Raw genomic sequence first — 121,896 nt, 5'->3', positions numbered from 1 at the left:
GATTTCTTAGTCTCAGTTACAGTCTGACTGACCAAACTTGCCAATTACTCTAATTAGCTAGTCTCAATATCCCTGCATCTAATTTTATCCTCAGCCTCTCTCCTGGTTATGGATTTGCAACAACTGTTGGCCCAGTTGTCCTAACCTCCGTCTGGTAGGGAATGTTCCCAGCTCTTCTTTAGAATATGTCCTGGCCAATGCTTCTTCTTCTATTTTTTCACTTTGGGATGTCAAAGGTGAATTTAGAGGACTGGAGGCCCTGCCAAAGACTTTTCTGAACTGAACTAGTAGATTTCAATGTAGATGATTTCTGGCTGAGAGAATGTGATAAGGGGTCTCCTAGAAGACCACAAGAACACACCTTTCGTCAAAGCAATAGCATCACCTTCATGTATTCAGGGAAGCATTATTGTTATTTTTATTTGGGCACACATTATTACCAGGTATAGTGCTAAAGAGAAGGAAATAAGAAGAAAAAACAGAACACAAAACCAAAAGGGAGAAAAATAAAGGAGAAATGCCTATAACTGGAATAGGCAGTTGGAATGCTAAAGACAATTTTACTGAACTTTAGTAAGTCTTCATCCTTTTTTTTTAAATAGATCTTTATTGGAGTATAATTGCTTCACAATACTGTGTTAGATTCTGTTGTACACCAAAGTGAATCAGCCATATGCATACACATGTCCCCATATCCCCTCCCTCTTGAGCCTCCCTCCCATCCTCCCTATCCCAACCCTCTAGGTCATCACAAAGCACTGAGCTGACCTCCCTGTGCGATGCTGCTGCTTCCCGCTAGCTATCTATTTTACATTCAGTAGTGTATATATGTCGATGCTACTCTCACTTCGCCCCAGCTTACCCCTCCCACCTCATGTCCTCAGGTCCATTCCCTATGTCTACATCTTTATCCCTGCCCTGCAACTAGGTTCATCAGTACATTTTTTTTTTTTAGATTCCATATACATGTGTTAGCATACGGTATTTGTTTTTCTCTTTCTGACTTACTTCACTCTGTATGAAGGACTCTAGGTCCATCCACCTCACTACAAATAACTCAGTTTCGTTTCTTTCTATGGCTGAGTAATATTCCATTGTATATATGTGCCACATCTTCTTTATCCATTCATCTGTTGATGGACACTTAGGTTGCTTCCATCTCCTGGCTATTGTAAATAGAGCTGCAATGAACATTGTGGTACATGTCTCTTTTTGAATTATGGTTTTCTCAGGGTATATGCCCAGTAGTGGGATTGCTGGGTCATATGGTAGTTCTATTTTTAGTTTTTTAAGGAACCTCCATACTGTTCTCCATAGTGGCTGTATCAATTGACATTCCCACCAACAGTGCAGGAGGGTTCTCTTTTCACCACACACTTTCCAGCATAGTTTCTAGATTTTTTGACAACAGCCATTCTGACCAGCATGAGGGTGATACCTCATTGTAGTTTTGATTTGTATTTCTCTAATAAATAGTGATGTTGAGCATCTTTCATGTGCCTCTTGCCCATCTATATGTCTTCCTTGGTGAAATGTCTATTTAGGTCTTCCACCTATTTTTTAATTGGATTGTTTGTTTTTTTGATATTGAGCTCCATGAGCTGTTTGTATATTTTGGAGATTAATCCTTTGTCTGCTGTTTCATTTGCAAATATTTCTCCCATTCTGAGGGTTGTCTTTTTGTCTTGTTTGTGGTTTCCTTTGCTGTGCAAAAGCTTTTAAGTCCCATTTGTTTATTTTTGTTTTTATTTCTGTTACTCTAGGAGGTGGGTCAAAAAAGATCTTGCTGTGGTTTATGTCAAAGGGTTTTATAGTGTTTGGTCTTACATTTAGGTTTTTAATCCAGTTGGAGTTTATTTTTGTGTATGGTGTCAGGTAGTGTCCTAATCTCATTCTTTTATATGGAGCTGTCCAGTTTTCCCAGCACCACTTGTTGAAGAGGCTGTCCTTTCTCCATTGCATGTTCTTGCCTCCCTGGTTGTAAATTAGGTGACCATATGTGTGTGGGTTTATCTCTGGGCGTTCTATCCTGTACCACTGATCTATATTTCTGTTTTTGTGCCAGTACCCTATTGTCTTGATTACTGTAGCTTTGAAGTCAGGGAGCGTGATTCCTCCAACTCCATTTTTCTTTCTCAAGATTGTTTTGGCTATTCAGGGTCTTTTGTGTTTGTAATATGAATATGAATTGTAAAATTTTTTGTTCTAATTCTGTGAAGAATGCCATTGGTAGTTTGATAGGGATTGCATTGAATCTGTAGATTGCTTTGGGTACTATAGTCATTTTCATAATATTGATTCTTCCAATCCAAGAACATGGTATATGTCTCCATTTGTTTATGTCATCTTTGATTTCTTTCATCAGTGTTTTATAGTTTGCTGAGTACAAGTCTTTCGCCTCCTTAGGCAGGTTTATTCCGAGGTATTTTATTCTTTTTGTTGCAGTGGTAAATGGGATTGTTTCCTTAATTTCTCTTTCTGATTTTTCGTTGTTGGTGTATAGGAATGCCAGAAATTTCTGTGCATTAATTTTGTATCCTGCAACCTTACTAAATTAATTGATTAGTTCTAGTAGTTTTCTGGTGGCCCCTTTAGGATATTCTATGTGTAGTATCATGTCATCTGCAAACACTGACAGTTTTACTTCTTCTTTTCCAATTTGTAGTCCTTTTATTTCTTTTTCTTCTCTGACTGCCATAGCTAGGACTTCCAAAACTTCTTGAATAAGAGTGGTGAGAGTGGACATCCTTGTCTTTTTCCTGATCTTAGTGGAAAGGCTTTCAGTTTTTCACCATTGAGTATGATGCTTGTTGTGGGTTTGTCATATATGGCATTTATCATGTTGAGGTAGTTTCCCTCTATGCCCATTTTCTGGAGAGTTTTTATCATAAATGGGTGTTGAATTTTGTCAAAAGTTTTTTCTGCATCTATTGAGATGATCATATGGGTTTTATTCCTTAATTTGTTAATGTGGTGTATCACATTGATTTGCCTACATTGAAGAATCCTTGCATCCCTGGAATAAATCCCACTTGATCATGGTGTATGATCCTTTTAATGTGTTGTTGGATTCTGTTTGCTAGTATTTTGTTCAGGATTTTTGTATCTACGTTCATCAGTGATATTGGTCTATAATTTTCTTTTTTTGTGATATCTTTTTCTGGTTTTGGTATCAGGGTGATGGTGGCTTTGTAGAATGAATTTGGGAGTGTTTCTCCCTCTGCAGTTGTTTGGAAGAGTTTGAGAAGGATCAGTGTTAGCTCTTCTCTACATGTTTGATAGAATTCGCCTGTGAAGCCATCTGGTCCTGGACTTTTGTTTGTTGGAAGATTTTTCATTACAGTTTCAATTTCATTACTTGTGATAGGTCTGTTTATATTTTCTAATTCTTCCTGGTTCAGTCTTGGAAAATTGTACCTTTCCAAGAATTGGTCCATTTCTTCGTGGTTGTCCATTTTACTGGCATATAGTTATTTGTAGTAGTCTCCTATAATCCTTTGTATTTCTGTGGTGTCAGTTGTGATTTCTCCTTTTTCATTTCTAATTTTATTGATTTGCATCCTCTCCTCTTTTTTCTTAATGAGTCTGGCTAAGGGTTTATCAATTTTGTTTATCTTCTCAAAGAATGAGCTTTTAGTTTCATTGATCTTTGCTATCGTTTTCTTCGTTTCTATTTCATTTATTTCTGCTCTGATTTTTATGATTTCTTTCCTTCTACTGACTTTGGGTTTTTTTTTTACTTCTTTCTCTAGTTGTTTTAAGTGTAGGGTTAGATTCTTTATTTGAGATTTTTCTTGTTTCTTGAGGTGAGATTGAATTGCTATAAAATTCCCTCTTAGAACTGCTTTTGCTGTGTCCCATAGGTTTTGGGTTGTCGTGTTTTTGTTGTCATTTGTTTCTATGTATTTTTTCTTTGATTTCTTCAGTGATCTCTTGGTTATTTAGTAGTGCACTGTTTAGCCTTCATGTATCTGTGTTTTTTACAGTTTTTTTTTTTTCCTGTAATTGATTTCCAATCTCATAGCATTGTGGTCAGAAAAGATGCTTGATTTAATTTCAATTTTCTTAAGTTTTCTGAGGCTTCATTTGTGACCCAAGATGTGATCTATCCTGGAGAATGTTCCATGTGCACTTGAGAAGAAAGTGTATTCTGCCACTTTGGGGTGGAATGTTCTATAAATATCAATTAAATCTATCTGGTTTATTGTGTCATTTAAAGCTTGTGTTTCCTTATTTTCTGTTTGGATGATCTGTCTGTTGGTGTAAGTGGCATGTTAAAAGTCTGCTACTATTATTGTGTTACTGTTGATTTGTCCTTTCATGGTTGTTAGCATTTGCCTTATGTATTGAGGTGCTCCTATGTTGGGTGCATAAACATTTATAATTGTTATATCTTCTTGGATTGATCCTTTGATCATTAGGTAGTGTCCCTCCTTATCTCTTGTAACAGTCTTTATTTTAAAGTCTATTTTATCGGATATGAGTATTGCTATCCCAGCTTTCTTTTTATTTCCATTTGCATGGAATATCTTTTTCCATCCCTTCACCTTCAGTCTGTATGTGTCCCTAGGTCTGAAGTTGGTCTCTTGTAGACAGCATATATATGGGTCTTGTTTTTGTATCCATTCAGCCAGTCTCTGTCTTTTGGTTGGGGCATTTAATGCACTTACATTCAAGGTTATTATCCATATGTATGTTCCTATTACCATTTTCTTAATTGTTTAGGGTTTGTTTTTCTAGGTCTTTTTGTTCTCTTGTGTTTCCCGTCTAGAGAAGTTTCTTTAGCATTTGTTGGAAAGCTGGTTTGGTGGTGCTGAATTCTCTTAGCTTTTGCTTGTCTGTAAAGGTTTTAATTTCTCCATTGAATCTGAATGAGATCCTTGCTGGGTACAGTGATCTTGGCTGTAGGTTTTTCTCTTTCATCACTTTAAGTATATCCTGCCACTCCCTTCTGGCCTGCAGAGTTTCTGCTGAAAAATCAGCTGATAACCTCATGGGGATTCCTTTGTATGTTATTTTTTGTTTTTCCCTTGCTGCTTTTAATATTTTTTCTTTGAATTTAATTTTTGTTAGTTTGATAAATATATGTCTTGGTGTGTTTTTCCTTGGGTTTATCCTGTATGGGACTCTCTGTGCTTCCTGGACTTGGGTGACTATTTCCTTTCCCATGTTAGGGAAGTTTTCAACTATAATCTCTTCAAATATTTCTTCAGACCCTTTCTTTTTCTCTTCTTCTCTTGGGACCCCTATAATTTGAATGTTGGTGTGTTTAGTGTTGTCCCAGAGGTCTCTGAGATTGTCTTCAATTCTTTTCATTCTTTTTTCTTTATCCTGCTCCTTGGCATTTATTTCCACCATTTTGTCTTCCAGCTCACTTATTCGTTTTTCTGCCTCAATTATTCTGTTATTAATTGCTTCTAGTGAATTTTTCATTTCAGTTATTCTGTTGTTCATCTCTGTTTGTTTGTTCTTTAGTTCTTCTAGATCTTTGTTAAACATTTTTTGTATTTTCTCAATCCGTGCCTCCATTCTATTTCCAAGATTCTGGATCATCTTTACTATCATTATTCTGAATTCTTTTTCAGGTAGATTGCCTATTTCCTCTCCATTTATTTGGTCTTGTAGGTTTTTACCTTGCTCCTTCATCTGTGACATATTTTTTTTGCCATCTCATTTTTTTTTTTTTTAATGAGTGGGGTTGTGTTCCTGTCTTACTGCTTGTTTGGCCTGAGGCTTCCAACACTGGAGTTTGTAGGCTGTTGGGTAGAGCTGGCTCTTGGTGCTGAGATGTGGACCTCTGTGAGAACTCACTCTGATAAATATTCCCTGGGGTCTGAGGTTTTCTGTTAGTCCAGTGGTTCTGATACAGAGCTCCCACCACAGTAGCTTTGGCTCAACCCCCCACTTGTGAACCAAGATCTCACAAGCCACGTGGGGTGACAAAAAGAAAGAAAAGAGAATAACAAAGTAAAAAATAAAATTAGACAAGGAAACTAACAGATATGTTAGAAAGAATATAAAAATAAAAATATAGATGAATCAACAACCTGAAGGTACAATAGTACCACAATAGTAAAAAGAAGGTGGGGGGAAAGGCCTTGGCTGTGGAGGGCAGGGCCTAAGCAAGGATAAGGTTTGGGCTGTGGGTGGGGCCAATGCTTAAGACCCACAGGACTGCAAAAAGTCCTGGGGGCCGTGGGGGGTGGGGCTTAGGCTCAAGGAACAGAAGGGGCCCAGGCGTGCCCCCCACCCCTGGTCACCCAGCCAGCTTCCCGAGCTCATGTGGGTGGGCAAACGCCCTCCTCTCCTCTCCTGCTACTCTGGTCTGGAGGGCTCCTCTCGCCTGCCTCTCCTGAACTCCCCTCAGCCTCCTTCCTATGCCCCCAGGACCCATGTGTGTGTGTGGGGGTGTGACCTTGGAGGGCAGGGGACTGGCCTGGGAGCTCAGCAGGCTCCCCAGGCCCGAGTGGGTGGGGCAAACGCCCTCCTCTTCTCTCCCACTCCCCCCAGTTGGCTCCTCCCTCCTGCCTCTCCTGATCTCCCTGGCCTCCCTCCTATTCCTCCAAGGACCCACAAGGTCCGGAGGGGGCTTTGGAGGGCAGTGCACCAGCCTGGGAGCTCAGCAGGCTCCCCGTGCCAGAGTGGGTGGAGCAATCGCCCGCCTCTTCTCTCCCCCTCCTCCCGGAGAGCCCCTCCCGCCTGCCTCTCCTGAACTCCCCTTGGCCTCCTTCCTATGCCCCCAGGACCAATGCGACCAGGGGGAGGGCGAGCCTTGGAGGGCAGGCCACTGGCCTGGGAGCTCAGCAGATTCCCTGGGCCCGAGTCATCGGGGCAAACTTCCTCTGCTCCTCTCCTCTCCTCCCAGAGGGCCCCTCCTGCCTTCCTCTCGTGATCTCCCCGGCCTCAGGGGCGCTGATCCTGTCTGGCCTCCACTTCTCCCCGCTGTGTCCCCCCACGTCCTACCGGTTCACTTGGGGGTTCCTCCCGTCTCTTTGGGTGTCAGGGTCCACCAGCAGCCAGCAGGTGCCCTAGTGGTGGGGAGACGCTAACTCAGTGTCTTCCCACAGCGCCATCTTCTGCATCCTTTTTCTATTGCACACTGATCATTCTGTTCATTATTTAGGTCAATGCACTAGAACACAAATTTGAATGCTTTTATGTGGTAGGTATTTTCCATGAAATTAGGTCCAGGTTGAATTCTATTCATAAGAGAAAATTAAAGTACTTACGTTGGGTAAGTAAATTCTGAGTAATAATAACTGACATTGATGGGATTTCTATGTGCTAGGCACTGTTCTTTACATATCTTAACATATTTAATCCTCACAAAACTCCATGAGGTCCAGTGTATTATTTTCACCATTTTAGAGATGAGAAAACTGAGGCATGGAGAAACTTGCAGAAGGTAATTCATGGAGCAAGGGCCAGAGCCAGGATTTGATGCAGGACATCTGGCTTTAGCAACGGCACTCTTAACCACTATGTCTCTAAAATTAGTGTAATCTCTAAACTTTAGAAGTTAAGAAAGCAGTAGGAAAGGAACTTCTAAGTTCCTTTTAAGAGATCTGAATATCACAGGAGAAGAGTCATAACTAAAATTTATCAAGTAGGCACCATGTGTCAGGTACTGTGCTAAGCAATTCATATGTATGCTCTCTGAATTGTTTTTTCCTCAGGTCCTGCTTATCTGTCAGGTCAGGTTTTTTTGGTTTTTTCCTTTAAAAATTTTTTTTACAATTTTTAAAGGTTACACTGCACTTATACTTATTACAAAATATTGGTCATATTCCCTGTGTTGTACAATATATCCTAGCAGCCTATCTTACACCCAGTAGTTTGTACCTCCCACTTCCTCACTCTTATATTGCCCCTCCCCCAACTGGTAACCACTAGTTTGTTCTCTATATCTGTGATACGCTCTTTTAACTTTGAAAACGACACTGTGAAATAAGTACTATTCTTCCTAGGTTAAAGAGGAAGACACAGGCTTATAGAGATTTAGCAGCTGCTTTCTATAAGGTGACACAATAAGTAGAATGTCTGACTAAAGACTGTGCATTCTGTGTTACCACTAGTGTACACCACCTCCCAAGATGAGAAAGTTCCTCAAATGAACTCCTTGGTATAAAGTCAAGAATATAATTTGATATGTTGCTCTGGCTGGCTAAGCCTAACAGAGAGGTAGCTGAAGAGGTGTAGGGAAAGACTTTGCTGTTATGATCTGATGGGCCCCGTCTGAAAGATGAGATACATATTTATTGAGTGAATGAACATTATAAATAACCTGATGGTGCAGCTGATTATAGTGGAGATAGGAAAAGCTTTCTACAGGGTTCTCAAGCTGGATTTCCAGTTTGGTGAACTGTTTGGAGGGGAAAAATTAGATTTCCATGGTTAAGCACTTTGAGAAATTATCCCCTTCTAAAATAATTATAATGCCTATAAGAAGTTGGACTAATATTAAAAATATTCTCTTTAGCTTTTTTTTTTTTTTTTTTTTTTTGCGATATGTGTGCCCGTCACTGCTGTGGCCTCTCCCGCCGTGGAGCACAGGCTCTGGACGCGCAGGCTCAGCGGCCATGGCTCACGGGCCCAGCTGCCCCGCGGCATGCGGGATCCTCCCGGACCGGGGCACGAACCCGTGTCCCCTGCATCGGCAGGCGGACTCTCAACCACTGCACCACCAGGGAAGCCCATCTTTAGCTCTTTTAAACTAAAGAAATATTACAATTTTTGTATGCAAAACTGTAAGAATAATTGGCTTCATAGATAATAAATACTAAGAGATTTTTACATTTTAGAGATTTTACATCTTCCATGACTTACACAGATTTATAGACATTGAAGGAACATAGAGTGATTGATGCAGTCCCTGGAATATATGTTTTATCTATAGATACACATACAATTCCACTAATTGAACACTGACTTTAAAAAAATAGACCCAGGAGATAGGTAATGTAGATACATTCTGTATGAAGTCTGGACAACTTAGGGCTCAAGCAATGGAGTATGTAATTATTGTCAGTTGTCATATATGGACAACTTTACATTGCAATGATTTCCCTCTGTGATTGTTATGGGTCAGAACCCACCTGCAACTGCATTTGACCTCTCTATTTGTACTTATGGAGCTCACTGTTATTTGGACATATTTATGAATCTCTAGGTAGGTAAGATTCCTTTTGTTTGCCCAAACATCAGGTGCACATTGTCTTCTTGCTGCTAATGTTTTGGTTTAATCAACTCATCTACATAGATCACTGATATTTTGTGAGTTCCTAGCCTTAGCTACATGAATTTTCTTTTATTATTATTATTTTTTTTTTTGCGGTACGCGGGCCTCTCACCGCTGTGGCCTCTCCCGTTGCGGAGCACAGGCTCCGGACGCGCAGGCTCAGCGGCCATGGCTCACGGGCCCAGCCGCTCCGCGGCATGCGGGATCCTCCCGGACCGGGGCACGAACCCGTGTCCCCTGCATCGGCAGGCGGACTCTCAACCACTGCGCCACCAGGGAAGCCCATGAACTTTCTTTTAAACCTCACTCAGCGACCTTGTTTTTTAAATTTCTTTCCTTTGCCTGTCTTTTGGTGTAAGAAGATGTTAGTTGGGATTATCTTGGAATTCCAGGTAGAGCTCCAAAGACAAAAGATGTTACCTTCACACTGTAAAGAGAGGAGCTAGGCTGTCTAAGTGGGACTTAATTAAAGATAACAACTAGTCCAGAGAACTTCACTCCCAACAGCCCAAGAAATTAAAAATTTTAAAGGAAATTCATAGAAGGGAATTCAAAAGGTTAGAGTGATTTTTCTACTCCTCTCTGTATGAGGAAAGCGGTGCTTCTCTTCCCCAAGCCAATTCAGACTCTATTTGAATAGATAAAGGATTATTTTTTTCTCACATAGCAGTAAGTCTGAGAGAGCTGACACCTTCAGTTATCTGCTATTTTCTTGACCCTTCTCCCATGGTCACAGGGCATGCCCCAGCTCAAGGCAGAAAAAAAGAAGGGCCCATCTCAAGGGCATAGTCACTTTAATAAGAGAAGCCACATTGTTTTCATCCTTCTGTTTGTCTGTTCTTTTACCAATACCACACTGTCTTCATTACTGTAGACGTACAGTAAGACTTAAGACTGAGTAGCATCAGTCCTTCAACTTTGTTCTTCTTCATTTAGTTTTCAGAAGCATGTCAAACAGATTTCTTCATTTTCATTTGCCCATATTCTAACACATGGCCAACCGCTTGCTGAGTGGCTGGAAAAAAACATATTTAATGTTTTAACTCAACATGCAGAGTTGGATATACCTTTTTGGTTAGCCATCTGATGGTGTCCGCAGTTCCTGACAACTGCAGGTGTCAGGAAACCTTGCTATGCAGAGGTCCATGGCATCATTGTGGAGCCCGCAAATGTACCCCATGAATGAGTCAGCACTGGGAGCCTGCTATAAAGAAGAATATCGATAGCAAAAAGAAAAACAAAAGCCATAACAAACCCCTGTGAACTAGAAGGCCTTTTGTTCCTTTTCTATAATTCCCCTACCCACTACCTTGACCCTGGAGGACACAGATGGTGGAAGGGGCAGAAGAGGAGGAAAGGTTGAAAGACCACCCCATGCCTCTTTCCCCCACTGCAAGGCTCTGAGCCAGGCAGACCTGAGCTGATGGAGTGGGAAAAGCTCTGAATTAGATGCAACACTGACATTTTAATTGGATTGGACTCTTAATATTTTAGTATCTTAAATGATGAGGAAGTAATGGGATCTGCTGAGATAAAGTTAAAGGATGGGAAGGGGAGATCTGACATAGGATCATAGTTGGGGGCTTTGTCTGGTGGATGTTAGATCCACTTCCTGACTGTGCCCCACTGATTTCAGCCTCTTCAACAAACTGGTTATGCTGGAAACTACAAACTCCTTTAATCCTAGCTGTTGACCCACAGTCCTTACTCCTAATAGGTCTTTCTGGCTCTCATCCAGTAGCCTTTTCATTGCTGTGGGGATGCTGGATCTGTCAGTAAAAGGCAACTTTAGGAGAGCATTTTGGGTTGTGTGTGGGACCAGAGAAAGCCCAGTAGGGAGACTGTAACAGGATAATAACAAATCCTGGTCTGTCACTGCCTGCCTTTGTGATCTGTCTCTAGCTCTGAGTTTCCTACTCTGAAATAAATGGTCTAAAGAAAATGATTGTAATAGATACTTCTTGTGATGGCTGCGTGGCTCCCTCCATTCTCAGACATTGCCTCTGATACCTAGGGATGTGACCTAGCATCCCTCCAGAGCTGATCAACAAGAAGAGGACATCTGTCCCAGGCCAGGGCAGGCTCTTTCCCGGCAGTACCGAATAGGGGGACACAGAGACTGAACAATATTAACATTGACTATCATTAGTAACTGAGGGTATCCCACATCTACCTACTGCTGCTGGCCTCAGAAATGCCCAACTTCTTGCTCTTTTTGGGGATTGATGGCTGATTCCCTGGTAGCCTTTCAGTAAATCCGTCACTTTGCTTAAGCTGCCCTGAACTGTTTTATATGACTTGCAATCCATGTTACTTTTTTTAAAGGGTCCATTCAACTTCCAAAATTCTTTTATTCTTTGATTTAATGGTACCTGTTACTCTTGAACAGAGATGAATTATAACTTTGAGTGCTAGTAACCACAGACACCTGGCAACTGTGGCACCAGTGGGTGACTGCAGTTTTGGAAGTCTTTATACTGATGAACACTAGAGATATTCCTTTTCATAACATCAGATATTTTAAGTAGGTAAATTTGTACTTGTTACACATGGAGAATATTTTTAGTTTAATAGTTCATATTAGAGGTATAAGTGATGTTTACAGAAAAAGATTTTAGTTTCAAGTGCAAGTAATAAGTGAGCCAAGTTATATTTTTCAAGTCACCATATCAGTGTGTATTATTAGATACACAGAGTCTAAAGAGTTGAGTTTATAATTGAATTGGTTTATCACTTAAATCTCATGTGCCAGGATCTCACTGTACTGACTGAATTCAGGACAATCTGTGCTCTTTAGTTAATCCTCCTTGATAATGCTGACCATTAAAAAAATAGAAATTAAATTTAACATTTTGTCTTAAACGTCATATTTTACTACACTATAACTGGAAAGGGCATAGTTATCAAATCCCTATGAGAATAACTTCAGAATGAAAATCCCTAACTAGAATACTAAAGTATAGAAGTGTAGTTGGCTCCTCTAATATGAAACTTCCTCATCATGGACTCTTCATGGTTTTTAAAACGTTTTTGACTTCCCAAAGTGAAAGGCATGCCAATCAGTGGATAGAAAGCAGTATTGCAGAGAAGAAATAGCTAGGATTACCTTTGTGGTACTGGGTTTTGGGATGTTGCCAACTTGATCTGGGGGATGGATGATCAAGCTGAGACCAAGAAGGGTTATGTAGAATTAACTTGATGATTAATATTAGATGCATAACCATAATGTTTGTACAAATAGAGGAACATGCTGCCAAAAAATTTATAAAGTAGTTCTGAACTAGAGGCGATTCCCGCCCCCCCCAAGACAAAAATGTCTAGAGACATTTTTGGTTGTCACAATTGGTGTGTGCGTGCGTGCTACTGGCATCTAGTGGGTAGAGGCCAGGGATGCTGTTAAACATCCCATAACACACCCCATAAGACAACTAAGAATTGTTCAGCCCAAAATGTCAATAGCATTGAGGTTGAAAAACCTGGTTTATAACAATTAGTTTCACATGCTTTTGTACTCAAAATGCTTCAAATATGTTTAGTCAAAATTCTTTTCCATTTCCGGAAGGGGGGCTAAGGGTAAGTATTTTCACCTCGGCCCGCGGCCTAGAAAAACCTCCTCTTTTCTTCCGCCTACCGGTCCGCGAGTCAGAGCCTAGAGCAGAGCCCAGGAAACGAACCGTGGCGCGCGCTGGTGCAGCCGCCCCCTTTCGCGGGGAGGGGCCGGGGGCGAGGGCGCTGGGAGGTCTTTTCTCGAGTTCACGTGGCCGGAGGGTCAGACTTCGGATCTCCCTTTTGTGGCGGTGGCCAAAGAGCAACAGTACGAGCTGCGGCAACCAGAGTCATGGCAGGACAGGCATTTAGAAAGTTTCTTCCCGTATTTGACCAAGTATTAGTTGAAAGAAGTGCAGCCGAAACTGTAACCAAAGGAGGCATTATGCTTACAGAAAAATCACAAGGAAAAGTATTGCAAGCAACGGTAGTAGCTGTTAGATCAGGCTCTAGAGGAAAGGGTGGAGAGGTTCAACCAGATAGTGAAAGTTCTTCTCCCAGAATATGGAGGCACCAAAGTAGTTCTAGACGACAAGGATTATTTCTTACTTATAGATGGTGACATTCTTGGAAACTACGTCGACCAAAATAAGTCACTATTGAAATGGCATCACGTGAAGCTGCCACTGAAGTTCTGAAATCTTTCATCATGTAAATAATTTCCCTGTTTCTTTTATAATAAAGTAATGATATCCAAACAAAAACAAAAAAAACCCTCTTTTCCAGATATTCATACAGTTAGACCACTTTTGCTTTTTAATAGATAAGCAGTACTTTATAATTTGATTTGTTTTATCTGCAATAATTATGTAACTTTGTAAACCGCTCCCAAAAGTCAGGGCAGGTTTTTATTTTTGCACATAATTTCCCCAAATCTTGCCTCTCCCTGTTATCAGTTCAAAGCCTTCCCTCATTTTATTGCCCACTTGCTTCTGTTTGGCCCATTTCATTAAATAACTGAATCACTGACCAGAAGCAAATATAGTGAGCACAGTTAACATTTAGATAGAACTTGTCTTTTTGTGAGGTGATATCATTTCCCTTAGATTAAAAAAAAAGTATTCTTTAGGCTCTAGGCAGATGGGGACCCAGCTTATTTTCACAGTTTGGAAATGAAACAAATTTCAGATTACTCGTAGAGTCTGAGATGATTAATTCTCTTCTGTTGGAATTAATATGTTTAGGGAAAGCAAAATATTTGATTTATCTTTTTTAAAAAAATTCTGATGCTTTTCACTATTGCCATATTGGTGTTAATAATGAACTTAATTATACCCCAGAATGATACAGGCATAGACATATGATTTTGAGATGTTATAGTATTTTTTTTTAAGTTCAAGGACAAAACACATATTTTGTGTAGTCTAATTAAAGACTTTTAAAACTGTAAAATCTTTTGGGAAATAACATCCAAGTTCTGCCCCTAAATTCACAAAGCTAAAGAAATGTATAAAAATTATGAAAGAACAAACTGAAACATCAAAGTGTAAATATTCACAGCGGTTGCTTTTTTTTCTTTAGTTTGGCTAGAGGTCTAAAAGCCTTTCTCTAACAAGAGGTGCTTGCTTAGAAAACCACATATGAAAAGTATCTTAGCAACTCTATTCTTTCTTGATAAGTAGTGAAATGTAGAGATTTACTACAATTTCCCCCACATTTTGAACACTTAGTATTTAGGGCAGGGCCTCTGACATCCAGCAAAATGCCTGGTACATAGCAAAAGGCCCTTGTTAAACGAATTAAAACGAACAGACAAATATTCAGATAAAAAAAAAATCAATGCAAGTCTGCAGTTCTTACTCCCAAGCGGCTCTTACTTATCTAGCAGCTCATTATGTTATTTCCAGTTTCCTGGTGTCCGCATGATCTGTTGACACACCAAATAAAAAATGTGCCAAACTAAACTTGTTTTTTTCTACCCAAGTCTGTTCCTCATTCCTGTTTCCTATTTCTCTGAATGTAACCATAATTCTCCTACGCACCCATTCCCCACATCCTTTTTTGACAGGTTGAGGTGACACCCAGCCTGTTCTGGTTCTACTGCGTCTTTCCCCATCCAGTTCCCTGCTCCTAGTGTCCTCAGCCTCCACTACATTTTGTTTGGAACTGTGAATATCCTCCATTTTCGCCTGTCTTTAGTCTCTTTTTACCAAACTTTCCTAATCTTGTTGCTTGATTGCAACCCTCCCTCCCACCTCACCACCCCCACCCCCCCACCCCCGCAAAAAAAACAAAGAAAAACGCAGTTTAGCATAATGGTTGAGAGACTGGAGTCTGGCTCGGATTTGTCTGAGCATAAAATGTAGTGATCAAGAGCTTAGGCTCTGGGGCCAAACCACTTGGTTATGGTCTGCCATTCAAGGACTTCTTTTCTGAGCTAATTTCTCACTTCGTAGTCCAGCCAAAGTACGCCCCTCCATCTTTCCCTTAGCTTTTAGAGGCTAGTTTGCCTTACCACTAACCTGAAATAGCCTTCCTCTCCTTGGAACTTGCCCTATCATGGCACCTATACTCACTATTACCCGCTTTGTAATCTCCCTTGGGAAAACACGTTTCTTGAGGGCAGGATATTATCATATTATTTTTTTTATCTCCAATAAGTCATGGTGTGATTTGCATACTGTGGTTCCTCGAGAAATGTTAGGTGAATGAAATCAATTCACAGAAATAAATCCGATTCTGAGCGTCTCCCCTTGTGGACTGCGTTTATCCAAAATCATAAAACTTTACACTAAAAACGGTGAATAAAATGTATTTAAATTAAACCTTTAAAAAAGCCGACTTAAAAATTTTTCTTGAGGATCCCAAAAAGTCCTGAAGACGTTTATGGGTTTCATGTATCAATACTTAGCATATTAGAAATAACTGAGAAACATTTAAAATAGTTCTTTATGTATTCGTTCTAAAAATAATAAATGCACTAAATGTTAAGAGAAATAATGCATATTTATTATTTATGTTGTATTCATCTGACCACTCTCGCGTCTTACACAACTCGCAGCACGCAGAAGACGCTGGACTCTTATTAGAACAAGCCCCGGCCCTCCTCACCCCGCCCAGAGGCCAACCACCAGCGCATCCGAGGCTCCTGGGACACGCGGCCCGCCCCCTCCGCGCGCCGGCGCCGGGTGTCAAGGCGCACGCGCAGAGCTCCGAGAGGCCCAGCCGAAGAGCGGGCGGCCGCGGCCGTAACTTACCCCTCCCCTCGTCGCGCACGCCGGGAACCCGTCGCCGCGGCTGCTTCGGCTGCGACGGTCGGTCGTCGTGATGGACTGTCCGTGGAATGAGCTGTCCCTTGCCTTTTCTCGTACTTCCATGTTTCCCTTTTTTGACATCGCCCACTACCTGGTGTCGGTGATGGCACTGAAGCATCAGCCGGGTGAGTGCGGGGCGCCGAGGACCGGCCCCCTCGGGATCCCCCTCACAGCGAGTACGGCCTGAGCGGGGTAGCGGCCGAGCTGCCCCCCCGCCCGGAGTTCTATAGTCGAGCTAGAGGGGCGCCGAGAGGTGGCCCGTCCGACTCCTCGAGTACAGGTGGGGAAAATGAGGCCCGGGCGGTCCTCGCCAAAGGAGGCGCTGGGTTGGGGGGAGTGCGGGGGCGCCCCACCGCCGCGGGCGGGACTCCCGGGACAGGTGACAGGGCGGCCGCAGCCGCTGTTGGGAGCCCAGGACTGCCCGCGTCCGCCCAGGGGTTGCGCCGTCTCCCGGCGGTGCCACCAGTTCCTTGGAAAGTATTTTAAAATGACCTGGGAACAAAGCTCCCGGAGACAGCACGTCTGACTTCGTCGCTTGGGGTAGTGAATGGTTCTGGACGGCTCTCCGGTTTTGAAAGTTGGGTAAACACTGAAATAAAGAGCCTTAAGTAGGCACCCCCAAGTTCCCCTTAACGGAGAGATCTCCCACCTTGTTTAGCATGTTAGACAATGATTGCTGAGAGGAGTGGATTCCCATTTTGGGTCATATGAGTGACGTTGTACAAGAAAAGCCATTTGCCGTAGCTTCCCTTCTCTGTACAGTGGGGATGTGGTCTTAATACAGTTTTGAGTTCTTTCCAGTATGCACACAAGGAGCAATATTTGTTTTTTCTTGTATTTTACATTCAGGATATATTTGCTCCTGTATTGCTTTACTTTTGCCCTTATTCTACCTGCCTTTTCATTTTATGCTTTCTTCTTTTTTTGAGATCAGGCATTTTCTTTGCCTTACTTTCTCTGTGTTCATGCTGCTTTTAATCTGCCTCGTCCTACAGTCAGTGAGTGAGGGATTGAGGATGATGCTGTAGCTCTTATGGTCTGTTTTTTGCGGTTTTTTTGTTTTCTTTAAAACCCTTGGACCTCAGAAATATTTTTCATTTAAATTGAAATTTGTAGTTCAGCCTAAATCATTGTTTGGTAGCAGTTTTGACCTGGATAAGGGGAATATTAGTGTATTAAATCGGGACAGATAATCTGCATAAGAGACTGCTTCCTTGATTTGAAAATAAGTACATTTTATTATTATGCCATATTCAGTATTTGGTATTTTCTTTTTTTTTCTTTTTTTTTTTTTGTGGTACGCGGGCCTCTCACTGTTGTGGCCTCTCCCATTGTGGAGCACAGGCTCCGGACGCACAGGCTCCGGACGCACAGGCTCAGCGGCCGTGGCTCACGGGCGCGGCATGTGGGATCTTCCTGGACCGGGGCACGAACCCATGTCCCCTGCACCGGCAGGTGGACTCTCAACCACTGCGCCACCAGGGAGGCCCTGGTATTTTCTTGTATAGCTTAAATCAGAGGTTCTCAAAGTGTGGTCCAGGAACCCCTGGGGTTCCTGACACTTCCAACTCAAAATTATTTTCATAATAATATGCAGATGTCATCTTTTTCACACTCATTTTCTCACAAATATACAGTGGAGTTTTCCAGAGGCCACATGACCTGCCGTACTGTAACAGGTTGAATGCAGAAGCAGATATGAGAATCCATCTGTTTTCAGTTTGAAGCAGACATGAAAGAGATTTACTAAAAAAGTGTGAGTTTTCTCACCAAATATTTTTTGCTTTGGAAAATAGTTATTTTTCATGAAAAATATATTATTTTTTTAACATTTAGTGCATTTATTATTTTAAAAATGAATACCTAAGGAACTATTCAAAAATTGTCTCATTTATGATTTCTAATAAGCTAATAAATATTGATAACCCACATAAAGAAAAGCTTTTTAGGGGGTCTTCAAGAATTTTGTTTTGGAGTCAGCCTTTTTAAAGGTTTAATTTACCTGTATTATATTCACCCTTTTAAATATAAAGTTCTATGATTTTGGACAAACACATAGTCATGTAACTACCACCACAATCAAGATAGAGAACAGTTTCATCACCCACCCCAGATTCCCTCCTGCCCCTTTGTAGTCAGCCCTCCCCAAGCCCCTGGTAACCATTCATCTGCTCACTAATTTTGGGGGGTGCAGAGGAGTCCTGAGACCAAAAACCTTGAGAACCATTGGACTAATTGGATGCTAGTACAGTGTTACACATGGTGTAAAAATATATTCCAGTACCAGTACTTGTAAACATGTAAAAATTATAGAATTCACACAAAAGAGTGAACCTGCTTTTACTAGAATTGTGTTAGACTGTCCTTTCACAGTATTGGCTGTTATCAGTCCTAAATATCTTGTGATTCTGATGATCAGAAAACATAGTTTTCATTTGCATCTGTCATAGTTACTAATGTTTGCTGGCCATTTGTATTTATACTTATATAAATCTATTGAGTTGATCATATTGTTTTTCCTGTTTAAAATGTAATACATTTAAAAAAATGAATTATCCTTACATTTTTGGAATAAACTGTTTGATGTATTAGTTTAATTCATTAGGGATTTTCATTTGCCAATCCTTATATAAAACTTTACTTAATTGGCAACTTTTTTCTGTTCCCCAGGGACTGATTCTTTAGAACACAGACCTGTAGTACAATAAAACCACAATTCATCTATGTACTGCTACCCGGGTTCTTCTTATCCTTATCTCCTCAAGCATGTTACTCCTTGAGACTCTTGACTTTTGGAATGTACTCTATCACTGCCAGTACCTCACTCCCCACTTTCTATAGTTTACATCTTATGGCTTACAGACTATGCCTAGATCTAGACTACTGAGGGCAAGTGGGTAAAGGGGATTAACTCTTTCTATCTGTGGTGTTGATAAGGATGGCATCTTTTTTTTTTGTTTGGTTTAGGTTGTAGGCCTTCAAATCCAAGGAAAGATGATTGTCCCCCCTACACCCTTCCTTTTCCATGTGACTTGCACTTCATAAGTGAAACCATCAGGGGGTATTTTTTAAATTTTTTATTTATTTTAAAATTTTTATTGGAGTATGGTTGCTTTATAATGTTGTGTTAGCCTCCACTGCACAACAAAGTGAATCAGCCATACACATACAGATAGCCCCTCCCATTCAGATTACCACAGCATCAGGGGGTATTTAATATGTTGGATTCTTTTTTATTTCTTAGTTTACTTCCATTTGCCTCATACTTAACCTTAGTTCCTCTTGAACTCTGGCATCTGATTGTCTATAGCTTTTAGTTTTGGCTAGTAGTGTAGGGTTTTTTTTTGTTTGTTTTTTCTATTTTCCTGGGCATTTTATTAGGAAGTTGGAAAATGCTGCTTTGGGAATTGTTGGTCAGAAACCATTTTAACGGAATGTTTATGTCATCAGTTGTAATCTCTCTTACATTTTTAATCTGTGTTCTCTGTTTTTTTCCTATTTAAATGTTCATTAAAATAAACACATTTCTTTAATCCTACATTCATATCCGATTGCTATTTTCTGTAAGACATCCTGAAAATTTAACCTACAATGATCTCCACTTGATTTTTACACACAAAATCTATTATTTTACTCTTAATTCTCTGACCACTATTTTGCTAACTTTCCTCAAATCATATGTAGTTCAATTAAGCAAATATTCACTGTAGTAGGTACTATATTAGATGTTGAGGATACCAAGATGAAAGTTACTGTTATAGCTCTGAAAGAATTCAACTGTGCTGTTGTCGCTGTAATCTCCTCTGCCTCCCCCCCCACCTCCTTCTCTTTCCTTGCAGTGTCACATAAGGTTGCATTACCTTTCTTATACATTAATAATATTCATTCATTTCAGATACATGAAAAACATTTCAGTGTCTTCATTCTAATCCTCCCTCATACATCTCTTTAGGTAGGTATTATTGAACACATTTTACAGATGAGTAGTCTTACAGGAATAAAATAACCTTACTTAAGTCACATAGTTTAGTAAATTATGGAGCTAGTTCTTGGGCTAATTTCAAAGTTCTCAACTATTCTGTGCTCTCTCTTTGCAGATACATTTAATGTTCCAGGTTTCTCAGTATTTAGCAATTTCTCAATAAGTTGTCATTTGACATCGTTATTTTCTCCCATGATTTCAGTCATTTCCACATCACCATTCAGTTTCTCATTTGTTTTCAGGAATTAAATCCAGGAATAAAGTTTGTCATTGTTCCTTCCTCTAATCTGTGGGAGATGAAAAGATTAATAAAACAAGAATTTATCAGTTCTGGGGATTCTGGGAAGGTGGCAGCATACTTTCGCTATCTTTATGAATTCCGACGTAAACACATACAGAAAAGTGCAAAAGTAATCGTAAATGTATAGTTCAGTGAATTTTCAGAATGAGCACAACTATGTTAATCAACATCCAGGTAAAAATAGAACAACTATGATCCCCCCAAAGGCCTGTTTAGCATGCTTTTAAAAGAGCAGATTCTGCCCAGTGTGGGGTGGAAAAGGATGTCTCAGAAATGACAGTCCATAATTTACTTATGTGAGTACAGAGAATCTTACTTAAATATCTTTAATGTATATATTTTTAACATCTTTATTGGAGTATAATTGCTTTACAATGTTGTGTTAGTTTCTGCTGTATAACAAAGTGAATCAGCTATACATATATTATACATGTATCCGCATATGCCCTCCCTCTTGAGTCTCCCTCTCATCCTCCCTATCTAACCCCTCTAGGTGGTCACAAAGCACCAAGCTGAGCTCCCTGTGCTATGTGGCTGCTTCCCACTAGCTACCTATTTTACATTTCGTAGTGTATGTATGTCCATGCCACTCTCTCACTTCGTCCCAGTTTACCCTTCCACCTGCCTGTGTCCTCAAGTCCATTCTCTACGTCTGCATCTTTATTCCTGTCCTGCCCCTAGGTTCTTCAGAACCATTTATTTTATTTTAGATTCCATATATATGTGTTAGCGTACGATATTTGTTTTTATCTTTCTGACATTCTTCACTCTGGATGACAGTCTCTAGGGCCATCCACCTCACTATAAATACCTCAATTTAGTTTCTTTTTATGGCTGCGTAATATTCCATTGTATACATGTGCCAAATCTTTATCCATTCATCTGTCGATGGACACTTAGGTTGTTTCCATGTCCTGGCTATTGTAAATAATGCTACAATGAACATTATGGTACATGACTCTTTTTGAATTATGGTTTTCTCAGGGTATATGCCCAGGGGTGGGACTGCTGGGTCGTATGGTAGTTCTATTTTTAGTTTTTTAAGGAACCTCCATACTGTTCTCCATAGAGGCTGTATCAATTTACATTCCCACCAACAGTGCAAGAGGGTTCCCTTTCTCCACACCCTCTCCAGCATTTACTGTTTGTAGATTTTTTGATGATGGCCATTCTGACAGGTGTGAAGTGATACCTCATTGTAGTTTTGATTTGCATTTCTCTAATGATTAGTGATGTTGAGCATCATTTCATGTGTTTGTTGGCAGTCTGTATATCATCTTTGGAGAAATGTCTGTGTAGGTCTTCTTTTCATTTTTGGATTGGATTGTTTGTTTTTTTGATACTGAGCTGCATGAGCTGCTTGTATATTTTGGAGATTAATCCTTTGTCAGTTGCTTCATTTGCAAATATTTTCTCCTATTCTGAGGGTTGTCTTTTCGTCTTGTTTACGGTTTCCTTTGCAGTGCAAAAGCTTTTAAGTTTCATTAAGTCCCATTTGTTTATTTTTGTTTTTATTTCCATTTCTCTAGGAGGTGGGTCAAAAAGGATCTTGCTATGATTTATGTCATAGAGTGTTCTACGTATGTTTTCCTCTAAGAGTTTGACAGTGTCTGGCCTTACATTTAGGTCTTTAATCCATTTAGAGTTTATTTTTGTGTATGGTGTTAGGGAGTGTTCTAATTTTATTCTTGCACATGTAGCTGTCCAGTTTTCCCAGCACCATGTATTGAAGAGGCTGTCTTTTCTCCATTGTATATTCTTGCCTCCTTTATCAAAGACAAGGTGACCATATGTGTGTGGGTTTATCTCTGGGCTTTCTGTCCTGTTCCACTGCTCTATATTTCTGTTTTGGTGCCAGTACCATACTGTCTTGATTACTGTAGCTTTGTAGTGTAGTCTGAAGTCAGGGAGCCCAGTTCCTCCAGCTTTGTTTATCTTTCTCAAGATTGCTTTGGCTATTCAGGGTCTTTTTGTTTCCATACAAATTATGAAATTTTTTGTTCTAGTTTGGTGAAAAATGCCACAGGTAGTTTGATAAGGATTGCATTGAATCTATAGATTGCTTTGGGTAGTATGGTCATTTTCACAATGTTGATTCTTCCAATCCAAGAATATGGTATATCTGTCCTGTTTTTATCATCTTTAATTCCTTTCATCAGTGTCATATAGTTTTCTGCATACAGGTCTTTTGTCTCCTTAGGTAGGTTTATTCTTAGGTATTTTACTCTTTTTGTTGCAGTGGTAAATGGGAGTATTTCCTTAATTTCTCTCTCAGATTTTTCGTCATTAGTGTATAGGAATGCAAGAGATTTGTGTGCATTAATTTTGTATCCTGCTACTTTAACAAATTCATTGGTTAGCTCTAGTAGTTTTCTGGTAGCATCTTTAGGATTCTCTATGTATAGTATCTTGTCAGCTGCAAACAGTGACAGTTTTACTTCTTCTTTTCCAGTTTGTATTCCTTTTCTTTCTTTTTCTTCTCTGATTGCTGTGGCTAAAACTTCCAGAGAGTGGGCAACCTTGTCTTGTTCCTGATCTTCGTGGAAATGGTTTTAGTTTTTCACCATTGAGAATGACGTTGGCTGTGGGTTTGTCATATATAGCCTTTATTTTGTAGAGGTAAGTTCCCTCTGTGCCTACTTTCTGGAGGGTTTTTATCATAAATGGGTGTTGAATTTTGTTGAAAGCTTTTTCTGCATCTATTGAGAAGATCATTTGCTTTTCTCCTTCAGTTTGTTAATATGATGTATCACATTGATTGATTTGCCTATATTGAAGAATCCGTGCATTCCTGCGATAAACCCCACTAGATCATGGTGTATGATCCTTTTAATGTGCTGTTGAATTCTGTTTGCTAGTATTTTGTTGAGGATTTTTGCATCTGTGTTCATCAGTGATATTGGCCTGTAGTTTTCTTTCTTTGTGACATCTTTGTCTGGTTTTGGTATCAGATAATGGTGGCCTCGTAGAATGCATTTGGGAGTGTTCCTCCATCTGCTGTATTTTGGAAGAGTTTGAGAAGGATAGGTGTTAGCTCTTCTCTAAATGTTGATAGAATTCATCTGTGAAGCCATCTAGTCCTGTGCTTTTGTTTGTTGGAAGATTTTTAATCACAGTTTCAATTTCAGTGCTTGTGATTGGTCTGTTTATATTTTCTGTTTCTTCCTGATTCAGTTTCAGAAGGTTATGCTTTTCTTAGAGTTTGTCCATTTCTTCCAGGTTGTCCATTTTATTGGCATATAAGTTGCTTGTAGTAATCTCTCATGGTCGTTTGTATTTCTGCAGTGTCAGTTGGTACTTCTCCTTTTTCATTTGTAATTCTGTTGATTTGAGCCTTTTCCCTTTTTTTCTTGATGAGTCTGGCTAATGGTTTATCAATTTTGTTTATCTTCTCAAAAAACCAGCTTTTAGTCTTATTGGTCTTTGCTATTGTGTCCTTCATTTCTTTTTCATTTATATCTGATCTGGTTTTTATGATTTCTTTCCTTCTGCTAATATTTTTGTTGTTGTTCTTCTTCTTTCTCTGATTGCTTTAGGTGTAAGGTTTGATTGTTCATTTGAGATATTTCTTGTTTCTTGAGGTAAGATTGTTTTACTATAATCTTTCCTTTTAAAACTGCTTTTGCTGCATCCCATAGGCCTTGGGTCATTGTATTTTCATTGTCATTTGTTTCTAGGTATTTTTTGATTTCCTCTTTGGTTTCTTCATTGGTCTCTTGGTTATTAAGTAGTGTATTGTTTAGCTTCCATGTGTTTGTATTTTTTACAGGTTTTTTTCTTTAATTGGTATCTAGTCTCATAGCGTTGCGGTCGCAAAACATACTTGATACGATTTCAATTTTCTTAAATTTACCAGGGCTTGATTTGTGACCCAAGATATGATCTATTCTGCAGAATGTTCGATGACCACTTGAGAAGAAAGTGTATTTTGTTGTTTTTGGATGGAATGTCCTATAAATATCAATTAAGTCCATATCGTTTAATGTGTCATTTAAAGCTTGCATTTCCTTATTTATTTTCATTTTGGATGATCTGTCCATTGGTTAAAGTGGGGTGTTAAAGTCCCCTGCTATTATTGTGTTACTGTTGATTTCCCCTTTTATGGTTGTTAATATTTGCCTTATGTATTGAGGTGCTCCTATGTTGGGTGCATAAGCATATACAATTGTTACATGTTCTTCTTGGATTGATCCCTTGGTCATTATGTAGTGTCTTTCTTTGTTTGTTGTAGTAGTCTTTATTTTAAAGTCTATTTTATCTGATATGAGTATTGCTACTCCAGCTTTCTTTTGATTTCCATTTGTATTGAATAAATTTCTTCATCCTCTCACTTTCAGTCTGTATGTGTCCCTAGGTCTGAAGTGAGTCTCTTGTAAACATCATATATATGGGTCTTGTTTTTGTATCCATTCAGCCAGTCTGTGTCTTTTGGTTGGAGTGTTTAATCCGTTTACATTTAAGGTAATTATTGATACGTATGTTCCTATTACTGTTTTCTTAATTGTTTCAGTTTGTTATTTTAGGTCTTTTCCTTCCCTTGTGTTTCCTGCCTAGAGGACTTACTTTAGCATTTGTTGTAAAGCTGGTTTGGTGGTGCTGAATTCTCTTAGCTTTTGCTTGTCTGTAAAGGTTTTAATTTCTCCGTCGAATCTGAATGAGATCCTTGCTGGGTAGAGTAATCTTGGTTTTAGGTTTTTCCCTTTCATCACTTTAAATATGTCTTGCCACTCCCTTCTGGCTTGCAGAGTTTCTGCTGAAAGATCAGCTGTTAACCTTGTGGGGTTTCCCTTGTATGTTATTTGTTGCTTTTCCCTTGCTGCTTTTAATATTTTTTCTTTGTATGTAATTTTTGATAGTTTGATTAATATGTGTCTTGGCATGTTTCACCTTGGATTTGTCCTCTAGGGGACTCTGTGCTTCCTGGACTTGATTGACTATTTCCTTTCCTATATTAGGGAAGTTTTCAACTATAATCTCTTCAAATATTTTCTCAGACTCTTTTTCTTTTCTTCTTCTGGGAGCCCTATAATTAAAATGTTGGTGCGTTTAATGTCCCAGAGGTCTCTGAGGCTGTCCTCAATTATTTTCATTCTGTTTTCTTTATTCTGCTCTCTGGTAATTATTTCCACTATTTTGTCTTCCAGGTCACTTACTCGTTCTTCTGCCTCAGTTATTCTGCTATTGATTGCTTCTAGAGCAGTTTAAATTCCATTTATTGTGTTGTTCATCATTGTGTGTTTGCGCTTTAGTTCTAGTTCTTTGTCAAACGTATCTTGTATTTTCTCCATTCTATTTCCAAGATTTTGGATCATATTTACTATCATTACTTTGAATTCTTTTTCAGGTAGACTGCCTATGTCGTCTTCATTTGTTTGGTCTGGTTGGTTTTTACTTTGCTCCTTCATCTGCTGAGTATTTCTCTGTCTTCTCAGTTTGCTTAACTTACTGTGTTTGGAGTCTCCCTTTTGCAGGCTGCAGGTTCGTAGTTCCCGTTGTTTTTGGTGTCTGCTCCCAGTGGGTAAGGTTGGTTCAGTGGGTTTTGTAGGTTTCCTGGTGGAGGGCACTGGTGCCTGTGTTCTGGTGGATGAGGCTGGATCTTGTCTTTCTGGTGGGCAGGACCGTGTCCAGTGTTGTGTTTTGGGGTGTCTGTGAACTTATGAGTTTAGGCAGCCTCTCTGCTAATGAGTGGGGCTGTGTTCTTGTTAGTTGTTTGGCATGGGGTGTCCAGCACTGGAGCTTGCGGTTCGTTGAGAGGAGCAGGGTCTTAGTGTTGAGATGGAAATCTCTTGGAGAGCTCTCGCTGATTGATGTTACATGGGGCCAGGAGGTCTTGGTGGTCTAATGTCCTGAACTCTCCCACCTCAGAGGCTCAGGCCTGACACCTGGCTGGAGCACCAAGACCCTGTCTGCTACCCGGCTCAGAAGAGAAGGGAGAAAAAAAGAAAGAAAGAAAAATAAATAAATAAAATAAATGTAGTTATTAAAATAAAAAATAAGAATAAATAATAAAATAAAAGAAAGCAAGCAAACCAGTAAACAAATCCACCAATGGTAAGAATCACTAAAAACTATACTATGATAAACATAGAAATCAGTAACCAGGGTGTTGCATTCAGCAAACCCCAAGTCTACAGTTGATCCCAAAGCCCACTGCCTCAATGTTGGGATGATTCGTTGTCTATTCAGGTATTCCACAATGCAGGGTACATCTAGTTGATTGTGGAGATTTAATCTGCTGCTCCTGAGGCTGCTGGGAGAGATTTCCCTTTCTCTTCTTTGTTCTCACAGCTCCTGGGGTTCAGCTTTGGATTTGGCCCTGCCTCTGTGTGTAGGTCGCCCTCTGGCGTCTGTTCTTCGCCCAGACAGGACGGGGTTAAAGGAGCAGCTGATTAGGGGGCTCTGGCTCACTCAGGCCGGTGGTCGGGAGGGGTACAGAATGCGGGGTGAGCCTGCGACAGCAAAGGCTGGCATGACGTTGTAACAGCCTGAGGCGCCATGCGTTCTCCTGGGGAAGTTGCCTCTGGATCACGGGACCCTGGCAGTGGCGCCCGCACAGGCTTCCCAGAGGGGAGGTGTGGATAGTGACCCGTGCTTGCACAAAGGCTTCTTGGTGGCTGCAGAAGCAGGCTTAGCATTTCATGCCTGTCTCTGGTGTCCGTGCTGATAGCTGCGGCTTGTGCCTGTTTCTGAAGCTTGTTTAGGTGGTGTTCTGAATCTCCTCTCCTCGCACACCCGGAAACAATGGTCTCTTGCCTCTTAGGCAGTTCCAGACTTTTTCCCGGACTCCCTCCTGGTTAGCTGTGGAGCATTAGCCCCCTTCAGGCTGTGTTCACTCAGCCAACCCCAGTCGTCTCCCTGGGATCTCACCTCCGAAGCCCGATCCTCAGCTCCCAGCCTCCATCCACCCTGGTGGGTGAGCAGACAAGCCTCTCACGCTGTTGAGTGCTGGTCAGCACTGACCTCTGTGTGGGAGTCTCTCCGCTTTGCCCTCCGCACCCCTGTTGCTGCGCTGTCCTCCTTGGCTCTGAGGCTTCCCTCTCCCACCCACTCCTCACCTCCGCCAGTGAAGTGGCTTCCTAGTGTGTGGAAACGTTTCCTCCTTTACAGCTCCCTCCCCAAGTTGCAGGTCCTATCTCTATTCTTTTGTCTCTGTTTTTTCTTTTTTCCTTTCCCCTACCCAGGCAGGTGGGGAGTTTCTTGCCTTTTGGGAGGTCTGAGGTCTTCTGCCAGCGTTCAGTAGGTGTTCTGTAGGAGTTGTTCCACACGTACATGTATTTTTAATGTATTTGTTGGGAGGAATGTGATCTCCACGTCTTACTCCTCCGCCATCATGAAGGTCCTCTCTTTAATATTTTTTAAGCTAAAGGAAAGTTAGAATATTTGAGTGACCTGACAAAACATTGATCAGGGAGTGTGCTGTAGTAGAAAGCATTCATAAAGTCAGAAGTCGGAAGACCAGTGTTTAGTTCAAACTCTACCACTAACTAGGTAGCTTGGGATAAGAACTTAAAACTCAGTATTTAAAACTCAGAAAAAACTCAGTGAGTGAGGTGGACCAGAGCACCAGCTGAGCAGTGTCCCCTCTCCAGGAGTCTTCAGTTTTGAGTCTAAAGAGCTCTTCCTCCAAGCTTCTAAGTTTTAATAATTTCAGCCTATCCTTTGTTCCCCCAGGAGTGGTAACAGCTTTCTACAGTTGATACTTCTGTGACACCATAGTATTTACTTTTTACTTTTTCAATAATCTAGTTAACAATTTTAAACCTACATACTTATTTATATTAAATCCTTTCTGTTAATAAAACTTTGTATTTTCTGTTTCCTGACTGGACTCTGGTACAGAAACCTAGGAGTGGGGTTTAACTACATGCTTTCTGGTTTCCATATGTAATATTAAGATATCTAAAGTGCTGGCTATTTCCTGTCCATAGATCTAGTCAGTATAATGCCTTCGGTGTGGCAGGCCAATGTGATGTTTTGTGGACTGTCAATATGATCATAATTTCTGTGGACTTGTTTAGAGAGCAGGAGAGTTGACATAGATCTGAGGCAAGACTGTGATAGTGTACTGTTAAACCTGTCAGGTAAAAGCAAAGTGTTTCTGGGATTCTTTGCAAATTAATATGGAGAAAAAAGCATTTCTTTACTAGGTTACAGAGGTTAATGCTAATTTGTTCTAGTAAAAATACTGTATTTTGAATACCAGCTGCAGTTGGAGTCATTACCAGTCTACATTTAAGATAGTTCACAATTATTTTTCAAGATCCATCTGCTTTACATATAGCCCAAGCAAGCAAGTTAAGTGGAATGTGATAGCTATCATCATCTTTCATCTTTCATGTTTTTGGTTATGGTACTCATCTCTGTAATACTGCTTTGTAAAAATATCTTGGTGAGGAGAAGAAACTCTAGGGGCTTCTACCTGATCATTCCTATCATAATGATTCTTATTCCAAGGGTCAGAGAATCAATATGCAGAGTGTGCCAGTTGCTAAGTATGTCTAGTCTAGTTATACATTAAGGAACTGGGGAAATAACCACAGCCGTGGATTTACTTGGCCCACTATGATTCATACTTGGTATAAAACTCCTTGAATTGTGTCACAGGTAATCTCTAAGCCATTGTTGCCTACATGATTATTTTAAAATATTTTGATGAAAAAGCATACTTGAGGCATATGAGCTAGATTATGTTGTTAATTTTTCTTTTTAAAGAGATAAATCTATAAATGGGAAAGACTAGGGCAAAAGTTTACTAATATGCAATTTAAAAATACTTAACCTCTGGAGATGAGGCTTTAAGAAGGCTAGAGCATTCCCCTGCTTCTTTCCGGAAGTCATATTAACCACCAGCAAGCTGAATGCTGACTATTTGGAAATAGCTACAGTGTAACTATTTCTTAAAAATGGAGACACACTGCGGAACTAAAGTAGACTGAGTATATCAAAATAAAGAAGTCTTGTGTGCAGTACATTAAAGAATATCTTTCTAGTCTTTGTTTTAACTAAGTCAGTAAAAGTATGTTAAACATAGTCTAATAGGGCTTCCCTGGTGGCGCAGTGGTTGAGAGCCCGCCTGCCGATGCAGGGGATACGGGTTCATGCCCCGGTCCGGGAGGATCCCACATGCTGTGGCGCGGCTGGGTCCGTGAGCCATGGCCGCTGAGCCTGCGCGTCCGGAGCCTGTTGCTCCGCAGCGGGAGAGGCCACAGCGGTGAGAGGCCCGCGTACCACAAAAAACAAAAACAAAAACATAGTCTAATACTTCATTTGGCCAGAGAATGGGATTATTTTGTGGATGTGATTTTAAATGAATTTAAGGGAGTAGAGTGTGACTTTATTTCTCAGCTTTCATTTCATAATGAAAATATTTTGATGTTAAAGTCCCCAGGTGATTATATGTACTTCAGATATCTTATACTTTTTTTTTTTGTACGCGGGCCTCTCACGTTTGTTTAAAACTGAGAAGAAATTAAAGATATCATATTAACTATTTTTTTCTACTGAAAATTATTTATATGCCCTAAAGATATACAGCTGTTTCTGGTTGACTTTCTGTATTTTTTTAATATAAATTTTGAAAGCATCATACTTTTATTTATTTGGCCCTGTCTCATGGCATGCCGGATCTTAGTTCCCTGACCAGGGGTTAAACCCGCACCCCCTGCGGTAGAAGCACAGAGTCTTAACCACTGGACTGCCAGGGGAGTCCTGTGTTTTCATAATTTAACTTCACATTAAACTGACTGGTGCCAGTATGATATATACAAAGGAACATCATGCCCAAAGAACTTTGTCATAAGATTGCCTCATGCTGAAAAATGTGTTATGGTAGTGTGTGTACTGAAGAAAGCTTTAAAGAAAGGTCTGTTTGAGTTAGAGAAATATTTCTGGCTGACATAATTTTGAAAATCAGGCAAAAAAGACTGGTACGAGAGAGACCCTCCCTTTAACTCTGTTCTTTTCCTTTCTTTTTTGGTCTAATAAAATCTTAGTTTCATTGATTTAAGACTGTTGGGGTTATGAGTACCTTTTCAGTGCCATAATGTGTCATTCTCATCCCAGCTTTGCAGTAAGAACTCAAAAGTATTATATCTTGGGCTCAGATAATTGAGTCAGAAGCAGCCCAAGGGTTGCATTCTCCTTGCCTCTTTTCTCTCTTGTCAGTGACCAATCCATTCAGCACACAAATCAACAGAGTGTCTGACATGTACTAGGTAGTAAATATGTATTTTTATGTATATTCTCTTATTTTAAGTTCTTATAAGTTATGTATTATTCTCATTTTATGAAACTTGAAGTTTAAGCCAAGAGAGGTTAGAGGTCCTACAAAGAGTCACAAAACTGGTACGTAATCACAGTTATCTCTGTGACTTGTGATAAAACTAAGGGAAATTAATGGTAGTAAAATTATCATACTTACACTCTTGAAATATTGCACATATATTTTTCTGTTGTACAATAAACATTTGTTGAGCATCTACTTTATACTAAAGTTTCTTAGAGTCTCAAGGGGTATCAGTCTTATAGTGGAGCTAACACTTGTGAACAAAAACTAGAACATGATATATTTTAAGAGGAAAGGATAAAATACCATGAAAGTTGAGGGAAAAGGAAAGTTATTTTGACAGACTTAATTGGAAATGCATATTACATGAGTGAATAATTTGTGTGAAAGCATCAAATTTAGTAAATTTGATTTGGATTGTTTTAGTGGTCAAAGGAAAACTTTTTTGGCATATTTGAATTTGCCTAAGCCTAATTGTTGTGTCAGATGGATGATAGTAATGCTAAATCTTCCATTAGAACAACCCTAAGGGATACAGAGGATACAGACATATTCCCTAATTGTATGTTTACCAGAAGTAATCAGTTACTTTGGAATGTGTCTTCATAGTAACTGTGTAATGATGGGCCCATTGTAACTCTCATTCACTTAGAGCTCCCATTTCCAGAATGTGTGTGCAGAGCTAACCAGGGTATGGCCTGAGAGAGAGAGAGGGACACACTCACACCCACACAGACAAACACACACGAGGACAAGGTTGGGGGAGAAGAAGGTCTTGAGGGGGAAAAGGGGTGTGCCTGTGTAAATAAGCACAGAAAAAGAAGTCTGGAAGTTGCCACCCTACAGAAAATGAGTGTGACTGAAGGGTAGAAGTAGAGAGGAAAGGGTAATTTTCTTTCTTTTTCTATTTACTTCTATAATAATAGTGATAGCTAATAGTTGTTGCTTACTGTTTTGTTTGTTATTTTTTAAGATGTGGGAAAGCAGTTACCTTGTTCACTTCACACAGAGAGTAAGTGCTGGAGCCAGGATTTATACCTCGGCAATTAAGCTCCAGAGTCTGGATTCTTAAGCACTCTGTATTGCCTCTCAATGTGAGAATGGCTCAGTAAGGCAACTAGTGTCCACTGACTAAAAGAAAAGATCATATTCATATATTATGCTGACTAGCCAATGTTCTAAACAGTCATCATCGTACAGGGCAATACTGAACAGTGCCCGTATACATATTTTGATGGATAGCAATATATATGTGTAGAGAGACATAGTGGTGTCACATCTTACATAGGGGTTTGGCTCTATAAAGACAGCATGGCCATGTATCGTCAAAATAACTCTTGAATAATTCGTAAGTTTAGGGGAAATTGCTGCACTGGAGATAGACAACCTGTTTTTTAGTAAGTTTCTCAAAACTAGTTTTTCTTCCATATTGATACAAGTCACCATTTCTTGAGTTATCACCAGATGCATATCATTAAACCTTGGCATCACTTCATTTGACGATATATATACACCATCGAAAATTTACGTCTTCCAACTCATGTTCACTCCTGGGCACATTTTATTGTGTGGAATGGTGGGTTGCAGTATTTAAATTTTTATCTCTCTCTTTTTTTTTTTTCCCATGAGCACATAGAGATGAATTCCCATGTTAGTACAAGTATGACGATATTACCCTACTGAATTCACACATACATTTCTATAGTTTGTTTTGTTGTTTGTTTTTGCATAAAAGGGCCTCTCCCTAAGAGGTAATAACAGTTAATAGTTTGGTTGGGTATTCTTGCAGACCTTCTTTTATGCATTAGCTGCATGTGTACATACCAATAGAAATGTATAGTTTTCTGTTTTCCCCCGTAAATGATTTCTTACTGTACATATTCATATAAATATGGTTTTCTTCTTGTCACGTCAGTGCATGTAAAGCTGCTACATTGTTTTGAATCGATGCATTATATTCCTCAGATTGGTTATGACATAATTTGCTAAATTTTAATTTAATTATACAATTAACAAACACTTTATTTTAAAGAATTCAGATATAATTAAATAATATAATCAATATAATTAAATAAATTTAAAGCCCCTTTGACCACCTTCCCTACTCCTAAGCTTCTCTCAGGAGATAATAACAGTTCACATTTTGGTGTATTGCAGACCCTTTTCTGTGCATTCCATGTAAATGTATGTACCTATAGAAATGAATAGTGTTTGCATTTTTGCCCATAAATAATTACATGCTGTAATTTTTTTCAACATGATTGTGTTTGGTTTCTTGTTTTTACTCAACAGCATGTCTTGGGGATCTTCCCATGTTGACGTTGATCTACCACACTCTTGAATTGCTCTTGTATAGTATTCCATAGTGCAAATGATCATGGTTTAACTCTTCCTCTGATGATGGTCATTTAGATTGTTTTCATTTTTTTCACAGCATTATGAACAACACTGCTTTAATATTCTTGTATGACACTCCTCGGGCACTTGAGTCAATTTTAAATTTAAAATTTTAATTGATAACTGCCAAATTGTTTTTCAAAATGGCTTTACTTGTTTTTATTCTCACAAGAGTATGTGAATTTCTTCACACCTTTGATAATTTGTTAATATTAAGCTGTAATTTTTTTGCCAATTGAAGGTATATGAAATAACATTTTTAAAATTTCTTTTTCCTTAACGACTGATGAGTTGAGGACTTTCCTTTGTTTAGTTTTTTGATATATTTATTAGTCATTTATAGTTTCTGCTTTGTGACTTGCCCATTTTTCTGTTGTTTGTTGTCTTTTTCTATTGATTTGTTGGAATTTGCCTTATTGGTTAAAAAAATTTTATCCCAGTCTTTTGTTATGTAGAAGTTTTAAATTTTGATGATGTCAAACTTGTAAATCTTTTCCTTTATGGCTTTTTTCTGTTCTTAGATGGCTGGATTTTTTAAAGGGGAATGTTGAATTTTTATCAAATGACCTTTTACTTTCTGTCTAAAGGAGTGATCATAATAATTTGTTAGTATAGTTCATAATTTTTTTTTAAAGGTAACAAACTTGTATTCCGAGGTAGGCACTTTTTTTTTTTTAACGTGACTTTATTTGGAAAAAATGTCTTTTTTAAAAAAATGTATTTATTTAATTTATTTTTGGCTGTGTTGGGTCCTCATTGCTGCATGGGCTTTGGACAGTTGCCGTGAGCGGGGACCACTCTTCGTTGTAGTGCGCAGGCTTCTCATTGTGGTGGCTTCTCTTGTGGAGCATGGGCTCTAGGAGCGTGGGCTCAGTTGTTGTGGCTCACAGGCTCTAGAGCGCAGGCTCAGTAGTTGTGGCGCACGGGCTTAGTTGCTCTGCGGCATGTGGGATCTTCCCGGACCAGGGCTTGAACCCATGTCCCCTGCACTGGCAGGCGGACCCTTAACCACTGTGCCACCAGGGAAGCCCTATAATGAATGATTTTAATGCATTTCTAACTATTGAACCTTCCTTAAATTCTTTGGATAAAATCTACTTGGTTATGATATATTATTCTTTTGAAAAACTAGGTTTCAATTTATTATTGATGTATTTGTGCACTATACTCATAAGTTAGAATTATAATGTATCTTCTTCCTCTCTTTTTTCTTCCCTCCCTCCTTTCCCCCTCCTCCCTTCCTCCCTGACTCTTTCCCTTCCTCCTTCCCCTCTCCTTCTCTCTTCTTTCTTTTCTCTGTAATTTTTTATGCTGCAGTTATATTGTTTATAGACTGATTAAAGTTTTTCTAAACCTATATGGTTATATAACATAAAAATGAGTAATCAAAAATTATTTGATAAATGTTTTGCATAAATTTATCTGGGTCTAGCACCTTTCTTAGGATAGATAGATCTTGGATTACCCTCTAACTTTTTTCCGTAGTTATTTGTATGTTCAAGTTTCTACCTGTTCGTAAGGGAATTTTGCTAATATATCGTTTTTTAGGAAAATTGTCCATTTCAACTATATCTTCACATTTATTAGATTAAATGCATGTTTTCTTATAATAAAAAAAAAACTCTCTAAAATTATTTCCTTTTTTTTTTTTTTTTTTTTTTTGCTTCTAATACTCATTCCTTCCTCTCTCCCCTCCATTTTTCAGACTTGCTGAACAATGTTCTGTTTTATTGGTCTTTTCCAAGAAAAGCTTTGGGTTGGCTTTATTGATTGCCTATCTCTATCTGCCTGTTTTAGCATCTAATTAGTTTCTACTTTCATTTTTACAGTTTGCTTCTATTTCTCTGGCTGGGTTAAAAAGAATTTTTTTTTTTGTACTTTTTCCTTTAATAATTTCACTTACAGAAGAGTTGCCAGAGTAGGTCAAGGAACTTCTATATACTTTACCCAGAATCACCAACTACTGACATTTTGCCCCATTTATTTTATTTTTTTCCCAGCTTTATTGACATATAGTTGACAAAATTATATATATTTAAAGTGTGCAATGTGATGATTTGATATACAAATACATTGTGATTACCACAATCAAGTTAATTAGCACATTCATCACCTCACAGTTACCTTTTGTGTGTGTGTGCACGTGTGTGTGTGTATGTGTGGTGACAACACTTAAAAATCTACTCTCAGCAAATTTTAAGTATATAAGATATTATTATACAGTATTATTATTTTTTTGTTTGTTTTTGGGTTTTTTTTTGAGGTACACGGGCCTCTCACTGTTGTGGCCTCTCCCGTTGCGGAGCACAGGCTCCGGACGCGCAGGCTCAGCGGCCATGGCTCACGGGCCCAGCCGCTCTGCGGCATGTGGGATCCTCCAGGACCAGGGCACGAACCCGTGTCCCCTGCATCGGCAGGCGGACTCTCAACCACTGCGCCACCTGGGAAGCCCTATACGGTATTATTAACTGCAGTCATTATGCTGTACATCAGATCCCAAGAACTTATTCATCTTATAACTAGAAGTTTGTACTTTACCACTTCTCTGGATGTTTTTGTCTATGCATAGTATTTTTTCAGAACCACTTGAGTGTGAATTGGAGACATTTTGCCCAGTTACTTCTGATTACTTAAGTGCGTTAATTTTAAGAACCACATTATAGTTATCAAAATCAGGAAGTTTAACAGTGATACAATACTGTAATCAAAGCCACAATCCATATTTAGATTTCATCAGTTGTCCAAAAAGGTCTCTTATAGATGTTCTTTCTCACTTGGGGATATGATCTAGGAAATGCGTTGCATTTAGTTCTCTTTAATGTCATTTAATCTGAAACATTCCATCAGCCTTTTTTGTGTGTGTTCCTTGACCTTGACATTGTTAAAATATAGGCTAGGTGTTTGTTGTTTTTGTTGTTGTTTTATACCGTACGCGGGCCACTCACTGTTGTGCCCTCTCCCATTGTGGAGCACAGGCTCCGGACACGCAGGCTCAGTGGCCATGGCTCATGGGCCCAGCCCCTCCGCGGCATGTGGGATCTTCCTGGACTGGGGCACTAACCCGTGTCCCCGGCATCGGCAGGTGGACTCTCAACCACCGCGCCACCAGGGAAGCCCTGTTGTTGTTTTTTTTCAGAATAATGCTCAATTTGAGTGTGTATAATTAAATTAGTTCAGGTTATACATTTTTGGTAGAAATACTATGGAAGTGATGATGTGGTCTTAGTGCATAATATCAGGAATCACCTGATATTGTTAGTTTACAGTGATGTCTGCAAGGTTTGTCCACTGTAAAGTTATTACTTCCCTCTGTAATTAATAAATAATTTGTTAGGAGACATTTGAGATGATGTAAATACCTGTTCCTCATCAGGCTTTCACCTCTGGGTTTATTTTGTTATTCTATTTCAAGCCTGTCATATTGAAATTTTAGTTTATTTATTTCAGGCTTTATTTTCTTACGTACTTAAGATTATAAATTTTTCTTAATGTATCACTTTGGCATATTAACCGGCATACTTACAGTAGGGTTGGGAATGAAAGGAGACAGTGGTTGGGGAGATTGTCTTTAATAATGTACTACTAGGAAACTGGCAAAGATCCTGAACAGAGTATTTTAAAGTTGCCCAAGTCACCCATGTCTTAACAAAATATTTCCAGTGTTGATTTAAAGAACAAAAGATATGTTTTATGATGATCATGATTGTCACACTTATGAGTATGTTCTAGAAAATTATGAAATTAAGAAGTGTGTTTAGTGCCACTGGTACCTCAGGACTTGTTTAATATACAGTATCTCAGATGGCATATTTACTTTATCATTTCAGGAGCAGTGGCGGTGGCATGGAAGAATCCTCTGTCAAGCTGGTTTACTGCTATGCTCCACTGCTTTGGTGGAGGAATTTTATCTTGTGTACTCCTTGGGGAGCCTCCATTGAGGTTTCTTGCAAACAGCACTAATATATTACTGGCATCTTCAATCTGGTAAGCTGCCATTGTGGTGAACTATGAGACATTTAAAAAAATCTGTAAATTGTTAGTAAATGGAATTTTTTTCTTTAAAAAATATTTTATATTCTTAAAAGTTAATGCATGTGCAAAGGAAGGAACCCAAATAATGCCAAAGGTTTTAAGTGCAAAGTATGTCTCTTTCTCACCCTTCTCCCTTATCCTCTCCCAGAGGTAGGTATTGTTGTCTTATGTATCTTTAGTGGAAGCATTTCAAATATGAAAGGGCATCAAATATTTGACCCCCAACAGTTGATCTTGTGAACCTAACCTATACACACAGTTATACAACATGATAATCAAGAATGTGACCAACTACACAAAAAGTCCAAGTGATCATGATATTTATGGTAATTGGTTTTGGTAATTGTCATACTCTTTGTTCGATTTTTCAGAGCCTTATGAAATTTAACATTAATTTTATTTTGAATTTAGTTTTGAAGTGAAGAAAAAAATGTTAGTAGGAATTGCTTTGGATTCTTGCAAATTCGGCTTCAGTTATCTTTAAGAGGAATGATACATCAAGTTAAAAAAAAAAAGTGTAATACAAATCAGAGAGCTTTGTTATACCTAAAGCAAAAACCGTGCTTTTGATTAGAAACCATAGCAATGAAATACGTAACATTAGGAGCACTTGAAGTTAATTTTTATTGTGATGATTTTAAATGAATATGTAACCAGTCATAAAAGGGAATATTATAAATAGTAGTAGCAATGGGACACATAGTGGGAACTAGTGTCAGTAGAAACTATTAAGAGTAGAACAATAAATTTGATAGCTAATGTTTATTGAGTTATTACCATATGTCAGCTAAATTCTTTATATTCGTTGTCATGTTTAATCACCAGAGTCCAATGAAGTAGCTATTATTATTTCCATTTGAAAAATGAGAAATCTGAGGCATAGAGGAACTTTGCTGAAATTTTCATATTTAGTAAGTGATTGAGCTAGGATCCAAAACCAGGAAGTTTGACTTTAGAGCCTTGCCACTTAACAGCCACTGTCTCTCATTGACTTGTTTAACCATCCCTTAAAGTATATTCTTCCAGTTGCTATGTGTTTTAAAACACTTTCTCAAGGACTTTTATTTCTATAGCAATATTTTAAAAGGATATTAACATTTTGGAGAATTCTTTTTATGTGTGTAGATGCTTAACCTATATGAAAAGTAGGATATCCAGAATCTGACACTTTTCATCACTTCCACTTCTGCTCCTGTATACTAATTACCACTATTGCTTGGACAGTTGCAGTAGCTTCCTAAGTGTTCTAGCTGCTTCTTTCATTATCCCCCTGAGTCTTTTCTTCACATAGTAGATAAAGTGATTATTTTAAAATGTTGGAACATATTACTCCTATGCTCAATAGTTTCTTATCTTACTACAAGTAAAATTCAAAATTCTTAACGTAGCCTATAAGACCCTATAAAATCTTCCCCTTCCACTCTCTTTGTTGTAATGTCTTTCTCCTGTACGCCTGCTCAGTCTGTGCTAGCCACGTTGGCTTTGCCATTTCTTGAACACAAAGATGTTCTTCTGCTTCAGCGCCTTTGTGCTTGCTTTCTTTTCTCTGTGATGTTCTTTTCCCAGAAGACTCATATTTTCTTTTCTTGGAGAGATCTTCTCTGAAAAAAACACCTCCTCTCCCATGACTATCACATCATACTTCTTTTTTTTCCCCTAGATTTATTACTGTATGATATGTTGTCTGTTTATTTCTTCTCATGTTGGTTTGTCTCACTCCACTAGAATAACAGCCTATCAGAGAAGGGACTTTGTTTTGTTAACTGTGTGCCAAGTATTGTTCTAAGTTCAGTAAGTACATTGCTAAAGGAACGGAAAGCTTGTGTTCTGTTATATGGGAGTTCTATAATTAGTAGCAAGAAATTACAGATCTTGGTTAGTGATACACTAAATGAAATAAAAGTGCTTGTCTGTAAATATATACTTCCTTGGCTGAAACAAAAAGATATGTTAGAAATGGAAAATAAGAAATGCATTTTTATGTAGTGAATTAATAGTATAGTATTTAATTATTTGTTAACTTGAGATCTTTTATTATGCCCATTTTACATAAGAGGAAATTGAGGCCTGAAGAGTTGGTAAATGGCAGGGTCTGGATTTCAACTTAGCATGATCTTAACCAAGAACAGTTTTCATTATGAACAATATGTGTTTTTTAAAAGTTTTAATTAATATTGAGTAGGTACAAAGGAACATTTATAAAAATATGCAGAGTATAAAGAATTATGATATAATAAAAACTTGTATATCCATCATTTAGATTAAGAAAAGAATTGCCACTTACAAAAATATTTTATTAAAAGATGATGACCTGCTTTCTGAGATTTCCTGGGTCTTTTCCCCTTCCCCAGTTTGGTCTGGACCTTCCCCTTCTTTTGTTCTATCCTGCTCAGTTTTGATTCTACATCAGCAGTTTCTTCTTCTTATTGGACTTGTTCTAGAAGGGAGCCTGGGTGGATCAGTTTTCAGAGTTCACAGGGACTACATTGGTCCAACCCCTTCAGACGTTATCATGGACCCTTTGTCTCACCTGGTATTGGAAATGTAAGAATCCTTCCAGTTTCAGCTGTTGTTGTTGTTTTCCAGATTGGCCTGCTGTGCCTTCTAGTGAGTTCCCATTAGCTATTTTGAAGATGTTTTGTTCTTAGGTCCATTAGTTGCCACCTTGCTGCTTTCTTCTTCCTGCCAAGCAGTTTAGTTCTATGTATGGTGGTGATTTGCCTTTACCCATTTGCGTTTTGGGATTTAAAGGGATACCTTGTCACATAGTTTTGTTGTAAGTGCTATGGATGGGATTTTGGCTTTACTATCTAGTTGCCCTGTTTTTATGAGGGGATTTGAAGAGATCAAAATCTAGGCAACTACTGCTGCCACCATCTTCCCAGAACAGTTGCCGTTAGTTTTGATGTCCCCATGTGACCCTCCACCCTCAGCCCGATCCCATCTTCTCTCTTCCTTACTCATAGGTAACAATTACCCTTAATTTTGTACCTTTCATTCCTTTAGTTTTCTATGCAGTTCTGACATATATTTTTCTAAATAATATAGTTTTTGAAAATTTTATAAATGGAATCATATGTATGTATTTTTCAGTGACTTGCTTTTTTTGTTCAGCCTCTGTTCCTGAGATTCAGTCTATTGTGTATGCTTGTAATTTATTACTTTTCACTTCTGTATAGCTTATCAGAATGAATTGTCATCGTATATTCATCCATTTCTCTGTTGACATAGAGTTGTTTCTAGTATTTTTTCTGTTACAGTATTGCTAAGAACATGATGTACATGGGTAAGATTTTCTCTTGATATAGCTTAAGAGTAGATTTACTGAGTTATAGGGAAAGTGATTTATTTTATTTTATTTTATTTTTTATTTTTTTTGCGGTACGCGGGCCTCTCACTGCTGTGGCCTCTCCCGTTGCGGAGCACAGGCTCCAGATACGCAGGCTCAGCGGCCATGGCTCATGGGCCCAGCCGCTCCGCGGCATGTGGGATCTTCCCGGACCGGGGCACGAACCCGTGTCCCCTGCATCGGCAGGTGGACTCTCAACCACTGTGCAACCAGGGAAGCCCCAGGGAAAGTGATTTTTAAGCTCTACTAGATAATGAGAAATCATTTCCCAGAATGGTTGTAATAATTTACATCTCCACTGTATTGCACTTAATCTAAGAACTGGACTTTACCAATAACTTATATATATACTTATATTTCTCTCCCAAATCCCATCTCTCTGCACTTTTTCCACAGTTAACCTCTACCCTGTGTTTATCTTTGTGTTTGTATTTTTTAAAAAGGTGTATATTTTATATATGAATATATAAACAATAGATTTTTTTAGTTTTATTTGTTTTGGGCCCTATTTTAAAATGGGGTATTATGCTCTGTATAGTTCTCTAGGACTTTTTTCATTCAACATTATGTTACTAAGATTCATCTGTGTTTTGCTAGTAGCTGTAGTACATTCATTCTTTCTCACTGTTGTATAATCTATTAATATTAATAACTGTATTTTATTTATTCTTCTGATGAGCATTTTTATTGATTCTAGTTGTTGGGCATTACAAAACAACAAGAGCAGCCACTGATGTAGTACAGACACTTTTCTAAGTGCTTTACATTTATTATCTCATTTAACCTCACAAGAAACTGGTGAGGTAGGCTCTCTATTATTTTCATTTAATAAATGAGGAATCTGAGGCAAGAAGGGTTAAATAACTTGCCCAAGTAATCACAGATATCTAGTAGCTGGAGCCAGCATTCAAACCTAGGCTACCTAGTCCTTTAGCCTGCACTTATACAGTGTATTGTTTTGGACTTGGGAAATACTGGCATTGTCTTTGTGCTCACAGACCCTTAAATATAAAAAATGATGCTTGCTTAAAGGCATAGTATATTTTACTGTTTTCTTTTTCAAGGTTTTAATGTTGAGAACAAATGTGTAATCTTTGCTTCATTTGATTTTAATTTGGGAAATTAAAATGATGTTTGTAATGTACTTTAAACTCTAGCAAGCTAAAGTAAGGGAGTATGTGAATGTACTTATTGGCAAGGTCATCTTTAGTACAGTAGCTCATAGTGCTCACATTTGGAGATTAGCACCATCTACTGGCAAAGGGAAACAATAACTTGGTATGTCCTAGTATGTTTAATAGTTTGGAAGACAGTGTACCCTTTCATAGGATTTTTTTTTTTGAAAACTGTTTCTGGGGGGGAATAAATATTTTATAATTTCTCTGTGTATTGATTTTTATGCCCCATTTTGTTTTCCTTTAACTTCCAAGTATCAGTTATATATTGCACCTTTGCATAACTGAGACTGCATTTTTATGAGGAAGAGTACAACAAAAGGTATAGTTTTATAGGTCTGTCATTCTGTAATAGTCTTTTTCAAAGCATATACATAAAATTATTAATTTGTTAGAGTAGTAAGAGCAAGAGCAAAGCTCTTGTATTGGACTAATATGAACTGTATTTAACTTACTGTTCTGTTTTGGCCGAGTTAAGTCATACTGTTTTGGTAGTCAGAGGAGGAAAATTAAGGAAGGGTGAAAACAGTTCTCAGAGGCTAACCGTGGGAAGCTCAACTCTTGGTATTAACCTAAATTCTAATTTCGTCTTTCCTACTTAAACTGGGTTAGCTTTCATTTGTCAGTGAATTCGCATCCTGCTTGTATCCTGTTTTATTTTATTTTATTTTTAACATCTTTATTGGAGTATAACTGATTTACAGTGTTGTGTTAGTTGCTGCTGTATGACAAAGTAAATCAGCTGTACGTATACATATATCCCCATATCTCCTCACTCTTGCATCTGCCTCCCACCCTCCCTATCAGACCCGTCTAGGTGGTCACAAAGCACCAAGCTGATCTCCCTGTGCTATGCGGCTGCTTCCCACAGGCTATCTCTTTTACATTTGGTAGTGCATATATGTCAGTGCTACTCTCTCACTTCGTCCCAGCTTACCCTTACCACTCGCCATGTCCTCAAGTCCATTCTCTATGTCTGCGTCTTTATTCTTGTCCTGCCCCCAGGTTCTTCAGAACCATTTATTTTTAGATTCCATATATATGTGTAAGCATATGGTATTTGTTTTTCTCTTTTTTACTTACTTCACTCTGTATGACAGACTCTAGGTCCATCCACCTCACTACAAATACCTCAATTTCGCTTCTTTTTATGGCTGAGTAATATTCCATTTATATATTGCCACATCTTCTTTATCCATTTATCTGTTGATGGGCACGTAGATTGCTTCCATGTCCTGGCTGTTGTAAAAAGTGCTGCAGTGAATGTTGTGGTACGTGTCTCTTTTTGAATTATGGTTTTCTCAAGGTATATGCCCAGTAGTAGGATTGCTGGGTTGTATGGTAGTTCTATTTTTAGTTTCTTAAGGAACCTGCATACTGTTCTCCATAGTGGCTGTATCAATTTATATTCCCACCAACAGTGCAGGAGGGTTCCCTTTTCTCCACACCCTCTCCAGCATTTATTGTTTGTAGATTTTTTGATGATGGCCATTCTGACAGGTGTGAGGTGATACCTCACTGTAGTTTTGATTTGCATTTCTCTAATGATTAGTAATGTTGAGCATCATTTCATGTGTTTGTTGGCAATCTGTATATCATCTTTGGAGAAATGTATATTTAGGTCTTCTGCCCATTTTTGGGTTGGGTTGCTTGTTGTTTTTTTTTTAAACTTTATTTTTATTTATTATTTTATTTTTTTTGCGGTACGCGGGCCTCACACTGCTGTGGCCTCTCCCGTTGCAGAGCACAGGCTCCGGACGCGCAGGCTCAGCGGCCATGGCTCATGGGCGCAGCCGCTCTGCGGCATGCGAGATCTTCCCGGACCGGGGCACGAACCCATGTCCCCTGCATCGGCAGGCAGTCTCTCAACCACTGCGCCACCGGGGAAGCCCCGGGTTGCTTGTTTTTTTTGATATTGAGCTGCATGAGCTGCTTGTATGTTTTGGAGATTAATCCTTTGTCAGTTGCTTCGTTTGCAAATATTTTTTCCCATTCTGAGGGTTGTCTTTTCATCTTGTTTATGTTTTCCTTTTCTGTGCAAAAGCTTTTAAGTTTCATTAGGTCCCATTTGTTTATTTTTGTTTTTATTTCCATTTCTCTAGGAGGTGGGCCAAAAAAGGATCTTGCTGTGATTTATGTCATAGAGTGTTCTGCCTATGTTTTCCTCTCAGAGTTTTTTAGTGTTTGGCCTTACATTTAGGTCTTGAATCCATTTTGAGTTTATTTTTGTGTATGGTGTTAGGGAGTGTTCTAATTTCATTCTCTTACATATAGCTGTCCAGTTTTCCCAGCACCACTTATTGAAGAGGCTGTCTTTTTTCCATTGTATATTCTTGCCTCCTGTATCAAAGATAAGGTAACCATATGTGCATGGGTTTATCTCTGGGCTTTCTATCCTGTTCCATTGATCTATATTTTTGTTTTTATGCCAGTACCATTACTGAAGGTACTGTAGGTTTGTAGTATACTCTGAAGTCAAGGAGCCTGATTCCTCCAGCTCCGTTTTTCTTTCTCAACACTGCTTTGGCTATTCAGGGTCTTTTATGTTTCCATACAAATTGTGAAGTTTTTTGTTACAGTTCTGTAAAAAATGCCATTAGTAGTTTGATAGGGATTGCATTGAATCTGTAGATTGCTTTGGGTAGTAGAGTCATTTTCACAATGTTGATTCTTCCATTCCAAGAACATGGTATGTCTCTCCATCTGTTTCTTTCATCAGTGTCTTATAGTTTTCTATATACAGGTTTTTTGTCTCCTTAGGTAGGTTTATTCCTAGGTATTTTATTCTTTTTATTGCAGCAGTAAATGGGAGTGTTTCCTTAATTTCAATTTCAGATTTTTTGTCATTAGTGTATAGGAATGCAAGAGATTTCTGTGCATTAATTTTGTATCCTGCAACTTTACGAACTTCATTGGTTAGCTCTAGTAGTTTTCTGGTGGTATCATTATGATTCTGTATGTATAGTATCATGTCATCTGCAAACAGTGACAGTTTTACTTCTTCTTTTCCAATTTGAATTCCTTTTATTTCTTTTTCTTCTCTGATTGCTGTGGCTAAAACTTCCAAAACTATGTTGAATAATAGTGGTGAGAGTGGGCAACGTTGTCTTGTTCCTGGTCTTAGTGGAAATGGTTTTAGTTTTTCACCATTGAGATCCATGTTGGCTGTAGGTTTGTCATATATGGCCTTTATTATGTTGAGGTAAGTTCCCTCTATGCCTACCTTCTGGAGGGTTTTTATCATAAATGGGTGTTGAATTTTGTTGAAAGCTTTTTCTGCATCTGTTGAGATGATCATATGGTTTTTCTCCGGCAGTTTGTTAATATGGTGTATCATGTTGATTGATTTGCATATATTGAAGAATCCTTGCATTCCTGGGATAAACCCCACTTGGTCATGGTGTATGATCCTTTTAATGTGCTGTTGGATTCTGATTGCTAGTTTTTTGTTGAGGATTTTTGCATCTATGTTCATCAGTGATATTAGCCTGTAGTTTTCTTTTTTTGTGACATCTTTGGTTTTGGTATCAGGTGATGGTGGCCTCGTAGAATGAGTTTGGGAGTGTTCCTCCATCTGCAATATTTTGGAAGAGTTTGAGCAGGATAGGTGTTAGCTCTTCTCTCAATGTTTGATAGGATTTGCATGTGAAGCCATCTGGTCCTGGGCTTTTGTTTGTTGGAAGATTTTTAATCACAGTTTCAATTTCAGTGCTTGTGACTGGTCTGTTTATATTTTCTATTGCTTCCTGGTTCATCTCGGAAGGTTGTGCTTTTCCAAGAGTTTGTCCATTTCTTCCAGGTTGTCCATTTTATTGGCATACAGTTGCTTGTAGTAACCTCTCATGGTCCTTTGTATTTCTGCAGTGTCAGTTGTTACTTCTCCTTTTTCATGTGTAATTTTGTTGATTTGAGCCTTTTCCCTTTTTTCTTGAAGAGTCTGGCTAATAGTTTATCAATTTTATCTTCTCAAAGAACCAGCTTTCAGTTTTACTGATCTTTGCTCTTATGTCCTTCATTTCTTTTTTATTTATTTCTGATCTATTTTTATGATTTCTTTCCTTCTGCTAACTTTGTCTTTTTGGTTTTTTTGTTCTTCTTGCTCTAATTGCTTTAGGTGTAAGGTTAGGTTGTTTATTTAAGATGTTTCTTGCTTCTTGAGGTAGGATTGTATTGCTCTAAGCTCCCTCTTAGAACTGCTTTTGCTGCATCCCATAGGTTTTGGGTTGTTGTGTTTTCACTGTCATTTGTTTTTAGGTTTTTTTTTATTTCCTCTGATTTCTTCAGTGATCTCTTGGTTATTTAGTAGTGTATTGTTTAGCTTCCATGTGTTTTTATTTTTTTTTACAGGATTTTTCCTGTAATTGATATCTAGTCTCATAGCGTTGTGGTCAGAAAAGATACTTAATATGATTTCAGTTTTCTTAAGTTTACCAAGGCTTAATTTGTGACCCAAGATATGATCTATCCTGGAGAATGTTCCATGAGCACTTGAGAAGAAAGCGTATTCTGTTGTTTTTGGATGGAATGTCCTTTAAATATCAATTAAGTCCATTTTGTTTAATGTGTCATTTAAAGCTTGCATTTCCTTATTTATTTTCATTTTGGATGATCTCTCCATTGGTGAAAGTGGGGTGTTAAGGTCCCCTACTATTATTGTGCTACTGTCGATTTCCCCTTTTGTGGCTGTTAGCATTTCCCTTATGTATTGAGGTGCTCCTGTTCTGGGTTCATACGCATTTACAATTGTTATATCTTCTTCTTGGATTGATCCCTTGATCGTTATGTAGTGTCCTTCTTTGTCTGTTTTAATAGTCTTTATTTTAAAGTCTATTTTATCTGATATGAGTATTGCTACTCCAGCTTTCTTTTGAATAAATTTCTTCATCCTCTCACTTTCAGTCTGTATGTGTCCCTAGGTCTGAAGTGAGTCTCTTGTAGAGAGCATATATATGGGTCTTGTTTCAGTATCCATTCAGCCAGTCTGTGTCTTGTTTGGAGCATTTAATTCATGTACATTTAAGGTAATTATCTATGTGTGTGCCTATTACCATTTTCTTAAATGTTTTGGGTTTGTTATTGTAGGTCTTTTCCGTCTCTTGTGTTTCTGCCTAGAGAAGTTCCTTTAGCATTTGCTGTAAAGCTGGTTTGGTGGTACTTGATTCTGTTAGCTTTTGCTTGTCTGTAAAGTTTTTAACTTCTCCATTGAATCTGAATGAGATTCTTGCCTGGTAGAGTAATCTTGGTTTTAGGTTTTTCCCTTTCATCACTTTAAATATGTCCTGCCGCTCCCTTCTGGTTTGCAGAGTTTCTGCTGAAAGATCAGCTGTTAACCTTATGGGGATTCCCTTATATGGTTTTTGTTGCTTTTCCCTTGCTGCTTTTAATATTTTTTCTTTGTATTTAATTTTCGATAGTTTGATTAATATGTGTTTTGGCGTCTTTCTCCTTGGATTTATCCTTTCTGTGCTTCCTGGACTTGATTGACTATTTCTTTTCCTATATTAGGGAAGTTTTCAACTATAATCTCTTCAAATATTTTCTCAGACCCTTTCTTTTTCTCTTCTTCTTCTGGGAGCCCTATAATTCGAATGTTGGTGCATTTAATGTTGTCCCAGAGGTCTCTGAGACTGTCCTCAATTCTTTTCATTCTTTTTTCTTTATTCTGCTCTGTGGTAGTTATTTCCACTATTTTATCTTCTAGGTCACTTATGCGTTCTTCTGCATCAGTTATTCTGCTATTGATTCCTTCTAGAGAATTTTTAATTTCATTTATTGTGTTGTTCATCCCTGTTTATTTGCTCTTTAGTTCTTCTAGTTTCTTGTTAAACGTTTCTTGTATTTTGTTCATTGTATTTCCAAGATTTTGGATCATCTTTACTACTGTTACTCTGAATTCTTTTTCAGGTAGACTGCCTATTTCCTCTTCATTTGTTTGGTCTGGTGGGTTTTTACTTTGCTCCTTCATCTGCTGAGTATTTCTCTGTCTTCTCATTTTGCTTAACTTACTGTGTTTAGGGTCTCCGTTTAGCAGGCTGCGCATTTGTAGTTGCTGTTGTTTTTGGTGTCTGCCTCCAGTGGCTAAGGTTGGTTCAGTGGGTTGTGTAGGCTTCCTGGTGGAGGGGGCTGGTGCCTGTGTTCTGGTGGTTGTGGCTGGAGTTTGTGTTTCTTGTGTGTAAGACCATGTCCGGTGTTGTGTTTTGGGGTGTCTGTGAACTTATTATGATTTTAGGCGGCCTCTCTGCTGATGGGTGGGCTGTGTTCCTGTCTTGCTAGCTGTTTGGCATAGGGTGTCCAGCACTGGAGCTTGCTGATCTTTGAGTGGAGCCAGGTCTTTGCGTTGAGGTGAAGATCTCTTGGAGAGCTTTTGTTGATTGTTATTACATGGGGCTGGGAGGTCTCTGGTGGTCCAGTGTCCTAAACTTGGCTCTTCCACCTAAGAGGCTCAGGCCTCATACATGGCCGGAGCACCAAGACCCTAAAGCAAGCCTCCCACAGACCTTCCCGAGGGTACCTTGTTTACAAGAAAACGGCAGGAGGAAGAGGCATAGCTGGGACTGCGCATTCTCTGTCAAATCACCAAGCTGAATTCCTGTATCCTGTTTTAGACTAACTTCTGTTATTTAGCACTCTTCTTTGTCATTTTTTTCTCTATGTTAATTACTTAGATTAAGTCACTTAGACTTAAAAATGTATGAGACATAAATTGCCTTCTCGTTCCATTTCATGTCTGATATGTTCTACTCCTTCATTTTTGATATGTTTTCTTTAAGCACTTTTCAAGTTAAAAGTTCCATAGATGTTACAATTTTAGTTAAAGGTGAAATTATGATCTTTACAGAAGGAGGGACATGATGATTTCTTAATGAGTGTTTGTTGAGTGAGTCATTGATGGAATTTTTAAAAGGTGACTTGTGTTATAGAGCAGGAATGGCTACTTAGGGCACCACTGGTCTGATCTGCTTACTTGTAAGTCTACTGAGCACAATAAACAGTTGTTCTTTTGCCCTGTGGCTATTTAATAATTGAAACAAGAACTGTTTTCTGTTTAAAATATTAGCATATTGTAGATATACTTTAGAAATACAGTAAGTCCCCTATGTACAAACAAGTTCAGTTCTGAGAGCTCGTTCTTAAGTGCAACTTGTTTGTAAGTCCAACAAAGTTAGCCTAGGTACCTAACAATTGGCTAGTACGGTACTGTAATAGGTGTATAATACTTTTCCACAAATAATACATAAAAAACACACAAAAATAAAGAAAACATTTAAAATCTTACAGTACAGTACCTTGAAAAGTACAGTTGTACAGTACAACAGCTGGCATACAGGGGCTGGCATCAAGTGAACAGGGAAGAAGCGTTACTGACTGGAAGAGGGAGAGGAGGTGGGAGATGGCAGAGCTGAAGGATCGTCAGCAACAGGAGGTGGAGGGCAAGCCGCAATTCCACTCAGGCCTGACGTTGATGGCAGAGGTTCTGGTTCCTTGCTTGATTTAATTCTATCTACCCTCTTGAAAAAACGATCCAGTGGTGTCTGGGTAGTCGCTCTTTTTTTTTTCTCATCGTAGATGACAGTGTAGCCCTGGATTGCATTCTGAATGGCTGCTGCAACCTTTGCGTACCGTTCTATATTCGGGTCCTGTGCCTCAAAAACTAACAGTGCCTCCTCAAATGAAGAAAATCCCCTTGCCATTTCCTGTATCATGAATCTCTTCAGTTCTTCGGTTACTTCTTCTTCCTCTTGTCTCTTCGTCTTTTCTCTGGGCCTCCAATTGCATCAGGTCTTCAATACTAAGCTCCTCGTGTTGCACAGCAAGGAGTACATTGAAGTCGTCCTCTTGCAGATCTAGCACCAGCTATTCGCTGAGGGTCACTAAGTTGCTGAAGACCTCTTTGGACTCCTCATCCACCTTCTCAAATCCATGAAAATCATGAACAAACTGTGGGCAAGTTTCCTCCAAACCCCAGTCGTGGTGATGGCCATAACCTCATGCCAATCAAACCTTGTAGATGTTACAGTCCTTCCAAAAATGTTGCAGGGTTGTTCCTGATCCGTCACTCGCCTTTACTGCCTGATGAAAAGTGTGATGTAAATAATATTTCTTGAAAGTTGGTATTACTCCCTGGTCCATAGGTTGGATGAGCAACATAGTATTTGGTGACAGATGCACTACTTTGAGGTTGGGATGAAAGTCATCCATGAATGGGGGGTGGCCCGGAGTAGCAAAAGAATGTTGAATGGGATGTCCTTTGCCAAGCAATATTTCTCTACCTCTGGGATACGGTGCTAGAAAAACCAGTCCTGGAAAATGGCCTGTGTAACTCATGCTTGGGCTTATTACTCTTCCACACAACAGGAAGAGAGCCTTTGGCTATGTGTTTAAGGGTTCTTGGGTTCTCTGAATGATAAACTAAGAGAGGCTTCAGCTGCATATCGCCGGAAGCATTGCCACCAAACAACAGAGTTAGCCTATACTTTGCTGCTTTATAGCCTGACATCAGCTTTTCCTCCTTACTGATGTAACTTCAGTCTGGCATCCTCTTTCAGGACAGTTCTGTCTCATCCACATTAAAAACCTGCTTGGGTAAATATGCACCTTCATCAATAATTTCTTGAAGTGTTTCAGGAAATTCTCGAGCGGCTACCGTATCTGCACTTGCTGCCTCGCCACTTAGTTTTATGTTGTGAAGGTTGACTCTGCCTTAAACTGATGAAACCAGCCATGGCTGGCATTAAAAGGTGTGCCCTCTGGTTCTTTGCCATGTTTCTTCTTCAAGTCTTCATAAAGGCTTTTAGCTTTCTCTTGAATCAGCATTAAGCTGAGCAGGACTCAGCGCTGATGCTGATCCTGCATCCACACACTGAGAAGTTTCTCCATCTCCTCCATCACTTTCCCACACTTCTTCAATATTATTGTTGACATCACTGGCATAGCAGACTTCGTGTTAACATGATCTGTCCTTGTTCTTTAGAATCGTGCCGATGGTTGAACGATTCGTGTTATAAGAACGAGCGACATCTACCATCTTTTCACCTCACTCCACTCAATTATTTTACTTTTGTTTCCGTCCTTATCGCTTGGCTCTTAGCAGTACCAGCTACATCACTGCTGCTTTTAACGCTTGCTCCCGGATATCCGGGGCTTGAAATAAAGATACTGTACTACTGTACTCTATACAGTACTGTGCAGAAAAGTACACAGAACACAACCACTTGTAGAGGACGTATGCGTGTGATAATGTATGCCAGACACGTGAACTAACTTATGTGATTGGACATGGGAACACACGTTCACATCTTTGAAAGTTCGCAACTTGAAGGTTCAGATATAGGGGACTTACGTATCTGATTGATGCAATAAAGACTTATTTATTAGAAATAGCAGTAATTACAAATTTTAGACCATATGCCATAATGTCACATAGTTGAATATAAAAAGTCCAAGATGGGGACTTCCCTGGTGGTCCAGTGGTTAAGACTCCGTGCTTCCACTGCAGGGGGCACAGGTTTTATCCCTAGTTGGAGAACTAAGATCCCTCATGCCCCATGACACAGTCAAAAAATAAAAAAGAAGTCCAAGATTGCTCTTGTGATAGTGTAGCCTTTTAACTCATGTTGAAGATAGTCTTGGTGTAGAGAATGAAAATGGGGTCATGTGTATTATTTTTGTTTTGTTGTTTTTTTGTTTGAGTATTTTGAGCATTCATTACTGCTAAAGTGAAACCAAATCTCCCTGTCTTAATCTAATCTAGAGTGGATACCAAAATATTTTTATTTTATTTAAAAATACATTTAAAAATTGCTTAGGTGTAACTTTGTTTTTTTCCCCCGGCACCTAGCCAACTTCCTGGAAATTTGTTCTATATTTAAAGAGAGACTTGTATACAGGCTTTCAAAATGTTATATGAACATTAAAGATTTTATATAATACCAGTCATTTTTTAAAAGCTTTTTACTACTTTTAGATAATTTATTCCTTTGTCTCAAACTCTTTAATTATCAGATGATTCTTTGATTTGATATATTTTGTGGTTTGCCTCCTGCTAATTTTTTAACTGTTAATAAATGATTTAACTCAGGCCTACTGTTTTTTTGTTAATAAATTTATTTATTTATTTTTGGCTGCATTGGGTCTTCATTGCTGTGCACGGGCTTTCTCTAGTTGTGGCGAGCAGTGGCTACTCTTCGTTGTGGTACGTGAGCTTCTCATTGTGGTGGCTTCTCTTGTTGCGGAGCACAGCCTCTAGGCCCACGGGCTTCAGTAGTTGCGGCATGTGGGCTCAGTAGTTGTGGCTCATGGGCTCTACAGTGCAGGCTCAGTAGTTGTGGCACACGGGCTTAGTTTCTCCATGGCATGTGGGATCTTCCCGGACCAGGGCTCGAACCTGTGTCCCCTGCATTGGCAGGCGGATTCTTAACCACTGTGCCACCAGGGAAGTCCAGGGCTACTTTTTATTATGCTGAGTTTCAGGGGGTAACAAGGTGAATGATTCCTGCCATCTAAGGACTGTTACAATTTGAATATTATAGCCTTTATATATTATAAAGAAAAATGTCTAAAGAGCTGTGTTGAAGTATAGGAACCAGTTGTTTTAGTTGTACAGAACCATCAGAATTTAGTCTGAACTGAGAATATTAAATAAAACAAAACTCCCAAAGTCAATGTATATGGTAGTATTTAAGTGCACCTTGAAGAACAGGAAGGAATTGGTAAATGGAGTTGAAGAAAGAGAGGGTGCTTCAGGCTGAACAAACCATTTCATCTTACATTGGGTCCCTGAAGCAGTGTTTTGGCAAACAGGATTTCATATTCCACAAATACTTTTAGGAATTCAGACTTTATGAGCCATGAATTACAATAAGGTTAACAACTTCTTTTAGCAGAGATAGAGTACTTCTTTCTTGCAGTGTATTCTGTATCAAGATAAATGTTCTGCTTTAAGCACAAAATTGTCTGCCAGAGAATATTTTAGGAATGGGGGGAAAAAGTGCTGTGTTTTCCAATCAACACTACTGTTAAATTGTTGAACAGGTGTTTAGAACAAATGAGGCTTCAAAAAATAATTCACCTGAGGAGGAGTGAATTATTCTTAAACTAACATCACAATTTAATTGGTTAAAACTTAAACTTACTCAACTAAATTGAAGAACAAGCTTCATATTCTTTTAGCCGTATGAAGATAAGTTTTTCCTTAACACGAGTGAATCTGTCTCCTTGAGAGCAATGACCTTTCTCTGTATAGGTTACAGTTTATGCACAAAGGGGCACAGGTGAAGATGTAAGTGGGATTGAAATGGTGTCCCTTGCTCAGCTACTAAGGTCCCTTTTCTAATTCCTTTTCCAAAGACAAAGGCACCCTACCTAGAGAAGCCCAAAACCAGAAGTGATTATACACTTGCTTAATTTTGTTGGTGGATTCAGCACTTAGCTTCTAGACTAGTGTAGTCACAAATTAGGAACTCAGTGAATACTTTTTGCATTTATAGAGTACTCAGAAGTACAAAATTTATATTCCCCTTTGATTATGACTTTTTGGCAGATTATTTTATGTGCTTCATGTGATTTTAAAAAATTGACTTTGGGACTTCCCTGGTGGTCTAGTGGTTAAGATTCTGTGCTTCCACTGCAGGGGGCACGGGTTTGATCCGTGGTCAGAGAACTAAGATCCCACATGCTGCACGGAGTAGCCAAAAAAAAAAAAAAAAAAAAAATTGACTTTACCCAATCTGTGGTCTTCTTGCAGTCAAATTCCATGTTTATATGGATAATTCCATTTGTTGTGTTTTATCAAATTGTTATTGCTGATATTCTGGATTTTAATTTTTGTTCTTCTGATTCCACTCATGTATTAAAATATTTAAATTTTAATTTCAGGTATATTGTATTTTTTTGCCCCCGTGACCTTGTTTCCCAGGGATATTCATTCCTACCTGTTCAACTCTTGGCTGTGGGAATGAAGGAAGTGACCAGAACTTGGAAAATAGTAGGTGGAGTCACCCATGCTAATAGCTATTACAAAAATGGCTGGATAGTCATGATAGCTATTGGATGGGCCCGAGGTAATATTAACAATATGTGTTCATAAATATTCTGTTATTGGTGTACTACAACTACTGAACAATTCTCTAGTTAAATTAATGGGGACCACATACTTTAATAACAGTCTTTTTTGGAAGATGGAAGCCTTGTTTCTGTTGGCTGGTAAAGTTAATTCAAAACTGGCACTATTCACTAGTACTAGTCATCAGCCATTCTTTTGAGCCTGATTGTCTTAAAAATAGAATATTTATTATTGGTTTGATTAGAAGCCATAACCAGAGGGATTTGTAGTTAATGTGTAGCCACCACCATAAATAAAACAAGTTTACATAAGAAATTATGTGGCACGTGTAATTAAAAAACTTTGCTCTGTTTTTTTTTTCCTCGCTTTTTTCATCCTGAATAACCTGAAATAGTAAATGTGATTGATTATGAGTTCATGTTCACTCTGCATTACCTACCTTTATTGTATGTTGGAACTGAATAAATTTCTCAATCTGTTGTTATAGTGTACTGCCCCTAAAACTAAAATTAGGGAAGGAAGTGATAAAGCAGAGAAGTTTATTTTTTCAGGTCAGAAACAAACCTCTAGCCACATCTCTGTCTGAGGCCCCAATTTTAACCTTATTTGTAGTACAATAGACAGTTGCCATGAAAGAATTGTAATTGTCTCTGTATCATAAATGTACAAGACAACTTTTTTCTCCCTCCCAAGAATCATATTTTGGAGTTGATTTTGGAATTTTAAGTCAAAAGATAGAATTATGGCTTTATTTCATATATTTTCTCAAGAAAATTGGTTAAGTATTCTTGTTTTATCTTGTTCTTTTTAGGTGCAGGTGGTAGCATTATCACGAATTTTGAGCAATTGGTAAAAGGCTGTTGGAAACCAGAAGCTGATGAATGGCTGAAGATGTCCTAGTGAGTTGGTATAGACTGTACTGAGACTTAGCCTTTTATCCTTAGATCTTACCAGTTTATTTAAAAACACATTTTGGGATCTCTAAATGTGGATGAAACAAACAAACAAATAAATAAAAGGATAATGGGAAGAAAACCAGGAAACCTAAGTTTTTCAAGAAGTCTGCTCTCTTAAATGTAGCTTTTAAACTAAATATTGATTCCTTTTTCTGTGGGTTCCTCCTCTTAGAAAATAAAACCAAACAAAAACTCTTGGATTATTGTAGAACTGTGGGAAGAGTGTGTATTTATGGAGCAAGAACTACATAGGAAGAGAATTCTCTAGAATCAATTGCAGGCTCTTGGCATTTTCATTAATTTTCACCCAGATTTCAAATTATTCATAGTTCCTGGTAGTAAAATGTCAAGCTTATGGTAACAGTCAATACATTATCGTAAAGCCCTTTTACTTGCTTTAAAAGTGAGAGGTGAATTTAACTATTGGGTTGGCCAAAAAGTGCCTTCGGTTTTTAAGTAAAAAAAAAAGACACTTTTTTCATTTTTACCAAGAACTTTATTGAACAATGTATTCACCCTTTTGTTCCACTACCTTCTGCCATTTTTCAGGCAACTTCATAATTACATCTTCCCAAAACTTTTTATGTTTTTGAGCAAAGAACTGTTCCAGGTGCCTTTTACAGTCTTCCAGGGAATTGAATTTTTTTTCCATTAAAAGAATTTTATAAAGACCGAAGTAAATGGAAATTCGAAGGTGCAATGTCTGGTGAACATGGCAGATGAATCAGAACTTCCCAGCCAAGCTGTAACAGTTTTTGCGTGGTCATCAAAGAAACATGCGGTCTTGCGTTATCCTGATGGAAGATTATGCATTTTCTGTTGATTAATTCTGGACACTTTTCATCTAGTGCTGCTTTCATTTGGTCTAATTGGGAACAGTGCTTCTTGGAATTAATCTTTTGGGTTCCCGGAAGGAGCTCATAATAGAGGACTCCTTCCAATCCCACCACATACACAACATCAGCCTCTTTGGATGAAGACTGGCCTGTGGTGTGGTTAGTGGTAGTTTATTTCACTTGCCCCACGATCTCTTCCATTCCACATTATTGTACAGTATCCACTTTTCATCGCCCATCACAATATGTTTTAAAAATGGAACATTTTCATTACGTTTAGTAGAGAATTGCATGCGGAAATACGGTCAAAAAGATTTTTTTCACTTAACTTATGTGGAACCCAAACACCAAAGCAATTAACATAACCAAGCTGGTGCAAATGATTTTCAGCACTTGATTTGGATATTTTGAGTATGTCGGCTATCTCCGGCATGGTATAATGTTGATTGTTCTCAGTTAATATTTTGATTTGGTCTCTATCAACTTCAACTGGCCTGCCCAACCGTGGAGCATCGTCCAGCGAGAAATCTCCAGCACGAAACTTCACGGTCCACTTTTGACATGTTCAGTCAGTCACAGCACCTTCTCCATACACTGCACAAATCTTTTTTTGTGTTTCAGTTGTGTTTTACCTTTCTTGAAATAATAAAGCATAATATGCCAAAAACGTTGCTTTTTTTCTTCCACCTTCAATGTTAAAATGGCTACACAAAAATTCACTAATTTTGATAAGTCTTTTTTTAACTGCACACTGATGTGACAGCTGTCACATACAATCTAACAAAATTGTTTCGAATAAAGTTAAAGACAATTAAGTGCTGCTAGAGCCATCTGCGGAAGAAACTGAACAAACCTTTTGGCCAACGCAATACATATAAAAATAAGAAAAAGATTAGAGGAAATAACCCATTCTATGCTTGTACGATGCAGACTACCTTTTGCACCTATTTAAGAGAATCTAATCATTAGGTGTTCTCTAAAGACACTGACCCAATCTTAAATAAGTCACAAATATATCCCTGATGCACCTGAAAATGAAATAGAGAAATACAGTTACTATTCCCACAATTCAATAAGGAAAGCCTTAGGATTTAGTGGCCATAATAAGCAAGGTGAGAAAGTCTTCATGTGAAAATAAGCTCGTTAGAATGGATTAAAAATGAAGGTTGAGAAGTAGTATGAATGATGAAGTATATGTTTGAGTGAACCGGTAGATTTCAGGATGTTTACCTTGGAATGTACCCCTTAAAGCTTAAATGATGTAGTTTAGAAATAGAACAAAGGAGCTTTGATTGATAATAAGTTATAAATAAAGCATTGGTGTTATTCAGGGGAAATTTTTCTCATTTTGAGTATGTGCTTTGAAACGTCTTCCATGAAACATTTCTTGGGACTGTAAAACTGAAATCAAATTGTGATTCTCCTGTGTTCAGAACCTTGCAGTGACTCCCCAGATGGCCTGTGAGACCCTCCAAGATCTGTGTCTCTCCCGCACCTAATTTGCTCTGACTTCAGCTCTTACTGTTCTCTGCCTTGCCCACCGCACTCTGTCCTTGAGCAAGCCAGGTGTTGTCTGGTTTAAAACTAACTTCTCTCTCTGCCTAGAATCTTCTTCCTCAGGTGGCCAACTCCCTTATCTGCTTTGCTCAAAGGATTTTCTCAGAGCTTACCTCTCAATGAGGACTACCCTGCTGAAAATTGCAACACTTCCCTCCATTTCTCCCACAGCATTTATCATATTTTATAATTTACTTATTCATTATGTTTATTTTTCTCTCCCTTTGGCTTTCCTCCATGCTTCAAAGAATACAAGAGGTGAAGTATAGGGATTTTGTCTTTTTTGATTGCTCTTATATCCTAAACACCTATCACATAGTAGACAGTAAATATTATGTGAATGAATGAGTGATTAACAGTTTGTCAAGTGAAATCATTGGGCTCCATTATGATATTTTGTGTATGCCTATATATATGTTTTCATATATTTATTACCAAATACTTTTGCATAGTGGAAAAAGCCTGTATGGTCTTAGAGAATACATACATTGTAATAAACAGGATGTTGGTAAAAATATGAATGTTAGAGGTGCTGGCGAGGTCTTAGAGGAATTGAGGAACATGATACTGGAAACTGGAAGAAAGGTGATTTAGTTGTATGGCTGCAGTTGTGTGGAATGCATAATCTGTAAGCATTGAACTTGGATATTTAGTTGAGTTTCAGAAGCAAAGTGTTGGCAGTCTGAGCTGGTTTCTTCTTGCTTCTTACAGTGAAGTGTGAGAGGAAAGAGTTGAATTGAGGGAATAACTGCTAAACAAAGAAACTAAGACTTGATGATTTGGGAAATTCTCAGCCTATACAGATTGCAAAAGATGATAAAATTAGGAGAGTCATTCTTAGGAAAAGCTTGCTGTGGAGAGAAAGTTAAGGGTGTGGCTGGACATTTGCTAGTGTTAAAAGAGATTAGGCGTGTGATTCATGGATCCATTCAGCTATCATAGCAGAAGCCTGGAATAGAGATGAGATTATCCAGGAAAGATCCGTGAAGGACCATCTTGACTGATGGCGTGGATCCCCTGTGTCATGCGTAGGAGACCCAAAAGATTTTTGAAAGTGTTGTATCAGCAGAAACACTGCCAGGTTGGACTGAAAGGGACAGAGACAAGATGAAATAAAAGAAGTCAGACTCCCAAAATTATACAGGTAGAAACAGGCTGATAAAATTTTTAGCTGTCGATATGTGCTACCATTCAGGGAAAAGGAAGAATGGCTTTAAGGTGGGACCTGCGGGCCTAGAAACCTGAGGCCAGACCCATAGACTGGAGTCACAGGTGCAAAAGCCAGAGCCATGAATGCAGAGATTAGAGCTGCAAACTCAGAGGATGGAGCCTCAGGCCACAGAAGATTATTCCTGGGTCTTGAAACCTAACGGAATTTGCCCTGCTGGATTTTGAAATTGCATAGGACTGTGATCACTTTCTTCCTTCCATTTTCTCTCTTTTGGCATGGGAGTGCTTATAGCTGCTACCTATGCTTATTCCACCATTGTATTTTGGAAGCAGATAGCTTATTTACTAGGTTCACAGGAAACTAATATAATAAGTATAAGAATTTTCTGAATGCATTCTGATCTTTGTAATCAATCTCATTGACTTTTTGCTAAATCCCAGCCCTGCTCCAATCCCCTGCTTCAATTTATTGTTTACAGAATGCTTGCTCCTCAGATTCATTGCTTCTTAATTTATGCTCTAAGAGAACACAATCCAGAGTAGAATATGTGTATGCTAAGATGCCCATGATGAGGCACTATGGTTCAGAAACCAAACTATTAGAAACAGAGTAGCAAAAGGACATTAAGACAATGTCTTAATGGAATTAACTATTTATTTTTTATCTCATCCTTTTAAAAGTCAGTTTGGTGTACATTTTATAATACAGTTGTACATGTACATAATTTATAAATTAATTGATATATATTAAGGAGTGTCTTAAAACACTTTTACCACTAGAGATGCACACTCAAAAAGTTTGTGGACCGCTCTTCTAAAACAGGAATGCTGCCCAGTTATTGGTAGGCAAGATCCAAACCCCTGTTACCCAAACCTAACTGTTTTGAACTCAATCCTTAGCTTGTACTGATTAAACAAACTACTTATTTTTCATAAAGTGGTTTATAGGGGCTTTTAAATTTGTCATATTTTATACTGTGGCATTCTAAGAGTTTATTATTTATCTTTTTCTAGTTTTAAACATAAAGAGCTAGAAAATGATCTGTTACTGAGATATACTTTATGTGGCAAATATATGACATGAAAGTAGTGCTTGTTATATGTTAATAGATAAACATATTATAGACTTTAAATTTTAATGTATTGGGTAATGTATTGGCTCACGCTAGTATTTTGTGCTGGAGTTAGCTAAGTGATGTGCTGGAGCTGGCTCATACTGTTTTATGAGAGCCGTTCCACACAGCAGCCTGAAGTGGGCTGTGGGAGTACAGTTGGGCCTCTGTATCCATGGTTTCTGCATCAGTGGATTAACCAACTGTGGATCAAAACTATTAGAAAAAAAATTCCAGAAAGTTCCAGAAAGCAAACCTTGAATTTGCCATGTACTGATAACTGTTTACATAGTACTTATACTGTAATTACAACTGTTTACATAGCATTTACATTATATTAGGTATTGTAAATAATCTAGAGATGGTTTAAAGCATGTGGGAGGATGTGCATAGGTTATATGCAAATACTACATCATCTTATATCACAGACTTGGGCATCAGTGGATTTTGGTAAATGTGGGGGCTCCTGGAACAAATTCCCTGCGAATACCACGGGGCGACTGTATTTACACTGGGGAAATGAGGAAATGCTGCAAATCAGGGCTTTCTTTTTCCATCCCCCATCCCACCCAAGGAACTTGGTTAGCACTATAAGGTTTTTCAGGGCTAACATACTTTTCCCAAATCATGCTGTGGAACGTGGGACTTTCAAATCCTTTGTGAAAAAGTATTATGTGGTCAATTCAGAAATATTACATATAGAAATGTACTCTCTTTATCAGAAAGTCACAGTATGTATGAACATTCTAAACTTTGATACTTTATGCTGTGAAGAAAGGTATTTAACTTTATGTAACTCAGCATTTCCAAAACTTTATATTTACAGAACTCATTTTTGTGTTACATCTATTAATAACTCATTAAATTAATATTTTGAGAATACTGTTTGAGAAATATAAAGATAAATAATATTTATTACTTATTGAGTTAAAATGTGTTTTATTTTCAGCCCTGCCAAGGTAACCCTGCTGGGGTCAGTTATCTTCACATTCCAGCAAACCAATCATCTGGCAATATCAAGGCATAATCTTATGTTCCTCTATACTATGTTTCTTGTGGCCACAAAGGTAAGAGTTAAAAGTAGCAATAAAGCAGTATTACAAATTCTGTGTAACCAAAATTCTGCATAAGGCAAGTAACGGAAGAATTTATTTTTTATTATAGTCTAAAAATATCAAATTTGGGGAGTTATTCAGCACATCCATGACTTACTGAAACATAGCTCTTCTATGATTCCTCATTTGATTTATGCTGAGGCTATCAGGAAGGATCTGCAGATAACCTTGTAGTATTTACATTGGAGGCCAGAGGGTAGTGGAAATAGCCAAGGCTGATCAGAGACTGCAAAGTGTTGTGTCGTTTGTAAAATGAGGTTCTCGGAGTAGATGTTCTCTGAGGTTCCTTTAAACTTTAAAACTTTTATATGTTTATATTAGGACATATTTGTGGTCAGTCTCTTTAATTACTGTTGTCTGGTTGGATGCTTTATCCCTTCTTGAAGTTAGGAAATAGTATAAGACCATAGGTTTCAGAGACAGGCAGTCTTAAATTCAAATCCTAGCTTCGCTGTCTAATCCCTGAATAGGCAAGTTACTTAATGTCTCTGAATCCTGATTTCCTCGTCTTCATTGTACCGATTGTTGATATGGTTCGAGATGACATATACCATTCTATGACTGTGTCCGACACATCTTATTTATTTATTTATTTATTTTTATTTATTTATTTTTGGCTGTGTTGGGTCTTCGTTGCAGCACGTGGGCTTTCTGTAGTTGCAGTGAGCGGGGGCTGCACTTCGTTGTGGTGCACGGGCTTCTCATTGGGGTGGCTTCTCTTGTGGAGCGCGGGCTTCAGTAGTGTGGCTCGCGGGCTGTAGAGCACAGGCTCAGTAGTTGTGGTGCAGAGGCTTAGTTGCTCTGCGGCATGTGGGATCTTCCTGGACCAGGGCTCCCTTGCACTGGCAGGTGGATTCTTAACCACTGCACCACCAGGGAAGCCCTCTGACACATCTTATGAATTTTATTTCAGCTGTATGATGAGACTAATTCTGATTGATTCTTCTTCTTCTTAAAATTTTTATATATTCACTATTCACGAGTAGACAATTGATTTTAAAATATTATTATTTAAGCCTAGAGAAATTTTATAGATATCTGTATCTCAGCCTAGATGTTTCTGACTAAAAACTTACCTATGAGATGCTTAGAAGGAAAACAGTATGTATTATATAAATTTATATCTTTGAAAGAACCAAATCACTGTAGGGATCATTTATTTTTATTCCAGTAGTCTCTGCAGTGGAGGTGATCTGTGGTTGTTGTACTTCAGATATCTGAGGCAAAATCTCTTCATATGTGCCTTCTTCTAACAGTCACCAGATTTTTTGTTTTGTTTTGTTTTGTTTTTTTGCGGTACGCGGGCCTCTCACTGTTGTGGCCTCTCCCGTTGCGGAGCACTGGCTCCGGACGCGCAGGCTCAGCGGCCATGGCTCACGGGCCCAGCTGCTCTGCGGCGTGTGGGATCTTCCCAGACCGGGACACGAACCCATGTCCCCTGCATCAGCAGACAGACTCTCAACCACTGCGGCACCAGGGAAGCCCAGTCATCAAATTTTGGGCTGCATTTTTTTGTAACATTTTTACTGAGATATAGTTTACATACCATACAATCCATCCATTGAAAGTATACAATTCAGTGGTCTTTAGTATATTCACAGAGATGTGCAGCTGTTACCACAATTGATATTAGAACATTTTCATCACCCCAAAATAAACCTCATACCTGTTAGCAGTCACTTCACATTTTCCCTCAATCCCCTCAACTGTAGACGACCACTGATCTACTTTCTGTCTATAAATTTGCCTATTCTGACATTTCATGTAAGTGGAATCATGCAATATGTGGCTTGTGACTGGTTTCTTTCACTTGCATGATGTTTTTGATGTTCATCCATGTTGTAGTATGTATCAGTACGTTATTCCTTTTAATTGCCAAATAATATTCCATTGTGTGGGTATACCACAGTTTATTTCTCTATCAGTTGATGGATTTTGGGCTGTTTTACCTTTTGGGTAATATGAATAATGAGCTATGAACATTCATGTACACGTTTTTGTGTGGACATATATTACATTCCTCTTGGGTGTATCATATAGGAATTGAATTATTAGATCATATAGTAATTCAACGTTTAATCTTTTGAGGAACTAACGGACTGTTTTCTAAAGTGGCTTCATCATTTTATGTTCCCACCAGCAATGTATGTGAGAGTTCTAATTTCACCACATCCTTAACCAATGCATATCTTTTTTATAGCCATCCTAGTGGGTGTGAAGAAGCAATTCATTGTGATTTTGATTTATATTTCCCTGATGACTAATGATGTTGAGCATTTTTTATGTGCTTGTTGGCCATTTGTATATTTTCTTTGGAAAAATATCTATTCAGATCATTTGCCCTTTTTTAATCGTGGCATTTGTCTTTTTAATGTTGAGTTGTAAGATTTCTTTATGTATTCTGGATACTGGAGCCTTATTAGATTTCTGGTTTGTAAATGTTTTCTCCTATTCTGTGAGTTGTCTTTTCACTTTCTTCATAGTGTCCTTGGAAGCACAAAATTTTTAAATTTTGATAAAGTCCAATTTGCATATTTTCTCTTTTGTTGTGTATGCTTCTGGTGTCATATCTAAGAACCCATTGCCAAATCTAAGGTCAGAAAGATTTACCTCTGTGTTTTTTTCTAAGAGATTTATAGTTTTATCTCTTATATTTAGTTCTGTGACCTGTTTTGAGTTAATTTTTGTGTATGGGATATCTAGTTGTTTAAGCACCATTTATTGAAAAGACTGTTCTTTCCCTCATTGAATTGTCTTGGCACCCTTGTAGAAAATCAGTTGACTGTAAATGTAAGAGTTTATTTCTGGACTCTCACTTTTATCCCATTCATCTCTATGCCTATTTTTATATTTGTACCATGCTATCTTAATTATTTCAGCTTTGCAGTAAGTTTTGAAATTGGGAACTGTGAGTCTTCCAGGTTTGTTCTTCTTTCTCAGGATTGTTTTGACCACTCTAGATCACTTGAATTTCCATATGAATTTTAGAATTAACTTGACAATTTCTGCAAAGAAGGCCAGCTTATGTCTTCATAGGGATTACATTGAATCTGCAAATCAGTTTGGGGAGTACTGTCATCTTAACAATGTTAAGTCTTATAATCCATCAACATAGATTTTAAAAATTTATTTAGGTCTTCTTTAATTTTTTTCAATGATGTTTTCAGTATATAAGCCTTACGCTTCAATTGTTAACTTTATTCCTAAGTATTTTGTTCTTTTTGATGCTATAGTAAATGAGATTGTTTTTTAAATGTTTTATTTTCAGATTGTACCTTGAAAATGTGTAGAAATAAAATTGATTTTTTATATGATCTTGTATATTGTAACCTAGCTGAATTTATTTATTAGCTCTAATAGTTTTTTTTTTAATGGATTCCTTAGGGTTTTCTACAAGATCATGTCATTTGCATAGAAATAATTTTCCTTCTTCCTTTTCAATCTCCATGTCTTCTTATCTCATTTTCTTGCCCAGTTGCCCTGTCTAGAACTTCCAGCACAATGTTGAATAGAAATAGAGAGAATGAACATCCTTATCTTCTTTTTGATCCTAGGGAGAAAGCATTCAGTCTTTCACTGACAAGTATGATATTAGCTGAGGGTGTTTTATAGGTGCCCTTTATCAGATTAAGTTAGTTCCCTTCTCCTCCTCGTTTGTTGAGTGTTTTTATCATGAAGTAGTGTTGGGAGCTATATAAATTTTGAGAGTTTCTAACTTTAAAGAAAATGAATGTGTGTTGTGGGTTTAGTTAGATTAACTGGTACTGGTATCTGTTAAATTTTTTGAATTGCAAGGATCAGTTTTTGTTGAAGGCCTAATTTGTAGCATAAAAATGATAGCTTTTCTTACAATTACTGCCAGACATATAGTTGTTTATTATAGCACCTAAATTTAAATACCATATCACAAAGTGATAATAAAAAGGTATTTTAAAGTCGAATAACATACAGTATTGAACTTTTCTCATAGTATTCCTCAAATCTTCCTAATTAGAATATTATTCCCCTAACATTTTAGAATAATATTCTAATAATATTCTAATAATTTAGAATAATATTCCCCAACATTTTACTAAATATCCACCAACTTCTAAGCAGAATATTCATTTTTAGCTCATCCTTTTGCCCAGATTCCCTTTAGATTTATACTGATTTTTAAATAGCTTGTGATTTGTTTGAGTAGCTACTATAGTTTTTCATTTCTTAGGTATAAAATAATGAATTGACAGAATATACAGAGAAAAAATCGGCACTAATTATTTTTCTTTACCTTGCTTTTCTTGTATTATTTATATAGTTAGGAAATTTGCATTGTGTGTTTGTTTTGGATAATAATCCAGTGTTTTGACATATACAAAGATGCTAATAAATATGATTCCTCTTTTCAAAGAGAATATCTCCCACAAGTAAGACAAGGGCACATGTATCCATAATACAAGTATAAAAAGAGTAACAGAAAGTAAGTGCCACCAGTATTGCTCGACCTCTAGAATCTCTATTGTCATCTCACCCACTAGAAGCTGCTCTGTGGTAAAACTCGGGTATTCTCACCCTTGAAATGTGCAGCCTAGCTATGGACTTGTGGCACCATCCCATGTAGACATGAAGTCTCCTCCCTGCCCCACGCCTGCCTATCTTCCTCTTGACACCCTGCCTGAGGATTCCAGTTAGTTTAGCTGCACCTAATGTCAGTCTCTCCCATTGGAGATGATTTGAGAAAAGTTTCAGAAGCGTGGAATATCTTTTGGCTCCTCAGTGTAAGAAGTTATTGTGAAATAGATAAAGCAAAGGGAGACTTGAGTGGTCAAGAATGATTAAAACCGAAAAGAGGCTGTTGGATTTTGAAATTGAGGTATTTGGTGACCTTGGTAAAAGTAGTTTCAAATGGACTGTTAGAGAATAGAAAAAAGTTTTTGATGGACTGAGGTGAATAAGAGGAAGTAAAGACGAGGAGTATAAACTACTTTAAAGGGATTTAGAGTCTAAACAAAAACAACTTGGGAGGGGAGTTTGGCAGTATCCGATAAAGTTGAAGATTTATGTATCTTGGACTTCCCTGGTGGCTCACTGGTTAAGAATCCACCTGCCAGTGCAGGGGACACGGGTTCGAGCCCTGGTCCAGGAAGATTCCACATGCCGTGGAGCAACTAAGCCCGTGCGCCACAACTACTGAGCCTGCGCTCTAGAGCCGGCGTGCCACAACTACTGAAGCCCACACGCCTAGAGCCTGTGCTCCACAAGAAGAGAAGCCACCACAGTGAAAAGCCCGCGCACCGCAACAAAAGTGTAGCCCCTGCTCTCCGTAACTAGAGAAAGCTTGTGCACAGCAACGAAGACCCAACTCAGCCAAAAATAAATAAAAAAAATAAATTTATATTCAAAAAAAAAGATTTATGTATCTTGTGAACTAGTAATTCCATTTCTAGGTATAACCTACATCAGTCTCCCAAGGTGTAATACAGAACCCAGCTTCATCAGGATCTCTTAAAAAATGTTTTAGCATTTAAGTAGCGTTTAATATTCATTTACTAAAAACTTAGGAATGAGCTCCTTTAAAATTAACAAAAAAATCAACTTTACTGAAGTATAATTTGCACATAATAAAATATAGCCTTTCTAGAGTTTCAGTAAATTTGTGTACCTATGTAACCACCACTACAACCAAGATATGGAATATTTCCATTAGTTGAAAAAGTCCCTTGTGCTCTAATCAAGTACATCCCAACCACCACCCATGGCCCCAGGGTGGAACACCCATTTCCATGTAAGTGGGATCATATAGTGTATATTTTTTCTGTCTGGCTTCTTTTGCTCAGCATGTTTTTGAGATTTATCCATGTTGTCACATATTCCTTTTTATTACTAAGTAGCATTATATACCACAATTTGTTTATGTAATTACCTGTTGATGGATTTTGGATTATTACCAGCTTTTGATTATTTGAATATGGTTATTATGCATAAAGCTGCTATAAACATGTTTACTTTGTGTGCACATATATTTTCATTTCTCTTGGATATGTAGGAGTGGAATTGTTGGGTCACGTGGAAAGCTTATGTTACATGATACAAGCTTAATATACAGAAATCTATTGCTTTTCTATACACTAATAATGAACTATCAGGAAGAGAAAGTAAGAAATCAATCCCATTTAAAATCTCATCAAAAAGAATAAAATACCTAAGAATAACTTAACCAAGCAGGTGAAAGACTCATATAACAATGATGAAGAAATTTGAAAATGATACAAAGAAGTGGGTCTGTTTCTGTTTTGTATATAAGTTCATTTGTATCATTTTTTTTTAGATTCCACATATAAGCGATGTCACGTGATATTTGTCTTTCTCTTGTTTCACTTAATATATTAATCTCTAGGTCCATCCATGTTGCTGCAAATGGCACTATTTCTTTCTTTTTTATGGCTGAATAATATTACATTGTGTATGTGTGTGTGTGTGTGTGTGTATGCACACACACATACAACATCTTCTTTATAGATTCATCTGTTGACGGACATTTAGGTTGCTTCCATGTCTTGGCTATTGTAAATAGTGCTGCAGTGAACATTGGGGTGCATGTATCTTTTCAAATTATGGTTTCTCTGGATGTATGCCTTGGAGTGGGATTGCAGGATCGTATGGTAGCTCTATTTTTAGTTTTGTTTTTTTTAAACATCTTTATTAGAGTATAATTGCTTTACAATGGTGTGCCAGTTTCTGCTTTATAACAAAGTGAATCAGTTATACATATACATATGTCCCCATATCTCTTCCCTCTTGCATCTCCCTCCCTCCCACCCTCCCTATCCCACCCCTCTAGGTGGTCAAAAGCACCGAGCTGATCTCCTTGTGCTATGTGGCTGCTTCCCACTAGCTATCTGTTTTACGTTTGGTAGTGTATATATGTCCATGCCACTCTGTCACTTTGTCCCAGCTTACCCTTCCCCCGCTCCCCGTATCCTTAAGTCCATTCTCTAGTAGGTCTGCATCGTTATTCCCGTCTTGACCCTAGGTTCTTCTGACCATTTTCTATTTTCTTTTTTTTTTTTTTAGATTCCATATATATGTGTTAGCATACGGTATTTGTTTTTCTCTTTGTGACATACTTCACTCTGTATGGCAGTCTCTAGGTCCATCCACCTCACTACAGATAACTCAGTTTCGTTCCTTTTTATGGCTGACTAATATTCCACTGTATATATGTGCCACATCTTCTTTATCCATTCGTCTGTTGATGGACACTTAGTTTGCTTCCATGTCCTAGCTATTGTATATAGAGCTGCAATGAACATTTTGGTATATGACTCTTTTTGAATTATGGTTTTCTCAGGGTATATGCCCAGTAGTGGGATTGCTGGGTCATATGGTAGTTCTATTTTTAGTTTTTTAAGGAACCTCCATACTGTTCTCCATAGTGGCTGTATCAATTTACATTCCCACCAACAGTGCAAGAGGGTTCCCTTTTCTGCACACCCTCTCCAGCATTTATTGTTTGTAGATTTTTTGATGATGGCCATTCTGACCAGTGTGAAATGATATCTCATTGTAGTTTAGATTAGCATATCTCTAATGATTAATGATGTTGAGCATTCTTTCATGTGTTTGTTGGCAATCTGTATATCTTCTTTGGAGAAATGTCTATTTGGGTCTTCTGCCCATTTTTGCATTGGGTTGTTTGTTTTTTTCATATTGAGCTGCATGATTTGCTTGTATGTTTTGGAGATTAATCCTTTGTCAGTTGCTTCATTTGCAAATATTTTCTCCCATTCTGAGGGTTGTCTTTTCATCTTGTTTATGGTTTCCTTTACTGTGCACAAGCTTTTAAGTTTCATTAGGTCCCATTTGTTTATTTTTGTTTTTATTTCCATTTCTCTAGGAAGCGGGTCAAAAAGGATCTTGCTGTGATTTATGTCATAGAGTGTTCTGCCTATGTTTTCCTCTCAGAGTTTGATGGTGTCTGGACTTACGTTTAGATCTTGAATCCATTTTGAGTGTTTTTTTGTGTATGGTGTTAGGGAGTGTTCTAATTTCATTCTTTTACATGTAGCTGTCCAGTTTTCCCAGTACCACTTATTGAAGAGGCTATCTTTTCACCACAGTATATTCTTGCCTCCTTTATCAAAGATAAGGTGACCATATGTGCATGGGTTTAGCTCTGGGCTTTCTATCCTATTCCATTGATCTATGTATCTGTTTTTGTGTCAGTACCATACTGTCTTGATTACTGTAGCTCTGTAGTATAGTCTGATGTCAGGGAGCCTGATTCCTCCAGCTCCGTTTTTCTTTCTCAAGATTGCTTTGGCTATTCGGGGTCTTTTGTGTTTCCATACAAATTGTGAAATTTTTTTTCTAGTTCTGTGAAAAATGCCAGTGGTAGTTTGACAGGGATTGCATTGAATCTGTAGATTGCTTTGGGTAGTAGAGTCATTTTTACAATGTTGATTCTTCCAATCCAAGAACATGGTATATCTCACAATCTATTTGTATCATCTTTAATTTCTTTCATCAGTGTCTTATAATTTTCTGCATACAGGTCTTTTGTCTCCTTAGGTAGGTTTATGCCTAGATATTTTATTCTTTTTGTTGCAGTGGTAAATGGGAGTGTTTTCTTAATTTCACTTTCAGATTTTTCATCATTTGTATATAGGAAAGCAAGAGATTTTTGTGCATTAATTTTGTATCCTGCTACTTTACCAAATTCATTGATTAGCTTTAGTAGTTTTCTGGTAGCATCTTTAGGAGTCTCTATGTACAGTATCATGTCATCTGCAAACAGTGACAGCTTTACTTCTTCTTTTCCGATTTGGATTCCTTTTATTTCTTTTTCTTCTCTGACTGCTGTGGCTAAAACTTCCAAAACTATGTTGAATAATGGTGAGAGTGGGCAACGTTGTCTTGTTCCTGATCTTAGTGGAAATGGTTTCAGTTTTTCACCATGGAGGATGATGTTGGCTCTGGGTTTGTCATATATGGCCTTCATTATGTTGAGGAAAGTTCCCTCTATGCCTACTTTCTGGAGGGGTTTTATCATAAATGGGTGTTGAATTTTGTCAAAAGCTTTCTCTGCATCTGTTGAGATGATCATATGGTTTTCCTCCTCAGTTTGTTAATATGGTGTATCACGTTGATTGATTTGCATATATTGAAGAATCTTTGCATTCCTGGGATAAACCCCACTTGATCATGGTGCATGATCCTTTTAATGTGCTGTTGGATTCTGTTTGCTAGTATTGTGTTGAGGATTTTTGCATCTGTGTTCATCAGTGATATTGGCCTGTAGTTTTCTTTCTTTCTGACATCTTTGTCTGGTTTTGGTATCAGGGTGATGGTGGCCTCGTAGAATGAGTTTGGGAGTGTTCCTCCCTCTGCTATATTTTGGAAGAGTTTGAGCAGGTTAGGTGTTAGCTCTTCTCTAAATGTTTGGTAGAATTTGCCTGTGAAGCCGTCTGGTCCTGGGCTTTTGTTTGTTGGAAGATTTTTAATCACAGTTTCAATTTCAATGTTTGTGATTGGTCTGTTCATATTTTCTATTTCTTCCTGGTTCAGTCTTGGAAGGTTGTGCTTTTCTAAGATTTTGTCCATTTCTTCCAGATTGTCCATTTTATTGGCATATAGTTGCTTGTAGTAATCTCTCATGATGCTTTGTATTTCTGCAGTGTCAGTTGTTACATCTCCTTTTTCATTTCTAGTTCTATTGATTTGAGTCTTTTCCCTTTTTTTCTTGATGAGTCTGGCTAATGGTTTATCAATTTTGTCTATCTTCTCAAAGAACCAGCTTTTAGTTTTATTGATCTTTGCTATCATTTCCTTCATTTCTTTTTCATTTATTTCTGATCTGTATGATTTCTTTCCTTCTGCTAACTTTGGGTTTTCTTTGTTCTTCCTTCTCTAATTGCATTAGGTGTAAGATTAGGTTGTTTATTTGAGATGTTTCTTGTTTCTTAAGGTGGGCTTTTATAGCTATAAAGTTCCCTCTTAGAACTGCTTTTGCTGCATCCCATAGGTTTTGGGTCGTTGTGTTTTCATTGTCGTTTGTTTCTAGGTATTTTCTGATTTCCTCTTTGATTTCTTCAGTGATCTCTTGGTTATTAAGAAGTGTGTTGTTTAGCCTCCATGTGTTTGTATTCCTTACAGATTTTTTCCTGTAATTGATATCTAGTCTCATAGCGTCGTGGTTGGAAAAGATACTTGATAAACTTTCAATTTTCTTAAATTTACCAAGGCTTGATTTGTGACCCAAGATATGCTCTATCCTGGAGAATCTTCCAGGAGCACTTGAGAAGAATGTGTATTCTGTTGTTTTTGGATGGAATGTCCTATAAATATCAATTAAGTCCATCTTGTTTAATGTATCATTTAAAGCTTGTGTTTCCTTATTTATTTTCATTTTGGATGATCTGTGCATTGGTGAAAGTGGGGTGTTAAAGTCCCCTACTATGATTGTGTTACTGTCGATTTCCCCTTTTATGGCTGTTAATATTTGCCTTATGTATTGAGGTGCTCCTATGTTGCGTGCATAAATATTTACAATTGTTATGTCTTCTTTGACTGATCCCTTGATCGTTATGTAGTGTCCTTCTTTGTCTCTTGTGATAGTCTTTGTTTTAAAGTCTATTTTGTCTGATATGAGAATTGCTATTCCAGCTTTCTTTTGATTTCCATTTGCATGGAATAGCTTTTTCCATCCCCTCACTTTCAGTCTGTATGTGTCCCTAGGTCTGAAGTGGGTCTCTTGTAGACAGCATATATACGGGTCTTGTTTCTGTATCCATTCAGCTAGTTTGTGTCTTTTGGTTGGAGCATTTAATCCATTTACATTTAAGGTAATTATCAATATGTATGTTCCTATTCCCATTTTCGTAATTGTTTTGGGTTTGTTATTGTAGGTCTTTTCCTTCTCTTGTGTTTCCTGCCTAGAGAAGTTCCTTTAGCATTTGTTGTAAAGCTGGTTTGGTGGTGCTGAATTCTCTTAGCTTTTGCTTGTCTGTAAAGGTTTTAATTTCTGCGTCGAATCTGAATGAGATCCTTGCTGGACAGAGTAATCTTGGTTGTAGGTTTTTCTCCTTCATCACTTTAAATATGTCCTGCCACTCCCTTCTGGCTTGGAGAGTTTCTACTGAAAGATCAGCTGTAAGCCTTATGGGGATTCCCTTATGTGTTACTTGTTGTTTTTCCCTTGCTGCTTTTAATATTTGTTCTTTGTATTTAATTTTCGATAGTTTGATTGATATGTTTCTTGGCGTGTTTTTCCTTGGATTTATCCTGTATGGGACTCTCTGTGCTTCCTGGACTTGATTAACTATTTCCTTTCCCATATTATGGAAGTTATCAACTATAATCTCTTGAGATATTTTCTCAGGCCGCTTCTTTTTCTCTTCTTCTTCTGGGACCCCTATAATTCGAATGTTGGTGCGTTTATTGTTGTCCCAGAGGTCTCTGAGACTGTCCTTAGTTCTTTTCATTCTTTTTTCTTTATTTTGCTCTGCAGTAGTTGTTTCCAGTATTTCATCTTTCAGGTCTCTTATCCGTTCTTCTGCCTCAGTTATTCTGCTATTGATCCCTTGTAGAGAATTTTTAATTTCATTTATTGTGTTGTTCATCTCTGGTTGTTTGCTGTTTAGTTCTTTTAGATCCTTGTTAAATGTTTCTTGCATTTTGTCTATTCTATTTCCAAGATTTTGGATCATCTTTACTATCATTATTCTGAATTCTTTTTCAGGTAGACTGCCTATTTCCTCTTCATTTGTTAGGTCTGGTGGGTTTTTATCTTGCTCCTTCATCTGCTCTGTGTTTCTCTGTCTTCTCAGTTTGCTTAACTTACTGTGTTTGGGGTCTCCTTTTCGCAGGCTGCTGGTTCATAGTTTCCGTTGTTTTTGGTGTCTGTCCCCAGTGGCTAAGGTTGGTTCAGTGGGTTGTGTAGGCTTCCTGGTGGAGGGGACTAGTGCCTGTGTTCTGGTGGATGAGGCTGGATATTGTCTTTCTGTTGGGCAGGTCCACGTCTGGTGTTGTGTTTTGGGGTGTCTGTGACCTTATTATGATTTTACGCAGCCTCTGTGCTAATGGATGGGGTTGTGTACCAGTCTTGCCAGTTGTTTGGCATAGGTTGTCCTGCACTGTAGCTTGCTGGTCGTTGAGTGGAGCTGGGTCTTGGCGTTGAGATGGAGATCTCTGGGAGATTTTCGCTGTTTGATATTACGTGCAGCTGGTAGGTCTCTTGTGGACCAGTGTCCTGAAGTTGGCTCTCCCACCTCAGTGGCACAGCCCTGATGCCTGGCTGGAGCACCAAGAGCCTGTCCTCCACACGGCTCAGAATAAAGGGGAGAAAAGAAAGAAAGAAGTTAAAATAAAATGAAATAAAGTTATTACAATAAAAAATAATTATGAAGAATAGAAATTTTGGGGGCCTCCCTGGTGGCGCAGTCCGCCTGCCAATGTAGGGGACATGGGTTAGTGCCCCGGTCCGGAAAGATCCCACATGCCGCAAGTGGCTTGGCCCCTTAGCTGTGGCCGCTGAGCCTGCGCGTCTGGAACCTGTGCTCTGCAACGGGAGAGGCCACAACAGTGAGAGGCCCGCGTACTGCAAAAAAAAAAAAAAAAAAGAATAGAAAATTCTTTAAGTAATAAAAAAACCCGACAGACAAAACCCTAGGACAAATGGTAAAAGCAAAGCTATACAGACAAAACCACACACAGAAGCATACACACACACACACTCACAAAAAGAGAAAAAGGGAAAAAAAAAAAAATATATATATATATCGTTGCTCCCAAAGTCCACGTCCTCAGTTTGGGATGATTCGTTGTCTATTCAGGTATTCCAGAGATGCAGGGTACATTAAGTTGATTGTGGAGATTTAATCCGCTGCTCCTGAGGCTGCTGGGAGAGATTTCCCTTACTCTTCTTTTTTCGCACAGCTCCTGGGGTTCAGCTTTCGATTTGGACCCGTCTCTGCGTGTAGGTTGCCTGAGGGCGTCTGTCCTTCACTCAGACAGGACGGGGTTAAAGGAGCAGCTGATTCGGGGGCTCTGGCTCACTCAGGCGGTGTGGGGGTGGGGTTAGTAACGGTGCGGTATGCGGAGCGAGCCTGTGGCGGCAGAGGGCAGCAGGATGTTGCACCAGCCTGAGGCGCGCCGTGCGTTCTCCCGGGGAAGTTGTCCCTGGATCCCGGGACCCTGGCAGTGGCGGGCTGCGCAGGCTCCCGGGGCAGGGGAGGTTGTGTGGATAGTGACCTGTGGTTGCACACAGGCTTCTTGGTGGCTGCAGTAGCAGCCTTAGCGTCTCATGCCCGTCTCTGGGGTCCGTGCTGATAGCCGTGGCTCACGCCCATCTCTGGAGCTCCTTTAAGCAGCGCTCTTAATCCCCTCTCCTCGCGCACCAGGAAACAAAAGATGCAAGAAAAAGTCTCTTGCCTCTTCGGCAGCTCCAGACTTTTTCCCGGACTCCCTCCCCCTCCCGGCTAGCTGTGGTGCACTAGCCCCCTTCAGGCTGTGTTCACGCGGGCAACCCCAGTCCTCTCCCTGGGATCTGACCTCCGAAGCCCGAGCCTCAGCTCCCAGCCCCCACCCATCTCGGCGGGTGTAGACAAACCTCTCAGGCTGGTGAGTGCTGGTCGGCACCGATCCTCTCTGCAGGAATCTCTCCGCTTTGTCCTCCGCAGCCCTGTTGCTGCGCTGTCCTCCGTGGCTCTGAAGCTCCCCCGCTCCGCCACTGGCAGTCTCCGCCCGCGAAGGGGCTTCCTAGTGTGTGGAAACCTTTCCTCCTTCACAGCTCCCTCCCACTGGTGCAGGTCCTGTCCCTATTCTTTGTCTCTTTTTTTTCTTTTTTCTTTTACCCTACCCAGGTATGTGGGGAGTTTCTTGCCTTTTGGGAGGTCTGAGGTCTTCTGCCAGCGTTCAGTAGGTGTTCTGTAGGAGTTGTTCCACATGTAGATATATTTCTGATGTATTTGTGGGGAGGAAGGTGATCTCCGTGTCTTACTCTTCTGCCATCTTGAAGTTCCTCTCTATTTTTAGTTTTTAAGGCACCTCCATACTGCTCTCCATTGTGGCTGTACCAATTTACATTCCCACCAGCAGTATAGGACGGTTCCTTTTTTGCCACACCCTCTCTAGCATTTATTATTTGTAGACTTTTTGATGATGGCCATTCTGAATGGTGTGAGATGGTACCTCATTTTAGTTTTGATTTGCATTTCTCTGATAATTAGCAATATGGAGCATTTTTTCATATGCCTGTTGGCCATCTGTATGTTTCCTTTGGAGAAATGTCTTTGTAGACTTCTGCCCATTTTTTGATTGGTTTGTTTGTTTTTCTGATATTGGGCTGTATGAGGTGTTTGTATATTTTGGAGATGAATCCCTTGTTAGTGCCTCATTTGCAGATAGTTTCTCTCAAGTCCTTAGGTTGTCTTTTTGTTTTGTTTATGGTTTCCTTTGCTGCACAAAAGCTTTTACGTTTAACGTATACACACTGCTATATATAAAAAAGATAACCATGAAGGACTTACTGTATGGAACAGGGAACTATACTCAATACTTTGTAATACCTGTTAGAGAAAAGAATCTGAAAAAGAACACACACACACACACACATATATATAAAAATATGAGAAACTGAATCACTGTGCTGTACACCTGAAGCTAACACGACATAATAAATCAACTATACTTCAATTAAAAAAATTGAAAAAAACTCCTCTATTCCAAATACTTTTTATCTCTAAGAAATATTTCATAATAAGATTTTAGCCTTAAAAAGTAAAAAATATCTCTAGTAGAACCCTGAATATTCATTCAGCAGTTCATAAACATTCTTGAACTGTTAAGAAAAATTAAGGGATAAAGGATTAAAAACCTAATAAAAAATTGAAAGAAGTTTATCAACAGACAATTCACACAACAAAGATATGATGTCCCTTAAACATATGAAAACATGTGACGCTCATTTGGGAATATATTAATGAAAATTACACTCAGATATCATTTCTCATCAGATTGGCAAAAATTAAAGTCTGGCTGCATATCCTGTATGGAGAGAGAACTGGGCACTTTTTCAGTCTTATCTGGATATTCTGGCATGTTTGTTTATTTTCAGGTTTTTTCCCAGCATTTTTTGCATATTGATATGAACTTTATTGGCAGTTTGTCTAACTCCATAATAAAATTTGTTGGTATTTTTATTGAGATTGTATTCAGTTTATAAATTAACTTAGGGTGGCAGTTATATTACATAGGGACAAAAGCATAGAGTGAGACAGGAGAGAGTACAGAGTCATGAGATTTTCTAATATTTAGATAGGGAAGATCCAGAATGAGAAATGGGAAAGAAGCTGCTAAAAACCAGGAGATGGTATTAAGAAGGATGGACTGGTCAGTTATGCTGCATGCTGTTGAGAGGTATATTCAGATAGTATTTTGTTGAATACATGAATGAGGGACAATGGTATTAGGCCCTTTCGGGGGATACAGTTGGACATGTAAACTTTGAATAAGACACAGACTCTGTCTTCAATATGTTATTGTCTAGGCCTTCCCTGGTGGCGCAGTGGTTGGGAGTCTGCCTGCCGATGCAGGCGACATGGGTTCGTGCCCCGGTCTGGGAGGATCCGCATGCCGCGGAGCGGCTGGGCCCGTGAGCCATGGCCGCTGAGCCTGCGTGTCCGGAGCCTGTGCTCCGCAACGGGAGAGGCCACAACGGTGAGAGGCCCACGTACCGCAAAAAAAAAAGTTATTGTCTAAAAAGAAATATGAGGCATTGTACTTTTAAACTTTATGAGGATACAGACTAAGTTTGTTTTATTCAGCACTGTATCCCTAGCATTCTGTCTGGTGCATGTAGTAGATTTTTAATATATATTTGTTGACTAACTGATAAATGACTAAAATGCTCTTTCATAGGTCTCTCTGTATTTAATTCTCTCATACTTATTTATCTAAGACTATACTACCAGATGAACAGTTTATTTAACCAACTTATTGAAGACATTTATAAAAATGAGGATCTGAAGATTTGTTTGACAGTCATTTAGGTTAATAATTATTAATGTCTGAGTGCGTGATATCACCAATGAAGAAAGCATAGAGTAACCAGAAAACCAGGCTGAATATGCCATGTACCAGAAGTTAATTATTGGAGGGCATTGGCGGAGGCTTAATGGAGTAGACACTTCGCAGTTGCCCTGCAAAGGATTGTTTGGATTTAGGCAGATGGAGGCAGGAAGAAGTATGTTCTGGGTGGAGAGAAAGATTAATTATGCAAATTTTGCTTATATAGATACATTGTAATAGTCTTTGAATTATTCATATGAGGTAGAAGTTATGTTCATTCATTATACTTTCATTGCTATGCACTATAGAGGATATAAAAGTACATGAGTACTGTTTGTGCCTTGAGGAACTTATAGTTTAGGTCACATTTTTCTGGGAATATTCTGAAATGATATAACATGAGATATTATAAAAATAATGTGCCAAAGCAATCTTGAGAAAGAAAAACGGAGCTGGAGGAATCAGGCTCCCTGACTTCAGACTATACTACAAAGCTACAGTAATCAAGACAGGATGGTACTGGCACAAAAACAGAAATATAGATCAATGGAACAGGATAGAAAGCCCAGAGATAAACCTGGGCTTAAACCTAAATGTAAGGCCAGACACTATAAAACTCTTAGAGGAAAACATAGGCAGAACACTCTATGACATAAATCACAGCAAGATCCTTTTTTGACTCACCTCCTAGAGAAATGGAAATAAAAACAAAAATAAACAAATGGGACCTAATGAAACTTAAAAGCTTTTGCACAGCAAAGGAAAACATAAACAAGACGCAAAGACAACCCTCAGAATGAGAGAAAATATTTGCAAATGAAGCAACTGACAAAGGATTAATCTCCAAATTATACAAGCAGCTCATGCAGCTCAATATCAAAAAAACAAACAACCCAATCCAAAAATGGGCAGAAGACCTAAATAGACATTTCTCCAAAGAAGGTATACAGATTGCCAGCAAACACATGAAAGGATGCTCAACATCACTAATCATTAGAGAAATGCTAATCAAAACTACAATGAGGTTTCACCTCACATGGGTCAGAATGGCCATTATCAAAAAATGTACAAACAATACATGCTGGAGAGGGTGTGGAGAAAAGGGAACCCTCTTGCACTGTTGGTGGGAATGTAAATTGATACAGCCACTATGGAGAACAGTATGGAGGTTCCTTAAAAAACTAAGGATAGAACTATCATATGACCCAGCAATCCCTCTACTGGGCATATACCCTGAGAAAACCATAATTCAAAAAGAGACATGTACCACAATGTTCATTGCAGCACTATTTACAGTAGCCAGGACACAGAAGCAACCTAAGTGTCCATTGACAGATGAATGGATAAAGAAGATGTGGCACATATATACAAAGGAATATTACTCAGCCATAAAAAGAAATGAAATTGAGTTATTTGTAGTGAGGTGGATGGACCTAGAGTCTGTCATATAGAGTGAAATAAGTCAGGAAGAGAAAAACAAATACCGTATGCTAACACATATATACGGAATCTAAAAAAAATGGTTATGAAGAACCTAGGGGCAGGACAGGAATAAAGACCCAGACATAGAGAATGGACTTAAGGACACGGGGATGGGGAGGGGTAAGCTGGGACGAAGTGAGAGAGTGGCATGGACATATATACACTACCAAATGTAAAATAGGGAAGCAGCAGCATTGCACAGAGAGATCAGCTCGGTGCTTTGTGACCACCTAGGATAGGGAGGATGGGAGGGAGACCCAAGAGGGAGGGGATATGGGGATATAAGTATGTGTATAGCTGATTCGCTTTGTTATACAGCAGAAACTAACACAACAATGTAAAGCAATTATACTGCAAGATGTTAAAAAAAATGTGGCAGAGCTCAAACAATTTCTTTACTGGAATTAATTTTTATTTTAGGATATGTTTAAATGTCAGATTAGGGCTTCTACATTCTTTGGTTTACCTCCCTTTTTAAGCAAGAGACTATGAAGTCAAATGCTGTTTAATTTAGGTAATATGTTTTTTCTTTTAATAGTCTGCTGAATAGGGAGACAGTTTTATATTTTATTTATAGAAGAATAAGGGTTCATTCCATTTGTCACCATTATATTTGTGTCACCTTATTAAATAAACCCTAAGAAGAGGCTGAATTCACAGAAATCCATCCATGGACCTCATAAGTCTATCTCAGCAGTAATTTATGATGCCAGCCGTACTCCTTGGCTGAGTGATGAGTCTCCTGGGAGTGGAGATTCTATTAAAACTCGACTTGAAAAATACTTAGTATAGTTCATGTTCTCAGGAAGTACATTAGATCCTGACACTCATCTCTTTTGGATTTTGTAAAAAGACATTGCTGTTTTCCTGACAGTGGACCATTGTTTGACCTGAATTCTTTTGATTTTTGTTGGCCGTCCATGAAGTCAAGCTATGACCAGGATAATTATGCTAATACATCTCATTGTAACTATTTATTCTAAAGAATAATTTAATCTAAAGAAATTCTTCTTAGATATTAACCAGTAATGGTATAAACTTGGAAGTTAACATTATATTTGGACTCTTCTCACTCTATATTTTCTCCAGGTGATTACATTCTAAGTCATGCCTTTACGTTTTACTTGTATGGTAATGACTTCTAAATCCATATCCCTTACTTAATGTTTCTGGGCAAGCCTCCATTACTGCACTTACTCTTTACGGTTTTGTAATTACAGATTTACTTGCCTGTCTCTGGCTAGTCTGTAAGATTTTTGAGGGCAGGGATCACATTCAACATTCTTTTGGCAGCCAGGGGTAACGCACAAGCAGATTATTTTAATCCTGTGGATTTTAGGCTTTGTTAGTGCTGTTCTGTTTCAGATTTGCCCTTCTAGAATGTGACCCTTTTGGGGTCTCACTTTAAGCCCGAGGTGTACCCCTGGGCAGGTCCACCTTGCCTGGCTTTGAACTCCAACCTGTCTTACCAGAACCAAGCAGTGGGCTGCTCAGCTCTTTGGCCTCCCAGCTGTTGTTCTCTGCTAGGTTTTTGAAATCTGTTTCTATGTTTGCACAGTTTAGTGTTGGTAAACTCCTCCAGCACAGACTACGCATGGACTTGGGGGCTTACTTAATGTGGTTCACTCCTCTTTGAGCTGGTATTGCTCTCAAGTGCTAGATGCTTTGGCCTTCTCAGACTCCAGCCTCTGTCCCTTTAACCCATTTGGGACTTCTGCATTTCATTTCCCTATGCTGTGAATTGACACATGTCCTTAAAAGAAAAAGCCAGGGTAAATGCGGAGTTCGCTTTGTTCAACTTCCTTTCTTTTAGGGATCATAACCCCACCAGGTTATACCTGTATTGGTTGTTCTCCAGTGTCTTTTTACAGTTGTTTTATGTATTTGTGTCTTTTATGTTGATTTTGTTGAGATACTGAGTCTGATATAAGCTATTTAGTCATGGCTGGCCTGTAGTTTATGTGCATGCATTAAAAAAAGGTTTATTTGTTATTTGTTTATTTTTATTGTGGTCAAATTGGCATAACAAAATCAGCTGTTTATACAATTCAGTGGTGTTTAGTACATTCACAATGCTGTGCGCATACATTTTTAAATTTAAATAAATGATAGTACGTTATAGCTTTTGTTCTTTGTCTCATTTTCACCTAACAGTATATTTTAAGAATTTTTCCGTATAACTTTACGATTTATTATTTTTAACAATTACACAGTATACATTTCACTTATCCATTCCTCTTGTGATGGACACCCACTTTGTCTCCGACTCCCCACTACCTAGACTATATTGCAGATAATAAGAATTTACTCTTGTTTCCATTGTCCTCAGGAAAGCTGATTATGTAGGGACCTCTTATGAAATTTAATTCCAAAAATATCTAGTTTGATTCATTATCTGAGACCTGCTGGAGGAATTGCCTCTTGGAAATTCATGGGCTTTTGGGAACCATTCTAGTCCATAACATTGTCCCAGATTCATTTTGGCACCAGTATAATTTCTTGAGCAAATCTAAACATCTCTGAACACTATACATTTTGCCAGATAAAAGATTGGTAGCACTCCATTCTATCTCTCAGTGTCTCAGTTGCTTATATATATAAATATATATGGAAAAAATTGGATGGCTAGAGACTTACTACAGTCCCTCATACTGGCAGGATTCTACAATTTACTGGAAGTCTGTGACTTTAGATAATGATAGACTGCAGTGTATTTAGTGATCAGACTCAAAATCTGAGTGTTCCTAAGTGCTTAACCACTTATTAGCTCTGTGACTTTGAGCAAGTTACTTAACCTGTCAGAACCTCAGTTCCACATCTCTATGATGAGAGTAATATTTTGAGTAGTTTTTGGATTACATTTAAAGAGAATAAGGTAATACAAGACACTTATCACAGTTCTGGCACATGTTAAGTGCATAGTATTAATAGGTATTCTTGGTCATTTGGTGTAGACTGTAAATGATATTTTATCTTATTTCCTTTCAATACTAAATGTATTTTTTTGCTTATGCTGCTCATTTGGCACTCAAAAATGTGGTATTTTGTATTATTGTTAATGAGTTATGTTCTTTTCCATTAATTAAGTGTAAACTTATAGAGAACAGATTTTTTTTCCAGAACCTAACTTAATTTGCTTCTGCTGAAGATTAAATTAAGAATGCATATTGAACACAGTGAGAACTCCAACAAAGAAAATAGGAAATATAAGAAAGTACTAGATAGAAGTCACAGAGCTGAAGAATAGAATAACTGAACTAAAAAATTTACTTGGGGGGGTTCAACAGCAGACTAGAAGCAGCAAAAAGGATCAGTGAACTTGAAGACCAGGCAGTGGAACTCACCCAATGAGAGCTGCAAAAAGGAAAAAGAATGAAAGAAAGTGGAGATAGCTTAAGGAACTTATGGGACAACATCAGGAGGACTGACATTCACATAACAGGGCTCCCAGAAGGAAAGAAGAGAGAGAAAGGGGCAGAAAAATTATTTGAAGAAAGAATGGCTGAAAACGTCCCTAATCTGGGGGAAGGAGACAAACATGCAGATCTAGGAAGCCCAGAGAGTTCCACATACAGGGACCCCCAAAGAAATCCCACCAAGACACATTATAGTTAAAATGTCAAAAGTTTAAGACAAAGAGAGATTCTTAAAAGTAGCAATGGAAAAACAGTGTGTTATGTATAAAGGAACCCCCATAAGACTATGAGCAGATACTTCCAGTAGAAACTTTGCAGGCCAGAATGGAGTGGCATGATATATGCAAAGCACTGAAGGAAAAAAACTCCCAACCTAAGTTACTCCACCCGGCAGTTACATCCAGAATTAGAGGAGAGAGAAAGAATTTTTCCAGACAAGCAAAAGCTAGAGCTTATCACCACTAAATTGACCTTACACAAAATGTTAAAAGGACTTCTTTAGGCTGAAAGGAAAGGATGCTAATTAGTAACAAGAAAAAATATGAAAATATAGATCTCACTGGTAAGGGTTAATATATAGTAAAGGTGGTGGATTAATCACTTATAAAGTTAGTATGAATGGTAAAAGACAAAAGTAGTAAAAATAACTGTAACTACAATAATTAAGGGATACACACAAGATAAAAAGATGTAAAATGTAACATCAAAAAACAAAAAAACATTGAGGGGGAGAGTAAAAATATAGAACATTAAAATGCATTTATACTTAAGTTATTATCAACTTAAAATAGACTGTCACTAACATAAGTTGTTATATGAAAATATGATAACTACAGAGCAAAAACCTGTAGTATATACACAAAAGATAACAAGAAAGTAATCTAAGCATTGCACTAGAGAAAGTCATCAAGCCATAATGGAAGTGAGCAAGGGAAGAAGAAAGGACCAGAGAGGAACTACAAAACAGCCAGAAAACAATTAACAAAATGAAAATAAGTGCATACTTATTAATTACTTTAAATGTAAATTGACTGAATTCTCTATTCAGAAGAGTAGCTGAATGGATAAAAAAAAAAATAAGACCCATCTATATGCTGCCTGCAAGAGACTCACTGCAGATGTGAAGAGAGAAATAGACTGAAAGTGAAGGGATGGAAAAATATATTCCATGCAAATGGAAGCCCAAAGAAAGTTGGGATAGCTATACTTATATCAAACAAAACAGACTTTAAAACAAAGACTAATTAGAAGGGCGTTACATAATGATAAAGCGGTCATTTCTAATAAGAGGATATATGACATTTGCAAATATTTATGTACCAACATACATATATAAAGCAAATATTAACAGACATAAAGAGAGAAATAGAGAGCAAAACAATAATAGTAGGGGACTTATTGAAGTCCCCTCACTTACAACAATGGATAGATCACTAGACAAAGAATCAAGAAGGAAACATTGCCCCAAAGGACATATTAGACTAGATAGACTTAACTAAAGATATAGACAGGACATTCCATCCAAAAGCAACAGAATACATATTCTTCGAAAGCACACATGGAATATTCTCCAGGATTCATCATATGTTAGGTCATAAAACAAGTATTAACAAATTTAAGAAGATGAAAATCATATCAAGACTCTTAGCTAGAATAGTATGAAACTGGAAATTGTTTACTAGGAAGAAAACTGGAACAATCACAAACAGGTGGGAATTAAACATAATGCTATAGAACAACCAGTGGGTCAGTGAAGAAATAACAGAGAAATCAAAAAAATACCTTGAGACAAAAATGGAAATACAACATTGCAATCTTATGGGATGCAGCAGACGTAGTTTTAAGAGGGAAGTTCATAGCAATAAATGCCTACCTCAAGAAATGAGAAAAATCTCAAATAACTTAACTTTATACCTTAAAGAACTAGAAAAAGAACAAATGAAGCCCAAAGTTAATGGAAGGAAGGAAATAACATAGAGCAGAAATAAATGAAATACAGACTAAAAGGACAATAGAAAAGACCAAACTAAGAGTTGGTTCTTTGAAAAGATAAACAAAATTAACAAACCTTCAGTTAGACTCACCACGAAAGAAAACAAGAGAACTCAGGTGGATAAAATCAGAAATGAAAGAAGAGACGTTACAACTGATACCACGAAAATGCAAGGGATTGAGACTGTTATATGCCAACAACGTGGACACCCTAGAAGAAATGGACATACTTCTAGAAACATACAACCTGTCAAGACTGAATCACAAAGAAATAGAAAATCTGAACAGACCAGTTACCAGTAAGGAGACTGTATCAGTGATCAGAAACCTCCCAGCAAATAAAAATGCAGGACCAGACAGTTTTGCTGGTGAATTCTACCAAACATTACAAGAATTAATACCAATCCTTCTCAAACTCTTTCAAAAATTAAAGATGAGGGAATGCTTCCAAACTCATTTTACAAGGCCAACATTACCATGAAACCCAAACCAGACAAGGGTGCCGCAAGAAAAGAAAATTATGGGGCAATATCCCTGATGGGCATAGATGCAAAAACCCCCAACAAAATATTAGCAAACTAAATCCAACAATACATTAAAAAGATTATACATCGTGATCAAGTGGGATTGATTCCAGGGATGCAAGGATGGTTCATCATCTGCAAATCAATCAATGTCATATATCACATTAACAAAATGAAGGATAAAAATCATATAATTTCAATAGATGCAGAAAAAGCATTTGACAGAATTCAGCATCCATTTACAATAAAAACTCTTAACAAAGTGGGTGTAGAGGGAATGTACCTCAACATAATAGAGGCTATATATGACAAGCCCACAGCTAACATCATAACCAGGGCATTATGCCTGGTGAAAAAAATGAGACAAAGACAAATACAGTATGATCTCATTTATGTGTGGCATCTAAAATTTAAAAAAACGCAAGCTCATAGATACAGAGAACAGATTAGTGGTTGCCAGAAGTGGATTGGGGGGTGGTGACGAGGCTTGGTGACATGGGTTAAAAGGAGTCAAAAAGTTCAAACTTCCAGTTATAAACAAATAAGTCATCAGTGTGTAACGTATAGCATGGTAACTATTGTAATACTGTATTGCATATTTGAAAGTTGCTAAGAGAGTAGATCTTAAAAATTCTCATCACATAAAAGAATTTTTGTGTGCTGTGTATGGTGATGGATGTTAACTAGACTTATTGTGGTGGTTATTTCATAATATATGCAGATACCGAATCATTTTGTACACCTGAAACTAGTATAATGTTATATGTCAGTTATACCTCAATAAAAAAAAAAAGCGTTTTGAATATTTTCTTCTTTTTCACTTTCCCCTCTCATTTTTAGGAAACAGAAAACATTTGTATTTAAATTCAAAATTGAACTTTTTTTTTCAGATAACCATGATGCTTACAGAGACTGCTTTTATGCCTTTTGCTTTTTTTGAGGATACATTGAGTTGGATGCTGTTTGGCTGGCAGCAGCTGTTTTCATCATGTGAAAAGAGAAGTGAAACAAACTCGTCTCTCAGTGGTACTGGTTCATCGACCTCAAAACCTATAGCTGATGCTTCAGATAAAGTTCATAAGAAGCATACTAAAAAGACTAAGTAAATTTACTTGATGAACTTCAGAAGGCAAAAAATTTTCTTTGTCTTATCTACCTGTCAGATTGTGATAAATATTTCTATGTAAATGGTGTAAAATAAAGATTATATATAAGGATTGGAGGTGACAAAAAGAAAGAACTTCTTTCTGTTTCAGGGAGACTCTCCCTTTCTGGATTGTAATTTCCTGAGTGTTATGAGTGTATCATGTGAAATGGTTTTTCTAAGTTATATATAAAAGATTCTATTGTGATTTTTAAAACAATTTTATCTTGATAAAAGCCTAGTGTTTTTGAATGTTAGAAAAAGTAAACCTACTGTCATTGCAAAATAACAAAAATTAAAGTTTTATTGTTTAATCTAGATATTTTCATACATGTTTTTTATTTGAATCTATTTGAGCTTTAGTTTAGCAAAATTAAACTTTTATTACACATTACCATTATAATTCTTAGATATGAAAAACAATTCCTGTTTAATTTTGAGTACTAAGAAAAGTAAACTTTACCTAAATCACTTTATATTATGAAAGAAAATAAATTATTAGCTTATATTTCAGAAATAAACATTGTATATTTTGCCCACATTAAATGGAAATATCTGAAATTTTATTTAATTTTTTTCTAGTAGTATTTTTCAGTGAGAGCAGAGTATTATTAGTCTTAATCTTAAGTGTGTTTCATGCCCTTGTTTAAATTATTTCTTTTTTCTCAAAAGAAAATCAGGGGTATAGTTTTTAATAAGTTACTAAGTCCATGTTTTGCTTTGCAAGTTTTGAGGAGCTTATTTTTTTCTCTCTCCTTAAAACACATTTGTTTTAACTGTAGGAGAAATTATTCTTCTCAGCATTTCATATACTCTTAAGTATTATTTCAATTTAAAAATTTCACCTTTGTCTTCTTTTTAATGGGTACTTTTCAGTTTTCTAGTTGAATGTCTCTTACTAGTTTACGTAGGTTATATTTTAATGTACATGTACATATATTTTTAGTTTTATTTTAAATTAAAACTAGTTACCCTTATGTAAAAATGCTCAGCTCTAATGAGAATTGTCCTCGGGCATTTGATAACAACCACCTAATTAAGAAGAAACAAACTAAAATCTTGTATGGTAGTAGTCTATTTGAATGAAGAATGATGAAGTGAAATTTGATTCCTTATTGGCAAAAATAATTAAAAGAAGAAAAGGTACTAAAATCATGTTAGATTTTCTTATTTTATTTTGTAGTTTAAAAGCCCAGTTATAATTTTAAAACTTTGTGACTGACATGATTTCTTCTACTGAGACCATGAGCCTGCAAAAAGTTAGTATGTATCAGGCATCTTTGGATGGTATAGAACTACTCAAATCATATTCAAGTTAGAAGTCTTGATTTTTAAAAATTTTAACAAATATAAACACCAGCAGGGATTATACTTTTGTTAAAAAAATTTTTTGGTGGGGGGAGGACCTTTGATAGCCTTGGGATGCTAAGAAGTTTATTTTTAATATTCTGACAGAAGGCATTAAATATTTAAGAGTTCTGTATTGCATTTGACACTCTTGTAGTTAAAAACTTTTCACGGTTAACATGTTGCTAATTACTGACTTAGTTTTGAAGTTTGGGTTTAACTGTAGTTGAAATGTTAGGAATCTTATTTTACACTTGTATTAAAGACAGATTTATTAAACTAAGTTATTTAGCACCAGTGGAATATTTTATCATTTTCATGTTTTTTCTGTTTTTCTTGATTTAGGAGTTTATAACTCCTTTGGCCTTTCGACTGATATATGATATATATTCAGTGATTACTGTCCAAATGAGATGTACAACCTTTATGGAACAAACTTTTATTAATCTGTGCAAGTATCCTATAACCTTTAATTCAAGGTTTTTAGGAAAAAGCTGTACTGGAGGACATGGCTTAGGTTTGAAACCGCCCACCCTTAATATATTCATGCTGCCTGCAGAGACCTGACTGGATTCGCGAAGCAGATTGTTAGACTCCTTACCCAACAGTGTAGCATGAATGAGGCCTGTGGGCCTGCTTCACACAGTCATAGGTGGCACTGAGAAAGTCAAGATCTGGTAGGTCTCGTTAAATACTAGAGAATGGACTTGATATAGGGAGGGGGAAGGGTGAGCTGTGACAAAGCGAGAGAGAGGCATGGACATATACACACTACCAAACGTAAGGTAGATAGCTAGTGGGAAGCAGCCGCATAGCACAGGGGGATCAGCTCGGTGCTTTGTGACCACCTAGAGGGGTGGGATAGGGAGGGTGGGAGGGAGGGAGACGCAAGAGGGAAGAGATATGGGAACATATGTATATGTATAACTGCTTCACTTTGTTATAAAGCAGCAGCTAACACACCATTGTAAAGCAATTGTACTCCAATAAAGATGTAAAAATAAATAAATAAAAGGAGACAAGAAGGTGGCAAGAACATGGGCTGGCTAACTCAGTGATCTCACCCTCAAGTAAAATATGGCCAAATTAATATCAAACTCTGATTTATCAGATTAGTCACACTTCCTTGCTGAGTGTGCAAGGGCTGGAGAGGGACCAGATAATGTAGAGTGAGTGGATTTCAGTGGAAATTCCAGGTTTCTTGTAGGCAGAGACCAAAAAGTGGAGAGAATAGGGGAGACGTTCCCTCTGTAGTGTATTTTTTGGTCTTATTCCTATAAGGCCTACATCATTCCATTAAAATCTACCTCAGATCACAAGTTGATTGCAATTGAGTGATATGTTAGAAATGGAATAACGTATACAAGAATACCCTCTTTCCCCCACTGCTTTCTTGGTGTTTACATTTTACTGGTGGTGAGACATACAGTAAGCAAAGAGATGTGTTCTTGTGGTAATACTACAGGTTATGCATATAAATTAAGCAGGACACAAGGATAGAAAGTGAGAATTGGGGGTACTTGTTAAATAGGAGTTAGAAAAGGCCTTTCTGTTAAAATTGTATTTTACCAGAGACCTGAAGGAAGTGGGTGGGGCAGGCCGGGCAGACATCGGTGTTAAGTGCAAGGGTCATTCTGTTTCTTCATATACTTGACTTAGATTTTTATAATGATGTCGTTTAATGAGCACACATTTTTAATTTCAAAGAAGTCTAATTTCCCAGGATTTTATTTTACAGTTATTGTTTTCTGTGTCTTAAGAAACTTTTTCCTACCTCCAAGTCATAAATATATTTGCCCATCAAGGAACCCCAAATAATATAGGAGTGCCTAGTTTTATTCTGAGAAACACTTAAGAGAGAAACACCTTATGCTACTATGTAAAGTAATGATTATGTTACTCAGCAAGCCACTCAGGCCTAATTTTTTGTTCTGCTTCTCAGAAGGTCACTGCACATCGTATATATATGGTCACTTTTTCTGTGCTTGTGCTAAAGGTAATACATTATAGGAATTGAAGACTTTTTTTCCTGTATGTCTATTTAGGGAGTTTCTGTATGTAGGCTTGTCCTTGGTTTATCACAACTCTGATGTTTAAAAGAGATGGTGAATAAGAATGTGACAACAAAATATATTTAGAACGAAATAAAATATCTTCTAAGCTCAGTCTAGGTGTGGGATTGGTTGGGAAGGTAGTGGTCCATATTGAAATATATAATCCAACTGCATCTTTGTGGTGACAAAATGTGGACCAGTGATCGGGTATGAAAATGAGTACAGCTTAATTTACATGGCTGACTATCTGATATTCCATGACAGTACAAAATGGCACACTGAATTGAAGTTGAAAACTATTGCGTTCTTCCTACATTTGATAAAGAGAATTAAGATTTAATTGGGATAAAAAAATAAGCAATTTGTATGGTGGGATTATGGTTTGCTATGGGGAAGAGGAAGTGGGGGAGACTCCTGCCAGACAAAGTAACTTCAGATGTATTTTTACCCCTGTAGAGTTGTATTAGTAAAGAGAATAAAGTTGATAATGAATATTTGTATTTTTATAAATATTTTATGTAATGTAAAGTTTGACTTAAAAATTCAGCCTAATCTCAGTAAAAGTAGACTTTCTTGAGAAAGTCTTTCTTGAGAATAATATGAAGTGAAAGGAATAGGGTACAGTGGCTGATAAGCAACGTTGTTATATTGACATCTTAATGAGATGTGAGAAGAAGTACATAATATCTTGATTAAATTTGCAAAGGATATTCGGTATAATGAAAGCCTGTGTAAGTGACAGGAAAAATTCAAAGGACTAATGGTATGCTTGGAAAATGATTCAACTTATTCAGTTAAAAAATGTTGAATTATACAGCTGGGGAGAATTATATAAGGCTCAAACCTAAGGAAAAATGCATACATTTTGTAAAAATATGAATAACAAAAATTAATGAAACATTAGCATGTTATAGTCTTTATTTTGAGCAGCTGATGTTTTGGGGGATATATTACTGAGGAAAGAGCAATTCATGTTAGAGGACACATTGCTGTCTTTGCCATGACCTTAAAGGACTGTTTTGAAAATAAGATAATGTATATGAAAATGTGTTTGAAACATTATTTTACAGAGAAGAGTCTAGTTAATTTACAGATAAAACCAGAGTTCTGCAGTTTGGAGTGAAGAATAATGTGCCCTAGTCATTTTTTATGTATAATATTTAAATACCACAAGCCAGTAAGACAGGAAGTTCAGAAGTCTACTCTCCTCATTACACTGTTACTGTGTTTTATTTTATTGTTATGCTGTGGTGATATAATGGTATTATTATGGAGGAGCTGAGTCACTCTGTGTGGCATTCTGACTCATGCACTTAAGTAATTGTATCATTGCTATCACCGCACTACGATGCCGATGATCGCATTCACCTTCTGTGTCTGATCTTTCATGTTCTCAGTTGAATACAAGTCTTCAGAAGCTCACATTATATTTCCCTCTGATTGAGAGTATGTATTATGATAAGTTTTGTGGTAATTAAATCCATTTGAACACCATCTTTTAAAACCCTTCTCTCTCCCTCTAAAGTGGTTATGTGTTCAAGAGGCTTCAGGTTTGGTCCTGCCTCCTTACCTTGAGCAATGTGTTGCTCTCTGTAAAGGAGACTTGAAGCCAAAACTGTCCAGAATCTTTCATTTCCAACCCCTGTCCAAACCAAATCCATGGGATTCTAGACCAGCCCAGGGCAGTGGCAATGGCACAAGTTGAGTTGATGGTCGCACCTCGGAGGTGGCCATGATCTGAGTGAACAGGTGGTAGGTTGGGGCAAAACGCTGGGGCAGCAGGAATAAGGCTGAGTATTTCCTTGGAAGTTGAGACTCCTCAAAAAAGCCTCCAGGGGGAACAAGTGCTTTTTGTGCTGGCACAGTTACCCCCAAGAATCAGGTCTGAAGTAAGGTGGCAGAGGCCAAATCTTTAGCTGCCAGCAAGACTGCCAATGTGAAGTTCTTTCACGGCAGTTGTTTAGAGAGGGACAGTCAACCTGTTTCATATGCCACTGAGGTGTTTTAATTTCTAACAGACCTCTTAGCAATCGATTCTCTTTGTTTCACTTAATACTACCTTGTAGCACACAAACCTGGAACCCCTTATTCCTGCTTCCTTCTTGGTGACTGACTACCTCCACAAGAGATCATATTTAATGTCATTCAAAATACTGGTAGTTTTGCTAAGCCTCTATCCAAGGACAGGAGCCCACTGAAGGGATTCCTTGCAGAAAGAGGAAGGTTTGCTTCAAGGTGACTTTTAGTCCTTGACTGTATCAAAATGCAGCTGACGCCCACTGTAGAAGAGAAATGAAAACACACATTTAAACTCTGGATAATTCCCTCAGAAGGAGCTCCATTACCTAAAGGAGACAGAAGTTCAGTCAGGGATGAAAGCGAACTAGCAAGGCAAGTAACCTTTGTTAGAAACTAATATTTCTTCAAAATAACCTCAGGTTTGCATTTAAATTTTTTAATTGATATATACCATTTAGAAAAGTGCACAAATCATGCGTTTGTCTTGTTAAATGATCACAAAGAGAACATAGCCATGCAACCACACCCAGCTCAAGAAATAAAACATTAGCATTTTTCCTTTTCTAATCACTATTCTTCCCTTCTCAAAGGTAACCAATATCCTGACTTCTAATACTAGTTGTTGGTTTTGACTGTTTTTGAATTTTATATAATTGGAATTAGACTGTTTATCCTGGTGTCTGGCTTATTTTGTACATATTATGTTTGTGAGATTCATCCAAGGTACTTTGTATAACTTATAATTCACTCATTTTCATTGCCAGTATTGCATTGTATGACTATATATACTCAATTTGTGTAACCAATCCATTGTGTTGATAGAGATTTAGATTGTTCTTAGTTTGAGGCTATGAAAATATTCTTTTGCATGTCTTGGTGCCCAGGTACACGTATTTTTGTTCCTTACGTTCTTAGGAGTTAAAGTGCTGGGTCATGGGGTATGAACACATTCACCTTTTGTAGATCCAAAAAGTTTTCCGAGATAGTTGGCTTAATTTGCACTCCCACCTGCAGTGTGTGAGAGTTCCAGTTCCCCCACTTCCTTACCAATGTGAGGTATTCTCTATCTTTCAAATTTAACAATTCTGGTGAGGGTATAATAGTATCTTGTGTTTTAAAATTTGTTTTTCCCTGATAACTAATGAAGTTGAACACTTTTTGAATAAGCTTATTGGCCATTTGGATATACTCTTTTGCAAAGTGTCTGTTCCAGTTTCTTGCCCATTTTTTTCTGTTGGGTTGTCTGTCCTTGTGTTTGGGTATAGGGTCGTGTGTGTGTGCTTGTGTGTTTGTGTAAATGGGTACTTTGGATATGAACTCCTTGGCGGTTCCTTGGATTGCAAATATGTTCTTCCACTCTGTCAGCTTGCATTTTTACTCTCTTAATAGTTTAGTACCACGAACATAAATTACGAATTTTAATGTAGTCCAATTTAACGATGTTCCCTTTATGATTGATTAATGCCTTTTTTATCTTATTTAAGAAACCTTTCCCTATCCCAAGGTCACAAAGATATTTTCCTATACTCTAGAAGCTGTATTTAGCTTATTCTAAGATCTGTATTCCACCTGAAAATTTACTTTTTTGTGTGATGTGAGCAAGGGGTCAATTTTTCTTTTTTTTTTTCTTTTTCTCTATGGATATCAAGTTGGTCCACCATCATTTATTGAAAAGTGCCACTTTGTCATAAATCAGAGATCCATATGTGCATTAAAATGCTTTGGACCCTGTTTGTTATATTATTCTATCTGCATATGTGCTATACATGCATTGGCTCAACTACAGTAGCTGTATAAGTCTTAATATCCAGTAGAGTAAATCCTTCCACTTTGATCTTTTTTCACAGTTTTCTTATCTATCCTTGGCCCCATTTGCTTCCATATAAATTTTGGCATTATCTTGTCAATTTCTACAAAAATAACTAGCGGGAATCTTTATTGAAATTTTAAAAATTAGGATTTAAACAAATTTATTGAGATTTAAATTTTACTTTCACCTATTCCTTCTTGAATGCTCTTCCTTTCTTTATGTGGATTGAGTTTCTGACCTGTATTATTTCCTTCTCCCTAGAGAAGTTATCTTAACATTTCTTGCAAGGCAGATCTACTGACAACAAATTTCTTCAATTTTTGTTTATCTGAGAAATTATTTTCCTTTACTTCTGAAGGAAATTTTTCAGGGTACAGAAGTCCAGGTTGGTGTTTTGGTTTTTTTTCCTCTCTCACCGTTTAGATATGTCACTCCATCTCTCTTGCATACATGGTTTCTAAGAAGTCCGATGTAATTCTTATCTTTATTCCTCTATAGTTAACGGTGTTTTTTCCCACTGGCCTCTTTGAGGATTCTTTCTTTATCTTTGATTTTCTTTATTTTGAAAATGATAGGCCTTACTCTGCAGATCTTTTTGTTTGTTTTTTTGAGGGCTTTTTTTTTTTTTCCCCTGCATTTAACTGGTATTCTCTGAGCTTCCTGAGTCTATGGTTTGGTGTCTGACATTAACCTGGCTAAATCCTCAGTAATTATTACTTCAAGTATTTCTTCTGTCCCTTTTTCTCTTTCTTCTCCTTCTAGTATGCCCATTACATGTATGTTATAGCTTTTGTTGTTTTCCCACAGTCCTTGGATATTCTGATCCTTTTTTCAGTCTTTATTCTCTTTGCTTTTTGGTTTTTGAGGATTCTATTGATATATCCACTAACTCAGAGATTCCTTCCTCAGCCATGCCCAGTCTTCTAAGTAGGCTCTTCAAAGGCAGTCTTCATTTCTGTTATAGTGTTTTAGCATTTTTTGTTGTTGTTCTTTCTTAGGATTTTTATATCTCTGCTTACATTGCTTGCCCATCAGTTCTGGCATTTTGTCAACTTTATCCATTATAGCCCTTAGCATGTTAATCATAGTTATTTTAAATTCCCAGTCTAATAATTCCTGCATCCCTTCCATGTCTCGTTTTTATGCTGGCTCTGTTTCTTCAAATTGTATTTTTTGACTTTTGGTATGCCTTCTCATTTTTTCTTGAGAGCCAGACATCATGTATTGAGTAAAAGGAACTGCTGTAAATTGGCTTTTAGGAATGTGGTGGTGAGGTGGGGGGGGAGGGGAAGCATTTTGTAGATTTATGATTAGGTCTCAGTCTTTTAGTGAGCCTGTGCCTCAGGACTGTGAACTTCATAAGTGTTTCTCTGTTTGATAGGATGGCTAGAGGGGGCTGCAATTGGGTATTTCCCTTCCCCAGGTCAGTTAGGCTCTGATGATACCCTATAAGTTTAGGCTCTGGTTATATTCCTCTTAGGGCAGATCTTGTTAAGGAAAGAGTGTTCTTATTTCAAAATGGTTCCTCCCCCCACCCCCCCAGCCCCTTGCTCTAAGCCCCTTGCTGTAAGGGGATTTTTCTCCAATATTTACTATGGGAACCTAATCGAGGTTCTGCAGGTTAAGTCTCACAATATTGTGGGGGACAACTTATGACTAGGTCCCTCTGCAGTTTTTAACTCTTAGTGTTGTCTGCACTCAGCCTTCGGCAATTCATCAGTTACGGTTCAGGATTTCCCAACTGGCACTGGTTTAATTGGTGTATTCCGCTGGCGAGTCTCTGCTCCTGTATACTGCAAGTCCCTCCATTCGCCTGTTCGTCTCTGCATTCTTGGGGGCAGTGGTTTACCCTGTGCCTTCCCTTCTCACGGATCCAAGAAGAGTTTTTGATTTTTCAGTCTATTCAGCTTTTTACTTGTTGTTAGGACAGAGTGGTGACTTTCAAGCTCCTTACATGTGGAACTGGAAATTGGAATTCCCTCATTTTTAAAAATTATGGCAAAGTACACAAAACAATATTTACCATCTTAGTCGTTTTTAATTGTACAGTTCCGTGGTATTAAATACATTAATAATGTGCAATTATCACCACCATCCATCTTCATAACTTGTAAAACTGAAATTCTATACCCGTTAAACAATAACTCCCTATTCCCCTCTTTCCTAGCCCGTGGAAGCCATGACTCTACTTTCTGTCTCTATGATTTTGATTACTCTAAGTACCTGATATAAATGGAATCATACAGTATTTGTCTTTTTGTGACTGGCTTCTTTCACTTAGCGTCATGTCCTCAACGTTCATCTATGTTGAAGCACATGTCAGAATTTCCTGTCTTTCTAAGGCTGAATAATATTCCATTGTGTGTATATACCACAGTTTGCTTATCCATTCATCTCTCAGTGGGTACTTGGGTTTCTTCCACATCTTAGCTATTGTGAAGAGTGCTGCTATGAACATGGATGCACAAATATCTCTTTGAGATCCTGCTGTCAGTTCTTTTGGGTATATACCCAGAAGTGGAATTTCTGGGTCATATGGTAATTCTATTTTTAACTTTTTGAGGATCTGCTGTAATGTTTTCCACACTGCCTGTACCACCTTACACTCCCAACAATGGTCCATAAGTGTTCCAATTTCTCCACACCCTCATTAACAGATTATTTTTTTTTTTTTTTTGATAGTAGCCATCCTAATCAGTGTGATGTAGCACCTCATTGTAGTTTTGTTTTTTGTTTGGTTTTTTTTGCGGTACGCGGGCCTCTCACTGTTGTGGCCTCTCCCATTGCGGAGCACAGGCTCCGGACGCGCAGGCTCAGCGGCCATGGCTCACGGGCCCAGCCGCTCCGCGGCATGTGGGATCTTCCCGGACCGGGGCACGAACCCGTGTCCCCTGCATCGGCAGGCAGACTCTCAACCACTGCGCCACTAGGGAAGCCCCTCATTGTAGTTTGATTTGCATTTCCCAAATGATTAGTGATGTTGAACATCTTTTTCCTGAGCTTATTGGCCATTTGTATGTCGTCTTTGCAGAATTTTTTTTTTTTGCATTTGTTCATGTTTTAATTTGGTGGTTCTTTTTTTTTTTTTTTCTGTCATTGAGTTTTTAGGAGTTCTCTATATATTCGGTGTATTAATCCTTTATCAGATATATGACTTGCAAGTATTTTAGCACATTCTGTGGGTTGCCTTTTTACTCTTCATATTTTGATGCACACATTTAAAAAATATCATGAAGTCCAGTTTGTTTATTTTTTCTTTTGTTGCCTTTGCCTTTGGTGTCCTATTAAAGAAATAATTGCCAAATTCAATGTCATGAAGTTTTTGCCCTATGTTTTCTTTTAAGAATTTTATAGTTTTAGGTGTTACATTTAGGCCTTGGATCCACTTTGAGTTAATATTTGTATATAGGGTTAGGAGGCTCCAGCTTTTTTCTATTGCACGTGGCCATTCAGTTTTCCCAGAACCATTTGTTGGGAAGACTGTTCCTTCACCATTGAATGGTCTTGGCACCCTTGTCAAAAATCATTTGACCATATATGTAAGTTTTAATTTCTAGGCTCTCGTTTCTATCCAGTTGGTGTATATGTCTGTCTTTCTGCTAGTATCACACTCTTGATTACTGTAGCTTTGTAGCAAGTTTTGAAATCAGTAAGTGTGAGTACTCCAGCTTTGTTCTTTTTCAAAATTGTTTTGGCTATTTGGGGTTGCTTGAGATTCCATATAAATTTTAGGATGAGTTTTTCTTTTTAATATTTATTTATTTGTTTGCTTGTGCCAGGTCTTAGTTGTGGCAGGCGGGCTCCTTAGTTGTGGCTCACCAGCTTCTTAGTTACAGCACGTGGGTTCCTTAGTTTTGGCATGTGAACTCTTAGTTGCATCATGCATGTGGGATATAGTTCCCTGACCAGGGATCAAACCCGGGCCCCCTGCATTGGGAGCGTGGAGTCTTAACCACTGTGCCACCAGGGAAGTCCTGAGTTTTTCTATTTTTTCAAAAAAAAAAATCAAGATTTTGGCAGGGATTGCATTGAATTTGCAGATCACTGGGTAGTATTGACATCAATACTAAAACTTCTAATCCATGAACAGGAGATTGTGTTTCCATTTATTTATGTCTTCTTTAACTCCTTTCAGCAATATATTGTAGTTTTTGTTGTGCATGTCTTTCACCTTCCTGGTTAAGCTGATTCCTAAATATTAACTATAGTAAATGAAATTGTTTTCATGATTTCCTTTTCAGATTGTTCCTTTGTAGTGTATAGAAATGCTACTGATTTTTGTGTGTTTACATTTTATCCTGCTATTTTTATGAATTCATTTATTATTTTTCACTTTTTTGTTGTAATACTTAGGGTTTTCTACATATAACACCATCAGCAAACAGAGACAATTTTACTTCTTTCCATTATGAATACCTTTTATTTCTTTTTATTTCCTAATTGCTTTGGCTAGGACTTCTAGTACTATGTTTGAAAGAAGTGTCAAAAGCAAACATCTTTGTCTTGTTTCTGATCTTTGGTGGAAAAACTTTCAGTCTTTCACCATTGAGTATGATGTTCTCTGTATGTTTTTCATATATGGCTTTTATTATTTTGAGGTAGTTTCCTCCTATTCCTAGTTTATTGAATTTTTTATCATGAAAGTGTGTTGAATTTTGTCACATGCTTTTTCTGCATCAGTTGAGGTAATCATGTGGGTTTTTTTCCCTTTGTTCTGTTAATATGGTATATTACATTGATCAGTTACATATGTTCGACCACCTTGCATTCCAAGAATAAATCTCACTTGGTCATGGTATATAATCATTTTAATATGCTGTTGAATTTGGTTTGGGAGAATTTTATTGAAGATTTTTGCATTAGTGTTCATAAGGGATATTGGTCTGTAGTTTTGTTTTGTTTTTTTCTTGTAGTGTTGCCTAGCATTGGTATCAGGATAATGCTGGCCTCAGAGAATGAGTTAGGAAGTGTTCCCTCCTCTTTAGTTTTTTGGAAAAGTGTGAAAAGGATTAGTAATAGTTCTTTTTTAATGTTTGGTAGAATTCACCAATGAAGTCATTGGATCTAGGGCTTTCTTTGTTGGGAGATTTTTTTTCTTTTTTTTCTTTTTTTTTTTTTACTTCTAGTTACAGGTGTTCTCAGATTTTATATTTTTTGTGATTTAGTCTTGGTAGGTTTTGTGTTTCTAGGAATTAGTCCATTTCATTTAGGTTATCTAATTTGTTGATATACAGTTGCTTATAGTACTCTCTTATAATTCTTTCTTATCCCTTTAGAATCATTGGTAATGTCCTCCCTTTCATTTCTGATTTTGGTAATTTGAATCTTCTCTTTTTTTCTTAGTTCATCTAGCTAAAGGCTTGTCAATTTGTTTTCATTGCTTTTTGTTATTGTTTTTCTGTTCTCTTTCATTTATTGCTACTACAGTCTTTATTATTTCCTTCCTTCTGCTAGCTTTGGATTTAGTTTGTTCTTTTTATAGTTTCTTAAGTTGTAAAGTTAGGTTGTTGATTTGAAATCTTTCTTGTTTTGAATGTAAGCATTTACAGCTATAAAATTTTCCCTTTGCATGACTTTCACTATGTCCCATAAGTTTTGGTATGTTGTATTTTGTTCTCATTTACTTCTAAGTATTTTCTAATTTCTCTTGTGGTTTAGTCTTTGATCCATTGGCTGTTTAAGAATGTGTTGTTTAATTTCCACAAATTTATGGTTTTTCCAGTTTAATTCTGTTACAGATTTTTAACTTCATCCTGTTGTAGTTGGAAAAGATACATTGCATATCTATCTTTTTCACTCTATTGAGACTTAATTTGTGACTTAAGATATGGTCTATCCTGGAAAATGTCCTATGTGCACTTGAGAAGAATGTGTATGCTATTTTTGGGTAGAGTATTCTGTATTGTCTGTTAGATCTAGTTGGTTTATTGTGCTGTTTAAGTCTTCTATTTCCTTACTTACCTTCTTTTTGGTTATTCTATCTATTATTATGAGTGGGGTATTGAAGTCTCCAACAATTATTGTAGAACTGTCTATTTCTCCCTTCAATTTTGTCAGTTTTTACTTTATGTATTTTGATGGCCTGTTATTAGGTGTGTAAGTATAATGAACACAATAATGATTGTTTTATCTTCATGCTATATTGAACCTTACATTAATGTGTAATTATTAATGTATAATGCCCTTCTTTGTCTCTTGTAACCTTTTTGATTTAAAGTTATTTTGTCGGGCTCTGTTTTGATTATTATTTGCATTACATATATTTTTCCATCCTTTCACTTTGAATCTGTTTGTGTCTTTGGATCTAAAGTGATTCTATTGTAGAGAGCATATGGTTGGATCATTTTTTAAATCCATTCTGCCAATCTCTGTCTTTTGATTGGGAAACTTAATCCATTTACATTTAAAGTACAGGCATACTTCAGAGATATTGTGGGTTCAGTTCCAAAGTACCACAATAAAGTGAATATCACAATAATGTGAGTCATAGGAAGTTTTTGTTTTCCCAGTGCACATAAAAGTTATGTTTACATTATACTGTAGTCTATTAAGTACAACAGCATTGTGTCTAAAAAATAATGAACATACTTTAATTTAAAAATACTTTATTGCTAAAAAAATGCGAACCATCATCTGAACCTTTAGGAAATTGTAATATTTTTGCAATAGTAACATCATAGATCACTGATCACAGATTGCCATAACATAAAAATGAAAAAGTTTGAAATATTGTGAGAATTACCAAAATGTGACACAGAGACACAAAGTAAGCAAATGCTCTTGGAAAAATGTGCTGACAGACTTGTTTATGCAGAGTTACCACCAAACTTCAATTTGTAAAAAAATACAATATCTGTGAAGTGCAATGAAATGATGCTTGTATTTAGTGATATAAAGAGACCTACTCTTGTCACTTTCTGTTTCCTCTATGCCACATAGCTTTTTTGTCCCTCATTTCCTGCATTACTGTCTTCTTTTGTGTTTAGTTGATTTTTTATAGTGAAGCATTTAAATTCCTTTCTCATTTCCTCTGTATATATTCTACAGCTGTTTTCTTTCTGGATATCATGAGTATTCCATTTAACATCCTGAAGTTATAACACTCTAATTTGAATTTATACCATCTAAACTTCAATGACATAAAAATTCTGCTCTTTTAACAGTTCTGTTCCCACCCCTTTTGGTTGTTGATGTCACAAGATTATATCTTTATACATTGTGTGCCCCAAAACGTAAACTAATAATTATTTTAAATGCATTAGCTTCTTAAGTTATGTAAGAAAACAAAATGTGGAGTTACAAACCACAGTTATAGTAATACTAGCTTTTAAACTAATAATTGTTTTTAAAAAATGTATTAGTCTCTTAAATCATGTGGAAAACAAAATGTGAAGTTATCAACCATTGTTACAATAATACCAGGTTTTATAATTGTACATGTATTTACCTTTATTAAATCTTTATTTCTTTATATTGCTTCAAGTTACTGTCTAGTGTCCTTTCATTTCACACAGCAACTCCCTTGAGGTTTCTTTTAAGGAAGATTTAGTGGTGTTGAACTCTCTCAACTTATGTTTATTTGAAAATGTCTTAATTTCTCCGTCACTTTTTTTTTTTAAGATTCTTTTTTTTGATGTGGAACATTTTTAAAGTCTTTATTGAATTTGTTACAATATTGCTTCTGTTTTATGTTTTGGGGTCTTTTTTTGACCATAAGGCATGTGGAGTCCTAGCTCCCTGACAAGGGATTGAACCTGCACCCCCTGCTTTGGAAGGTGAGGTTTCAACCACTGGACCACCCAGGAAGTCCCTCTCCCTGACTTCTTTTCTTTTTTTAACATCTGTATTGGAGTATAATTGCTTTACAATGGTGTGTTCATTTCTGCTTTATAACAAAGTGAATCAGTTATACATATACATATGTTCCCATATCTCTTCCCTCTTCCGTCTCCCTCCCACCCTCCCTATCCCACCCCTCTAGGTGGTCACAAACCACCAAGCTGATCTCCCTGTGCTATGCGGCTGCTTCGCACTAGCTATCTATTTTACGTTTGGTAGTGTATACGTGTCCATGCCACTCTCTCAGTTTGTCACAGCTTACCCTTCCCCCTCCCCATATCCTCAAGTACATTCTCTAGTAGGTCTATGTCTTTATTCCCATCTTACCCCTAGGTTCTTCATGACCTTTTTTTTTTTAGATTCCATATATATGTGTTAGCATAAGATATTTGTTCTTTTCTTTCTGACTTACTTCACTCTGTATGACAGACTCTAGGTCCATCCACCTCATTACAAATAACTCAATTTCATTTCTTTTTATGGCTGAGTAATATTCCATTGTATATATGTGCCACATCTTCTTTATCCATTCATCCGATGATGGACACTTAGGTTGCTTCCATGTCCTGGCTATTGTAAATAGAGCTGCAATGAACATTATGGTACATGACTCTTTTTGAATTATGGTTTTCTCAGGGTATATGCCCAGTAGGGGGATTGCTGGGTCATATGGTAGTTCTATTTTTAGTTTTTTAAGGAACTTCCATACTGTTCTCCATAGTAGCTGTATCAATTGACATTCCCACCAACAGTGCAAGAGTGTTCCCTTTTCTCCACACCCTCTCCAGCATTTATTGTTTGTAGATTTTTTTTTTTTTTTTTTTTTTGCAGTATGCGGGCCTCTGACTGTTGTGGCCTCTCCCGTTGCGGAGCACAGGCTCTGGACGCGCAGGCTCAGCGGCCATGGCTCACGGGCCTAGCCACTCCGCGGCATGTGGGATCTTCCCAGACCAGGGCACAAACCCGTGTCCCCTGCATTGGCAGGTGGACTCTCAACCACTGCACCACCAGGGAAGCCCTGTTTATAGGTTTTTTGATGATGGCCATTCTGACCAGTGTGAGATGATATCTCATTGTAGTTTTGATTTACATTTCTCTAATGATTAATGATGTTGAGCATTCTTTCATGTGTTTGTTGGCAATCTGTATATCTTCTTTGGAGAAATGTCTATTTAGGTCTTCTGCCCATTTTTGGATTGGGTTGTTTGTTTTTTTGTTATTGAGCTGCATGAGCTGCTTGTAAATCTTGGAGATTATGCCTTTGTCAGTTGCTTCATTTGCAAATATTTTCTCCCACTCTGAGGGTTGTCTTTTGGTCTTGTTTATGGTTTCCTTTGCTGTGTAAAAGCTTTGAAGTTTCATTAGGTCCCATTTGTTTATTTTTGTTTTTATTTCCATTTCTCTAGGATGTGGGTCAAAAAGGATTTTGCTGTGATTTATGTCGTAGACTGTTCTGCCTATGTTTTCCTCTAAGAGTTTTAGAGTGTCTGGCCTTACATTTAGGTCTTTAATCCATTTTGAGCTTATTTTTGTGTATGGTGTTAGGGAGTGTTGTAATTTCATACTTTTACATATACCTGTCCAGTTTTCCCAGCACCACTTATTGAAGAGGCTGTCTTTTCTCCACTGTATATTCTTGCCTCCTTTATCAAAGATAAGGTGATCATACGTGTGTGGGTTTATCTCTGGGCTTTCTATCCTGTTCCATTGATCTATATTTCTGTTTTTGTGCCAGTACCATACTGTCTTGATTACTGTAGCTTTGTAGTATAGTCTGAAGTCAGGGAGCCTGATTCCTCCAGCTCCATTTTTCGTTCTCAATATTGCTTTGGCTATTTGGGGTCTTTTGTGTTTCCATACAAATTGTGAAATTTTTTGTTCTAGTTCTGTGAAAAATGCCAGTGGTTCCCTCACTTTTGAAGGACAGTTTTGCTGGGTGTAAGATTCTTGGGTGACAGTTTTTTCTTTTAGTACTTGGAATATGTTGGCCTACTTCCTTCTGGCCTCCAAAATTTCTGATGAGAAATCTGCTGATAATATAATTGACTATCCCTTATATGTGATGAGTTACTTCTCTCTTGCTGCTTTCAAGATTTTCTTTGTCTTTTGAAAGTTTGATTATAATGTGTCTTGGTATGAGTTTCTTTGAGTTAATCTTACTTGGAGTTCATCAAGCTTCTTGGATGTTTATATTTATATCTTTCCTCAAACTTGGGAAGTTTTCAGCCATTTTTTCCTCAAATATTCTCTCTTCTTCTTTCTTGCTCTCTTTTCCTTCAGGGACTCCTACAGTGTGGATGGTGTTCTGCTACATGATAGTCTTCAGATCCCTTAGGCTCTGTTAACTTTTCTTCAATCTTTTTTCTTTCTGTTCCTCTGACTTAATAATTTCATTGTCCTATCTTCAATTTTCCTGATTATTTCTTCTGCCTCCTCAAATTTGTCTTTGAATCTCTCTAGTAAATTAATTAATTATTTGAGCATATATTTTATGTTATTTAAAATTTTTTTATTAGAGTATAGTTGATCTTCAATGCTCTGTTAGTTTTTGCTGCACAGTAAAGTGAATCAGTTATACATATATATATATATCCACTCTTTTTTAGATTCTTTTCCCATGTAGGTCATTACAGAGTACTGAGTAGAGTTCCCTGTGCTATACAGTAGGTCTGTATTAGTTATCTATTTTATATATAGTAGTGTGTATATGTCAATCCCAATCTCCCAATTTATCCCCCCCTCGACTTTCCCCCCAGTAACCATAAGATTGTTTTCTATATCTGTGACTCTCTGTTTTGTAAATAAGTTCATTTGTACCATTTTTTTAGATTCCACGTATAAGTGATATCATACAATATTTGTCCTTCTCTGTCTGACTTACTTCACTTGGTATGACAATATCTAAGTCCATCCATGTTGCTGCAAATGGCATCATTTCATTCTTTTTTTATAGCTGAGTAATATTCCATTGTATTGTGTATATGTACCACATGTTCTTTATCCATTCCTCTGTCAATGGACCTTTAGGTTGCTTCCATGTCCTGGCTATTGTAAATAGAGCTGCAATGAACATTGGGGTCCATGTATCTTTTTGAATTATGGTTTTCTGCAGGTATATGCCCAGGAGTGGAATTGCTGGACCATATAGCAGCTTTATTTGTAGGTTTTTAAGGAAGCTCTATACTGTTCTCCATAGTGACTGTACTAATTTACATTCCCACCGACAGTTTAGAAGGGTCCCCTTTTCTTCATACCTTCTCCAGCATTTACTATGTGTAGATTTTTGATAATGGCCATTCTGACTGGTGCAAGGTGACACCTCATTGTAGTTTTGATTTACATTTATCTAATAATTAGTGATGTTGAGCATCTTTTCATGTGCTTCTTTTCCATCTGTATATCTTCTTCGGAGAAGTGTCTATTCAGATATTCTGCCCATTTTTTGATTGGGTTGTTTGTTTTTTTGATATTGAGCTGCATGAGCTGTTTGTATATTTTGGAGATTAATCCCTTTCAGTCACTTCACTTGCAAATATTTTCTCCCATTCTGTAGGTTGTCTTTTTACTTTGTTTATGGTTTCCTTTGCTGTTCAAAGGGTTTTAAGTTTAATTAGGTCCCATTTGTTTATTTTTGTTTTTATTTTCATTCCTCTAGAAGGTGAATCATAAATGATATTGCTGTGATTTATGTCAGAGAGTGTTCTACCTATATTTTTCTCTAGGAGTTTTATAGTATAAGCCTTACATTTAGGTCTTTAATCCATTTTGAGTTTATTTTTGTGTATGGTGTTAGAAAGTGTTCTAATTTCATTCTTTTACATGTAGCTATCCAGTTTCCCCAGCACCACTTATTTCAGAGACTGTCTTTTCTCCATTATATATTCTTGCCTTCTTCATCATAGATTAGCTGACCATAGGTGTGTGGGTTTATCTCTGGACTTTCTATCTTGTTCCATTGATCTATATTTCTGTTTTTGTGCCAGTACCAAACTGTTTTGATTACTGTAGCTTTGTAGTATAGTCTGAAGTCAAGGAGCCCAATTCCTCCAGCTCCGTTTTTCTTTACAAGATTGCTTTGGCTATTTGGGGGTCTTTTGTGTTTCCATACAAGTTGTAAAATTTTTTTGTTCATATTCTGTGAAAAATGCCATTGTAATTTGATAGGTATTGCATTGAATCTGTGGATTGCTTTGGGTAGTATAGTCATTTTCACAATATTGATTCTTCCAATCCAAGAATATGGTATATCTATCTCTCCATCTGTTGTGTCATCTTTGATTTCTTTCTTCAGCACCTTATAGTTTTCTGAGTACAGATCTTTTGCCTCCTTAGGTACGTTTATTCCTAGGTATTTTATTCTTTTTGATGTGATGGTAAATGGGATTGTTTCGTTTTCTTTCTAACCTTTTGTTGTTAGTGTATAGGAATGCAAGAGATTTTTGTGTATTAATTTTGTATCCTGCAACTGTACCGAATTCATTGATGAGCTCTAGTAATTTTCTGGTAGCATCTTTAGGATTTTCTATGTATAGTATCATGTCATCTGCAAACAGTGACAGTTTTACTTCTTCTTTTCCAATTTGCATTCCTTTTATTTCTTTTTCTTCTCTGATTGCCATGGCTAGAACTTCCAAAACTATGTTGAATAAAAGTGGTGAGATTGGACATTCTTGTCTTTTTCCTGATCTTAGAGGAAATGCTTTCAGTTTTTCACTGTTGAGAATGATGTTAGCTGTGGGTTTGTCATATATGGCCTTTATTATGTTGAGGTAGGTTTCCTCTATGCCCACTTTCTGTAGAGTTTTTTTTTTTCCTTTGGTCATAAATGGGTGCTGAATTTTTTCAAAAGCTTTTTTTGCATCTACTGAGATGATCATGTGTTTTTTGTTCCTCAGTTTGTTGATGTGTATCACACTGATTGATTTGCACATATTGAAGAATTCTTGCATCCCTGGGATAAATTCCACTTGATCATGGTGTATGATCCTTTTAATGTGTTGTTGGATTCGGTTTGCTAGTTTTTTGTTGAGGATTTTTGTATCTATATTCATCAGTGATACTGGCCTGTAAGTTTCCTTTTTTATGATATCTTTCTCTGGTTTTGGTGTCAGGGTGATGGTGGTCTCAGAATGAGCTTGGGAGTGTTCCTTCCTCTGCAGTTTTTTGGGAGAGTTTTTTTTTGTTTTTGTTTTTTTATTTGTTTGTTTTGGCTGTGTTGGGTCTTCGTTGCTGTGTGCAGGCTTTCTCTAGTTATGGTGAGCAGGGGCTACTGTTCGTTGTTGTATGTGGGCTTCTCATTGCAGGAGAAGCAGTTGGCTCAGCAGTTGTGGTACACAGGCCCTAGAGCATGTGGGCTCAGTAGTTGTGGTTCGTGGGCTCTAGAGCTCAGGCTCAGTAGTTGTGGCACACGGGCTTAGTTGCTCCGTGGCAAATGGAATCTCTCCGGACCAGGGATTGAACCCGTGTCCCCTGCATTGGCAGGAAGATTCTTAACCACTTCACCAGAGGGAAGTCCCTGGAAGAGTTTCAGAAGGATAGGAACTCTTCTCTAACTGTTTGATAGAATTTGCCTGTGAGGCCATCTGGTTCTGGACTTTTGTTTGTTGGAAGTTTTAAAATCACAGTTTCAATTTCAGTACTTGCAATCAGTCTGTTCATATTTTCTATTTCTTCCTGGATCATTCTTGGAAGATTGTACTTTTCTAAGTATTTGTCCATTTCTTCTAGGTTGTACATTCTATTGGCATATAGTTGCTTGTAGTAGTCTCTTATGATCCTTTGTATATCTGTGGTGTGAGTTCTAACTTCTTTTTCATTTCTAGTTTTATTGATTTGAGCTCTCTCCCATTTTTTCCTGATGAGTCTAGCTAAAGGTTTATCAATTTTCTTTATCTTTTCAATGAACTAGCTTTTAATTTCATTGATCTTTTCTGCTCTTTTCTTTGTCTCTATTTCATTTATTTCTGCTCTGATCTTTATGATTTCTTTCCTTCTACTAACTTTGGGTTTTGTTTGTTCTTCTTTCTCTAGTTGCTTTCGTTGTAAGGTTAGGTTTTTATTTGAGATTTTTCTTGTTTCCTGAAGTTAGTGTTCACTTTTCTTCAATCTTTTTTCTTTTTGTTCCTCTGGTTTAATAATTTCAGTGTCCTATCTTCAGTTTTGCTGATTATGTCTTCTGCCTGCTCAAATTTGTCTTTGACCCTCTATAGTAAATTTTAAATTTCATTTATTGTACTTTTCTGCTCCAGTATTTCTTTTCTGTTTTTTAGATTTTCCATCTCTTTATTGATATTTCCATTTTTTTCACACATTGTTGACTTGGCTTTCTCCACATCTTCTTTTAGTTTTTTGAGCATCTTTAAGACTGTTGTTTTAAAGTTTTCATCTAGTAGATCTGCCACCAGGTCTTTTTCAGGGACAGTTTCTGTTTATTTATTTTTTCCTTTGAATGAGTCATACTTTTCTTTTTCTTTTGTGAATTTTGTTGACAGCTGGACATTTGAATCTAATAACGTTGTAAAAGCAAATCAGGTTCTCCCCCTTCCCTAGGGTTTGCTGGTTTATAAAAAAAGTTTTTATTACTTTGTTTTTTCTTTTGTTTGTTGCAGATTATTTTTGTGTCAAGGATTAGCCTGAGGAATAAATGTAATGTCTTCTAATGTCTATTTTCAGCCTGTGCCCTTTCCTGGGCATGCACAGTCACTTTCTCATTTCCTCCACAGATGCAGTTGTTTTTGAATGTCCTAGAAAAAAGGGCACTGGACCTTCATATCCCCTAGAAGTCATTTAATCCATAGGGGGAGGGACTTCCAACAATTGGGGGTGGTGCAACAAAAATGGCTCCCTACCTCTTTGTCTGCACCTTTGTGATCAAAAGCATCAATCAGCAGTCAAAGCACAGATCCCTGATAATTGGAGGACAGGGTCTCTCTCTCTCTCTCCCCCCCCTTTTTTTTTTTTTTTTGGCCAACCCTGGCTCCTGCAAGTTATGTGCAGGTTGTTCCTGCAATACATGCACAGCTGCTTGCCAGAGGGCTAGGGGTGGGGGAATAGGTAGCTACTACTGTGCTAAGAGCTGAAACTGACCAAAATTAACCATAAAAAGAAACTACGTGTGAATTATTGGAGTCCCAAAAGAAGAAGAAAGGTAGAAGAGGGAAGAAAGTTTATTTAAGGAGATAATGGATGAGAATGTCCCAAATCTGGGGAGAAATATAGATATTCAAGTTCATGAAGCTCATAGGTCATCAAATGATCTCAAATTAAAAGTGATTATTCTCCAAGACACATTATAATAAAACTGTCAAAAATTAAAGACAAAAAGAGAATCTTAAAAGCAGCAAGAGGGAAGAAAGTTGTAACTTACAAGGGAACTCCCATAAGCATGCCAGGAGAATTCTCAGCAGAAACCTTGCAGGCTATGAGAGAGTAGAATGATATATTCAAAGTGAAATATATACAACTGAAAGAAAAAACTTCCAACCAATCATGTCTAACTGGCAAAGCTGTCTTTCACAAATCAAAGAGATATAAACATTTTCCCAGACAAACAAAAGCTGGATGGAGTTGATCACCCGTTGACCTGCCTTGTAAGAAATGCTGAAAGAAGTTATTCAAGCTGAAATGAAAATATGCTAATGAATAACATGAAAACATGAAAGGATGTTAATTAGTAGCATGAAAACATGAAAATATACAGGAAAAGGTAAGTATATAGTCAAAATCAGATTACTCTAATACTGTAATATAGTGGTGTGCTAACCACTTAACTCTAGTATAAATGTTAAAGGGCAAAAGTATTAAAAATAATTGTAGCTATAATAATTTATGAATACACAATATAAAAAGGGATAAATTGTGATATCAGAAACAAAAGGGGGGAAGTAAAAGGGTGGAATTTTTGTATGTGATTGAAGATAAGTCATTATCAGTGTAAAATAGACTGCTATATCTATAAAATGTTTTATGTGAACCTCATGGTAACCATAAAACAGAAACCTACAGTAGATACACAAAAGGTAAAGAGAAGAGAAAGCATATCAAAATGAAAAATCATCAGTTCACAAAGGAAGGTAGTAAGAGAAGAGCAAGGGAATAAGGGAACTGCAAAACAGCCAGAAAACAATAAGATGTCATTAGTAAGTCCTCACTTGATTAGTAAGTCATCAAAAATTACTCGTAAATGGATTAAATTATCCAATGGAAAGTCATAGAGTGGCTAGGTGGATAAGAAAACAAGACCCATCTGTATCTGCCTACAAGAGATTCACTTAAACTTTAAGGATACACGTATGCTGAAAGTGAAGAGATAGGAAAAAATATTTCATGTAAGTGGAAACCAAGAGAGCAGGGGTAACTATACTTATATCAGACAAAATAGACTTTAAGCTTTAAGTCAAAAACAGCAACAAGAGACAAAGAAGGTCATTAACTAATGATAAAGGGGTCACTTCATTAAGAGGTTATAGCAGTTGTAAATGTATATGCACCCAACATCAGAGCACCTGGATATATGAAGCAAATACTAACAGATCTGAAGGGAGTAAGAAACACTACAGTAATAGTAGGAACTTCAATCCTGTACTTTCAACAATGCATAGATCATCCAGACAGAAAATCAATAAGAAAACAGTGGATTTGGACAACATTATAGACAAAATGGGCCTAACAGATGTATACAGACTATTCCATCTAACAGCAGCAGACCATCCTTCTCAAAGGCATATGGAAAATTCTCCATCATAGATCATATGGTAGGCCACAAAACAAGTCTCAACAAGTTTAGGAAGATACAAAACATTGCTGAAAGAAATTAAAGGAGACCCAAATAAATGGAAAGATATCATGCATTAGAAGACTTAATGTTAAGATGGCAGTATGTCCCAAAGCAATCTACAAATTCAGTGCAATCCCTATGGAAGTTCCAATAATCTTTTTATGCCAAAAATGGAAAGGCTGGTCCTAAATTCATATCGAGGTTATGTATGAGCTCAACAACACGGACTTCTCACCAAGGCCAACTTGGCTATACTGCTGCTGAGTGCCCAACCTGCCAGCAGTAGAGAGCGATACTGAGCCTCCAGTATGGCACTGGTTTGATTACACTGGACTGCTTCCATCATGGAAGGGGCAGCACTTTATTCTTATTGGAATAGACACTTTGGACATGGATTTGATTTCCCTGAATGCAATACTTCTGCTAAAACTATCATCCTTGGGTTTACAGAATGTCTTATATACCATCATAGTATTCCACATAGCATTTCTTCTGATAAAGGAATTCCCTTCACAGCAAATAAAGTTCAACAGTTGGCCCATGCTCATGAAAATTCACTGGTCGTACTATGTTCCCCAAGCCTCTCTCTTGTGTCTCATCTCTGCCCTCTGCTGGTTCAAGGGCTCAGGTTCTAAGCCTCGTTTAAGCATTGCAAGAAAAGCACATCAGATAGGGACCCAGAACACCCCTAACATTGTTTATAAACTGGGTTAACGGAAGTTCCACTTGGTTTCAGAAGTTCTTAATTACCCCAAAGAAGGCAATTTCCACATCTACTATCACAAGAACAAATGAAAAAAAATCTACTCTAGAAAAGCAAGGAAAGTGAGTAATATATTGATTGGCATTCTTTTGGATCCTGTCATCTCTTCACAGAGTGACACTGAAGTTATAGGCTTACATTCCCTCACTGAGGGATGCCATTCAAGCCACCCTTGGATGAGCAGACTGAGAGAAACAGGCTCAGGGCTGTGCATGTGTACACGCCCGCATCTCCTTGCCATAAATCCAGCATCCCTGAGTTCATAGAGTGCTGTGCTTATTTAGATGGAATTGGAAGATAAGAAGCTGGGATCTCAGCCATGCAGGGTGGGAGAAACCAGCAAGCTAAGACTGAGTACAGGGCCAAGGAGGTTAACTCATCAATGAGGAGGATCCTCGTGGATGATTCTCTAAAGGGTGTTGTGGCTTGGGGTTTGCTCCACTTGTATTAGTTGGATAGGCCAACTGTAGTAACCAAAGTCTCCATAATGTATGATGGCTCAAATACATTCAAGTTTATTTTCACTCAGAAGAAGAGTTCAAGACATTTCAAGTTGGTGGGGAACTATGCCCTGCACAGGCATTCAGGGAGCCAGGCTGAAAGGCTTTGCAATTTAAAAAAATTGAAGTAGAGTTGATTTACAATATTGTGTTAGTTTCAGGTGTACAGCAAAGTGATTCAGTCGTTTTTTTCATATTATATTCCATTATAGGTTATTAAAAAAATGGAATGCTTCACGAATTTGCATGACATCTTTGTGCAGGGGTCCATGCTAATCTTCTCTGTATTGGTCCAATTTTAGTATATGTGCTGCTGAAGTGAGCATGACTGCCTTTCTTTTTTTTTTTTTTTTTTTTTTTTTTTTTTTTTTTTTTTTTTTTTGCGGTACGCGGGCCTCTCACTGCTGTGGCCTCTCCCGTTGCGGAGCACAGGCTCAGGACGCACAGGCTCAGTGGCCATGGCTCACGGGCCCAGCCGCTCCGCGGCATGTGGGATCTTCCCGGACCGGGGCACGAACCTGTGTCCCCTGCATCGGCAGGCAGATTCTCAACCACTGCGCCACCAGGGAAGTCCTGCCTTTCTTTTAATTAATTAATTTTATTTTATTATTTATTTTTGGCCACATTGGGTCTTCGTTGCTGCACGTGGGCGTTCTCCAGTTGCAGCGAGCGGGGGCTACTTTTCGTTGTGGTGCACGGGCTGCTCATTGCGGAGGCTTCTCTTGTTGTGGAGCATGGGCTCTAGGCGTGTGGGCTCAGTAGTTGTGGCGCCCGGGCTTAGTTGCTCCGCGGCATGTGGGATCTTCCCAGACCAGGGCTCAAACCTGTGTCCCCTGCGTTGGCAGGTGGATTCTTAACCACTGCACCACCAGGGAAGCCCCACTTTGCCATTTTTAATAAGCAACTTTCAAGGTTGCCCTGGAAGGGGAAAGAGGCACATACGAGGTTTTTATGGGCTAAACTTGGAATACCATTTCTTACTTCCCTTTGGTAAAACTAAATCATAGAGTCACATCTAACTGCAAGAGAGACTGGAAGAAGAGATAAATTTGGTGAGGACTAGCAATGTTGGACACAGCGTCTGTATCCAGGGGACAGTGTTGTGGTGTCTGGAGCAGGGCAGCAGGGGCTAAAGCCAAGATTTTGCTGGAATTTAGACAGGAGCTAGTATTCTGTTTGCACTGTTCTGCCCAGTTTGAAGTAAGATGTTAGCCAGCTGCAGGTGTGGAGATGGTTTTGGTGTTGGGACGGTTATGCATGCGAGTGTCCAGGCCCTGGAAAAAGGGGGCTCCAGGAATCAAGTAGGGTGAGATTCCAGACCTGAACCGCAAGAACTGAGATTCAAGTCCAGGCTCTAGTGGTGATATTAAAGTCCAGTAATATGGACAGAGATTTGGGAGAAGGCTTACGTGTGAGGGCTTACCTTGCAGATTCTTTGCCTATGACAGCAACACTTAATTCCAGGTACCCCCTGCTATTGGGCTTTGGACGTTTGGGTCAGGCTTGGTTCTGGGATAGTTTGGGGAGAGTCCTCCTCCTGATTTTCTTTAGCACTGTCTTTTCCAGAAGGGCACTCACATATGCCCTTCAAAGAGCTTCATATCCTCAGAAGAAAGGTGTCCTGGTACATGTGGCTTCCTCAAGCAGCCATACTCGTAGTCCCCAGCTTTTAGGAATTTACATTAAAATAACCCTGGGACACAGGTCATAAATTTCTGATGTCCTGTGGTCTCACAGGACACATTCTGTCTCACAGTTTAGGCATGTAAACTAGGGGCTAAGTAACTACTAGATACTAAATGAGTGTATATAGAGAGCTGGAACATGAATTGCTTGCTTTGTTTGCTATCCTCTTTGGAGGTGGGCAGAAAATCGTAACATTTGCTCAGGGCTTTCTGAACACTGTCTTTTAAGGATGATACTGCATGTACTGTCTAGAGATGTTGTTGGAACAGATGTTGTGAGAGGCTCTTACACTCTAATATGCTGAGAATACCCACGTATCCCCCAGGCATCATCACAGAAAATCCTCAAACACATTCATAGCACTACAGGGCGTTGCCTTCCACTTGACCCTTCTGTTCTCTTGATTGTTCAATGCACAAGGGTTATTAAGAAGCTGAAAGATGATTATTACACTCCATCGTGGTTGCCAGCTACGTGCTGGCAGATTTTTGAAAACAGATTCAGGAAACCACTGTAGACTAATGACATAATAGGATGTGGAAAATTCTGGTCTTGTTCTATGAAATAGCTGGCCTACAAAATATGGGATGGGAAAGGATGCTGTATACTGTAGTATTGAGCGTAGATTCTAGTAAATCTGCCATTTAATGGCAACTTGACCTTGGGCTAATTTAAACTACTTCAGTGCCTAAGTATCCTCACTTGAGAAATGAGAATTCTCATGGTACTGACTTCCACAGGGTTATTGATAGGACTAAGTAAATGAGACAGTGTATGGAAAAGTGCTTAGCATGACGCCTGGCATATAGTTGGCCTTCAAAAATCATGTTCCTTCAAAAAATATATTATAGGCTAAGGTTTTTAAAAAACTTGTCATTTGAGTAAGAAAAAAATGGGAGATAAATCAGCCACCAAATACAAACACTTGTTTTTAATGTTTAGCACTGAATCGTTGAAATTCTGCTGGTAAAAGGGAACATTTTTGATCATCTCCACCTGTATCAGTCCTTTTAGTTACCCACTCAGAGAAAATCTCAGATCAAGTGGGGAAAACAGCCCAAACCAAAGTCTAGAGCAGAGGTTTTCATGGTGTGAGCTCCAGGTCAGTCACATCAGCATCACAGGAAATTTGCTAGAAATACAAATTCTTGAGCTGGGGACGCCAGACCTACTAACTCTGAAACTCGGGGGCGGGGCCCAGAAATCTGTGTTTTAACAAGCCCTCTAGGGGATTTGTAAGCACAGGTTTGTGGACCCGGGCGTAGAGCCGCCAGGGATAAATTTGTTGATAAAATGCGGCTGATGGTGCTTGCAGAGAACTTACCAGAGTTAATGAGCCCAGACTTGCATTCGCAGCTGCCTTCTGTGGTCACTGCCTTAGCCCTTCACCCCCTGCCCTGCCTCCTCCTGTGGCATCCTGGTTAATAGTCCCATCATCCACCCAGTTGCCCACTCTTCTCAATTCTTTTACTCTCACTTTTCATCCAACCAGACACTAGGAACCTGTTGATTTCCCTTCCCGAATGCTCATATCTCTCTGCTCCTCTCTCCCACTACCTCTTTTTGGGTTTAGGATGATCGTGCCATATTTTTGTTTCTGACCTTTGCTCTTTAGTTTCCCCACTCTCCTCTCCGCGCTGCCACAGTGTGACTTACTAAAAAACGGATGGACCGGTTGTTCCAAGGTTTCAAAATCTTCAAACACTGCAGACACATCCTTACCATGATATTCCAGGCTCTTCACAGTCTGACCAGAGACTACATTTCCAGCCTCCTCCACTTCCTACCCATCTTGTACCATCTACTTTTGCCGCTCTGCCTTCTATTCTGTCGATTCCTAGCTCTTTCCTACGCCCTTGCTCTGCATATGTATTTGTCCCCTGCTTTGCATGTTCTTCTTCCTTATCTGCTTACTGAGGTTCTGTTTAACAGCTCAGTTCCCACATTGCCGACCCTGGAAATCATCCTTGACTCTTCTAAGGAGATCTGGAATCTTTCTTTTCGGTTCTCCAGCTATACTCCATTTTAAAAGCCGTTTACCACTCATACTGATGGTTTTCCTACTAGACTGTGAGCTTCCTCAGGGCCAGAGAATTGATTGTCTTATTCATCTTTGCACTCCAGCACTCCGCACCATGCTTAGCACTTATTAAGTAGCTGCTTAATAAATGTTTGGCAAAGGAATGGAGGAATGAGAGTAAATGCGTCGTTATAAGAGGATTTTCCTTTTAAGGAACAAAACCTCAGCTGCCCAGGCATAGACTCCTGCCTTTGAGAGAGTATTTATGTTCTGGATGCTGCAGCCGTGGAAGAGGAATACGCCTCTCGGGGGAAGCCGTGGGGGAGTTTGGGCAGGTGAAATGTAATTATCCAAGTTGGCCCTGGGCCAAGGCTTCTCAGCACTGCAGCCGAGGCCAGGGCTAAACACAAATGGGTACGACCTTCATCTCACATCCCTTCTGAAAAGCTGCTCCTCTGGCAGCCCCGAGCCCCCTAACAGCTTGCCGGGGCCTGGGGTCAGATTCACTCACAGGGATGGGGCAGCCGAGCCCCGTGACCCCGCTGAACTGGCTGCTTGGCTCTCCGCTGCCTTTGGTCTAAGCACAGAGCCTGGTGTGGAAACGGAAGCTGGCCTGTGATCACTCATTCATCCCTTTCAGCTGCACTGCTGCATTCCTTCCAGCTTAAGTTAGAACATGCACTTGGCTTTGAGGACACAAGACCCCGGCACATAACAATAAATTGACCTTAAGTTACTGGCAGCTGAGTTCCTCACTGTGTGTGTGTGTGTGTGTGTGTGTGTGTGTGTGTGTGTGTGTGTGTGTGTGTGTGTGTGTGTGTGTGTGTGTGTGTGTGTGTGTGTGTGTGTGTGTTTATAGTTATTTCTAAAAGCAAATTCCCCTACCCAAATCACCAGGCAACACGTGCACAAATGCACAGAATTGAAAAGCCTTGGGCTTCCCTGGTGGCGCAGTGGTTGTGAGTCTGCCTGCCGATGCAGGGGACACGGGTTCGTGCCCCGGTCCGGGAAGATCCCACATGCCGCCGAGCGGCTGGGCCCGTGAGCCATGGCCGCTGGGCCTGCACGTCCGGAGCCTGTGCTCCACAACGGGAGAGGCCACAACAGTGAGAGGCCCACGTACTGCCAAAAAAAAAAAAAAAAAAAGACTTTTTGCAGATGACCTTAAATCCTTTATGGAAGAAAGTGCAGGTTAAACAAAAAGTGGCTGAGCCGGAATTTAAACTCAGGAAATCTGACTCCATGGTCTGAGCTCTGAGACCCCCACAACTTTGTGGCAGGTGGGCCTCTCAGAAGATCTACTTGGTACACCTGAAACTAATGTAATATTGTAAATCAACTATACCTCACTTAAGAAAAAGATCTACCTGGGAAGGTGCGGGTAGCAGGGGCCAACAAGCACAGCCAGGACTCCTGGGCCCTTGCTTGTTTAATATAGTAAAAACCATAGAGCCTTGGTTCTTCCACAAGTAAATGACCTTGAGGGTGGCCACAGGAGACAGGCAGAAGAATGCAGAGTAAAGAACGAGGCCCGTCCTTTATACAAAGCAATCTCACATTCAGTCAGTATTGCGCCTCTCAACCATTCTCCAGACAAGACTTTTATGCCCAGAGCAGAGACTTTCCCCTAAACAGCAATATTCCTGTATGTTCTACTTTTCATTTCCTTGATTCTCCCTCCAAAGGTCTCCAAGCAATTTACAAACTGTAGGTTGTGTTTGCAGTTTGGACCCTTAAAGTTTATCTTTCTCTCCCCTCTCACTTTTCCTTTGTCTTTTATGATTGTGATTGAGAAAGAGGAAGAGCTGGGAGACCAAAGCTCATGAATGTATATGAAGCCATTATATCTGCCAGGTGAGGTGCGTGCACAGGCACTGTTTTTTAAATGTTTGTCTCCGCATTGCCAGAACTGCTTTAGAGCTTTTTCCTCCAATTGCACAAATTCATTACTTAGTCTTTTACTGTATCTATTTATAAGTCCACATGGACCCTCTGGGAGGCCCACTTCGGGCCTCAGAGCTCCGGTAATGAAGCCTGGCTCACTCTACTTTGATATATCTCCCTGCTATTGCTGCTTGGGGGATAGAGAGTGTGCCCACCTGTTTTTTGGAAGGTCAGCCTGACAGAGGACAAAGGATTTTAAATTGTGCTCTGTGGAATCCTGGAATCCTGAGTAGGCTGCCTAGAGCTCTAGGAAATAACAATAATAAAATCAGCTATGGACGTTGTTTTATTTTTCAAGGCACGATGATTTTGGTTTGGTTGTTAAACTTTTTCTAGGGTTAAAAGAAATACCTAGTGTAAGCAGTTTGTTGTAAGAGTTAACCACAGGCATGGACCGAGCGTGTATGGGGGGCCAGCTGAGTGGTTACTGCGGACATTCTGTGGTTGTGACTTGTCCCAAATAGAGATTTGTCACTTGACTAGGATGTCAGCCCCAAGAGTACCTGGCAATGGTAGGCACTCAATAAATATTTGTGGGAGGAATGAATGAATGAATTTTCTGACTACTCTGTGTCCTCTGATGGCCCCACTTGCAGGCTTCATTCTGCTCCAGATCTTGTGCTCATTTCTACCAAGGACGGCTTTGCTGTAGCGGCCTCATGTGCTTAGAGTCAGGGCCCTCAGGCCAGACTGGGACCAAGTGGCCCCATCATGACTCGTTGACTGATCCCAGTATTGCCCCCCTGATCTCCTTTCCTGCGTAAGACTTGCTCCCAAGGGAATCCTGGGTGCTTGGCTCACCTTTGGTCCTAGCTCTTCCCTCTCCCTTCTGGTGATGGCTCAGGTGGTAATTCTGGTCCCCGTTCTTTAGTTCCCCTGATTCAAGGACAGAAGCTCTGGGGTCCTGTCACTCTTGGGTTTTTCTCCAAGTAAGTGCCTTTTCTCTTAACTCTAGAGTCTTGGCCACCAACTGCGATAACCAGGTCCCTGGAACTGAGAGCTTTGTAGCCTGGGTGTCCCTGGAATATGCTTCTCTAGGTAGCCAGACTTGCCTAGCAGAGAGCTGGGCACCTGAGTAAGGGGGCGGGGCTGTCAGGGCTTGACTCAGGTTCTCTTCTAGAGTGACCCCTGGTGCTCCAGTCCCCCAGCCTCCAAACTCTCCAGAACAGTCAAGATTCTCAGACTAGAGTGCAGAGGGAAGGGAAGTCTCTAACTTCTGCCCCACTGGTCATAGGTAAGTTAACAGCATTACAAGTGCCTCAACTAACAAACACGTATAGTGACTCCTTGGGAAAATTTTGGGGTCCCTGGCCTCTTTGCTCTCTGAGGTTGCATTTGTAACAAATCATCACCAAAAAAACTTCTTTATTACAATTACCTTGGGAAGAGCACTCAGAGTGAGGGAACCTTGCTTCTTAGCGGACTTGGTCCACTTCTCCATAGGGAGCCATCCTAGTGTGCCTCAGAGGTGGTGGAAGCAGAAGTCCTGGAAGTGAGTTCTGGTGAGGATGTGGGTGAATTGGCCCATGAGGAAGGAAAATAAAGAACCTACATGGACAGGACACTTGGGGAAGTTTCAGGGAGAGATGTGGAAGTGAAGGTTTTAGAGGAAGCAGCTGCTGGAATGTGAGAATTAAGGGTGGAAAGGAAAATTTTAAGACATTTGGCTTGGATTATGACTGCAATCTTCTTTAGAGTTTTTTAAGACCACAGTAAAAGGTTCAAATTATTTTTGGCTGCTGTATTATCTTACTTGAATGAGATACCATGCTGGAATCAAACTACTTGGGAACCAGGGATTTCATTCCATAAATATTGAGTGCTGACTACTGGGGATACAGCAATGGATGAAATGGACCAAAAACCCCTCCTCATGGAGCTTATTAGAAGACATAGAAAGTAAATACAATATGTAAATTACATCATCTATTGTAAAGCTGGAAAGGGAGATAGGGAATTCCATGAGAAAATGTCATGGGAGCAAAGAGTGGAAGGCTGTGAGGGGGTGAGCCAGGCAGGTGTCTGGGGCAAGGTCCCAGAAGAGTTGGAGCTAGGGCTTGTTTGCGGGACACCAAGGAGGCCAGTGTGGCTGGAGTGGAGTGATGGAGGCAAAGTATGGTGCATGAGATCAGAGGCCCTGACCATACAGGAGTTTGTAAACCATTATAAAACTCTGGCTTTACTCCAGAGAGCTCTGAGCAGAGGAGTGATAAATACTATGTCTTAAGTTTTAAAAGGAGGAAAGATGGAAGAGGAGGCGGATATAAGGAGAACAGTTAAGAATTATCACAAAAATCCAGATGATAGAGATGGTGGCAGGGAATACAGTGAGAAGTGTGTGCATTTGTTAGCATCGCACATCCATTTGTTCATTAATTAATTTAAGAAATCATTTAATAAAAGGCTTAATAAATCTTTATTGAGTCCTCACAGAGATTACATCTGAAATGGAAGACAAATAATTATCATAAGCCCATCCAGCTCCAGAGTTCCAGGAGCCTAAGGAACCTAAGGAACAATAGAATTGTCTTGTAACCTGTAACTGGGTGTTAAAAAAGCCCTCTACGAATCTTCATTGCTTTGTGAGTTGTATTTGCAACTTCAGCAGATACCAGCTAAATTAAAAAATTGCCCCTGCAATAGACACGTGTGGCCACCAGGTGGCAGGAGAAACCTGTGATGCAATCAAGGAGGAAAAACATTCCAAGAGATAGAATGAAATACATTGTGATTGTTAAGAGCAGCCAACTCTTTAGTGATAATTAAATAAACGAAAAAGCTTATTTATAAATCACAGTGTCCCTGAATAAACCAAATATAAAGCTTACAAAACTGTGTTTCAAACAGTTTTTTAGGCAACGGTGATCATTTTTCAGATGAAATCTTATACAAAACCTCAAATACATGAAATAAATGAGAGTGACAGAAAGAGTGATAGTCTTTCTGAAGTAGAGCAGGGACACTGGGCCTCTGTTCCCTCATCCTCCTCTTTCATCCTTGAGCCACCTCTGTTGAACCTCAGGGCTTCATGGGACAGATTTTCATTTTTTTATATTATTATTTAAAACATTTATTATTATTTTTTTTACCAAATGGTTCTTTATAAGAAAATAGCTTCATTTAAATTTCATCAGTCAATATCTCAGGTTATTTACATAAATTACAGGTTATATCTATTAAATGTATTCTATAATAGCCCTTATTTTACCCCACCCCTATATTGCTCCTGGTAACCACTGGTTTGTTTTCCATATCTTTGAGTCTGCTTCTTTTGTGTTATATTCACTAGTTCGTTGTATTATTTTAGATTCTACATGTAAGTGATATTACAGTATTTGTGTTTCTCTGTCTGACATAAAAAATTACTTTTTATTGAGGTTTAATTGACATACAACATTATATTAGTTTCAAGTGTACAACACAATGATTCAGTATTTGTATATATCATGAAATGATCATGATAAGTCCAGTTGACATCTGTCACCATACATAGTTACAGAATTTTGGGGACAGAGTTTTAAATCACTATTCTGATAAGTATATTTTCCTAACACACTCTTAAAACCTTCTTTTATCATTATGAAAAAATATATGGTACTTTTAAAAATATAGACTTTTAAATAGTTTACATAAATATAAATTATAAATGTATAAAATGTATAAATTATAAAACTTATAGAATTTATAGAACAAGCATATAGAATTGTATAGACTAGGATTATGACACATAAATATAAATTTTTAAATTTTAGGATAAAATATATTATTTTAAGGCACTTAAGGAAAGTATCTTAAAAAAAGATTCATTTTTTTAAAAACTTTATTTTATTGAAGTTGATTTACCATGTTGTGTTAATTTCTGCTCTACAGCAAAGTGATTCAATTATACATATATATATATATATATATACATTCTTTTTCATATTCTTTTCCATTATAGTTTATTACAGGTATTCAATATAGTTCCCTGTACTATACAGTAGGACCTTGTTGGTTATCCATTCTATATATAATAGTTTGCATCTGCTAATCCCAGACTCCCAACCCATTCCTCCACCACCCCACCTCCCCGTTGGCAACCACAAGTCTGTTCTCTATGTGAATCTGTTTCTGGTTTGTGGATAAGTTCATTTGTGTCATATTTTAGATTCCACATATAAGTGATATCATATGGTATTTGTCTTTCTCTTTCTGACTTACTTCACTTAGTATGATAATCTCTAGGTCCATCCGTGTTGCTGCAAATGGCGTTATTTCATTCTTTTTTGTGGCTGAGTAGTATTCCATTGTAAATATGTACCACATCTTCTTTATCCATTCCTCTGTCGATGGACATTTAGGTTGTTTCTGTGTCTTGGCTACCGTAATTAGTGCTGCCATGAACATAGGGGTGGATGTATCTTTTTGAATTATAGTTTTTTTTGGATATTTGCCCAGGAGTGGGATTGCTGGATCATATGGCAACTCTACTATTTTTAGTTTTCTGAGGAACCTCCATACTGTTCTCCATAGTGGCTGCACCAAGTTACATTAAAATAATATTCTTAATATTCTCTGTAGCTCTCCACCTCTTACATTAATTGTTGGAAATTTTCTACCTAGCTTTCAGTTCAAGACGGCAGACTGAGCACAAGCATTCAACCTCTTTCACCCTTAAGAGTATCAACATGAATAAGTTAGTTCAGTGTAAAGAAGTAATAAAATAAATCGATTCGTTACAATGAGAAAGTGGTGTGGCACATTAGAACATCAACTATTTTGAAGAATTTCTAGAATATAGACGGCAGATTGAGTTTAAACTCGTGGGCAAGCCAGAGTGGAGAGGGCCAGGACTCAGTCTTGCCCTGGAGAAAGCAGCAGAGCAGAGGATAGGCAGGTTTCATTGGAAGGGGAGCCTCCCCTTCCCCCAAAGTCAACAGTATGGAGATAATGAACAAACTGCCTGTGGGATGGCTGCCTTGCTTAACTTTTCAAGCTTCCCTCATTATTCTTCTCCTCAAATTCCCCTGAAGGGTGGGTGTCCTTTCCATCTAAAGCTGAAGAGAGAGGAATATTTTCTAAAGAAATCAAGAAATCTCTATGCAAGAGGTCAGGCCCCACAAAAGGACTATTGTAACCCAGAATACAGTCTTCTTTATATAGACATTGGGGTAAGCGGGCACTGGGGATGGTGCCGCCTGCCTGTCCCCACGCTCACACCCTAAAGAGATGCTTCCTAGTGAACACACTCCACCTGCAGACTGAGAGCCCACATTCACTCCTCTCACTCAGGGGCGATGCTGGTCATAGCTGAGCAAACATACACCCATCTCTCCATTAATCAACCTAGTCTTTTCTTCAGCAATATGAATGGACAACTACTGATTGCCAGACTCATGAAGACTAGAAGCAAAAAATGAGAACGAACTAACAGAACTGACCCCAGAGAAAACAGGGATACTTCAGGGGAAAGAAGAAAAGCTGAGTTTGGAGGTCAGGCACCTAGATTCAAGTGTAGACTATGTCACAGCTGGGGAGATGGCTTGACTTCTCTGGATCTTAGTTTCCTTCTGGTTCTGAAATATTGTGGGATCAGGAATGTACCTAATGAGGGCACAGCATGAGGTCTTTTCCTGTCTTTGATGTTACAGATGTTAATTCCACAGGTGGCCCTGTTTAATCTCTAGGTTGTTTAATGTCTGCATTTATAACCTGTTGCAACTTTTTTCTCCTTTGGATTTGAACCTGGGAAAGTGAAGGAGTTGGAAGGGCACCCTCTTTTACTACCCATTACCCAAACTCTGACTAGTCCCGAAGCAATTCTTTCTTGGTAATGCTTCAATCCTGGACAAGTATATGCCTCCTTCATAAAGATGAGAACAGAGGAAAAATCAATATAAGGTTTATGGAAAAATTCTCAGAACAAGAGAAGCATGGTAATGTACGGTGACTAAGCAAATTCACTTTCCTCTGAAATAGATTTTGTACAAGAAGCTGAAAATACATTTAAAAAATATCAATTCCTAACAAGATACACAAGGTACTTGCTTCTATTTAACTGACCAGGCTGTTATGGGGAAGGAAAGGAGTAAGAAGACAAAAGGATGCCTACAGATGAACAAATAAAGTAGCTAAAATAATATCCATATAGGACTCAAGAAAGTGGAGTATACTATAAAGAAAAAGCA

General features: G+C 38.2%; 1 protein-coding gene and 1 pseudogene across 3 annotated transcripts; both read left to right on the top strand.

Moving 5' to 3' along the window:
* The first annotated feature begins 13,076 nt into the window (after positions 1–13,076).
* On the top strand, positions 13,077–13,422 carry LOC309963779 (10 kDa heat shock protein, mitochondrial-like; annotated as a pseudogene). Its single transcript has one exon. The product of its transcript is annotated as a 10 kDa heat shock protein, mitochondrial-like (transcript).
* A 2,571-nt stretch (positions 13,423–15,993) lies between these two features.
* On the top strand, positions 15,994–85,284 carry TMEM38B (transmembrane protein 38B). 2 transcript variants are annotated; one of them, XM_082842144.1, is made up of 6 exons: positions 15,994–16,163; positions 36,831–36,987; positions 53,434–53,618; positions 54,432–54,519; positions 60,201–60,318; positions 84,769–85,284. In XM_082842144.1, exons 1-6 carry the CDS (start codon positions 16,052–16,054, stop codon positions 84,931–84,933), a joined length of 825 nt encoding a protein of 274 aa, XP_082698270.1. In that variant the 5' UTR covers positions 15,994–16,051; the 3' UTR covers positions 84,934–85,284. The 2 variants fall into 2 exon arrangements, with proteins under 2 accessions (XP_082698270.1, XP_082698269.1); XM_082842143.1 differs by having other exon boundaries at positions 84,718–85,284.
* The last annotated feature ends 36,612 nt before the right edge of the window (positions 85,285–121,896 follow it).

Source organism: Leucopleurus acutus (assembly GCF_964270905.1).
Source record: "Leucopleurus acutus genome assembly, chromosome: 7".
Taxonomy (NCBI): domain Eukaryota; kingdom Metazoa; phylum Chordata; class Mammalia; order Artiodactyla; family Delphinidae; genus Leucopleurus; species Leucopleurus acutus.
The sequence above is the reverse complement of the archived record's forward strand: the minus strand, read 5'-3'. Positions and strand labels throughout refer to the sequence as shown.

Coding starts and splice junctions, on each gene's coding strand:
- TMEM38B (XM_082842143.1), top strand. CDS start 16,052: ATGGACTGTCCGTGGAATGAGCTGTCCCTTGCCTTTTCTCGTACTTCC. Junction 36,988..53,433: donor TTACTGGCATCTTCAATCTG/GTAAGCTGCCAT, acceptor TTTTAATTTCAG/GTATATTGTATTTTTTTGCC. Junction 53,619..54,431: donor AGCTATTGGATGGGCCCGAG/GTAATATTAACA, acceptor TGTTCTTTTTAG/GTGCAGGTGGTAGCATTATC.